Source organism: Aotus nancymaae, unplaced genomic scaffold (genome assembly GCF_030222135.1).
Source record: "Aotus nancymaae isolate 86718 unplaced genomic scaffold, 86718_ANA_hifiasm-v0.15.2.pri h1tg000016l, whole genome shotgun sequence".
NCBI lineage: Eukaryota > Metazoa > Chordata > Mammalia > Primates > Aotidae > Aotus > Aotus nancymaae.
The window spans coordinates 84289703-84433881 of NW_026988428.1; the positions used below are offsets into that span (position 1 = coordinate 84289703).

The following is a 144179-nucleotide window of genomic DNA, read 5'->3' on the forward strand; positions in this document are numbered from 1 at the left end:
GCTTATACCAAAGGAAAGAAGGAAAATTTGTTTTTCTGCTCTAATCTGCTCCATATGCACCTTTCATGCTTTTTATAAGTCAGGTTTAATAGAAAGCATCACTATTATTTAATTCTTCATGGAGGATTAGTTCTTCATATGGGTTATTTGGTTAAAGCCATTCGTTGAGTGGTAGTTTGTTTGGTTACTAGAGCTTCCATGGCTAATTGGATGTTTCTGATAAGGAGAGATAAGAAACAAGGGAGTCTAAGGCAGCCTCCCAGTATGACTAGAGCTACTCCTACTAAGGCTGTGAATCCTCCAAGAGATAAAAACCAGCCTCCACAAAGGGAGTCTGGAAACCATCCTTTCCAAGTCTGGACTGGGACATGGGCTAATTTCTGGATTTTGGCAATTATATCCTCGATGACCTTCACATTGTCATTGATTTCTAGGCAGCAATTGGTCAGATTGAATGTTCCACATACCCCTCCCTCTTGGGCTAGGAGGTAATCTAAGGCCAGTCTATTTTGATAAACAGCATTCCTCATTTTTGTGGCTTGGTGGGCAAGCAGATTTAAGGCTCTCACTGTGTCATTAGTAATGATCTCAAGTACTATCTGTAACCTTATCATACAGTAGAGCATATTATAGGGGTGTGGTATCACCCCCATTCTATCTTCGGCCCAGGTAGCTGGGCCATAATATTGAATTATTCTTTCAGGAGACCATTCATTGGCTTTCCAGTCCCCTATGGTTACACCCCATTTATTTCTCCTTTTAGTTTCATCATAGATGGAGTACCCTAAGGCCTCTCCTTGGCTTAGAGGGATTAGAAAGAAGGACAGCTTAATTGTTCCTAGTATACAAGCACCTGTCCATTTGTCTGGTAACCGCCTAAATGCCTGTGGTCCACAGATACAATAAAGTTCAGCGGGGACCTGCCAGGTATTTGGAGCTTCAAGCTGGTGCCAAGAGATGCTTAAAGAAGGGAAATGAGATAATGAACTTCGGTGAGGTAATGCAGAATTGTTTTTTCTACCCCATCATAAAGTTTTCCCTACTTTCTCATTGTAATATTGTTGTCCCAAACACATTAATTCTCCTACCAAGTTTGTGAAGGCTTTTTTCCCAGTGAGCAATACAGAACCTCCCAATTATAGAGGTTTTTAAGAGCCAGATGCTCAGACTTGCAAGCACAGGTTCAAGGGATGAGACAGTTAGAGTGAGGTTATCTTTGGGCATCAATTCCCTTGCATCCCATGGCCAATGGTCTTCCATGTTGGTTCCTTCACAAATGTAGCATGAAGAAATGCCAAGGCTGCCAGCAATGTTTTCAGCAAGTTAAGCAAATAGGTTTCTAGCCAAGGGGGATGGCCTAGGCAGCTCCTATTCAGCATGCTTATAGAATGATTCAAAAGCTCAGAATTGTTGGTCTGGACAGGTCTGAGCCTTTTTGATAATACATAATAAAAGTTTGGGGCCTGTTCCTGTCCTGCCGATTTGCAGTATTACCGAGTGTCCTGTGGTACAAAAGGGTAGATCTGTCCTTAAGACAGTGAAATTTAAAGGGTTACAGGTTTTCATTTTACAATAGGATTTTGTTGGCTTGCTGGTAAGTGTGGCAGCCCTTCCTGATAGATGGAGTTGCATATGTGTAGACCATAGGGTGCAGTACAGACCTCCAGTCTCTGGAGGCCCTATTAGGTGCCTGGGACTGTTACTGCTAAGCCTCTCCTGTGTTAGGCTATTACGGGAGGCTTTTGGACTACTTAGGCTTTTGAGGTACATGGCATGGCAAGCATCAAAATACAAGGAAATAGGTCCCCCGTAGGAGGGAGGGACCTTCTTGGATTGAGTCAGAAGGTCCCCTTCCTCCCCTTCCTCTGACTTGATATGTATTTCAAACCAGGATTCATATAAGAGCTTAGGGTCAGAACATATATAGGGCTGGCAATTTCCTCGGTTACAGACTAAATAGGTTGTGAGGTTATGGGTGCAAGTTCCTAGGCAGGTGTATTCATGCATGGTTTCATCTGTAACACCATTTGGAATTTAATAGCCTCTAGGTCAGAAGAGTTAAATTTTATAAGAAGGTTTAGAATATAGAGTTTGGATGTGAGTATTAAGATTGCCATTATTAGCTGGGGTATTACAGACCACAACCATGACATATCTGTTAACCATTTCAATAGGTTGTAATACTGGTTTGCCTCCACCAGGTGTCACTGTACTTTACAGAAGCGTTAATGTAGAAGGACCTTTTTTCTTAGAATAAGTGGCATTGGATTGAGTGGCTGCAGCAACTTTAATGTTAATTTTGGCTAAATCTTTCCTGTAATTATTAATCCTGTTTTAAAGGTGAAAATTAGGCAGAATATTACAGCACTTAGAATTTTTCATCCAGAATTCCACATTGCGGATGCCACAGTGTATAGTCCTACCACAAACAGTAGAGTTAGTACAGAAATTTCTGCAAAAGTGATATAATAATTTCCATCTAAAATTTTACTTGCCAAGATAAAGAATTACTCTTTGAGGATCTATGACGTTACAAATGTAATCCCATGGATAATTAAAATCTCCCTGCAAATATGCATCAAAAAGAAGTTCTAATATATCTTGAGAGGAAAGGTAGAAATGACTTGAAAGTATCTGGGAAGGTAGAGGTAGGACTGAGTAGAATGAGTAGCCCTCGCTCATTTACTTAATTTTTATGATTTCAGCTTAAGATTTTCTATCTCTTCACATTGATGTCCAGAACATTCCTCTGAGTCATCAGGAGTTGCTCTGTCAGTTTTCCAGGTTTTAACTCAAGTGTAATGTATTCAGGAGTTGATTCCTATAACTTTTATCACTGAGAGTGTTGAAGGAAGAACAGTGTGGGGCCCATTCAAGCTTGTTCTTTAGGGAAGGAGAAAGAGAGAGGAGAGAGCCTTTACCAATACCAAATCTCCTTGGTTAAAAAAGGTGGTCCTATTTCCTGTGTTGGGCTTTTGCTAATTGTGTTAATTTGGGTTGGAAGTGAGCTAGGGAGGTTACATGTTTACTAATTCAAAAGTCAGTCTCTTGGTCTGATAGAAAACCATTTGTAAGGAAAGGCCACCCAAATAGCATTTTGAAAGGGCTCAGACCCAAGTTTGAAGGGGTATTTCTTACATGCAGTAAAGCCTTGGGAATAGGAGTGACTCAAGGAAGGTATATTTCTTGGGATAATTTTCTGAGGTGCCTTTTAATAATATCATTTGTCTTCCCTACCTTTCCTGAGGACTGGGGTGTCCAAGCACAATAGAGATGATACTATATATGTAGTGCCTTTGAGATCCCCTGCATGATGGTTGCCTCAAAAAAGGAGCCATTGTTACTTTGGAGGTACTTAGGTAGACCAAAGCAGGGAACTGTTTCATTAACTAAGACTTTTATTACCTCAGAGCTCTTTTCAGTATGTTGAGGAAATGCTTCTACCCAGTATTGAAAGCTTCCACCCATACCAGGAGGTATTAGATGACCTTTGTGGCATGTGGGTGAAGTCTATCTGCTAGTCCTCCCCTGGGTAGCTTCCCATCCTTTGGGTTTGAAGCAGAAAAAGTTACCTGTTGAGGGTATTATTTTTAAGACAGAGGTCATAAGCGTTAACAATCTGCTTGACTATTTTTAATAAGTTATCTCCTGAAAACAATCTCTGGGAACACTGATAAGTTTTATCGATTCTCAAGTGAAAAGCTTGGAACTTGGTGAACAATCTTAAGGACTTCCAACTGTCTGAAGGATGGCAAGTGGAGTTTGCCATCCTCTGAGTTTAGCCATCTTGAGTACCGAAAAGTGTACCCTCAAGAGATGGCCCGTTCTATCTCTGCAAAGGGGTACTGAGGTTTACTTTCTCTTATGGAGTCTTCCCACTTTAGAGGGGCTTTAAGTGTATTAAGGCCCTGAGGCTTCCTTGCCCCTTACTTATCTTCCAGATTAGCTAACTTGTTTCCTTTGATTATTTCATCTGTTCCTTTCTGATGTCTCTTACAATGCATCACTGCTACCTCTCATGGGAGGAAAACTGAGGATTCATGATGGTAATTTATAGGAGATTCATTAGCAGTAAGATAGTCTTTCCTTCTAAATGGCAGCATGAACATAGAGGACTAAGAAAGCATACTCAGAGTCAGTGTAAATCTTAGCTACCTTTCCCTTGCTTAAATCAAGTCCTTTCCTAATAGCTATCAGTTCACTAGTTGAGTGCTTGTGCCTGGTGAGAGGGGCACACTTTCAATAACATCATTTAGAGTGACTACTGCACATCCTGCTTTATGGACTCCTTGCTCTGCAAAGGAACTTCCATTCATGAAGAGTGTCCAGTCTGAATTTTCTAGGAGAGTTTCCCTGAGATTTTCCCTGGCTCCATAGGTCTGAACCACTACTTGTTCACAGTCATTTTTAGGGTCTCCAGTTTCCTCGGGGAGGAAAGGGATTGGGTTTAGATGAGAAGAAGTTTTTAACTGGATTGTAGACCCTTCTAAGAGCAAAGCCTGATATTTAAAAATCCAGGTGTCTGGATTTTAGCCAAAGACTTTTCCTAGAAGACAACAATTGTACTATATTATGTGGAATATAAATAATGAAGCCACATCCCCGGGTAAATTTGGTGGCCACTGTTACCAGTAAGATCACCACAGCAATGGCTTGGAGGCATGCTGGCCATCTTTTAGCCACGCAGTCAAGTTTCTTACTCAGGTATCCCACTGGCTTTTGAGCTGATCCTTGAGCTTAAGTTAAAATGCCCAGGACCATTCCCTTTCTTTCTGATACATAAAGATTGAAGGTCTTCCCTACACAAAGGCTGAGAGTTGGTACCTTAAGTAAGACTTGTTATAGCTGGTTAAAAGCTTTTGGACCTTCAAGTGCCCATGTTGGGAAATAAGTTTTAGCTGTTTGAGTATCTTTTATGAGGAGATATAAGGTGTGAGCTATCTCCCCATACCCAGTTATCCATGGTATGTAAAATCTTGTAATGCCTAAGATTCCTCTTAGTTGCTTGAGGGTTTTAGGAAGAGAAAATGAAGAATGGGCTTAATTCTTTCTTCTTCTTCTCCTAATTCTTTGGTCCATTCACACAACACTAATCCAGGCACTTCACTGAGGTTTGGCAAAGTTGGACCTTGTATTTTGGAACTTTATATCCTCTGTTGGCTAAGAAATTAAGAAGAGTGTCAGTGCCTTCCTGAGAAGCTTTCTCAATTTGGGGCACAGAGCAGTATGTCATCTACATAGTGCAAGACCCTGGCCTGCAGATGGAAGAACTCACAGAAGTCCTTAACATTGCCTGTCCAAACAAGTGAGGACTATGTTGAAGTCCCTGAGGCAGCACAGTCCATGTTAACTGAATGATTTAGCTGTAGGAATCTTCTAAGGAAAACAGATATTGAGAGTCAGGATGTAATGGTATACAGAAGAGGCATCTTTTAGATCCTTTAGATCTAGGACTGTGAACCATTTAGTTTTCTGAGGTATTTGAGTCAGCAAGGTGTAGGGATTAGGGACAATCAGATGAATTGGGACTGTGGCCTCATTAATAAGGCAAAGTTCCTAAACCAGTCTTCATTCTAATATTGAGTCTAATATTAGGAGTCTGTACTCCTAATATTGGCATGTTGCAGTATATATTACAGGGTTTGAGGAGGCCCTGTATCTCTAGGTTATTAATATTGGCTTCTAGCCCTTTTGTAATCTCTAGATTTAGGGGATATTTTCTCTGGTTAGGTAAAGAAGTGAGATCCTTAAGGTTGATCCAGACTGGCCTAGCAGTTATAGCTCAACTTATTATTCCTTGAGTTGCACTCTTCTGAATTAGTATTAGCTTCCACCAAAGGGAGACAAAGAGATTGTCCACAGGCTATAAAGATTCTGGCCTTTATGTGAGCTAAAATGTCTCTACCTAATAAAGGAGCAGGACTTTCAGAAATATTTAAAAAGAAATGTGTAGATAATGGGGCCCCCAAACTACAACAACATGGTTGAGAAAATATTGGTTTAGAATCTTTTCTGAGACACGCATCATAGTCATGCTATGAGAGGAAAGGAGGCCCGGATTTGAGAGAAGAGTGAGACTGGCTCCAGTGTTCAGAAGGAGGTCCACCCTCATTTCTTTAATTTCCAAAATCACTCAGGGCTCCTGAGCAGTAATAGCAGTTTGAGCAACTGGAGTCAGGGGTTTGAGCCTGTCAGTCCTGCTGGAGCATCTGTGAGATAGTAAGTTCTGGACTTGGTGGACCGCCATCTCCAGGGGCAGTCCAATCTCCAGTTATCCCCACTACAGGCTGGACAGGGTTGAGATGGCTTCCTCTTGCTGCCTGGGCAATCTTTTTTAAAGTGCCCTGAGTTGCCATATTGGTAGCAACTAGCAGATGCACCTTGGAGAGACTGGAATTTGCAAGCCTACAAAGCAGGTACTAGAGTCTCTGTCCCTCTCTTGTGTTTTCTTTCTTTCTCCTGGGTCTCCTCCTGATCTCTATTATAAAAGTCCAAGGTGGCTACCTTCAAGAGCTTTCCCAAGGTGCTATATAATCCTGTAGCCTGCTTCTATAGTATATTTCTAATATTACAAGCTGCTGAAACTTGTCCTTTAGGATAAGCATTCCTTGAATTAATCAGGGAACAAAGAGATATGTGTTATTAGTGCCTCCCTCAGCATTCTCATAAAGGCTAAAGAATTCTCATCTGGCTTCTGGTCTATCATGGACAGTTTAGAGTAATTAAGAGGTTCGTCCCTAGTTTTTTGAAGGCAGTTTCATGTGTGCTTTAAAAAGCATTTTTTGTTTAGTTTAGTTTTGTTTTTCCATTCAGTTGTGGAGTCACTGGGGGTTCCAATTGGGGTTGCCAAGAGGTACTACCTTTTTTCTCATTGGAAATGGTGATTCTCCTATTTCTTTGCCTTCCTATTTTCTCTTTTCCTTTTTGGTCTACTCTGGGAGACATATTGCTCATCTCTAAACTTCTCTGCTGCCTGCACAGCTACCTTTTTTTTCACCAGCAGTTAGTGTTTGTCTTAGGAACAGCACAACTTCCCTCCATGTGAGGTAAAACACTGGAGTTAAATTTTGGAAAGCTTATATATACCTCTAGGGGTCATCAGAATATTGACCCAGATCTCCCTTTATTTTCATAAGGTCCTACAATAAGAAGGAAACTTGAATCCTAGTGGCATCACCTCCATTGGACATTTCCCATAAGGGTAAGAGTGAAACTGGGTAAGTGGAAAGTTTTGGAGACAGTAGAACAGTTGATGGCATGGTTGGAGGAAGCCTCAGATAAGAAGGACAGAAGGGCCAGGACCCTCAATAGCTGCCTCGGGTAATACCCCCAGAAGTTACTGTTCTAGTTTTGAAGAATTGTTCTGTTTGGGCATGCCTGATATGACTGTTAAAAAAGCTGGGTTGATTGTGCAATACTTGTAAAGGTCTAGTGTGTCTTGAAGGGCAAAGAAAGCCTGAATATAAGAGACCTCAGACCATCTGACCGCCCATCTACAGAAGAAATCTGATTGTTGGATAGTATTTAAACCAAGGCTTCCCTACACAGTTTATATTTGTTCAAGATGGTAAGAAGGTCAAACCTATGTACAAAAGAAAATAAGCCACATTTTATTCAAAGTCTTGGGGTCAAAGGAGTCCCAGTCCTTTAAATGCGCTCCAGAGGATTACAGGACAAAGATGGTCTGTTACTCATCTAGAAGGAGAAGCGAGAATAAGGCACCCTTTTTGTCTCTTTTCTTTCCATTGGAATAGCCCAGTGAGGAGGGGAAGACAGTGGGGGCATCCCCCCAACTGTTTTCTCTCCTTGGTTCCCTGAGCCCTGGCATCTGTTAAAGGTGCTATCCATAGATGCAGGTATGGCCCTCAGCCATGGATCCAGAGGAGCTAAATAATAGAATTAGTAACACTTACAAATGCATCTCTAGTCTTCCACTGGTGACTTCCCTTTGACTTTTTAATCTTGTGTAATCTGTGTGGCTGTGCAATAGATAGATGTTGGGAAAGACTATGCAACAGTTGCATTTTGGCAAAGCCACTTAATAAAGGGATTGTTCTAGGTTGAGCTCTACATTTTGCTATTATGGCCCAGACTAAAGTATTTATTCTAAGACAGTGGTTCTCGTTAACTTTGGGACATAAAATCCCCTTATTTAAATAACATTATAATTGGAGGCAGAATTGGTACCTTTAAAGAATATGGGGTCTGAATGGTGGTTTTCTTTCTGATAGGACAATATCAAGACTCAATTTGGTTTTGGAGGATATTTTTCTTCTAATTGTTGAGTTTTCTAATTTACATAAGAAGAATAAAGCCTGGTTTCTAGACTAGGGGTACAAAAATGGAGGAGAATTGAGAAACTAGAGTTTTCTAGGCAAAGGGCCAACAAGGCACCTCATGGAGATGATTCCTATTCCACTAAGTAGTGGTGTAAACCTTGAAATCCCATGTGCTTTCCAGACCAAACATAGTGAGAGAGAAAGATACTCACTGCAGAGGTAGGGGAAGACCCTCTGTTCCTAGAGAATCCCAAACATGGAATTCCCTTGAGTTATATTCCTGGTTACTATGGCTTTTGCTGATCTTGCCTAATAGGATTATTTCTCTGAACTGTAAAAATTCCTGCAGCATTGCATACAGAGAAGGGATAGAAGACATGGTTGTCATGGAAAGGAAAGAAGAAAAGTTGTGATAGGAAAAGCTTGGAGAGCTTGTTGGTGAGGCTCAGTGGACAGTTGGAGGATGGGGTTTTTCCAGAAGCCTTTGGGTAACACCAGGGTATAGCCCCAGGTGGGAACTGTTAATTGGCCCTGGACCTCTTCCAGCCCCATGTGATAACTAGGCTCTCCATGAAAGAAAACTGGTTCAAAAGAGAGCCAACATACTCAGCACACTGAGGGCACTGGAAGATTCACCAAGTTCTCCCTGGCAAATTTTTCCCCTGAGTCTTGTAGGCTGGCAGCCATGCTAACCATTTTTTATTGGCTGACAGAATCCAGTGTTTTTGTTTGTTTGCTTGTTTTTTAACTAAGGTTGAGAAGCTTCTTAAATGAAAGTAAAGAGTTAGGGTCCACTCCTACACTCACCCTTCCAATGAATCTACATTGGTTCCTGTGCAAACCCACACAGTGAAACAGCCTCACTGTCTGGAGTAACACTCAAAGTTAGTTTTCCCATGGACAAGAAAACTAAGGGCATGGACATACTAAGATTTAGGTTCAGAGTGGAAATTTAATAGGCAAATGAAAGAGAATAACTCTCTGCTGCAGAGAGCAGTCCCAGAAAAATGAGTTGCCAAGTCTGTGGCAAGAAGTTTGATACATAAGTTGGTAACAAGATAATGTCTTATTTACATAAGGCATGAAAAACTGGTTAGACTAGGTGTGCCATTTGCAGAGGTTGCAAATTTCTTATAGTTTCCAACCTAGTTTTTAAATTATACATGTGTGTTCTCTGCCTGAGCTGCACCATGTTGCCCATTTTTCTGTTATCGTTAAAAAAAAAAGAAGAAGAAGAAGAAGAAGATGGAGAACCTCCATGTTGGATATGCCTTCCCCTAGGTAGCTCTTTTCTATTAGCACAGCGGCTGGAATTCCCCTGTGCAAGCTTCCAACTTGCATATCTACTTTTGCAGCTTGATTTCTCAGGCTGCTCTTTAGCCCCAGCACAGCACATGCCCTCCACCAAGGGACAGCCAGAGTGCTTCATTATATGTATCCCAGAATTTGTACCCCATGACTGGTGAGACCCCACAACAGGAGTTGCCAGACAACTTCTACAGGAGTGTTCCTGCCGGGATCAGATCGGTGCCTCTCAGGAGCAATGATTTCAGAGAAAGGAGCAGGCAGCCATCCTTGCTTTTCTGCAGCCTCCTGGGTTGACATCTTCAGGTGAAGGAGGGACCCAGGTAAATAGCATCTGCAGTCAATCCCCAGCAAATCACAGCAGGCTTACAGAAGAGGAGCCTGACTATTAGAAGAAAAACAAACAGAAAGCAGCAACAACAGCATCAACAAAAAAGTTCCCACAAAAGCCTCATCTGAAGTCAACAGCCTCAAAGTTCAAAGCTACATAAACTCATGAAAATGAGAGAGAATCAATAGGAACAACAACAGTAAAAAAAAAAATGCTGAAAACTCAAAAAGCCAGAGTGTCTCTTCTTCAAATTATTGCAAAACCTCTCCAGTAAGTGCACAGAACGGAGTGGAGGCAGAGATGGCTAAATTGACAAAAGTAGGTGTCAGAAAGTGGGTAATAACAAATTTGCTGAGCTAAAGAAGCATGTTATAACCCAATGTAAAGAAGCTAAAAACCATAACAAAGCATTACAGGAGCTATTATCCAAAATAACCAGTTCAGAGGGAAACATAAATGACCTGATGTAGCTGAAAAACCCATGATAACTTTGTGAAGCATACACAAGTATCAAAAACTGAATAGACCAAGAAGAGTAAAGAGTTTCAGAGCTTGAAGACTATCTTGCTGAAATAAGACAGGCAAACAATATTAGAAATTTTTTAAAAAAAGGAATAAACAAAACCTCCAAAAAATATAGGATTAAGTAAAAAGACCAAATCTATGACTGATTGGGGTACCTAAAAGAGATGGGGAGAACAGAACCAAGTTTGAAAACATACTTCAGGATATCATCCAGGAGAACTTCCCCAATCTAACAGGACAGGCCAACATTCAAATTCAGGAAATACAGAGAACCCTAGTATGAGAAGATCAAACCAAAGACACAGAACTCCAGTATAAGAAGATCAATCCAAAAACACATAATCATCAGGTTGTCCAATGTCAAAATGAAGAAAAAAAAAAAGGGCAATCAGAGAGAAAGCCCAGGTCACCTACAAAGGGAATCTCATGAGACTAACAGCAGACCTTCCAGCAGAAACACCACAAGCCAGAAAATATTGGGCGCCAATATTCAACATTCTTAAATAAAAGAATTTCCAACCCCAAATTCCATATCCAGCCAAACTAAACTTCATAAAGGAAGGATAAATAAAATCCTTTTCACATAAGCAAATGCTAAAAGACTTTTTTATCACTAGGCCTACCTTGCAAGAGCTCCTGAAAAAAGCACTAAACATGGAAAGAAAAAACCATTACCAGCCAAAAACACATTACCACTGCAAAAACACACTGAAGTACAAAGACCAATGACACTATGAGGAAACTACATCAATAAGTCTGCAAAACAATCAACTACCATCATGACAGGATTAAATTTACACATATATTAACCTTAAATGTAAATAGGCTAAATACCCCAATTAAAAGACTGAATGGCAAACTGGATGAAGAGTAAAGCCCTATTGGTGTGCTGTATTCAAGAGACACATCTCACATGCAAATACACAAATAAGCCGAAAATAAAGAAATAGAGGAAAATTTATGAAGCAAATGAAGAGCAGAAAACAGCAGGGGTTGCAATCCTAGTTTCTGACAAAATAGACTTTAAATCAACAAAAGTCAAAAAGACAAAAAAAAAAAGGCATTACATAATGGGAAAGGGATCAATTCAACAAGAAGAGATAACTATTGTAAATATGTCTACACCAAATACAGGAGCACCTATATTTATTTAAAAACAGTTATTAGAGACCTACAAAGAGACTTAAACTTTCACACAATAATTAAGACTTTAACAACCCACTGTCAATATTAGACAGATCTTTGAGACATAAAATTAACAAGGATATTCAGGACTTGAACTCAGCTCTGGATCAAGTTGACATGATGGATATCTACAGAACTCTTCACCCCAATAATAACAGAATATACATTCTTCTCAGCATCACATGACACTTACTCTAAAATCAATATTATAATTGGAATACCCCTCAGCAAATGCAAAAACACTGAAATCATAACAGCCTCTCAGACCACCGTGCAATCGAATTTAGAACTCAAGATTAAGAAACTCACTCAAAACCGTACAACTACATGGAAATAAAACAATCTGCTCCTGAATGACTCCTAGATATATAATTAAATTAAGGCAAAAATCAAGAAGTTCCTTGAAAGCAATGCAAACAAAGAGACAAGGTATCAGAATCTCTTGGATGCAGCTGAATCAGTGTTTAAAGGTAAATTTACAACACTAAATGCCCACATCAAAAAGCTAGAGAGATTTCAAATTGACACCCTAACATCACAACTAAAAGAACCAGAGAACTGAGAACAAACAAATCCAAAAGACAGCAGAAGAAAATAAATACTCAGGATCACAGTGGAACTGGAGATAGAAACACCAAAAAATTCAAAATATCAATGGATCCAGGAGCTGTATTTAAATAAGATAGGCTGTTAGATTGACTAATAAGTAGAGAGAATAATCAAATAGGCACAATAAAAAAATGTTAAATGGTATATCACTGGTGACCACACAGAAATACAAACAACCATCAGAGAGTACTATAAACACCTCTATGAAAATAAACTAGAAATTCTAGAAGAAATGAACAAATTCCTGGGCACATACATCCTCCCAAGACTAAACCAGAAAGAAGTTGAATTCCTAAATAGACTAATAACAAGTTCTGAAATTGAAGCAGTAAAATATAACCTACAAAACCAAAAAAAGCCTAAGAACAGACAGACTTAAAGCTGAATTCTACCAGAGGTACAAAGAGAAGATGGTACTATATCTCTTGAAGCTATTCCAAACAGTTGAAAAGGAGGGACTCCTCTTTAACTCATTTTATGAGGCCAGAAATCCTAATACCAAAACCTGGCAGAGGTACAACAACAAAACTTCAGGCTAATATTCCTGATGAATATTGATGCAAAAATCATCAATAAAATACAAAGTAAATCCAGCAGCAAAGTACTGTAAATTATGGAAATTGCATTTATCTTTTGTTGACAGTGAATTTTTTTTAACACTAGAATGAAATAAAGCTTTTTTTCTCACATACGCACACAAAGCTTATCCTCCACAATCAAGAGGGCTTCATCCCTGGAATGCAAGCCAAGTTCTACAAAAACAAATCAATGAATGTAACTCATCATATAAAGAAGACAAAATTCATCTTTAGAAGACAAAAACCACACGATTCTCTCACTAGATACAAAAAAGGCCTTTGATAAAATTCAACATTCCTTCATGTTAAAATCTCTCAATAATATAGGTATTAATGAACACATCTCAAAATAAAAAGAACCATTTATGAAAAACCCACAGCCAATATCATACAAAATGGGTAAAATTTAGAAGCATTCCTTTTGAACTAGCACAAGACAAGTATGCCTTCTCTTACATTGGAAGTTCTGGCCCCAACAATCAGGCAAGAGAAAGAAATAAGTTGTATTCAAATAGGAAGAGAGGAAGTCAAACTGTCTGTTTGCAGATGACATAATCTTGTATCTGAAAAAACCCATCATCTCAGCCCAAAATCTCCTTAAGCTGATAAGCAACTTTAGCATGGTCTCAGGATACAAAATCAATGTGCAAAAATTACAAGCATTCCTATACACCAAGAATAGACAACAAGAGAGCAAAATCATAAATAAACTCCCATTCACAATTGCTATGAAAAGGATAAAATACCTAGGAATACAGCTAACAAGGGAAGCAAAGGATCACATTGCTCAAGGAAATAAGAGAGGACACCAACAAATGAAAAAATATTCTATACCCATAGATAGAATCAATATCATGAAAATGGCCATACTGCCCAAAGTAATTTGGAGATTCAATGCTATTCCCATTAAACTACCATTGACATTCCTCACAGAATTAGAAAGAACTACTTTATAATTCATATAAAACAAAAAAAGAGTTCATAAAGCCAAGATAATCCTAAGCAAAAAGAAAAAAGCTGGAGACATCATGCTATCTGACTTCAAAGTATATCAAGGCTACAGTAACCCAAACAGCATGGTACTGGTACAGAAACAGAAACAGAGACCAGTGAAACAGAACAGGTGTCTCAGAAATAAGACCACACATCTATGACCATATAATATTTGACAAACCTGACAAACCTAAGCAATGGGGAAAGGATTCCCTATTTAATAAATTGTGCTGGGAGAGCTAGCTATCCATATGCAGAAAATTGAAACTGGACCTCTTCCTTAAACCTTATACAAAAATTAACTCAAGATAAATTAAAAACTTAAATGTAAAACCCAAAACTATAAAAACCCTAGAAGAAAATCTAGGCAATACAATTCAGCAAATAGGCACTGGCAAAGATTTTATGAGAAAAAGATTAAAAGCAATTGCAACAAAATCAAATATTAACAATTGGAATCTAATTAAAGAGCTTCTGCACAGCAAAAGAAACTATCATAAGAGTTAAGAGACAAGCTACAGAATGGGAGAAAATTTTTGCAATCTATCCATTTGACAAAAGTCAAATATTCAGAATCTACAAGGAACTTAAACAAATTTACAAGAAAAAACAACCCTATTAAAAAATGGGCAAAGGACATGAACAAACCCTTCTCAAAAGAAGGCTTTATGCAGCCAACAACCATGAAAAAAAAGTCCTATATCACTGATTATTAGAGAAATGCAAATTAAAACCACAATGAGATGCCATCTCACACCAGTCAGAATGGCATTTATTAAAAAGTTGAGAAACAACAGATGCTGGTGAGGCTGTGGAGAAATAGAAATGGTTATATACTGTTGATAAGAATGTTAATTAGCTCCACCATTGTGAAAGACAGTGTGGCAATTCCAAAGACCTAGAACCAGAAATACCATTTGATCCAGCCATCTTCTTATTGGGTGTTTACCCAAAGGAATAAAAAGTATTCTTTTACAAAGATACATGCTATGTATGTTCATTGCAGCACTATTCACAATAGCAAAGACATGGAATTAACTTCAATGCCCACCAAAGATAGATTAGATAAAGAAAATATGGTGCATATACACCATTGAATACTATGCCACCATAAAAAGAAATGAGATTATGTCCTTTGCAGAGACATGGATGGAGCTGGAAGCCATAATCCTCAGAAAACTAACACAGGAACACGAAACCAAACCCCACATGTTCTCACTATAAGGGGAAACTGAACAATAAGAATGCATGGACAAGGGCCCAGCACAGTGGCTCATGCCTGTAATCCCAGCTCTTTGGGAGGCCGAGGCGGGTAGATCACGAGGTCAAGAGATCGAGACCATCCTGGACACATGGTGAAACCCCATCTCTACTAAAAAAATACAAAAATTAGCTAGGCATGGTGGAGTGTACCTCTAGTCCCAGCTACTTGGGAGGCTGAGACAGGAGAATTGCTTGAACCCAGGAGGCGGAGGTTGCAGTGAGCCGAGATCATGCCACTGTAGTCCAGCCTGGCGCCTGGCAACAGAGCAAGACTCTGCCTCAAAGAAAAAAAAAAAAGGAATGCATGGACATACAGAGAAGAGCAACACACACTGGGAACTGTGGACATCAGGACAAATAGCTAATGCATGTGAGGTGTAACACTTAGGTGATGGGTTGATAGGTGTAGCAAACCTCACGGCACATGTTTACCGTGTAACAAAATAGCATGTTCTGCACATGTGTCTCAGAACTTAAACAAAATAATTTAAAAAAACATTTTCTAATATGAAATAATTAGATACAATCTAAATGCTCATCAATATAGAACAGAAACATATATTATGAACAACTTAATACCCTGCTACCATAAGATAAATGAGGAGGACTTTTATTCATACAAAGGTAGAGAATAGTGTTGATAGTATGCTATTTATGTTTAAAAAAAGAAAATATTATGTACTTAATTAAAATGAATATTATATTTCTGGATAAGGGGCAATTGTTAAAGGAAAAATCTTTGCTTTTTTTAAAATTTGCATTTTCAACTACATATATTTTCTCTTGTAAAAGAAATGAACGACATCAAAATAAAGCAAGATCATGATGTTGTCAAGGTCAAGCATCACCAGAATTGCTCTGAGAGGTATTTGGAGTACACTTTGCTTGATTTATGTTTTTATTGAGTCTGATTCCAGAGGTATTTCCTTTATAAAACTCTCTGAGGTCATTCTAATTTTATTCTTTACCTTATTTTTCTACCTATTTTGAGTAGCTACTGTGTGTAAGGGACTAATTGGCACTTTTAAAAACTGTAACAATAAAGAAAACATACATTTGCTTTTAAAAATTTTACAATATTTGTGTGTAGAAAATATAATAATTTTAATTTCTATAATTTAAAATGTTTGTTTATGTAATCTAGTGTATGATTCTATATTACTTGTTTGAAACTTATCTCCATAAATTTATTTTTCTATTTAACTATAATGTTCTTAGGCTCAGAATTAATGTCTGTCCTTTCTCTTTTTGTGTTCAGCATTACCTAGCCCAATAGTCAGAACATAGTAGACTCTGAATTAATATTAGTGAACGGTTGATTGATTGATGATGACCTTGTGGCTTTTTTTATTTCTAAACTATATATTGTAAAAATAAAATAAATTATATTTTTCCTTCCTGGATAGGTGATTGTTTCAAAGTAAACAACAGAAAGATTAAAAACATTTGCATGATATCTGTAGTTCAAACATGGACTAAAGTCAACATTTGAGTAAGACAGCAGAGGCACAATCTTCAGAGATTAGGAAAACAGGACACTGTAATGGATTCAAGGTGAAATAAGTTTTATGTTTTTGAAATAAAACAAGTAAATGGTGAGCTTTAATGTGTAGAAAGGCAAGTTGTTAGAAAGAATATTATATTTCAAATTAAATTTTTTAATGGAAGCATATATTCAAATATTAACAAAATGATGCATATCTTGAATTAAATAAGTCTTTTAATCTGATAAATAATTCCTTTGGTGAAATTCTTGATGCTTTGTAGTTTATCAATGTGAAAAATTTATAAACATTTTGATAACTCCTCTTTGGTTTTGGATAGACCAAAAGATACTTATGAATTTGATTAGAGTAAAAAAATGTACAATGAATTATGTGTTAAAAAATTCTTACAATTAGCCTATAAACCTAGAATATTAATGTATTGACAATTACTTTGTGATGCTGACCTATTTAAATATTCCTTTTTTTAAAAAAAAGCATTTTAAATAATTCTGATAAGTAATTTAGGCTGATGAAAGAGAGATCTATTATAGTCAAAAGACCTGGGACAAAGATCTAGTTGATGACTCAGAAAAGCCATTTAATTTTTCCATTTACAAGCTGGTAAATGTAATAATTCTACCTTTTGCTTTTGACACAAAACTATGAGGTATTAAATTATACCGGCAATTTAATAAACAGAAGCAAGTACTCCTAAGCACAGTGCTAAATGGGGAAGCCAAGACTCAGCAAAGTTGAAAATTTGCCTGAAGTAACATACATTGTGAATGGAAAACTCTGGAAACCTAGTCAAAGCCTCTAAACCCCATAGGGAAGTCTTAAGGAAATCAAGAAATTTGTTATGGTTGTCTTTTAGAATACACACACACACACACACACACACATATTTGTATTTAGTCACATTTGTAGTACTATCTAGTTTAATAATGACCACTAGGAAACATAGCTGGATATCTCCCCAAAGATGATTTTGAGGGATTCAATATTTAAAGGAGAAAAGCAGGTTGAAGAGGAAAGTGGGAATGTATGGTCACATTACTGAATCCACATGTTGCCAGAGAAGAAGGAGCAGGTAAGGGAATAGTCAATTATTTATTTGCCTTGTGCTCAGTAAATCAGCACTTCACAGAAAATAGGGTGAGCATAGAGTAGCTACCTGTGGAAATATTTAACCTTTTCTCTGTAGTATCTGTGTAGGAACAAAACATAAGACAGCTTCTTGCAGGACTCAACTTCTAGCTTAATTTTGTTTCTGTGGGCATAGTAAATTGAAGTTCCAAGTTTTTATTTTTCTTTATAGTTCTGCTCACTTTGTGTAAAAAAGAAGTTTTTAAATAAAAGCATTTTAGATGATAAAAAAGAAGAGAGAAAAAACCAAAAAACAAATAGCAAAATAGAGAACGATCTTGAAAAACTGATATAGGCAATATCACTCTGAAGTCTATTGTCAGTGGCAGTTAGAAAGGATATGAACAGACACTTTACAAAAGAAGACATACATGAGGCCAACAAACATATGAAAAAATGCTCATCATCACTGGTCATTAGAGAAATGCAAATCAAAACTGCATTGAGATACAATCTCATGCCAGTTAGAATGGCAATCATTAAAAATCTGGAGACAACAGATGCTGGAGAGGATGTGGAGAAATAGGAACACTTTTACACTGTTGGTGGGAGTGTAAATTAGTTCAACCATTGTGGAAGACAGTGTGGCGATTCCTCAAGGACCTAGAAATAGAAATTCCATTTGACCCAGCAATCCCATTACTGGGTATATATCCAAAGGATTATAAATCGTTCTAATATAAGGATACATGCACACGAATGTTCACTGCAGCACTGTTTACAATAGCAAAGACCTGGAACCAACCCAAATGCCCATTGATGATAGACTGGACAGGGAAAATGTGGCACATATACACCATGGAATACTATGCAGCCATAAAAAACGATAAGTTCATGTCCTTTGTAGGGACATGGATGAACCTGGAAACCATCATTCTCAGCAACTGACACAAGAACAGAAAATCAAACACTGCATGTTCTCACTCATAGGTGGGTGTTGAACAATGAGAACACATGGACACAGAGAGGGGAGCATCACACACTGGGGTCTGTCGGGGGAAAGGGGAGGGACAGTGCAGGGTGGGGAGTTGGGGAGAGAGAGCATGGTGAGAAATGCCAGATATAGGTGATAGGGAGGAAGGCAGCAAATCACACTGCCATGTGTGTACCTATGCAACAGTCTTGCATGTTCTTCACATGTACCCCAAAACCTAAAATACAATAAAAATAATAATAATAATAAAGAAAGTGGTTTATGCCTATAAATAGGTTCTTGGTATTTTCTTCTGAAGTTGAAATTGTCTAGTTTGAGTCCACAGAGCTTTAAGAAAAATCACAGCTTAATATTTAGTAATTTCAAATTGGAAATGTGAGGGAAAAAAGAAAAAGAGCTATAATAATTAAAACCATTATTTTGGAGACTTGTAGCAAGAAATAATTTTAGAATTTAGTCCAAATTGTAGAAAATAATAAAAATTGATAAACCTCATGGAAGACTAGAATTGAATAACAGGTATTCTATAGTTTATAGAAACATAATTTTTCTCTCTTCAATTCCCCAGTTTTATTAAATATAAGATTATAGTAAGACCAATTGATTTGTAAAATACTTTTCAGTACTACTATGCTTGGTTTGATTATTTGCATAAAATGCAATAAGAATAATCATTTGCCATATAGGCCATCTCTCACATTTTGTAAAATTGACTTTGCTGGAATCTTTTTTCACAGGGAATCTAAGATTAGTCTTTTGTAAAAGCCTGAAGTCTAACCAGGGATTTACCTGTGCCTGCAAATACCTGTGTGAATTGGGTGAATTCTTCTCTTCCTTATGTCCCACAGAAATTTGGAGTTCCTGGGCTTGTCAGAAAGTGACGTTCTTTACTTACCACAGGTCATGACACTGTAAATAGCAAAATATGGGGCTAGTTTATACAAGGGGCTTCTATTGGCTTCACAGGTCAGCCTCATTTTCTCAAAGCAATCTGAAAATGTCATTTCAGTCAAAGCCTTGATACAATAACTAGTGTCTTCAGTTGTTCCCTGTAATAAATGAAAGCAGATTCTTAGTAAATGTATGCAAATATTGTTCATAAATTAAGAATACTTACAAAATAGTTTTCAAATTTTGGAGTAATCAAGTTTACAGAAAGAAATTATATTCTAAATTTTGTTCATAAGCATATACTAAACTGTTAAAGCTGTAAATAGCTTAAAAAGAAAGTTTTCTTGACTCTAAAAGATGAAACAAAAACAATCAGCAAATATTTTAAACAAAAATCATAAAGAATTATTTCAGCCTTTTATTAGTTTCTTTGTGCAACTAACTCCATGTTCCACTCAATATTGGATCAGCAAACTTTATGAATACATCAGCTTATGATTTTTCTTTTATGAAAGTTTTAGAAATTTATTTTCTATTTTAATGGTACAATATCTAAATTTATTAGAAATCTATAAGAATACTCCTTAGAGTTCTATAGCTGATTATAAACTGTCCTATAAGAGAATTAAAGTAAAACAATTGTGGATAACAAAAGTCTTAGAGCAGTTATGGTTAAAAACACAATTGACAAGTAAATTCAATTACCTCTGTGGCATACAGAAATTTTACATAATCATACTGACTACTGATAACATTAAGACATATCAGAATCACACATTTGTGGAACACATTCTAATAACATATTTACATAAATATAATATAATCCAAAGAAGGTTAAATACCATTTTTTGTTTGACAATGTTTTCTGTATAACTTTAGTATATCAAACAAGCCAAATATGTCTCTTCTGGATGTCAGGAAACCTAATATCAATAAATATGTGAAGTCAAAGGCAGCAATTTTAAAATTTGATTTTGGATAATCTCTCAAATATTGAAAGTTTAAAATACTTAATATCACAAAACAGGATCACGAGTTATTGTAAAATGAGTCATTCATTTAGCCAAAGTGATAACTCAAAAATTTAAAAAATAAAGGCCAAAATCTTTATTGTTTAAGAAGACTTAATTTCCCAAACAATAAGACCTACTAAAGACTGCATGAGGCCATTAAATGTGTTTCTCAAATCTTATGAACAAATCTATTAAATTTTAATCATGTTGATCATAAAATAGAATCTTCATAAACTTTTTAATAATGTTTTAATTTTTAATTAAAAAATGGGTTAATGCCTCAAGAAACTTGTTAATCTGCAACATGGGCCCTGATGCTGGTCTTTCATCAGTGTGCCTGTGATATCAATGTTTAATTTATAGAAAAACTCTGAACTAAGTTTATCTCTTAAAATTGACCCTTAACAATCTCACACATCCATGTCTTCTGTGACAGTTCCCGAGCCTAGAAGGGTTTAACAGCTTTAATTTCTGGTTTTGTGTCTCATGAATGCAGTTAATTTGATTGTTGTCTTTTCCTGGGTCTGTAGATGAAGGTTTAACTGCTGTTAGGGTTTAAGATTTGAATTGGTGTCCCATTTAGACCCAGAATTAAAAGCACTGCAACTTAACAGAAGAAGGAAGTTACATGGATGTCATTACCTTAATTAAAAAATAATCAGTTTCTCTAAACAAATCAAAACTTAATAGCAATGACATAGGTTTTTTTTTTAATAAAACATAAAATCTGTTTGTTAGGCCAGTTACTGAATAGACAATAAATAAATAAATAACCAGCAGTATGCTTGTTTTTCCCTATGAGGAGTTCATTTTAAAAACCTGCAAGTCAAAACTAACGTAAACTCTACTTAAATTAATTAGACATAGAAAGAATGTATCCTTGGTCATAAATGAAAATTTTTGGTTTCATAGAGCAATTTAAAGCCAAGAACCCAGAGTGTTATATTAAAAGAAAACATTTCATTTAGACTTATTTTTAACATCACCTAAGCAAGAAACTTAAGATTAGATAAATGTTTTTCTTTGTTTGTTTTGCCCATAACTCAGTCATTTTATTAAACCAACAATATTCAAAGTCTTATGTATACAAAAAATACACAAACAAAGATAATTATCTTTTGGGCTGCAAGCTTTATAACCCTCATGCCAAATTTAGACACCTTATAATATCTAGCAGAGGTAAATATTAACTGCATGATCAAGAAATCTAAACAGTACTATGTGTTGACAATTCTAAGACATTTTTAATTTTATTTTACCTACAGTTTAAAAACACGTTACTTATTAAGGATTTACTTAAGTCACATGAACTTGAAAAAGCATTTTGGCTTTTCTATTTTCTATTTGATTTAAGTGCTTTTTAAAATTCAATTAGTTAGAGTTATTTTATATAGTCTCAGTAGTTAAGCATTATATACATAACACATAAATACTTAGACATTTGTCATGCATATAAATGTAGAACTTATAGATTCATATTTTAGATATTTTAAACTTCCAATATAGATATTTTAGACTTTCAATTTCTTATAACCTGTTTCATTACCCTAAGCGACTGTTAGCTAGATAGCCCTAAATTCGCACACTAAAGGAACAACTCTTAGATGAAAATCAGATAGCAAAATTTACATCTCAAGGTACAGAGAGAGTCTGGTGTGCTAGAGGAAGATTAAAAATGGATGCCAAATCAAACATAAAATTGTAGAAATGTACCTTAGGATTATTTAAGAGACCAATTTTATTTAGATAGGTAGTTTTAAATTTAGTTTCTATCTTTTAACTGGATCTTTGAGCACAGAGTCCACACTGAGCCCTAGGTCTCCAAAAAGAGACATATCATAAGAGTAGGCCATGTAATGCTTTTACAGTACCCTTTGTTAAAAAGATATTTCTCTACATGTCTAAACCACACCCTTTTGTATCACACACCTGAGAGTAGTGCCTGTTGTAATAACTATTTTAGTAAAAAAAAAAAAAAAAAAAAATTGGGTAACACAATACAAAAGCAAGCAGTTTAAGATGTGAGAAATTTTTCTGGTTATACTATTAGAGTTCCATAATGAAAAGCAGACTTTTCTCCCCAAAAAGGAGTCTGAGAGGGAACTTCTATTTTTCTAAGTAATTCCAGGCTGTTAAAAATTATTTTAGGTCTCTCATGCAGTCAAGGGTGTCAAGGAAGGAGAGACAGGCAGAAGTAAATGGAGAAAACAGGGTTCAGCCATCTGAGAAGAAAAAATAACTTTTTCCCAAGAAACAAGATTCTAGAAGAGAAAAAAAAAAAGTAAGCTGAGCACAAGTGAACACACACACATACACAAACACACACACACACGTTGGATATTAGCTTTTAATTACATTGACTTTTAGCCATTAAGCTCTAAAAATTTAACCAACTCAGTGGCCCTTTTCCCTATAATTTGGAACCTTCTTTTGGATTTGATCAAGTCAGGTAGAGTTGGTCAAACCAAATGGGAAAATACAAACAACAAAAACAACCACACCAAAAACAAACAAACAAACAAACAAACAACAAAAGAAACAGTGAAGCAAAAGAAACAATTGCACAGTTTATATGATTACTGAATGTTCTAATGGTAAGGAGGAATTAAGACCAGTTGGTTGGTAATCGTAACTTTTAGTTATTAAAGATAATTTCTGAGACAAAATCACAATTCAGATACTTGCTTAGGAATGGGGCCCAGGATGAACACTGATGTCTACCATCCAAGAAGCAGGGATTCTCTCAAACTCACCTTGCCTGTAAGAAGTGAGTTAAAACTCCAAAAAGGAGTTGCTGCTCTCAATTTTCATAGAGCAAAAAAACTCACTTTTTTTTGTTGGAAGCAAGTGAGACTCCAGAAAAGGAATTGTACAACAAAACAAATCTTAGATTCTAACCAAATGTTAGGAGTTCAGGGATTCTCTGCAGGGGAATATCCCTGATTTCAGCAAATTGTCCTATTTGTTTCAGCAATGAAGATAGCTCAAGCTGGTACCTAGCACCATTAGGAAATTTGTCAATGATCAGGGCCACCACCACTAAGAGTCCATTTCCTTGGACACCAATTTGTAAATCAAAAGGAATCTGAAACAGCTCTCAATCAATTTGGAGGTTTATTTTGCCAAGGAGCTCCTTCAGTCAGAGGCCTGGAGACACAGGTGGGAAAAATGGTTGTGGGCAAGACCCAGGGCCCCACTGCTCTCTGTAGCCTGGGACAGACTTGGCACCCTGAATTCCCACCACTCTAGCTTCAGCCATGGCTAAAATGGCTCCAGTTATGTCTAAGCCTGTTGCTCCATAGAGTGCAAGTCCCCAGCCTTGGAAGCTTCCACATGTTGTAAGCCTGCAGGTATGCAGAAGGCAAAGGTTTAGGCTTGAAAACCTCTGCCTAGATTTCAGAGGATGTATGAAAATGCCTGGATGTCCAGGCAGAAGTCTGTTGCAGGGGCAGAGCTGCAATGAAGAGCCTATACTATTGCAGTGTACAGGGGAAATATGGGGTTGGATCCCCCACAGAGAGCTTCCACTAGGACATTGACTAGTGGACCTGTGAAAAGAGGATCACTGTTCTCCAGACCCCAGAATGGTAGATCCATCAACAGCTTGCACCAGGCACCTGGAAAAGCCACAGGCACTCAATGCCAGCCCTTGAGAGCAACAGTGGAAGCTGAGCCCTGCAGAGACAGAGGGAAAGAGCTGCCCACATCCTTGAGAGCCCACCCCTTGTTTCAGTTTGGCCTGTATATAAGACATGGAGTAAAAGGAAATCATTTTGGAGCTATAAGATTTAAGAGCACCCTGCTGGGTTTTGAACTTTTATGGGGCCTCAAGCCCCTTTGTTTTGATCAATCTCTCCCTTTTAGAATGGGAGTGTTTACCTGTAGCCCCACTGTATCTTGGAAGTAACTAACTTGTTTTTTATTTTACAGGCTCATAGGTGGAAGGGACTTGCCTTATCTCAGATGAAACTCTGAATTTGGACGTTTGAGTTAATGCCGTAATGAATTTAAACTTTGAGGGACTGTTGGGAAGGCATGATTGTGTTTCGAAATTTGAGAAAGTCATAAGATTTGAAAGGGGCCAGGGTGGAATGACATGGTTTCACTCTCTGGTCTCCACAAGAATCTCATGTAATCCTTAATGTTGGAGGAGGGGCCTGGTGAAAGGTGTTTAAATCATGTGGGCAGACTTCTTCCTCGTTCTTTGATAGTGTTCTCCTGTGATCTGCTTGTTTAAAAGTATGTAGTTTCTCCTTCCTCTCTCTTTCTCTCCTCTGCCAGCTGTGTGAATATATGCCTGCTTCTCCTTCACCTTCCACCATGATTGTAAGTTTTCTGAGGTCCCCCTAGAAGCAGAAGCTTGTACATATCATAGAACCATAAGTTAATTAAATCTCTCTCTCTCTTTTTTTTTTTTTTAATAAATGGACTAATGCATTGTTTTTCCTTGTACCAAGAGTTTTTCTTGATAATACTTAGAACTAAAACTGTTGGAACATGGAGTATATAAATGTTTAATTTTAGAAGACAATGCTAAGTTTCTTTTTAAAGTGACTACACTCATTTACTTGATCACCAGCAACATAGAAGTGAAAATCTAAGTGTATTTTCTTTCCAACACTTGGTGTTTTCTGACTTCTAGATTATTGCAATTTAAATAAGCAATGATGCTTTATTTTGGTCTTGGTTTGTATTCCTTGATACCTAATGAGTTTGAATATCATTCCATATGTTTAGTATCTATATGTGCTTTGTCTTCTGTGAAAACCTGTACATATATTTGCCCATTTTTATATTAGATTATTTGTCTTTTTTATTTGTATGAGTTATTTATACTAAGAAAATATTGTAATATTAATTCATTATGTGAGAAGAATATATTCTAGTTTTTAAATGGTTTTTCACTTAATGAATTTTGACAAAAAATCTTTAATTTTAACATGTTTGAGCCTATCTATAATTTTATAATTTGGCATTTACACCATTTGTTGAGAAGGATGTCCTTTTCCCACTTTGTGTTTTGGTTTGCTTTGTCAAAGACCAGTTGGCTGTAAGTGGATTTATTTCTGGGTTCTCCATTCTGTTCTATAGGTCTATGCACCTATTTTTATATCAGTACCATGGTGTTTTGGTGACCATGGCCTTACAGTATAGTTTGAAATCAGGTAGTGTGATGACTCCAGATTTGTCCTTTTTGCTTAGTCTTGTTTTGACTACGCAGGCTCTTTTTTGGTTCCATATGAATTTTAGAATTGTTTCTAATTCTGTGAAGAATGATGGTGGTATTTTGATGAGAATTGCATTAGATTTCTAGATTGCTTTTGGCAGTATGGTCATTTTTCAATATTAAGTCCACCCATCCATGAGCATAGTATATGTTTCCACTTGTTTTTATCATCTAAACTTTCTTTCAGCAGTGTTTTTTAGTTTTTCTTGTAGAAGTCTTTTACCTCCTGGGTTAGGTATATAATTTTTGTTTGTCTGTTTGATTTTTTTTTTTTTTTTGCAGCTATTGTAAAGGGGGTTGAGTTGTGGATTTGATTTTCAGCTTGGTCGCCATTGGTGTATAGAAGACCTACTGATATGTCTACATTAATCTTGTATTTGGAAACTTTGCTGAATTCTTTCATCCGTTCTAGGAGCTTTATGGAAGAGCCTTTAAAATTTTTGAGGGAGACAGTTATTGTGTTCACAACAGTGACAGTTTGACTTCCTTTTTACCAGTTTGGAAGCCCTTTATTTCTTTCTCATTTTTCTTGCCTGATTGCCCCGGCTAGGACTTCCAGTACTACGTTGAAGAGGAGTGGTGAGAGTGAGCATTCTTGTCTTGTTCCAGTTCTCAGAAGCAATGCTTTCAACTTTACCACAGTCAGTATTATGTTTGCTGTGAGTTTGTAATAGATGAGTTTTATTACACTGAGGCATGTCCCTTGTATGCCAGTTTTGCTGAGAGTTTTATCATAAAGGATGCTAGATTTTGTTGAATGCTTTTTCTGCATCTATTGGGATAATCATGTGATTTTTGTTTTTAATTCTCTTTATGTGGTGTATCACATTCATTGACTTTTGTATGGTAAACCATCCCTGTATCTCTTGTATAAAACCCACTTGATCATGATGGATTATGTTTTTGATACTTTGTTGAAATTGGTTAGTTAGTATTTTGTTAAGGATGTTAGCATCTAGGTTCATCGAGGATAGTGGTCTGTAGCTTTCTTTTTTATCCTTTCCTGGTTTGGGTATTAGGGTGATGCTGGCTTCATAGAATAAATTATAGAGGGTTCCCTTTTCTCTATCTTGTGGACTAGTGTCAAAAGAATTGGTACCAATTCTTCTTTGAATATCTGGTAAAATTCTGCTGTGAATCCATCTGGTCCTGAACTTTTTGTTGTTGGTGGTAATTTTTAAATTACCATTCTAAACTCACACTTGTTATTTGTCTGTTCAGGGTAACTAATTCTTCCTGATTTAAACTAGGAGGGTTGTACATTTTCAGAAATTTATCATTATCTTTTAGGTTTTCTAGTTTGTGTACATGAATGTGTTCATAGTAGCCTTGAACAGTATTTCTGTGGTGTCAGTTGTAATATGTCCAATTTCATTTCTTATTGAGGTTATTTGGCTTTTCTCTCTTCTTGGCTAATCTTGCTAATGACCAATAAATTTTATTTATTTTTTCAAAGAAACAGTTTTGTTTCATTTATCTTTTGTATTTTTTTGTTTCAATTTTATTTAGCTCTTTTCTGATTTTGGTTATTTCCTTTCTTCTGCTGGGTTTTAGTTTGATTTGTTTTTGTTTCTCTTTCTTCCACTGGGTTTTGGTTTGGTTTGGTTTGTTCTTGTTATCTAGTTCATTGTGGTGTGACCTTGGAATGTTAGTTTGCACTCTTTCAGTCTTTTAAATATAGGTATTTAGGGCTGTGAACTTTGCTCTTAGCACCATCTTTGCCGTATCCCAGAAGTTTCGATAGGTTATGCCACTATTGTAATTCAGCTTGAAGAATTTTTAATTTGTATCATTATTTCATTTTTAACTCAATGATTATTCAGGAGCAGGCTATTTAATTTCTATATATTTGCATGGTTTTGAGGTTTCCTTTTGGAGTTGATTTCCAGTTTTATTCCACTGTTGTCTCAGAGAGTGCTTAATATAATTTCAATTTTCTTAAGTTGATTGAGGCTTGTTGTGTGGCTTATCATATGCTCATCTTAGAAAAAGTTCCATGTGCTGTTGAATAGAACATATATTCTCCAGTTCTTGGATGGAATGTTCTGTTTATAGCTGTTAAGTCCATTTGTTCCAAGTTATATTTTGAATCCATTGTTTCTTTGTTGACTCTCTGTTCTGATGACCTGTCTAGTGCTGTCAGTGGAGTACTGAAGTTTCCCACTATTATTGTATTGCTGTCTACCTCATTTCTTAGGTCTATTCATAATTGTTTAATAGATTTGGGAGCTCCAGTGTTAGATGCATATATGTTTAGGATTATGATATTTTCCTGTTGGACAAGGCCTTTTACCATTATATAATATCCCTCTTTGTCTTTCTTAACTGCTGTTGCTTTAAAGGTCGTTTTGTCTGATATAAGAATAGCTACCCCTGATTGCTTTTGGTATCTATTTACACAAAATGCCTTTTTTCACCCCTTAACTTTAAATTTATATGGGTCCTTATGTTAGGTGAGTCTCTTGAATGTAGTGGTTGGTGGATTCTTACTCATTCTGCAGTTCTGTATCTTTACATTCAATGTCAGTATTGAGATACAAGATACCATTCTATTCATTGTGCTATTTGTTGCCTGCGTACCTTGGTTGTGCTATTTGCTGCCTGTGTACCTTGGTTGTGCTATTTGTTGCCTGTTTACCTTGGTTGTGCTATTTGCTGCCTGCGTACCTTGGTTGTGCTATTTGCTGCCTGTGTACCTTGGTTTTTTGTTTTTGTTTCTTCTTTTCAAATTGTATTTTTGTGTTATAGGTTCTGTGAGATTTATGCTTTGACGGGGTTCTGTTTTGATGTGCTTCCAAAATTTAAGATTTATAGCTCCTTTTAGCAGTTCTTGTAGTGGTCACCTGATAGTGGTGAATTCTCTCAGCATCTGTTTGGCCGAAAAAGACTGTATCTTTCCTTCATATATAATGGTTAGTTTCACTGGAAACAAAATTTTTGACTGATAATTGTTTTATTTAAGGAGGCTGAAAGTAGGGCCCTAATTTTTTCTAGCTTGTAGGGTTTGTGCTGAGAAATCTTCTCTTAATATAATAGGTTTTTCTTGATGGGTTGCCTGGTGCTTTGGTCTCACTGCTCTTAAGATTCTTTCCTTCATTTCAATGTCTGTGGGATGTGTAGTGGTATCCCCTCTGTTATTTCTAATAATAGTAATTAGTGTTTTCTGTCTCTTTTTTCCTTAGTTAACCTGGTGTGAAGCCTGTCAATTTTATAGACCTTTGTAAAGAACCAGTCTTCTGTTGTATATATTTTCTCCATCAAATTACTGTTTTAATGTCATTGATTTGTGTTCTAATTTTATTATTTCTTTACTTCTTGCTTTGAATTTCATTTTCTCTTCTTTTCAAGTTTCCTAAGGTAGAAACTTAGATACCAATTTCAGATCTTTCTTCTTTTCTCATATATGAAATCAGTGCAATAAATTTTCCTCTAAGCATTGCTTTTGCTATTTCCCACACATTTTGATGAATTGTGTTTTTATTTTTATTTAGTCACAATATTTAAAAATTACTCTTGAGATTTCCTTTGACCTACGCATTACTTAACAATGAGTTATTTAATATCCACATATTTGGGGATTTTCCAGTTATCTTTCTGTTACTGATTCTAGTTTAATTCCATTGTGATCTGAGAACAAATGCTACCACATCTTTTTTAAAAAAATGGATAAGACGTATTTTATGACTTAGAATGTAGTCTCTCTTGGTGAACTTTCCATGTGAGCTTAAGAATGTCTATTCTATCACTGTTACCGAAGTAATATATAGACGATTTTTATATCCAGTTAATTAATGGCGTTGTTAAAGTCCTCTATGGTCTATCTGTTTCTGTCTGCTGGATCTGTACATTTCTCATAGAGGAGTGTTGATGTCTCCAAAAATGATAGTGTATTCATCTATTTCCTCATGCAGTTCTAGATCCCAGAGTTTGGTGCTCTGTTGTTGGGTGAATACATGTTAAGGAGTATTACATCTTTTTTGAGAACTCATCTCTTTATCATTATGTAATACCTCCCAACCCCCTTTTTTAACCTCTGATAACTTTTCTTGCTTTGAGGTTTGCTGTATCTGAAATTAATTTTGCTGCTTCTGATTTCCTGCGATTATTGTTAGCATGGAATATTCTTCTCCATCCATGTATTTTTAATCTATATGTGTTTTTATATTTAAAGTAGGTGTCATGTACACAACATATAATAAGCTCTTGTTGTTTGATCTACTGTGATGATCTCAATCTTTTAATTGCTGCATTTAGATCATTGATGTTAACATTCATTACTAACATATAGTCATGTGACATTTAACAACAGAAATGCATTCTGAGAAGTGCATTATTATACTTTATTTTTCAATTTTGCAAACATTATAGAATGTACTTACATAAACCTAGAAAGTATAGCCTACTGCACACCTAAGCTATATGGCATAGCCTATTGCTTTGACACTACAAACCTATACAGCATGTTAGTGTACTAAATACTGCAGGAATTGTAACACAATGGTATGTATTTTTGTACCTAAACATAGAAAAGGTACATTAAAATACAGTGTTATAAGCTAATGGAACCACTATCATGTATGTAGTCCATTGATGACTATAATGTTATTATGTGGTGCATGACTGTAGTTGAATTAGTATCTACCATATTTCTTACTATATTTTTATCTGTTGTTCTTGATTATTGTTTCTATGTTTGTCATTGACTCTTTTTGTGCTTTTTGTGATTTAAAAGGAGGATTTTATATGATACTTTATTTTCTTCTTTCTTGGCATACATTTCTTCTTTGACTTGTGATAGTAGTTGCTCCAATGCTCTCAATATACATTTACAACTAATTCAAGTCTACTTTCACATAACACCATACCACTTCATGGGTTATGTGAGTAGCTTATAAAAGCAAATTATTAACCAGGCGTGGTAGCTCAAGCCTGTAATCTCAGCACTTTGGGAGGCTGAGACAGGTAGATTACTTCTGGCCAGGAGTTTGAAACCAGTCTGGTAAACAAGGTGAAATCTTGCTCTACTAAAAATACAAAAATTAGCCAGGTGTGGTAGTACATGCCTGTAATCTCAGTTACTGAGGAGGCTGAGGCATGTGAATTGCTGGAATCCAGGAGGTGGAAGTTGCAGTGAGCTGAGATCATGCCACAAAACTCTAGTCTGGGTGACAGAGTCAGATTCTGTCTCTAATAATAATAAAAAGATTCCATTTTTCTATTCTTCTATCCCATTTATTGTATCATTGTCACATTTTTAAAATTTATGTGTAAGCATACATAATCAAATACATTGTAGAATTATTTTGAATAACTTATTTCTTAGATCAATTATGTATGAGAATAATACTTTTTATTTTACCTTATTTTTCTGTCATACCTCCCTTTATAAGTTTTTGATCTATACTGTTTTTTCTTTCTCTAAAAAAAATTTCTTTTAACATTTTGCCAAGCAAAAAACTTCTTTAATTTTTGTCTGTCTGAGAAATCCTTATTTCTCCTTTGTGTTAGAGGATAATTACACAGGGTTCATAATTTCAGGTTCTTGTTGTTTTCTATCAATGCTTTACATATTTTATTCCACTTTTTTGTGCAGCCATGGCTCCTAAGAAGTCAGAAGCAATTCTTATGTTTGTTCTTATATAGGTGGGTATTTTTTCCCCTCTAGTTTTATTTCGATTTTTTTTTCTTTTTCTGCTTATTTTTTGTAGTTTGAAAATGATATTCCTAAGTGGATATTTCTGGGCATTTATTCTGCTTGATTTTCTATGAACTTCCAGGATTTGTTTTTTATTGTCTGACATAAATTTGGGGAAACAGTTATTGTTTCAAATATTTCTTCTGTTTCCTGTGTTTTTTGTTTTTTTTGTTTGTTTGTTTTGTTTGTTTTTACTGCCCATTATATGTATGTTGCTCCTTTTATAGTTATCCTTCCGCTTTTGGATACTTTGTTTGGATCATTTTCAGTCTTTATTCTTTTTGTTTTTTAGTTTTGCAGAATTCAATTGATATAACGTGAAGTTCACTTATTCCTTTTGGAGGTTTGTCAAGTATACTAATATGGCTTATCAAAGGAATTCTTCATTTCTGCTAAAGTGTTTTGATCTTTAGCATTTGTTTATGGCTCTTTTTTATAATTTTTATCTCTGCTTAAATTGCTCAACTGTTCTTACATGCTGTCTCTTTTATTGTTACCGCCCTCAGCATATTGCTCACAGTTGTTTTAAAATCCCAGTCTGATAATTCCAGCGTGTCTGCCATACCTGAGATTGGTCCTGATTCTTGCTCTATCTTTTCTAATTGTGTTATTTGCCTTTTAGGTAACTTGTAATATTTTTTTGAATGTGATGCAGAATGTATTGGATTAAAAAAAAAAAAACCCTGATGCAGAGGCCTTTAAAAATGTCTTCGTAAGGCACTGTCAGGAGAGGAGGCATCCTGTAGTTCCATGGTTAGGTATCAGTCTTTGAATGCAGCTCTACCTCTGGACTATAAATTTCATAAGTGCTTCTTGTGTTTGTTTTTTTGTTGTTGTTGTTGTTATTGTTGGTTTTTTTGTTTGTTTGTTTTAATTTTTTCCTTCTAGGCAGAACAGAATGGCTATAGTGGGCTGGAGTTGAGTAATTTTTTCTTCCATATGGAAGTTTAGGATTAGCTGAAGTTGGGTATTTCCTTTACATCAGGTTACTTAAGTTCAGGTAACACCAGAGCTTATGAGATTCCAGTTCTCTAATTTTTTCCTGAGGGCAAGTCCTATAATTCCTGTTAACAACAGAATGCTCTGGCTTATTTCAAAATGCTTCCTCTTGCCTCTTTACACTGATGGAATGAGAGGATTTTTTTTTCTCCAACATTTACTATAAGATCCAGGTTGAGATCTTGGAGAGAACATTCATAAAAAGGGGGTCCTTGACTGGGTCCCCCTGGAGTGTTTAGCTCTCAGACTTGTTCACACTGAGATTCCAGCAATTCAATTGTAGTACGGATATTTATTTATTTTTTGCCTGGCATTGTTTATTTTGTGGTTTCTGATTATGAGTTTCTGCTTCAGAAAGTCAGTTTATAACTCCCTGTGTTTGCTTTGCCTCTTCAATCTTGGAGACAGTGTTTTGCCATATGTCCTCACCTGTTTTATGAATCCAAGAAGAGTTATTGCTTTTCAATCAGTTTAGCCTTTTTCTGGTTAGGACAAAATGGCACCCTCCAACTTCCTTGTCTGCAGGACCAGAAACCAGAAGTTTCAACATATTTTTTAAAAATAGTATTTACTTATCTCACATCTTATCAGTTCTAAACTTTTACTTAAAATTTTATTGCAATTTCTTCATTAATATGCAAGTTATTTAAAAATAAGGTTTTTCTTCAAATATATGAGGATTTTTCTTTAGAAATGTTTTCTACTAATGTCTACCATAGTTGCAGTGTGACAGATATTGTCTGTATGATACCTACTTTTTGAAATTTGTTGACTTTTTTTTCCAACTTTTATTTTAGGTTCAGTGGGTACATGTGCAGGTTTGTTATATTGGTAAATTGTATGTCATGATAGTTTGGTGTACAGATTATTTTAGCACTCAGGTAATATTCATAGTCACCAACAGGTACTTGATCAGCTCGCACACTCCCTGTACCTTCCATCCTTAACTAGGCCTTGACTTTATTATTTACTTCTTTGTGTCCATGTGTACTGTTGAGACTTTTTTTATTTCCAAATATGTCATGAAGTTTTGTAATTCTCCCTTATGTACTCGAGAAAAATGCATATTTTTTGAATTGTTGGATGTAGAATTTTACATGTGTTTAAGATGTCAGTCTTATTAATTGTGTTATTTAGATCTTCTATGTCCTTGCTAATATTTTGACTAGCAACCTATCATAATTGAAAAAAAAGATACATTGGAATTTCCTCTAATTGCAATAATTCTATTGATTTTTGTTTATATATTTTGCAGCTATTGACTATTTTTCATAATCATTTTATCTTTCATGGTGATTAATTATATCAATATGTAAAGACCTCTATCCATAGTGATGTTTCTATAAGTCTATTTGGGCTATTATTTATAGAGCTAAAAGGTTTTCTTTCAATGGTTACATTTCTTATTGCTTTATTTTCATCAACACTTCCTCACAATTTAGAATTACCACTTACAAAAAGCACATATTTAGATTTTTCAGAAAATATTCAAACTGAAAAATCTCTATCTTTAAACTAGAAATTTTGTCCATTTATATTTATTGTATTTATATAGTCAGATTTGTTTCTACTATGTTTGAATATTATGCCAATTTACTCCCTTCTGTCTTGCCTTTTAGTATTTTCTTATACTTGTCGAATTGATATATCTATCTTTTTTTATAACAAGGCAAACTGTAGCATATTGCTATGGTCTGAATATTGTGCCCTCCTCCCATTCAAATGTGAGGATATTGACAATTGATTAGGTAATAAAAGCGGATCCCTCAGAATGGGCTTAGTGTCACTTTAAGAGAGGCCCTGAGAGCTCTTTTTCCCCTTCCAGCATGTGAGATTACAATGAGAAGATGATCCTCTCCCCAGCTATCAAATCTGTGGTGCCATGATCACAGAATTTTCAGTCTCTAGAAATGTGACAAGTAAATTTTTGCTGTTTTTAACATTCCCAGGTTTGTTATATGCTATATTTTGCTATGTTTTCAGTAGAAGCCCCAAACAGAATAAAACACAAGCTCTCATTTTCTTTGATATCCCCTCTTAACCTCTGTACTCTCTAATACTATCTGGATTTTCAATCTACAGTTTTAAGTTTTAGGTACTATACCTATTTTCCCTTCTTTTCTATTTTTAGTCTTATTTTTTAAAAGACAGTAACAAAATTACCAAGTATTTTATTCACCTTGTTTTACAAATCTCACACAATACCATCTGTTTTGGATTCTTGTTTTATTTAAGTATTTCTTCCAAAATTGATTTCAGTATAAATCTTTACATGCCAAACTTGTGACAACTTATATGCTTGAGAATGTATTTCCTTATAGTTGAATGACTATTTGGCTAAATATAAAATTGCAGTTTTAATGTTCTCTTACATCAATACTGTAAAAGCATTATTAATCTTTTGTACAGTCACACTTACTGTTAAAAAGTATAATGCTTTCCTTTCTGAAAGACTTCAATATTTTTCCTTGCCATGTTTTTCCTCACATTTTTTCTTTTTAGTTTAATTCATTTTGATAATATTTTTCCTTATATATTATATATTTATTATATTTACTTTAAGTTCCTGTTGTCTTCTAAAACATATACTTCTATGATGTCTACATACCGGTTATTTTCTCTGTCTCTCTCTTTTGAAGGGATTTATTTTCCTCAATATTCTTGATATTTTGTCCTGTGTGTTCACATTTACTTAGTTGTAATAGTCACTATTTATACTAATGAGCACAGAAAAGGACTGCCTGCTTTTGCATCCTTTACAAATCTCAGTTATTATAAACCCTCGAAGGTCAAAAAGAGATGAAGAAGATGAACCTGAAGCTGAAGACCAGACACTGGTAAACCATATTACTTTGTACTTTGCCAAACATTTTTTTTTAATCCATGACTTTCTCAGTCTCCTGAATGAGAAACTGCTCACGGGAACATTATAATCAAATGCTGCAGGGTTATTGAGGGAATTACCTGTGGAAGAAAATGCCTAAAGCTAATCAGCTCTGCCTCTTTTACTCAGCTTCTCTGTTGAGCATGACTTTGGAGCTACTCTAATTTTATGCTGGAGGACACATGGAATTGAAGGCTGAACTGTTATGCCAAATCCATACATAGATATAGAAAGCAGTGATTACCAGAGGCTGACCTGGATCACGTAACTGTATTGAAAAGAACAAACAATAGTATAATAGCTGTGAATTTTAATTTATTTTTAAAATTTTAAAAATTTCAACAGCTTTTGGGGTACAAGTGTTTTATTTGTTTACATAAATGAATTATATAGTGGTGAATTCTGAGGTTTCATTGCACTTGCCACCCAACTAGTGTACATTATACACTAGTTGTAACCTTCCCTTCCAACCTCACCCTTTTGTGTCTCCAAAGTTTATTATCTAACTCTGCCTGATATTGTGCATTAGTGCCTGCATCTCCTGGGTATAAATGAGAAAACATGGTGTCTGGTTTTTCATTTGTGAGTTACTTCACTTAGAGTAATAGCATCCAGTTCCATTTAAGTTGCTGCAAAAGACATTATCTTGTTCTTTTCAGGGGCTGAGTAGTATTCCAGGGTGTATATATACCACATTTTCTTTATTCACTTATTAGTCAATGGGCACTTATGCTATTTCCACATCTTTGCAACTATGAATTGTGCTGCTATAAACATATGTGTGCATATGTCTTTTTTATATAGTGACCTCTTTTCCTTTGGATAGATATCCGTTAGTGGGATTGCTGGATTAAATAATAGATATACTTTTAGTATTATAAGGAATCTCCATACTGTTTTCTACAGAGGTTATACTAATTTACATTCTCATCAGAATATAAACATTCTCCTTTTAGGACATCCACATTGACATGTATTGTTTTTTGACTTTGTAATAATGGTCATTCTTGCAGGAATAAGGTAATATTTCATTGCGGATTTAATTTGCATTTCTCTTCCCACCTTTTAATGGGATTATTTGGTGTTTCCTTACTTACTTGGATATTAGCCCTTTCCCTTGAATAGGGAAAAAATGCATATGCTTTTTATAATAAAAACATTATTATTTTTATAATAAATATTAACAAAATTATTTTTATAATAAAAATCATGTTTTTAAGTAAAGATAAAAAGGTATTTTAATTCCATGTATTTATGAACACTATATAGTTTTTGATTAACCTCTTTTCTCTTTTCTTTCTGCTGTTTTCTTTAGATCTTCTTGGCAGTCCTGTCACTCAGCTATGTTGCTAAAGCACTAGGTGGAATTTTTATGAAAGTTTCCAACATTCACATAGAAAGGAGATTTGAAATATCCTCTTCTCTTGCTGGTTTAATTGACGGAAGCTTTGAAATAGGTAGGTAGTGTTGTTGTTGTTTTCTATTTTAGTAACCATACTTGCATATGTTAAAAAACAAACTGTTCATACATGCTTTACACCAGTGACTCTCAGTGAGATGTAAATTTGTCCCTCATGGGCAATTTGGCAATATCTGAAGACCTTTTTAGTTGCCATAAATAAACTGAGGAAGGGAGGATGCTACTGGTACCTAGGTAGAGGCCAGGGATGCTGCTAAACATTGTGCAATGCACAGGACAGACTTAGAAAGAACAACCCTTCCCAAAATGTCTATTGTAAGGGTGTTGAAAAACTCTAATTCTACACAAACTCATTGTTTGCAAATTAATCCCTTGTGATGCTTCACCTCCCTTGTCTCAGGGTACCCCAGTGTGAAGAAAGGTTGAGGGAGGACTACAGTTCTTATGGTTTTAGGAGGGAGGGACTGCCTAGGAGCAACCTACACTACATTATACTGTTTAATGGCATACATAATTGGGGGTTTAAAGTCTTTTTCTTTTGGAACATTGAAGATATCACTTTGATACCTTCATTTTAATTTGTATTTCTGCAAAAATAGTGGCTATATATAATAATTGAAAATTTTTTTCTTGAGTCATGTATTTCTAGCTCATAGTCTCTGCTAATTTTCCCTTTTCTTTTCATTTTCCAATTATTTAGAGGGACCTCCAAAATGTCTATTATATAAGCTGCAAATAATTTATATGATTTTTGTTTCTAACTGTATTCACAATATGTTTAACTAAAGAATATTTTAAAAGTAATTGTCAAAGTAAGACTTATCTCTGTAAGTGAATTCAAAATGTTTGTGATTCAAAGATATTACACTCCAGATGTCCTTCACTCTTTCACTTCTCAGGCTCAATGAAATCATCAAGTATTTTAGATTTAGAATGTTAGTTTTAAAGTTTAATTCACTAAATGTCTCCTTTTATTAAGAAACTTTGATCCTTCATATTTTTGTTAAACTTTGCAGCTGTTTAACAGCAGTTATTTGAACATCATTATCAGTTTGGTTTCTTTGCTTACCTCTGTTTCTGGAATCTTGTGACTTCAAATCTCATCTTCAGTCTTTCTGGAGCATATCTTCATGTATAGATGACCTTCTGTATGTACAAGTTCCACATCCATGGATTAACCAACCATGGATGCAAGATATATTCAAAAAAATATAAAAATTAAAAAGTAGCAATACAATAGTAAAAATAATACAAATAAAAGCAACATAGAATAACAACTATTTACATAATATTTACATTGTATTAAGTATTAGAAGTTGCATAGATATGATATAAAGTATACAGGAGGGTTTGGATAGGTTATATGCAATACTACACCTTTTTACCTAAGGGACTTTAACATCCACAAATCTTGGTATCTACAGGGCATCCTACAAGCAATAACCATGGACACTGAGGGATGACTGAAATTATATTTTTAGGAAGAATTAGAAATATAGCATATTTTCTAAGCTCTTGCCTTCTGAAAAATGTGGTTATTTGACTATCATATTTAAGTGATAATTTGTCTGGATATGGAATTAAATATTCAAAATCCCTTTTTCTCAAAACACTTAAATTATTCGTCTACTGTTTTATAACATTCAGTGTTGTATATAAGAAATTATTACCACTGTAGTTTTTATGCACTAATATGCATCTTTTATATCTCTATATCCCCAAAAGATTACCAGCAAATATCTGAGACTGTCTCTATATTACTTCTGCTGAACATAAGGAGAAACTTTCATCTAAAAGCTTAAATCTTCCTCTAACAAGTGAATTTATCTTCTATCTTTTCTTTCTGTGGGAGTGAGGGGGACAGTTTTTCGCTCTTGTTACCCTAGCTGGAGTGCAATGGCGCATCTCAGCTCACTACAACCTCTGCCACCCGGTTTCAAGCAGTTCTCCTTAGCCTCCCAAGTAGCTGGGATTACAGGCATGTGCCACCACACCCAGGTAATTTTGTATTTTTTGTAGAGACAGGGTTTCACTATGTTGTCCAGGCTGGTCTCAAACTCCTGACCTCAGGTGATCCGCCTGCCTCTGCCTCCCAAAGTGCTGGAATTACAGGTGTGAGCCACCGCATCTGGCCAGGGAGTTTATTTTCTGTTTCCTATTTGTTTCTTCTATTTTATTCTTTCCTTCTGTAACATATATGAAATGAATAATGTATTTTCTGGGTATTTTTGCTTTTACATTTTTTTCTTTTAAATTTCTACCTATTTTTTATGTGTCATCAATATTCTCTGATGCTGTCTTATTATATCAAGTTCTAATTAGTAAATTTTTAGTAATATTTTAAATTTATAACAATACTTTAGTCTGCCATTCTGATTTTATGGATGCAATATGGCCTTGTACCTCAAAATATACTAACAGAATTTTTTTTAAATGTTTTCTTTGGGAGACTGAGGCAGGCGGTCACCTGAGGTTGGGAGTTTGAGATCAGCCTGACCAACATGGAGAAACCCCGTCTCTACTAAAAATACAAAATTAGCCTGGCGTGGTGGCTCACACCTGTAATACCAGCTACTTGGGAGTCTGAGGCAGAAGAATCGCTTGACCCGGGGAGGCGGAGGTTGTGGTGAGCTGAGATCTTGCCATTACACTCCAGCCTGGAAAACAAGAGCAAAACTCTGTCTCAAAAACGAAAAAACAAAAAAAAAGTTTTTATTGTTTTTAGTTTAATCTTGTTTAAGTACTTATTCTTATGTTGCTCTATCTGCTGATCCATTATGGTGTTCTTCGTTCATGCTATGATTTTCCATCAGTGTTCAGTAATTCTTGGTTGTTGTCTGTTAATTGTTATATATTGGGCTACAGATAAACCCAAATTGCTCTGCTCTGATTGTTCTTCTTCTACTTTTCAATCTAAATAACTTATACTTAATATTAAATCTCAAATGATATATCCAGGAAAATTTCACAAAACCCTTAACAAATTTAAGCTGTTTCCATAATCTAATAGCACCTCTTTTCATCTATTTTATTACTAATGTGTTTCTAGAAAACAGGTACCATGTTTTATTCTTTTTTCATATTTCTGACTCTGAGCACCATGGTAGGTACATAGCATAAATTTAAAGAATGCTGGAAATAAATTTTAAAAATATGTGAATGATGATCAAAAGATTTCTCACATTAGGAAGACATTTTTCTATCCCAATGCAATGCAATAAACTCCAAATTTTCAATAACATTTTGCTTCTCTCATATGGCCAAATTATCTAAATGTTTTGTTTGAATATAAAACCTATAGACTTATTATTAGTATTATACAAATTTCAATCAGTAGTTTAATGTAGGAGAATTCACCTTCACAATTAAATTACATGGTCTTTGAGGGAAGGTACGATGTCTTGGGCTTTATTTGTACTAATTCTGGGGCATTTAATTCTATCAGATACAAAATTGAACTAAATCATGTCAACATAATTTTGTTATCCTTCTAGGAAATTTGCTTGTGATTGTATTTGTAAGTTACTTTGGATCTAAACTACACAGACCAAAGTTAATTGGAATTGGTTGTTTTCTTATGGGAACTGGAAGTATTCTGACAGCTTTACCACATTTCTTCATGGGATAGTAAGTGTTACACAGCACTAAACCCTTCATTATCAGCTAGTTGTATATTAGCAGTAGAAATTTATTTTTATCATTTAAATAGTCAGTTATCTTTTGAGAATATCCACTAAGTATGTCTAGAAATGGAGTATATTTCTTATACAATACTTAATATATGGCTTTATTCATCTTGGCTTTCATAGACTTAGAAATCAGAATACTATTACATTTGGTGTACAGTTTCAAATGAAATAAATAAGCTATTTATTACTTTTTAGTATAACACATGTACTTCATGTCTTTGCCTATAAGATTCTGATTATACTCAGTAAGACTTCACAACTTCACCCACTGCATTGTTAGGTTTTTCCAGCAGCATTTCACTGAAGTTGTTCTTCCTAAGGTAGCTACGTAGCTATGATTAGAGTAAGATGTCCCTAAGAGAAAACTGGAAATAGCAATAACTTAAATAAGATAGAAGCTTATTTTTCACATAAAGGTTAATGTAGCTAGTCCAAGAATTCTAAATAATTCTATAATTCTAAATCATAGTGCTATGCCTTGCATGGCCTTGGCTTCATGGTACAAATTGCAGCAATGTATTTTCTGGCAGCAGAATAGAAGAAAGGAAGAACAAGGAGAAGAACAAAGAATGCACACAGGCTGATGCTTAAAGGAGCATTTTCAGAAGCAAAACACTTCCACTGATTTTATATTTACCAGAAATTAGTTACATTTTACACATAGATATATACATGTTGGGAAGAAAAGACTTTATTCCAGGATGAGATGTTTCCAGCTAAAAAGCCCAAGTTCTGTTACTATGGAAGAAGAGAAAAAAGGATCCCGAGAAACAATGAGCAGGCCCTGTTAGAGACACCAATTACTTACTCATTGCCAAATCCAGCAATCATGCCTTTTGGTCACCATATTAATTTTGTTCTTTTCCTACATTTGACCCTTATAAGAACTTTCTTCATAATGGTACTGCTCTAATGCTCATCATGCTCCGTAGTCTTGATTCATTTATCTACCTTTGTGGCCTCTTCATCATGCTCATCCTTTTCCTCTGCTTCTGACACCATAATTTCAGTGTCTCATAATTCCCTCTAATCTCTTACTATCTTATTTTTCATGATTTTTATGGAAAATATGCCTTAGATGCAAACAGCACAGCTTCATCTTCCATTGCTCCTCACATTTGAAGACCACATTCTGGACATGGAGTTCTCTAAATGTGCCATAATATGTCATAACTTTACACCTGTTGTTTCTGCAGCCTTGAATACTTTTCTTCCATTGTCTACCAATTAAACTTCTATCAATCTTCAATATTCATTTTATCTGTCATTCACATTGCAAAGTCTTCTTTGATCTACTCCCCACCTTCAAGCAAAGCTGATCATCTCTTTTGTGTGTGTATCTGACAACTTGAGACCATGCATATTAAGCTTATTATACCTTTGTTCATGTACATTTATCTCAGAGAATGTGAAATCTCTGAAGTACAAAAACTGTGAGCTTTATTTCTAGTTTGTTGAAGCCGACCATAATATCTGGCACACTATGTGCTGCCTTTAGAGCTCAGAGAGCACCTTAGTATTTTTGGATATCAGCATCAGTTCCTAATTCAGCACCATCTCTTTTGTTCTGATTAAGTTCTTCCTCATAAAGTTAAAATAGATTAGAAATGTTTTATTGAGTTTTGGAGAGTCAAGCATTAGTGTGTGTGTGTCTCCATGAAAGAAAACTAGACAGACTTACTATCTTTGATGATAACTCAAAGAGATAAATAGATACAGTTAACAGATTAACAGATTAAAATAATAGGTGAAACAGAATATTTTATATCTTGACCAGAATATAAGTACTCCTAGAGTTATAGAAAAGTGATAGCTCACCTTATCCATGGTATGTTGAATTATCTTTCTTACTGGACACTACCATTTCACTCCTACCCGTCACCTCTTCTGATACACATGCTGGGAAATCGGCAATGAGAATTCTGGTAATTGGAAGACAGTAGTTCAAATAAAGGGGAAAATTGTTCTGCATTTCTTGAAAAAATGGAAATATTCAGCAGATAAGCAAAATGTTCAATCCAGTGTTATTTTATAGTTACAGGTATTCTAAAGAAACCCATATTGATCCATTGGAAAATTCAACATCAAACTTATCAATCTGTTTAATTAATCAAATGTTATCACTCAATAGAACACCATCTGAGATAGTAGAAAGAGGTAAGAATTAATAACTGACAGTCTAAAAGTATAAAATTTGTAGATTTAATCACATCTATTTAAAATGTGATTTTTTTAGGAAAATAGATTTAAAAACAGATAGGAAAAATATTGAAACCTTACATACAGGCAAAATCATACTGTTAATATACACTGTTGACCCATGAACAGCGCAGGTTGTAACTGTAGCTGTTCACTTATATCTATCTTTTGTGCAACCAAACAGAAGGGAAGACCCACCCATATGGAGGTCTTACTTCTATTGGTAGTTTCCACACTGCCAACCAGAGGACTTGGGTCTGCATGAATTTGCGTACACATGAGTTGTCCTGAAACAAACATCCTAGTATATATACCAAGGGAGGACTGCAATGTATGTGAAGAACATTTATAAGTAGATGAGAAAAGAGAACAAATTTAGTAGGTAATTGGAAAAGAACATACACATTTAAAATAAAAAACAGGAAGTAGCAGAAATATGTGAATAATGTAACTCTGTTCTTCAGAAAAAAATGCAAAATGTCATAGCATTTGAAGATTTTGTACCTATTACAACACAAATCATAAATCATAATTATAACCCAAAATTTTAATTAAAAAATGAGATAGAAGAAATACAAGATTTTACATTTTACATATTTCTGACTGTGTGTAAATTTGTATCTCTTTCTGGAAATTAATTTTCAATATATATTAAAGAATAAAAATATACTTACCTACTTTCTTGATAAATCTTAAGGAAGTAATCAGAAATGTTCACAAGGACTTATTAAAAATTATAGCCACGACATCTGTGTTTAACAGAATAAAAAAATAGAAACATCTTATAACTAAAAAAGAAGAGATTGTTTAAACAAATTAGGAAACTGTTAGTCAATACACTACTATGCAGTCATTAACATTTTAACATAGAAGAAATCTTAACAACACGGGGAAATTGTGGTAATATAGTAATAACTATGTATGCAGCTTAAAAATAACCTGGAAATTTAAGTAGATAATGTACATAAGAATATTATGCATATTTTGTGCACCAGAAATGTAGAAGATCTAGAATAACATTTGGAATGATCTTCTGTGTAGTGTGATTATAGCTATTTTTACTTGTTTTCTTTGTGCCTTTTCTTATTTTCAAACTTTGCAAAGTGAATATGAATCGCTTGTAATTAGAAAAAAATAGAATATCAAAAGGTTTAAAGTAGCTAAATTTCTAATAGAAATGTTAAATATAATGTTTAAAATAAAACACTCTCTTGTCTCTATAGGTTGTGTGAAGGAATCTGGGTCACACATGTGGATATATGTCTTCATGGGTAATATGCTTTGTGGCATAGGTGAAACCCCCATAGTACCATTGGGGATTTCTTACATTGATGATTTTGCTAAAGAAGGATATTCTTCCTTGTACTTAGGTAATAAACAGAAAATATTAAATTGCATGATTAATTTCCCTAGGTCTATCTTTGATATAATAGTGTCATTAATTTTATTCTTTTCCTATTAGAAAAAATATTTGGAGAAATGTATTAAATAATATTACTTTTTAAAACATGTCGAGTAAAAACCAAGTATTTGTGGCATCTGATTAAACTGTTTTTGTAATACCTACAGGTATTGTGAATGGAATAGGAATGCTTGGTCTAGTTCTTGGCTTTATCCTAGGATCTTTGTTTGCTAAAATGTACATGGATATTGGATTTGTAGATCTGAGTAAGTACAATCAGAACAAGGTACCATAATAGTGTCTTTAAAGTACAGGACACCATTCTTCAAAATAATTAAATTTCCTTTTTCAATAGTACTTTGCTTACTATTTTTCAAAAATTATAAGGAAGAAATAAATGCATTAATAATCAGAATAAAATGAAATTCAACCCTTATTTATACTTTGCTTATAAAACTAAGTGTAAAAAGAGATTTTTAACAAACTTATTTTAGATGACTTGATCCAAAATAACCAAACTTAAAGTGTCCCTCTCCCAAAACTGACTGCCCAGTCCCCAGTACATTTTATTTTTCAGTTGATGGTGACTTGGAGGTTGAAGTGTAGAACTCAGAGTTTGCTTTGCTAAAGGCTCCTTGTGGCTGCTGCCTTGACTTACGGCGGGGGTGGTTTAAGAGACACCACTGTACACTTTGGTTGTGGTCATTTTTCCTGGTCCTTGCTGAGGGCTTGGCCTATGGCAATATTTAATAAGAGCTTGTACAGCAAATGAATGAAGGAAAGGACACCTAAATAAAGTTTATGACTTTCATCTTCACTCTCGGAGCATGCTTTATTTATCCTCTCGTAGAAGAACCAGAGCCCGTGTTGTAATATCTGCCTCAACTTCAGGTCCGCCTTCCTACAGATGTACCTGTACTATGTATTTATTTATTTTTTTACCCACATTTATGAAAAGGTATCTATCTTTAGCTAATATTAATAGATCCAACTGGGGTTTAGATTTCATCTGCATGCCTCTTCTTCATCTACAACCTCTCTTTTCCTCAGCAAACACACTCAAGTCTCTCCCATCTATTTACATGTGTACATTTTTTATATCCCTGAACAACTTTCCACTTGATTAACTGTTTCTCAATTTATCTTCAAAACCAAGTACCTAGAAAAAAATCACCTAAGTGTCTCACAGTATTATGTCCCATGTACTTCTCATCTAGTATAATCTGCTTCTGCTAGTAATGAAACACAATAAATTTCTGTGTAATTTACTAATTGTAATGGATATTTTTCTATAATTTTTTAAAAATAGATATTTCTTTTTTTTTATTATTGCATTTTAGGTTTTGGGGTACATGTGAAAAACATGCAAGGTTGTTGCATAGGTGCATACGTGGCAGTGTGATTTGCTGCCTTCCTCCCCTTCACCCATATCTGGCATTTCTCCCCATGCTATCCCTCCCCAACTCCCCCCGCCCCGCTGTCCCCCCCACTCCCCCACAACAGACCCCCGTGTATAGTGCTCCCCTCCCTGTGTCCATGTGTTCTCCTTGTTCAACACCCGCCTATGAGTGAGAACATGTGGTGTTTGATTTTGTGTTCTTGTGTCAGTTTGCTGAGAATGATGGTTTCCAGGTTCATCCATGTCCCTACAAAGGACGCGAACTCCTCGTTTTTAATGGCTGCATAATATTCCATGGTGTATATGTGCCACATTTTTCCTGTCCAGTCTATCATTGATGGGCATTTGGGTTGGTTCCAGGTCTTTGCTATTGTAAACTGTGCTGCTATGAACATTCGTGTGCATGTGTCCTTATAGTAGAACGATTTATAATCCTTTGGATATATGCCCAGTAATGGGATTGCTGGGTCAAATGGAATTTCTATTTCTAGGTCCTTGAGGAATCGCCACACTGTTTTCCACAATGGTTGAACTAATTTACACTCCCACCAACAGTGTAAAAGTGTTCCTATTTCTCCACATCCTCTCCAGCATCTGTTGTCTCCAGATTTTTTAATGATCGCCATTCTAACTGGTGTGAGATGGTATCTCAATGTAGTTTTGATTCGCATTTCTCTAATGGCCAGTGATGATGAGCATTTTTTCATATGCTTGTTGGCCTCATGTATGTCTTCTTTTGTAAAGTATCTGTTCATATCCTTCGCCCACTTTTGAATGGGCTTGTTTGTTTTTTTCTTGTAAATCTTTTTTAGCTCATTGTAAATTCTGGATATCAGCCCTTTGTCAGATGGATAGGCTGCAAAAATTTTTTCCTATTCTGTTGGTTGCCGATTCACTCTATTGACTGTTTCTTTTGCCGTGCAGAAGCTGTGGAGTTTGATTAGGTCCCATTTGTCTATTTTGGCTTTTGTTGTCAATGCTTTTGGTGTTTTGGTCATGAAGTCCTTGCCTACGCCTATGTCCTGAATGGTTTTGTCTAGGTTTCCTTCTAGTGATTTTATGGTGTTAGGTCTTATGTTTAAGTCTTTAATCCATCTGGAGTCAACTTTAGTGTAAGATGTCAGGAAGGGGTCGAGTTTCTGCTTTCTGCATATGGCTAGCCAGTTTTCCCAACACCACTTATTGAACAGGGAATCCTTTCCCCATTGCTTGTTTTTATCAGGTTTGTCAAAGATCGGGTGGTTGTAGATATGTTGTGTTGCCTCCGACGCCTCTGTTCTGTTCCATTGGTCTATATCTCTGTTTTGGTACCAGTACCATGCTGTTTTGATTACTGTAGCCTTGTAGTAGAGTTTGATGTCTGGTAGTGTGATGCCTCCTGCTTTGTTCTTTTTGCTTAGAATTGACTTGGCTATGCGGGCTCTCTTTTGGTTCCATATGAAGTTTAAGGTGGTTTTTTCCAGTTCTGTGAAGAAGGTCATTGGTAGCTTGATGGGGATAGCATTGAATCTGTATATTACTTTGGGCAGTATGGCCATTTTCACGATATTAATTCTTCCTAACCATGAACATGGAATGTTTCTCCATCTGTTTGTGTCCTCTCTTATTTCGTTGAGTAGTGGTTTGTAGTTCTCCTTGAACAGGTCCTTTACATTCCTTGCTAGTTGTATTCCTAGGTATTTTATTCTCTTTGTAGCAATTGTGAATGGCAGTTCATTCTTGATTTGGCTCTCTTTAAGTCTGTTATTGGTGTATAGGAATGCTTGTGATTTTTGCACGTTGATTTTGTATCCTGAGACTTTGCTGAAGTTGCTTATCAGTTTCAGGAGATTTTGGGCTGAGATGATGGGGTCTTCTAGATATACAATCATGTCGTCTGCAAATAGAGATAATTTGACTTCCTCCTTTCCTAATTGAATACCCTTTATTTCTTTTTCTTGCCTGATTGCTCTGGCTAGAACTTCCAGTACTATGTTGAATAGGAGTGGTGAGAGAGGGCATCCTTGTCTAGTGCCAGATTTCAAAGGGAATGCTTCCAGTTTTTGCCCGTTCAGTATGATATTGGCTGTCAGTTTGTCATAAATAGCTTTTATTATTTTGAGATACGTTCCTTCGATACCTAGTTTATTGAGGGTTTTTAGCATAAAGGGCTGTTGAATTTTGTCGAAGGCCTTCTCTGCATCGATTGAGATAATCATGTGGTTTTTGTCTTTGGTTCTGTTTATGTGGTGAATTACATTTATAGACTTGCGTATATTGAACCAGCCTTGCATCCCTGGGATGAATCCTACTTGATCATGGTGGATAAGCTTTTTGATGTGCTGTTGTAATTGACTTGCCAGTATTTTATGGAAGATTTTTGCATCTATGTTCATCATGGATATTGGCCTGTAGTTTTCTTTTCTTGTTGAGTCTCTGCCAGGTTTTGGTATTAGGATGATGTTGGTCTCATAAAATGATTTGGGAAGGATTCCCTCTTTTTGGATTATTTGGAATAGTTTCAGTAGGAATGGTATCAGTTCCTCTTTGTATGTCTGGTAGAATTCTGCTGTGAACCCATCTGGACCTGGGCTTTTTTTGGGTGGTAGGCTCTTAATTGCTGCCTCGACTTCAGACCTTGTTATTGGTCTATTCAGGGTTTCGACTTCTTCCTGGTTTAGGCTTGGGAGGAGGCAGCTGTCCAGGAATTTATCCATTTCCTCCAGGTTTTCTAGTTTATGTGCATAGAGTTGTTTTTTAATAATCTCTGATGATGGTTTGAATTTCAGTGGCATCTGTGGTGATATCCCCTTTGTCATTTTTTATTGCATCTATTTGGTTATTCTCTCTTTTCTTTTTTATTAGTCTGGCTAGTGGTCTGTCTATTTTGTTGGTCTTTTCAAAAAACCAGCTCCTGGATTTATTGATTATTTGAAGGGTTTTTCGTGTCTCTATCTCCGTCAATTCTGCTTTGATCTTAGTTATTTCTTGTCTTCTGCTAGGTTTTGAGTTTTTTTGATCCTGCTCCTCTACCTCTTTCAATTTTGACGATAGGGTGTCAATTTTAGATCTCTCCTTTCTTCTCATGTGGGCACTTATTGCTATATATTTTCCTCTAGAGACTGCTTTAAATGTGTCCCAGAGATTCTGGTATGTGGTGTCTTCATTCTCGTTGGTTTCGAAGAACGTCTTTATTTCTGCCTTCATTTCATTGTTTATCCAGTCAACATTCAGGAGAAAGTTGTTCATTTTCCATGATGCTGTGCGGTTCTGGGTTGGTTTCTGAATTCTGAGTTCTAACTTGATTGCACTGTGGTCTGAGAGTCTGTTTGTTATGGTTTCCATTCTTTTGCATTTGCTGAGGAGTGATTTACTTCCAATTATGTGGTCAATTTTAGAGTAGGTGTGATGTGGTGCTGAGAAGAATGTATATTCTGTGGATTTGGGGTGGAGAGTTCTGTAAATGTCTATTAGGTTTCCTTGTTCCAGGTCTGAGTTCAAGTCCTGGATATCCTTGTTAATTTTCTGTCTCGTTGATCTCTCTAATATTGACAATGGTGTGTTGAAGTCTCCCACTATTATTGTGTGGGAGTCTAAGTCTCTTTGTAAGTCTTTAAGAACTTGCCTTATGTATCTGGGTGCTCCTGTATTAGGTGCATATATATTTAGGATCGTTAGCTCTTCTTGTTGCATTGATCCTTTTACCATTATGTAATGTCCTTCTTTGTCTCTTTTGATCTTTGTTGCTTTAAAGTCTATTTTATCAGAGATGAGAATTGCAACTCCTGCTTTTCTTTGCTCTCCATTTGCTTGGTAAATCTTCCTCCATCCCTTTATTTTGAGCCTTTGTGTATCCTTGCATGCGAGATCGGTTTCCTGGATACAGCACACTGATGGGTTTTGGCTTTTTATCCAATTTGCCAGTCTGTGTCTTTTGATTGGGGCATTTAGTCCGTTTACATTTAGGGTTAATATTGTTATGTGTGAATTCGATCCTGTCATTTTGGTGCTAGGTGGCTGTTTTGCCCTTTGGTTGATGCAGATTCTTCATTGTGTTGATGCTCCTTACCATTTGGTGTGTTTTTGGAGTGGCTGGTACTGGTTGTTCTTTTCTATGTGTAGTGCCTCCTTCAGGAGCTCTTGTAGAGCTGGTCTGGTGGTGATGAACTCTCTGAGTTCTTGCTTGTGCACAAAGGCTTTTATTTTTCCTTCACTTATGAAGCTTAGTTTGGCTGGATACGAAATTCTGGGTTGAAAGTTCTTTTCCTTAAGGATGTTGAATATCGGCCCCCACTCTCTTCTGGCCTGTAGGGTTTCTGCTGAGAGATCTGCTGTGAGTCTGATGGGCTTCCCTTTGTGGGTAACCCGACCTTTCTCTCTGGCTGCCCTTAGTATTTTCTCCTTCATTTCAATGCTGATGAATCTGACAATTATGTGTCTTGGGGTTGCTCTTCTAGAGGAATATCTTTGTGGTGTTCTCTGTATTTCCTGGACTTGAATATTGGCCTGCCTTGCTAGGTTGGGGAAGTTTTCCTGGATAATATCCTGAAGAGTATTTTCCAACTTGGATTCATTCTCTTCGTCACATTCAGGTACTCCTGTCAAACGTAGATTAGGTCTTTTCACATAGTCCCATATTTCTTATTGACTTTGTTCATTCCTTTTTACCCTGTTTTCTCTAATCTTGCCTTCTCGTTTTATTTCATTGAGTTGATCTTCGACCTCTGATATCCTTTCTTCTGCTTGGTCAATTCGACTGTTGAAGCTTATGCATGCTTCACGAAGTTCTCGTGTTGTGTTTTTCAGCTCCATCAATTCACTCATATTCCTCTCTAAGTTGTCCGTTCTCGTTAGCATTTCGTCAAGTCTTTTTTCAAGGTTCTTAGTTTCTTTGCATTGGGTTAGAACATGTTCTTTTAGCTCACGGAAGTTTCTTAATATCCACTTTCTGAAAGCTGATTCTGTCATTTCATCACACTCATTCTCCATCCAGTCTTGTTCCCGTGCTGGTGAGGAGTTGTGATCCCTTGTAGGAGGAGAAGTGTTCTGGTTTTGGGTGTTTTCATCCTTTTTGTGCTGGTTTCTTCCCATCTTTGTGGATTTATCCACCTGTTGACTTTGTAGTTGTTGTCTTTCTGATTTTGGTAATTTTAAGTCTGTTGTGGCAGAACTCATAAACCCCCTGCTCTTCCCCCCAGGTGTTCTGTCCCAGGGAGTTACGGTTTTATGATGTTCCCCTGTGTGGTTGCTGTTTTCCCTGCCCACAAGGTGGCAGCCTAGTCACACTCAGGCTGCAGAGGCTTCGCTAAGCTGCTGTGGGCTCCACCCAGCTTCCGTGTGAACTTCTGTGTGTAGTTAGAACTGCTTCCGCTATGTTGGCCCGCCCCTGTAGTGACGGAGTCTCTGTAGTGGCGGGTTGCCTTGGTAGATTGCCCTGGGAACAGCAGGGTGCCTATGGAGAACGCCCCTCCTCCACAGAGCTGGACCGTCCTGGTTTCAGTTGTGTTTGCAGTGGCGCTTTTTTTTTTTTTTTTTTTTTTGCTCGGGAATCTCCTGTCTTCTCTCCCTGTTTCAAGTCTTCTTCCTGGGTAAGAGGGGACACCGTCTCATCTGATCTGCCTCCAGAGCTGCTGCGTTGGCTAAAGCCGCGGCTCTGAGATTCGTGGCACTGGCCTGGCTCCCCGTTTCAGCTCCCCTTGCTGGCTTATAGGGGACTCAGACTCTCTCACTCTGTACAGTGAGCCGTTGCCTCAGGGTGCCGGCCCAGCGGCTGCGCCATTCAAACCAGCGGCGCTGGCGACCCGTGTGGCTCCTCTGCTTGTGAATCTCCTGGTCTGTGGGCAGTAAAAATCAGTCTGGAAATATGGCATCCACTCACCCTCTGTGCTTTCTCTTGGAGCTGCATTCCCGAGTTCCTCCTAAGCGGCCATCTTGGATCGATCTGCCAAAAATAGATATTTCTACTACTTATTCATTTTTCTCTTAGTTTTTTTTTTTAACTATCTAAAACTCAACTTATCAAATGCTGGTCTCATCTTATTTCTAATCATATTTTGTTCCATCTATTCCCTCTCTTGCTGAATATCTGTACCTTAATGCAATGATTGACTGAATTTCTGTGCCCTGTAATCTCACACTTCCCTTTATTTAAAATTGGAAAAACTTTTCTCTCTTTTTTATTTTCATAGTTCTTAAAGTCTGTTTCAATATGTGACTTTTCTCAGATAACCCTTCCTTAATCATTTTTCACTGGTCTCAAATTCTGTGCCCCTTTTAATCACCAAGAGCTGTCTTTTTTGTAGCCTTCTCACATGAATCTGTAAATATTTGTGTACTTACCCATCATCTTTTTGAGAACATGACAGAATGGTGTATGTCTTAACAAATAATAATTGATCAGCGTTTGTGAATAAACAAATATGATTTTCTATCTCACCAGGACTAAAGCAAATACTTGATGATATTTTATATTTTCCATTTTAGACACGTGACTTACTGTAGCTACACATTGTGTGTATTATATTTAGTCATTTGCTTCCAGTTTCATAATTGCTTTTATCACTAAGTATGAAATAAGTGGTGAAGGGCTTTAGGTCTTTAGGATAATAGTTTTGCAGTCTCTCCACTCTATTTAGAAATAATTACAGCATTTTAGAATTCATGGTGATTCAATTTCTACTCCTGGCTGTTCAGATCTTATTACATATTCTCTACTCAGTGAGAAACATTAAGTGAACTTATTATAAAGTATACTTTTGCAAACTTCAATTCCTACACAAGCCAAAGAGATAACACAAATGAGTAAAGAGTGTCAAAGACAGGAAGTTAGGGTTTGATGGTTAGAATGAAAAGAGTTGATAAATTGCTCTCTCCACACACTGAAAGCTTGGGTGTTCCCCAGCTCTGGCCTGTACTTTTCATGCAGAATTTTGGACCCAGCATTGAAAAGATCTTCTGGTTAATTTTCTAGAAAATCCAGGAGCTAAGATTTTTTATGAAGAGTTTTCCAACTTTTAAGATGGTATGTTAGCCAAGGGAAACACTGTCAGGCAATATCTAGCTAGGTTATGTTCCCATATATAGACCAGTGAAAGAACCAAAAAAGTCATCATTATATTTCTGACAAGTGATAAATAAATACTTAGCATGTATACAGAGTTACTAATTTAACCAGTCATTTCCTGAATTCTGTCTGTGTTGTTCATTATGAAAGAATATGATCACATAAATCAATTTTAAAACAAGATTTGTCTATACTGGAAAATAATTTATTTCTAAACAGTTTTAAATCAAGTCAATATTTTCTTATGTCAGTGAGTTTCCTTATGAATCAGAGTAATGGCACCATTTAATTGTGCTTCGAAGTTCAATGGTGTGTGTTTTCCCATGTGCATGTGTTTTCTTAATTCTTATTATTTTATTGTGGTAAGAACCATTAAAATCTACCTTCTTAACAGATTTTTAAAAGTGCAGTTGACCTGTGAACAGCACAGATTTGAACTGTGCAGGTCTACATATACATAAATTTTCAGATAAATATATTGGAAACATTTTTTGAGGTTTGTGACAATATGAAGAAATTTGAAGATAAACTACACAGCTTAGAAATTAGAAAAAAGTTAAGAAGTAGATGTATCATGAATAAATAATATATATAGATGCTAGACTTTTATCATTTGCTACAATAAAATATGCACAAATCTATTATTAAAAGTTAAAATTTATCAGACTTTACACAGAGAAACTCTTACAGATTTTACATGACACCATTTGCAATCAAGAGAAATGCAAACAAAAGTAAAAATACAGTATTAAGTCATAACTGAATAAAATTAACTGTAGTTCATATTCTACTGCTGAAAAATTCCGTAGCCATGTCTCTAATTCATCCTATAGACCTGAGGTCATAAGGACATTTAAGGCTCATTACACATGTTATACTATAGAAAGGACTGTTAGTACTGTGGAAGAGAATCCCTATAAAGGGAACATTATATAAGTCTGAAAGGATTATACCACTGTAGTTGCCATCATCTTTATAGAAAAAGCTACAAAAGCCGTCAAGAAGAAAACAAATTTCTACCAGAGAAAACTGTCCAGATGTGGTGCATAACTTCATGGGATTCACAACACAGTCATTCAAGGAAATTATGAAGAGATTGTGGATGTGGCAAAAAAAAAAAAAAAGGTGTGAAGAATTTCAAGATACGATCTTGTAGACATTCAAGAGCTAATTGGCACCACATCAGAGGAATTAACAGATGACAACGTGATGAAAATAAGTGCTTCCGAACCAGTCTCAGATAATGAGGAAAAAAATATGAAAGAATCAGTGTCAAAAGCAAATTGACATTAGACAATATGGCAGAAGGATTCTGATTATTTAAGACTGTTTTGACATATTCTACAAGATGGAACCTTCTGTAATGTGGGCACTGAAACAAAAACAAGGAAGAAGGATTGGTATCATATAGAAACGTTTTTAGAGAAATGGTTAAACAACAAAGTCAAATAGCGATTTTGATGTATTTCTGTAAAGGTACACTGTGTGTACCTGCCTTTCCTGTCTTCCTTTTTACCTCCTCCACTGCCTCCATCTCTACTACCCTAGAGTAAGCAAAAACAATGCCTTCCCTCCCTCCTCCGCCAACTCAATGTGAAGAGATGAAGATGGAAAGCTTTATGATGACCCACTTCTACTTAATGAATAGAAAATTTATTTCCTAGTGATTTTCTAAAAATCATTTTCTCTAGCTTACTTTATAGTAAGAATAAAGTCTATAATACATATAACATGGAAAATATGTATTGACTGTTTAAGTTATTGGTAAGGTTTCTGATCAATAGTAGGCTATTGATCAGTAGTTAAATTTTGGGGGAACCAAAAATTGTATGCAGATTGTCAACTGTGTGAGGGTCCAGCTACCCTAAATCCCATGTTATTCAAAGGACAACTGTACGATACAGTATTATTAACTATAGGCACAATGTTGTACAGCAGATCTCTAGAACTTATTCATCTTGTGTAACTGAAACTTTATACTCATTGACTAGCAACTCCCTATTTCTCCTTTCACTCAACCACTGGAAATCACCAGTCTACTTTTTGCTTTCATGAGTTTGACTCTTTTATATGCCTTAGATAAATATAACCACTCAGTATTTATTCTTCTGTGACAGGCCTATCTCACTTAGCATAATGTCAGCAAAGTTCATACATGTTATCATATATTCCAGGATTTCTTTTCTTTTTAAGTCTGAGTAGTACGTATTTATTCCATTGCACATATTTATCATATTTTCTTAATTTATTCATCTTTCAATAGTCATTAGATTGTTTTCACATCGAGGCTATTGTGAAGAGTGTTGCAATGAACATGCAAGTGCAAATATCGCTGAGATCCTGATTTCAATTCTTTTGAATATACACCCAGAAGTAAGATTGCTGCATCATGTGGTAGTTTTATATCTAATTTTTTCAGGAATCTTCATACTGTGTTTTATACTAGGTACATCATTTTGCATTCTGCCAATGGTTTGCAAGTGTTTAAATATTTCTACATCCATGTTGTTTTCTTATTTTTTTGATAATATCCATTCTAATGGGTGTATGGTGATATCTAATTGTGCTTTTGATTTTCATTACTATAATAATAAGTGATGTTGAACATCTTTTCATATACCTGTTGTTATTTCGATGTCTTCTTTGGAGAAATTTCTATTCAGGTCTTTAGCCTATTCTTAAATCAGATTTTTTTTTTATTGCTATGGAGTTATAAGCATGTTTTGTACCTTTTAGAAATTAACCCCTTATCACATATGCTTTACAAATAAATTATCATTTATTCAGTATGCCTTTTCATTTTGTTTGTTTCTTTTGCTGGGCAGAAGCTTTTTAGTTTGATGGGTTTCATTTGCTTAATTTTGCTTCTGTTGCTTGTGCTTTTGATGTCATGTCCGTGAAATTGTTGTCATGACCAGTGTAATGAAGCTCTTTCCCTAGATTTTATTCTAAAAGTTTTAGTTTCTGGTTTTTAATTTAAGTCTTCAACACAGTCTGAATTGATTTTTTGGTTATATTTAATAATATAACTTCATGTGAATATCCAGTTCTCTCAACACCATTTGTTGGAGAAACAATCATTTCACCATTGTGGCACCTTGTCAAAGATCAGATGACTATATATACATGGATTTATCTGAGCTTGCTCTTCCGTTCTATTGGTCTATATATCCACCTTTGTGCCAATACCATTCTGTGTAAATTACTTTAGCTTCAGAAAATATTTGTAATCAGGAAGTGTGAGCTATCAGCTTTGTTTCTCAAGGTTGCTTGGCTATTTGAGGTCATTTTTTCATTTCATATGAACTTTAGGATTATTTTTTATATTTTTGTAGAAATGTCATTGGAATTTTGATAGGTTTTGAACTGAATCCATAGATATATTTAGGTAGTATGAACATTTAACATTATTAGATTCATTAATCCATGGGCACAGGATATCTTTCCAATTGTTGGTGGTTTCTTCCATTTCTTTCATCAGTGTTTTGAAGTATTCAGTGTACAAGTCTTTCACCTTCTTAGTTAAATTTATTGTGTTTTATTCCTTTTTATTTTACTGTGAATGAAATTGTTTTCCCAATTGCATTTTCAGATTGTTATTTGTTAGTAAATAGAAAGGCAATGCATTTCTTATGATTTTGTATCCTGCAACTTTACAGAACTTGCTTATTTACTTTTACCAGGTGTGTGTGTGTTTGTGTGTGTGTGTGTGTGTGTGTGTGTGAAGTCTTTAGGATTTTCTTTGTATAAAATCATATCATCTGCAATGGAGACAATTTACTTCTTCATTTCTATTTTGATGCCTTTTATTTTTCTTTCTTGACTAATAGCTCTGGCATACAATTCCAGGGCTATGCTGAATATAATTGGTGGGCATACTTTCCTTTTTCCTGAAAGCTTTCAGTTTTTCACTCTTGACTTTGGTGTTAGCTATGGGTTTCTCATGTATGGCCATGATTATGTCGAGCAAATTTCCCTCTATTCCTAGCTTGTTGGAGGTTTTTATCATGACAGTGTTGAATTTTATCAAATGCTTTTTTGAAATTTACTGATATGATTGTGTAATTTTGTCTTGAATTTTATGAATGTAGTATATTATACTGATTGATTTTTATATGAACCTTGGATTTCAGGTATAAATCCCACTTGGTTGCGGCATAATATCCTTTTAATGTGCTCTTAAATTAGGTTTGGTAGTATTTTGTTGAAGATTCTTTGCATCTGCATTTATCAGGGATATTGGCCTGTAAGTTTCTTTTAATGATTTTTTCTAACTTTGATATCAGGGTAATGCTGGCATTATAAAATTAGTTTGAAGGTATTCCTTCCTCTTCAACTTTTGGCAAGAGGTTGAGAAGGACCGTCATTAATTTTTTCTTTAAATGTTTTCTTACTCGCACCCATAAAGCTATCTGGTCCTCAGCTTTTTGTTATTTAGAGGTTATAGATTAGCATTTACATTTTTTTACTATTTGTAGATCTATTCAGACTTTATTCATTATTTAGTTGTGTGTTATTTTTTTGTATCTAGGAATTTATTCATTCCTTCCCAGTTATCTAATTGTTTTTAATGTACAATTGTGCATAATAATCTCTTATGATTATTTTATTTCTATGGTATTAGTTATAATTTCTCTGCATTCTTTTCTTATTTTACTTGAATCTTCTCTCTTTTTCTTAGTGTAGATTAAAGTTCATCAATTTTGCTCACTTTTTGATAAACATCCCAACTCTTAGGTGTGTTGATTTTTTTAATATTCTTTAATTTTATTTTATTTTTTCTAAGCTTTTCTTTCTGCTAACTTTGGGCTCAATTTGGTTTGCTTTTTATAGTTTGAAGTGTAAAGTTATGTTTATTTGATATCATTCTTTTTTTACTGCTTTATGTAAAATTTATTGGTGTTTATTGACAATAAACAATTTGCCAGATGCTTTTGGTGACCAGAAGTTAGAGAAGTTAACCTCTGATTATAGTCTACAGGAATAAAACTCACTCTACTAATGTAAGATTTATCATTATAAACTTCCCTCTTACATGAGATGCTCTTGTTGCAACTCATGTTTTCTAATGTTCTGTTTTCAGTCTGATTCATCTCAAAATATTTTCTAAATATCTTTTGGTTTATTTGAACAGTCAATTTTTCAAAGATGTGTTGTTTAACATGAACATTTATGTGAACTTTCCTGTTTTGTTTCTGCTGTTGATTTCTAGTTTTGTTCCACTGTGGTTGCAAAAGATAATTGGCATGATTTTAATCTTAAATTTGTTAAGATTTGTTGTGTGGTATAACATGTAATCTATCTTAAAAACTGTTCCATTTCTGCTTGAGAAGAAATGTATTCTGCTGTTAATGAATGAAGTGTTCTCTACCAATTGGATCAAATTGACCTACAATGTTGTTCTCTGTTTCCTCATTGATATTCTTTCTGGTTGTTCTATTATCACTAAAAGTGGAGATATTAAGGTCCCCTGCTATTACAGTCAGCCTATTACAGAGGGCCACTGCATGTCACCATTTTATATAAGGGACTTGAGTGTCTTTGGATTTTGGCATCCATGGAGGTTCTGGAACCTATCCCCTGCACCTACAAGAGATGACTGTATGGTATTTCTCTATATTTCTCCCTTCATTTCTGTCCATATTTGCTTCATATATTTCTGTTCTCTGAGGTTGAGTCTATAACATATTTATAATTGTATCTTCTTGGTGAATTAACTTTTTAAAATCATTTTATAATGTCATTTTTGTCTCTTGAGACAGTTTTGATGTAAAGTTTATTTTGTCTAATATATGTATACCTACCTCTGTTTTATTTTGGTTACCATTTGTATAGAATACCTCTTCCCAACCCTTCATTTTCAGCCTATGTTTGTTATTAGATCTAAAGTGAGTCTCTTCTAGACAGGATGTAGTTGTATCTTGTTTTATCCAATCAGCCACTCTATATCTTTTGTTTGGAGAGTTTAATCTATTTATATTTAGGGTAATTATTGAAAGATTCAGAAGGATTAACTTTGCTATTTTTAAATGATTTTTCTTGTGTCTTGCAGTGCTTTTGCCCCTCTTTTCCTCTCACGCTGTTTTTCTTTATGTTTTGTTGATTTTGTTATTATATGTTTATTTATTTTTCCTTTTTTGCTACTTCTATAAATGTTTTCTGGGTACCAGGGGACTTACATAAAATATAACAGTCTCTTTTAAGCTGATAATAAATTAACTTCCATTGCATGGAAAAATTCTTCACCTGCTAACCTGCTCACACTTTATCTTAATTAAGTCACAGTTTACATCTATTTATATTGTGTATCCAGAAATATATTTTAGATATACTTATTTTAATGATTTTGTCACTTAAATTTTTATAATATAATCAAAATAACTTACAATTGATATACTAATATATTAATCTGTATTTGTCTATGTATTTGCATTTACCAATGACTTTTGTACTTGTAATGCTATTATATTGCTGTTTGCCATAATTTGTATCAAGTAGAAAATTTTCCTGTATTATTATTTTTTTTTTGTCAAACAGGTTATGAGTTTAATATTCTCTCAACTTTTGTTTGTTTGGGGATCTTGATCACTCCTTATAATTATTATTTTTTGATTACACAGGTACATATTGTTTTTGTTTATTTTTTAAATTTTAAATTCTTAATTTTTGTGGGTGCATAGTAGGTGGTATATATTTATGGGTACATGATATATTTTGATAAAGGCATGCCACGTGTAATAATCGCATCATACAAAATGGGGTATCCATCCAGTCAAGCATTTAGTCTTTGTGTTATAAACAATTCATTTATACTCTTTTAGTTATTTTAATATGTACAATTATTGTTAAATATAGTCACCCAGGTGTGCCATCAATACATCTTATTCATTTATTCTAGCCACTATTTTTGTACCCATTAACCATCCCCACCTCCGCCACAAACCCCTGCTGCACTTACCAGTCTCCAGCCTCTGGTAACCTCTCTTATCTCCATGAATTGAATTGCTTCGATGTTTAGATCCCACAAATAAGTGAGAAAATGTGATATTTGTCTTTCTGTCCCTGCCTATTTTACTTAACATAATGACCTCTAGTTCCATCTATTGAGTTGCAAATTACTGGATCTCATTTGCATTTATGGCTGAATAGTACTCCCTTGTGTATATGTATCACATTTTCATTACCCATTCATTAAGTGTTAGGCGCATGTGGCTTCCAGATCTTGGCTATTGTAAATAGTGATAAATCAAATGTAAGAGTGCAGATATCTCTCCAATATATTAATTTCCTTAATTTTCAATATATACTAAGCAGTAGAATTGCTGGATTGTATGGTAGCTTTATTTTTAGGTTTTTGAGGAGTCTCCGGACTGTTCTCCAGAAGGTTGTACTAATTTGCATTCCCACCAACAGTGTGCCAGGGTTACCTTTTTTGCACATGCTCATCAGCATTTCTTATTGCCTGTCTTGGATGTAAGTCATTTTAACTTCGGTAAGATAATATTTCATTATAGTTTTAATTTGCATTTATCTGATAATCAATGATGTTGAGTACTTTTTCCTATGTTTGTTTATAATTTGTATACCTTCTTTTGAAAAATGTCCATTCAAATCATTAGCCCAATTTTTAAATAGATTATTAGATTTTTTCCTATAGTATTGTTTGAACTTCTTATATATTTTGGTAATCAATCTCTTGCCAGATGGGTAGTGTGCAAATATTTTTTCTTATTCTGTGGATTGACTCTTCACTTTATTGATAGTTTCCTTTGCTTTACGGAAGCTTTTTTAACTTGATGGAATCCTATTTGTCCTTTTCTGTTTATATTTCCTGTGCTTGTGAAGTATTACTCAAAAATGATTTGCCCAGTCTTATATTCTGAAGATTTTCCTTAAGATTTTCTTATAGTAGTTTTATAGTTTGAGGTCTTAGATTTAAGTCTTTAATGCATTTTGATTTGATTTTTTTATATGGCAAGAGATAGGGGTTTAGTTTCATTCTTCTGCATATATGTATCCACAGTGTACGTTCTTGGCACCTTTGTCAAAAATGAGTTTGCTTTAGGTGTGTGGATTTGTTTCTGGGTTATCTACTCCTTTCCATTGATCTATGTGTCTGTTTTTATGCCAATACCATGCTGTTTTGGTTAGTGTAGCTCTGTAGAATAATTTGAAGTGAGGTAATGTGATTCCTTCGGTTTTGTTCTTTTCTGCTCAGTATAGCTTTGCCTATTCTGTGTCTTTTGTGATTCAATGTAAATTTTAATATATTTTTTTCTGTTTCTATGCAGAATATTATTGACTTTATAATACAGATTGCATTGAATCTGCAGATTGTTTTGGGTAGCATGGACATTTTAACCACATTGATTCTTCCATGAACATAGAGTATAATGTCATTTTTGTGTCTTGATTTAAATTTCCATCCTCAGTGTTTTACAATTTTTATTGTTGAGATCTTTCCCTTCTTTAGTTAAGTTGACCTCTAGACATTTAATTTTTTTGTGACCATTGTAAATGGGATTTAATTATTTTATTCAGATTGTTCACTATTGACATATACAAATGGTACTTATTTTTGTATGTTGATTTTGTATCCTGCAATTTTACTTACTTTGCTTAACAGTTCTAATAGTTTTTGTTTGTTTGTTTGTTTGTTTGTTTATTTGCTTTTGTGGGGTCCTAGGTTTTTCCAAATCTATGATGACATCATCTGTAAACAAGGATAATTTGACTTTCTTTGGTTTTGGATGCCCTTTATGTCTTTCTCTTCTCTAATTGCTCTAGCTAGTTCTTCCGGTAATATGTTGAATAACAGTGATGAAACTAGGTGTCTACATTCTCATGGGCATTTGTTACTGCCTGCCTTTGGGATAAAAGCTATTTTAATAGGTGTGAGATGATATCTCATTGTAGTTTTGATTTGCATTTCTTTGATGATTAATGATGTTGAGCACCTTTTCATTTGCATGTTTGTCATCTGTATGCCTCCTTTTGGGAAATGTCTATTCAAATATTTTGCTCATGTTTTGATCAGATTATTAGATTTTTTTCTATAGAGTTGTTTGAGTACTTTATATATTCAGGTATTTATCTCTTATCAGAGGGAGAATATTGCAAATATTTTCTCCCATTGCACAGGTTGTCTCTTCACTTTGTTCATTATATCTTTTGCTGTGTGAAGCTTTTTAATTAGATGTGATCCCATTTGTCTATTTTTACTTTGATTGCTTGTGGTTGTGGGGTATTGCTCAATAATTTTTTTGCCCAGACTAATGTCCTGATAATTTTCATTAATTTTTTTTGTAGTAGTATCAAGTTTGAAGTCTTAGATGGACATCTTTAACCACTTTTGATTTGATTTTTACATATGGTGAGAGATAGAGGCCTGGTTTTATTCTTCTGCATATGGACATCCCATTTCCCAGAACCATTTATCAAACAGTCTGTCTTTTCCTCAGTGCACATTTTTGGCACCTTTGTCTAAAATGTGTTCACTGTAGTTATGTGGATTCTGGGTTCTATTTTGTTACATTGGTCTATGTGTCTGTTTTTATGTTAGTGCCATACTGCATGCTGTTTTCATCTCTATAGCTCTGTAGTATAATTTGAAGTCAGTTCATTGAATTCCTTGAGCTTTGTTTGCTTAGGATAGCATTATCTATTTTGTGTCTTTGTGGTTGCATATAAACTTCAGGTTTGATTTTTCTATTTCTATGAAGACTATTATTGTTATTTTGTTAGAGATTGCATTGAATCTGTAGATTACTTTGGGTAGTATAGACATTGAAATAACATTGATTCTTCCAATCCAAAGACATAGGATATTTTTTCCAATTTTTGTTGCCCTCCTTAATTTCTTTCATTAATGTCGTGTTTTATAATTTTCATTACAAAGATCCTTCATTTCTTTTGTTAAATTAATTCTTAGGTATTTAATTTTATTTGTGGCTATTTTTAAATTTTCTTTGTCAGATTGTTCACTGTTAGCATATGGAAATGGTACTGGTTTCTATGTTGTTTTTGTACTGTGCAATTTAACTAAATTTGTTTATCAGGTTGATAGCTTCCTTGCGGCATCTTTAGGTTTTTCTAAATATTAGATCTTATCATATACAACTATAATTTGACTTCTTCCCTTCCAATTTGGATGCCTTTTATATCTTTGTTGTCTGATTGCTCTAGCTAGGACTTCTAGTACTGTGTTGAATACAAATGGTGATGATGGACATCCTGGTACTGTTACAGATTATAGAGGAAAGGCTTTTAGTTTTTTCCCTTTAAGTATGTACTAGCTGTGGGTCTGTCATCTATTGCTTTTATTATTTTGAGCTGTTTCTTCCATGCTCAGTTTTTTGAAGTTTTTTTTATTATGTAGGAATGGTAAATTTTATCAAATGCTTTTTTTCAGCATCAATTGAAATGATTGCAAAATTTTTATCTTTTATTCTGTTGATACAATGTGTCCAGTTGATTTATTTCCATATATTGAATGATCCTTGCCACTTCATCATGGGAAACGATCATTCTTATATATTGTTGAATTTGGTTTGTTAGAATTTTGTTGAGGATTTTTGCATAATTCTTCATCAGAGATTTTGGCCTGTAGTTTTCCTTTCTTTTTTTTTGCCAGGCGGGGGGAAGATTTTCTTTATTATAAATGAGGAGGAAATTTTAAACCTTAATTATTTAATGAATCTAAGCAATGTTAATTAGTAGCTGCTAACATCATAAGAGAGAAACACTCATACATTTACAGTTGGTAGTGTATTTTTCTATACTCATAGAAATTTACGCTACCAACTGTACCCCTTTTATTTTTTCTTTTATTTATTTATTTTGTAGAGACTGGGTTTCACTGTGTTGCCCAAGCTGATTTCAAACTCCTGGCCTCAAGCAGTCCTCCCACCTTAGCCTCCCAAAGTGCTGGGATTACAGGCATGAGACACACTATCTGGAATAATTCTTGCCTAAAAATTGAGCCTGAGTCTGATGAAGTCTCTAGTTTTAAATCACCTATGCATAGGAAATACAGGGAGACAGGAATAAGTTAAATTTCAGGAATACAATCAGTAAATTCCAGACTGTTGGAAACTTCACACAATTAGAGGACCAACTTCTTTTGTACGTAAAATGCAAGGAAAGAGGAATGAATCAGAGATTTAAGATTCATAATCAGCTGCAATGTGGATCTTATTTAGATTCTTATTTGAACCAGAAGGGAGTGAACAAAGATACTGGGGAAATTTGAACTATCATTTGAAGATAAGAAATTATTATTAAGAAATTAACATTTTTAGGTCTTATATTTGTCGATGTTTTCTTTTTTTTAATTGCATTTTAGGTTTTGAGGTACATATGAAGAACATGCAGGATTGTTGCATAGGTAAACACATGGCAGTGTGATTTGCTGTCTTCCTCCCCATCACCTATATCTGGCATTTCTCCCCATACTCTCTCTCCCCAACTCCCCACCTCCTGCTGTCCCTCCCCTATTTCCCCCTGACAGACCCCAGTGTGTGATGCTCCCCTCCCTGTGTCCATGTGTTCTCATTGTTCAATGCCCATCTATGACTGAGAACATGCGGTATTTGATTTTCTGTTCTTGTGTCAGTTGCTGAGAATGATGGTTTCCAGGTTCATCCATGTCCCTACAAAGGACATGAACTCATTGTTTTTTATGGCTGCATAGTATTCCATAGTGTATATGTGCCACATTTCCCCTGTCCAGTCTATTATCGATGGGCATTTGGGTTGGTTCCAGGTCTTTTACTGTAAACAGTGCTGCAATGAACATTCATGTGCATGTGTCCTTATAGTAGAATGATTTATAATCTTTTGGATATATACCCAGTAATGGGATTTCTGGATCAAATGGAATTTCTAGTTCTAGGTCCTTGAGGAATCGCCACACTGTCTTCCACAATGGTTGAACTAATTTACACTCCCACCAACAGTGTAAAAGTGTTCCTATTTCTCCACATTCTCTCCAGCATCTGTTGTCTCCAGATTTTTTAATGATCGCCATTCTAATTGGCTTGAGATCGTATCTCAATGTAGTTTTGATTTGCATTTCTTTAATGACCAGTGATGATGAGCATTTTTTCATATGTTTGTTGGCCTCATTTATGTCTTCTTTTGTAAAGTGTCTGTTCATATCCTTCGCCCACTTTTTGAATGGGCTTGTTTGTTTTTTTCTTGTAAATCTGCTTTAGTTCATGGTAAATTCTGGATATCAGTCCTTTGTCAGATAGGTAAACTGCAAAAATTTTTTCCCATTCTCTTGGTTGCCAATTCACTCTAATGACTGTTTCTTTTGCTGTGTAGAAGCTGTGGAGTTTGATCAGGTCCCATTTGTCTATTTTGGCTTTTTTTGCCAATGCTTTTAGTGTTTTGGTCATGAAGTCCTTGCCTATGCCTATGTCCTGAATGGTTTTGCCTAGATTTTCTTCTAGGGTTTTTATGGTGTTAGGTCTTATGTTTAAGTCTTTAATCCATCTGGAGTTAATTTTAGTGTAAGGTGTCAGGAAGGGGTCCAGTTTCTGCTTTCTGCACATGGCTAGCCAGTTTTCCCAACACCATTTATTGAACAGGGAATCCTTTCCTCACTGCTTGTTTTTATCAGGTTTGTCAAAGATCAGATGGTTGTAGACATGTAGTGTTGCCTCCGAGGCCTCTGTTCTGTTCCATTGGTCTATGTCTGTTTTGGTACCAGTACCATGCTGTTTTGATTACTGTAGCCTTGTAGTATAGTTTGAAGTCAGGTAGCGTGATGCTTCTAGTTTTGTTCTTTTTGCTTAGAATTGACTTGGCTATGTGGGCTCTATTTGGTTCCATATGAAGTTTAAGGTGGTTTTTTCCAGTTCTGTGAAGAAGGTCATTGGTAGCTTAATGAGGATAGCATTGAATCTGTAAATTACTTTGGGCAGTATGGCCATTTTCACAATATTGATTCTTCCTAACCATGAGAATGGAATATTTCTCCATCTGTTTGTGTCCTCTCTTATTTCATTGAGCAGTGGTTTGTAGTTCTCCTTGAAGAGGTCCTTTATGTTCTTTGCTAGTTGTATTCCTAGATATTTTATTCTCTTTGTAGAAATTGTGGATGGCAGTTCATTCTTGATTTGGCTCTCTTTAAGTCTGTTATTGGTATATAGGAATGCTTGTGATTTTTGCACATTGATTTTGTCCTGAGACTTTGCTGAAGTTGCTTATCAGTTTCAGGAGATTTTGGGCTGAGACGATGGGGTCTTGTAGATATACAATCATGTCGTCTGCAAAGAGAGACAATTTGACTTTCTCCTTTCCTTTTTGTATACCCTTTATTTCTTTTTCTTGCCTGATTGCTCTGGCTAGAACTTCCAGTACTATATTGAATAGGAGTGATGAGAGAGGGCGTCCTTGTCTAGTGCCAGATTTCAAAGGGACTGCTTCCAGTTTTTGCCCATTCAGTATATTAGCTGTTGGTTTGTTGTAAATGGCTTTTATTATTTTGAGATACGTTCTGTCAATACCTAGTTTATTGAGGGTTTTTAGCATAAAGGGCAGTTGAATTTTGTCAAAGGCCTTCTCTGCATCAATTGAGATAATCATGTGGTTTTTGTCTTTGGTTCTGTTTATGTGGTGAATTACATTTATAGACTTGCGTATGTTGAACCAGCCTTGCATCACCGGGATGAAGCCTACTTGATCATAGTGGATAAGTTTTTTGATATGCTGTTGTAATCAGTTTGCCAGTATTTTATTGAAGATTTTTGCATCTATGTTCATCATGGATATTGACCTGAAGTTTTCTTTTCTTGCTGAGTCTCTGCCGGGTTTTGGTATCGGGATGATGTGGGTCTCATAAAATGATTTGGGAAGGATTTCCTCCTTTTGAATTGTTTGGAATAGTTTCAGAAGGAATGGTACCAGCTCCTCTTTTTATGTCTGGTAGAATTCGGCTGTGAACCCATCTGGACCTGGGCTTTTTTGGGGTGATATGCTCTTAATTACCTCCTCAACTTCTGTCCTTGTTACCGGTCTATTCAGGGTTTTGACTTCTTCCTGGTTTAGGTTTGAGAGGATGAAAATGTCCAGGAATTTATTCATTTCTTCCAGCTTTCCTAGTTTATGTGCGTAGAATTGTTTGTAATAATCTCTGATGATGGTTTGTATTTCTGTGGAATATGTGGTGATATCCTCTTTATCATTTTTTTTTTGAATCTATTTGATTATTCTCTCTCTTCTTTTTTATTAAGCTAGCTAGTGGTCTGTCTATTTTGTTGATCTTTTCAAAAAACCAGCTCCTGGATTTATTGCTTTTTGAAGGGTTTTTTGTGTCTCTATCTCCTTCAGTTCTGCTCTGATCTTAGTTAACTATTTCTTGTCTTCTGCTAGGTTTTGAGTTTTTTTGATCTTGCTCCTCTAGCTCTTTCAATTTTGATGATAGAATGTCGATTTTAGATCTTTCCTTGCTTCTCGTGTGGGCATTTATTGCTATATATTTTCCTCTAGACACTGCTTTAAATGTATCCCAGAGTTTCTGGTATGTTGAATCTTTGTTCTCATTTGTTTCGAATAACATCTGTATTTCTGCATTCATTTCATTGTTTATCCAGTAAACATTCAAGAACCAATTGTTCAGTTTTCATGAAGCTGTGCGGTTCTGAGTTAGTTTCTGTATTCTGAGTTCTAACATGATTACACTGTGCTCTGAGAGACTGTTTGTTATGATTTCCATTCTTTTGCATTTGCTGAGGAGTAATTTACTTCCAATTATGTGAGTTTCTGTATTCTGAGTTCTAACATGATTGCACTGTGCTCTGAGAGACTGTTTGTTATGATTTCTGTTCTTTTGCATTTGCTGAGGAGTAATTTACTTCCAATTATGTGGTCAGTTTTAGAGTAGGTGTGATGTGGTGCTCAGAAGAATGTATATTCTGTGGATTTGGGGTGGAGAGTTCTATAAATGTCTGTTAGATTTTCTTGTTCCAGGTCTGAGTTCAAGTCCTGGATATCCTTGTTAATTTTCTGTCTCATTGATCTGTCTAATATTGACAATGGGGTGTTAAAGTCTCCCACTATTATTGTGTGGGAGTCTAAGTCTCTTTGTAAGTCATTAAGAACTTGCTTTATGTATCTGGGTGCTCCTGTATTGGGTACATAAATATTTAGGATCATTAGCTCTTCTTGTTGCATTGATCCTTTTATCATTATGTAATGTCCTTCTTTGTCTCTTTTGATCTTTGCTGGTTTAAAGTCTATTTTATCAGAGATGACAATTGCAACTCCTCCTTTTTTTTTTGCTCTTCATTTGCTTGGTAAATCCTCCTCCACCCCTTTATTTTGAGCCTTTGTGTATCCTTGCATGTGAGATGGGTTTCCTGGATACAGAACACCAATGGGTTTTGGCTTTTTATCCAATTTGCCAGTCTGTGTCTTTTGATTGGGGTGTTTAGCCCATTTACATTTAAGGTTAATATTGTTATGTGTGAATTTGATCCTGCTGTTTTGATGCTAGCTGGCTGTTTTGCCCATTAGTTGATGCAGTTTCTTCACTGTGTTGATGCTCTTTACCATTTGGTATGTTTTTGGGGTGGCTGGTACTGGTTGTTCCTTTCTATGTTTAGTGCTTCTTTCAGAAGCTCTTGTAAAGCAGGTCTGATGGTGATGAAATCTCTGAGTAATTGCTTGTTTGTAAAGGATTTTATTTCTCCTTCACTTATGAAGCTTATTTGGCTGGATATGAAATTCCAGCCAAATGGGTTGAAAGTTCTTTTCTTTAAGGATGTTGAATATTGGCCCCCACTCTCTTCTGGCTTGTAGGGTTTCTGCTGACAGATCTGCTGTGAGTCTGAGGGGCTTCCCTTTGTGGGTAACCCGACCTTTCTCTCTGGCTGCCCTTAGTATTTTCTCCTTCATTTCAACCCTGGTGAATCTGACGATTATGTGCCTTGGGGTTGCTCTTCTTGAAGAATATCTTTGTGGTATTCTCTGTATTTCCTGGACTTGAATATTGGCCTGCCTTGCTAGATTGGGGAAGTTTTCCTGGATAATATCCTGAAGAGTATTTTCCAGCTTGGATTCATTGTCTCTGTCACATTCAGGTAAACCTATCAAATGTAGATTAGGTCTTTTCACATAGTCCCATATTTCTTGGAGACTTTGTTCATTCCTTTTTACCCTTTTTTCTCTAATCTTGCCTCCTCATTTTATTTCATTGAGTTGATCTTCGACCTCTGATATCCTTTCTTCTGCTTGGTCAATTTGTCTGTTGAAACTTGTGGATGCTTTGCAAAGTTCTCGTGTTGTGTTTTTCAGCCCCATCTATTAACTTAATTCCTCTCGAAGCTGTTTATTCTCGTTAGCGTTTCTTCGATCTTTTTTCAAGGTTCTTAGTTTCTTTGCGTTGGGTTAGAACATGTTCTTTTAGCTCACAGAAGTTTCTTATTACTCACCTTCTGAAGCCTGTTTCTGTCAATTCATCACACTCATTTTACATCCAGCCTTGTTCCCTTGCTGGTGAAGAGTTGTCATCCCTTGTAGGAAGAGAGGCATTCTGGTTTTGGGTGTCTTCATCCTTTTTGCACTAGTTTCTTCCCATCTTTGTGGCTTTATACACCTGTCATCTTTGTAGTTGTCGACTTTCAGATTGGGTCTCTGAGTAGACGTCCAGTTTGTTGATGATGAAGTTATTTCTTTCTGTTTCTTAGTTTTCCTTCTAACAGTCAGGCCCGTCTGCTGTAGGACTGCTGAGGTCCTCTCCAGGTCCTGCTTGCCTGGGGATCACCTGCAGTGGCTGCAGAACAGTAAGGGTTGCTGCCAGTTTCTTCTTCTGCTGTCTTTGTCCCAGAAGGATACCCGCCAGATGTCAGTCTGAGCTCTCCTTTATGATATGACTCTTTGGATATACGGGGGTCAGGGAGCTGCTTGAGGAGACAGTCTGTTCTTTATAGGAGCTCAAGTGCTGAGCTGTGAGCTCTGTTCTTCATTCAGAGCTTCTGGGCAAGTACATTTAAGTCTGTTGCAGTAGAACTCATAAACCCCTTTTTTTTTTAAACCCAGGTGCTCCATCCCAGGGAGTTAGGGCTTTATTTATAAGTTTCTGTCATGCTGCTGCCTTTTTTCAGGGCTGCCCTGCCCAGCGAGGAGGCATCCTAGTCACAGCCTGCCTGCAGAGGCTTTGCTGAGCTGCTGTGGGCTCCACCCAGCTGCTGTGTGAACTTCCCTGCAGTCCTCTTTATACAGGTATAGTTAGGACTGCTTCAGCAATGGCAGCCCACCTCTGTAATGACGGACCCTCTCTGTAATGGTGGGCTGCCTCGGCAATGGCAGACTACCTCTGTAGTGGTGGACTGCCTTGGTAATGGTGGACGCCCGTCCCCCACAGAGCTGGACCATCCCAGGTTCAGCTGTGCTTGCTGTGAAACTCTCAATCCAGAGCATTTCAGATTGCTGTTTTTTGTAGGGGGGGACCAGCCAAGCCCAATCACCTGGCTCCCTGCTTCAGACCACCTTTTTTTTTTTTTTTCAGTTGAAAGGGCAAGTCTGTCTCCCTGGTGTTCCCGTCGCCTGTTGAAAAGGCACTGGAATCTGTGTGATTTCCCATGCAGCGACCCACTGCACTGGCTGAAACAGCCCCACTGAGATTTGTGGCACTGTTTTTGCCCAGGAATCTCCTGGCCTGGCTCCGTGTTTCAGTCCCCTTTTTTATCAGTTGAATGGGCGACTGTGTCTTCCACGAGCTCCAATCACCAGCTAAAACTTCGCACCTGGACCTGTATATTTTGTGTGGACACCCGCCACACCGGCCAAAACCGCTACCCTGGTGACCCATGGGGCTCCTCCACCTGGGAATCTCCTGGTATGTGGGCAATAAAAATCCATCCAGAAATGCAGCATCCACTCACCCTCCATGCTTTCACTGGGAGCTGCAATCCTGAGCCGCTCCTAATCAGCCGTCTTGGATCAGAGGCCCGTTTTCCTTTCTTGATGTGCATTTGTCTAGTTGTGGTATGAGGGTAATACTGGCCTCATAGAACGAATTTGGAAGTATCCCTCTTCCTCTATTTTTTGGACTAGTTTGAGTAGTATTGGTATTAATTATTTTAATCTCTTTGCTAAATTTATCTGATAGAATTCTGAATTCCTTCTCTGTGTCATCTCAAATTTCACTGAGTTTCCTCAGAACAGCTATGTTGAAATATATCTGAAACAACACATATGTCTGTTTCACCAGGATTGATTCCTAGTGCTTTATTTAATTCATTTGATGAAGTCATGTTTTTCTCCTTGGTGCTCATAAATGTTCACTATTGTCTGGGCCTTGTTTTGCAGTCTGGGTATGCTTTTACCCATCAATCTTGAGTAGGCTTCCTAAGTATTTCAAGTGACTTACTCCCCATGGTCGGTAATATTGTGGTTTGTGCAGTCATGTAGAGGTACTGCCTTGCTGGCCTCAGATAAGATCCAGAAGAATTTTCTCAATTACTAGGCAAAGACTCTTGTTCTTTTCCCCTACATTTTCCAAAACAAATGGAATCTCTCTCTTTCTGTGCTGAGCTGCCTAGAACTTGAGGTTCAGTAATGCAAGCACCTCTGTGCCCACCACATTTTCAGACAACAATGAGGATTCCTACTTTTTCCATGAATAGTTATTAAATGGATGGTGGGGTTAAGACTCCAGTGATGACAGCTATCCCGTCATGTAATCAGAAAAGCCACTAAGTGCTCTCAAGCTCAGGAAATGAGAACAATGTCATGACTTATTCCCGGTCTACAGCAATTGCAAGATATCATCAAATGTTAGACTGATCCTAGTTTCAGAGATAACAAAATATGAAAAGAAAAAATAGAGTTTTAAAATGTATGACATATACTTTACTTTGTTCATCTAAGGAGGACTGTAATCATTATCATTATTTCCCAGAACCTACTGTACTTCAAAATGATTTTGACTGGCTTCTTCTATTTATTCTAGGCACGATCAGGATAACTCCTAAGGACTCTCGTTGGGTTGGAGCTTGGTGGCTTGGTTTTGTTGTGTCTGGACTATTATCCACTATTTCTTCCATACCATTCTTTTTCTTGCCCTCAAATCCAAATAAACCACAGAAAGGAAGGAAAGTGCTAAAAACAAATGATAAAAGGAATCAAACAGCCAATTTGACCCACCAAGGAAAAAATATTTCCAAAAATGTGACTGGTAAGTTTTTAACATTCATTGTCAACTTGGAGTTGTTAATATCAATAAAAGGTAGGAATAAGTATTCCAAAATAATAAAGCATACTGAAATCATCAAGAGTTAGCTTTCTTCTGCACTAAATTTAGCTGAATTATTTTTCTAAAAGTCACACTAAAGTTAACAAATATTTCTTGAGCACATAACAAGCAGAAGTGGATTAGGATTTTGCTCTTCAGCAGGAAAAAACCAATCAAAGGCTACAAATAAAACACCTGTTTCTTATAAGCCAAAAAGTACATATTTATTTTAATATTAAATAGTGTAAACTGTGAGGGTTTAAAAGATTATAATATTTCATTCATTCACTTATTCATCAAATGGTACCAGCCACCATACAATGCCCTGATGATAGAACATTACTTTTATTTTTTCAAGAACCTAGTGGATAATATTGAGAAGTATATAGATCACTGTAACAAAGTATCTTAAATAGCATGGTAAGGTTATACTTAACTATTCTCAGGTGTAGATATGGACTAAGGAGAAGGAATTCAGGAGAGGTTTCTCTATTCTCAGGTGTAGATATGGACTAAGGAGAAGGAATTCAGTAGAGGTTTCTCTGTAGGTAATTGGAGTAAGATAATTTTTCTTGTTAATTAAAATTGCATATGTTCATATATATATATATATATATATATATATATATATATATATATATATGTAAATTATAGCCTACCTAAGTATATAAAAATGTAGTGGGAGCAATAGCTGTAATTAAAGTAATTGAAGTCAGTAATGTGAATTAGGATCCTTTACCACTTGATAGTGGCTCCGTTTTTTAATATAAGCCTGGGAGAGCTAATGAAGAACCACTGAGAAAAAGTAATCAAGAGAATGATCTGGCAGCAGTCAGAGTAAAATATTTGAAATGGTAAGGTATTGACAGTGGTTTTCAGATTGGGATGGAATGGTGAAAACATAAAACCCGAAGTAGTCCAACCAACACCTAAACCTTTAGTAAATGTCCGTTTTTACTGAATTAAAGTTACAAACTTCCCAGGGTAACCCATGTTCTCCTTCTCATCAATTTTTTCACTTCCCATTTGTTATTGTTGTTGTTATTTTCTCCTCTCCACCACACTAACTCAAGTGCAGTGAGATGCTGGAGCCTTGTGTATCCATTCACTCAACAACAATCAGAGTGGTTGTTCAATTTCAGCTGCATCAGTAGCTTGAAATTGTCCATGGTAGAATTTACCACCATACATTACTATGGAAATTGAGAAATTCTATAAATCAGGTGTGTTTCCCAACAAATCAGTTGTTAAACATTTACCAGCACACCACTATTCTAAGTTTTCTTAATTTAACAAGCATACTAAAAATAGCATATCAAGGAATTTTTATTTTGTGTATGCTTTGTTTCTACTTTATCTAATCAAAATTCATAATTAATGGATTTTCCAAACCTATAAAAGTCAGAGTTTACATGAATTCAAAAATAATAAAGAGGATAATGAAGATGCAAAAATGGGACAATTGCAACACTGTCTATATTTTGAGCTGGTTTTTTTTTGGGGGGGAGGGGTTAATAAGTGCCTGTTAGCAATGGATAACATACATAAGTACCTATAGTCAGAATAAAAACCATATCGAATTTATTCTATATGTTCTTGATTAAAACTAAGACTAATTGGTTAGAAATAAAAGAAAATTTCAGTTCATTATAAAGGCAATTTGTAAACAATGAGAATGGTTCAAAAGTTGAACAAATTATTTTTAGGTAGTCAGCTTAATGTCACTTGAGTTGTTTATCGATCTGTTTATTAAAAATATGTAATAAGTTACAATTGTTTAGAAGTTCAGACCAGATGACATCCAAGATGCTATCCACCACAAAATTTAACAATTTGGTTAATCTACATGTTTCATTCATTTTGAGCAAAGATCACGACTCTCTTAGAATGCCTCACAAATCAATGGTGGTTCTAACTCACCCAGGAGACCAATGCAGGGAAGTTTGGCACTTTGGCCTAACAATTTTAAATATTGTGTATTTCTACTATACATTACCTTACCTCTTTTCTGTTCTGTGCCATTTCCTCAACTGACTTTGTATTATTATAATCAGAGGAAACTCTTTCTTTAAAAAATGTTTTCCTCTGATTATATTACTGTTAGTACTGGTCATATCTAATGAAAATCCTTAGAGGTCTATAGAGAACAAGATATTTCAAAGCTCATATGATCCATCTCTCAATAATCATTTCTGGGTCTGTCTTGCTGTACTCTAAAACTTCCTGTTGCTCTAAGTAGTTCCTTCCACTTTTAACTTCTATTATAGTCGATTGACCTGGCAATCACAGACCTAGATCATAAAATTTCTGCCACGGACAGAAGTTAGAAATTTGTTACCACACCTATTTCTAGGCATACATTGTTATGCTGTTACTGTCGTAATGTCCCTTGTGACCAGCATTGTTATCCCCTGCCTTTCCTTCTTGCATCTTAACACAGGGAATTTATAATACTGCCAGATTTACTGGGTCTGTATTGTATGGTGCAGAAGCTATATAACAGGGGAAAAAGAAGTCTGAGCCCTCATACTAATTTTGTCTTTAAAGTTTTGAACATCACAGATTGTATTTCTGTGTCTTGGATTATGCTGTCCTTAATTTGAATATATATTTAACAATTTTATTGTAATATAATAATATTATTATTCAGTGCTAATACATAAGGAACATCACATTTCTTTCCTTCCTCCTCCTCCACCTCCTCTCCTCCTTCTCCTTCTCCTGCTCCTTCCTTTCCTTCCCCTTCTCCTTCCTCTCCTTCTTCTCCTTTCTTCTTTTCCATCTTCTTCATTGTGACAGGGTCTGGCTCTGTCCCCTAGGCTACAGTGCAGTGGCATGTACATGACTTGCTGCAGCCTCAATTTTCCAGGCTCAAGGTATTCTCCCACATCAGCCCCCGAAGTAGCTGAAATGATGGGGGAATGCCACCATGCCAGGCTAATAATTGTATTTTTTGTAGAGAGGAGATTTTTTCCATGTTGCCTAGTCTGTTCTCTAAATCCTGAGCTCTAGCAATCTGCATGCCTCAGCCACTCAAAGTTTTGGGATTCCAGGTGTTAGCCGCTGCATGTGGCGAACATCACTTTTCTGATTCTTTATTGTTTTTCTTGAACACTTAGTATATTGCCTGGTACCCAATTGAAAATTAAGTATTTGTGGAATAAATAAATAAGTTAATTAATCTGTTTGTAATAGAATGGTAAAGTGCCAAGGATAACCAAACGTTAAGTGAACAGAGTTAAGTCACAAAACAGCATTTATGTATGATCCTATTTGGGAGTAAAATGAACTAAACCAATAAATAATAATAGGCATGTGAAAAATATCGAAGGAATATATTTAAACTGCTAAGAGTAGAATTGCAGGATACTCTTTCTGTGTTATGTTGTTTTGTAATTTTAAATCTTATATAACATATTTATAAAATTCAAATATTAATGTATTTAAATTGCATTGAAATATTGTTCACTTTTGTAATTCTACAGGTTTTTTTCGGTCTTTGAAAAGCATCCTTACCAATCCCCCGTATGTTATATTTGTGCTTTTCACATTGTTACACATGAGCAGCTACATTTGTTCTCTTACTCACGTGATTAAAAACGTGGAAGAACAGTATGGTCAGTCTGCATCTCAGACTAACTTTTTCTTGGGTAAGACATATTTTTTACATGGTTACTTGATAAATGAAACATTACTGAGTACTTGTGTTAAAAGACATATTCTATCGTGAAGGTGATTTTACATTTTACTAAATATAATTTTATTATCTCTCAAACTTCATAACATTTGCCAAGATCGTGATATAACCATTGTTCTGCAATTGAAGTTAATCTCATGTTAGATGCGTTCTGAAAACAAAGTTGCTTTTGAATAAAACGTTCATATGTGGTATCTGCATATTTGGGTCTTATAGAACTGAGATCCTGAGACAAACCCTTTTGTAATATAACCATTATAATCCTATAATTCATGAATTGAAATAAGACCTCACCTACTTACAAAACATATGATATTGACATTTTTCATAAAAAGAATCAATTTAAATACATCACAAAATATGCATTATTCAAAAATATCACATTTTAGAGAGTATATTTTGCTACAGTATCTATTTTCAGTGTCATTGAGATCTTGCTCATTAAGAAGTTATATCACTTTGTAAAAACAATTCTAAAAATCTATATTTCTATTATACAAAACTATCTATCAATTTATAGAAACATTGTAGAAATTTGATAAATATGTGATGAGTTAAAAATTTATCAAGTGGTATGTGACTAAGTCCTGAGTACAAAAGAAAATAGTAATTAGAAAATATATGTCCTGAAGCACTAGACCAGGCATCTGGATGATCTCCCTGTTGAACCTAAAAGTTTAAACTTAAAAGTTAAGTTTTGGCTCCCAATTAACTTCATCTGAATTTTTTATTAGAGGAATCTTTATTTTTAATAACTCTTACAGGACAATGACATGGAAAAATTGTAGGAGAAATTAACCGTTTTTAATCCTGTATGTTGATCTTTTTTATACCAGGGTATGTATGTGTTTTGATGAATAATGATGAGATATTACTTCAGGAATTCAGTTATAAATCTCTGGGAAAATTTGACGTAAGTTATTGAGGGTCGGAACTCTACCTTGAGAGATGTACAGAATTTTAGATGGCAGGCTCAGAATCCCATAGGAAAAAAAGATTTTGTTTTGTTGTTGATTTCCAGAAATAACGAATGTGCTTCATAGAAATAATCTGTTCAGACACAGAAATATTCTTAGCCATTGCCTTTTGCTTTTGAAGAAACCAAACCCTCATAACTGTCAGGAAGAAATTATTTTGTCTGTTTTATATGGTACACTGGTTCCCTACCTCCACCTTAGTCTGCCACCCTCCTCTTAAAAAAGTGATAAGATGGGATGAATTTGATTCTTCTAATCTCATACTCTATTTTATATGTTAAGACATATCAGAAAAAAAAATTATATATATGTATGTATATATGTTTACAGCTTTTTTCTCTTCTTTCATTTCTAGGAGTCATATCCATACCTGTTATTGCAATTGGCATGTTTTTAGGAGGATATATCATTAAAAAATTCAAATTGTCTTTAGTTGGACTTGCCAAATTGGTATTTTGTTCTGCAACAATGCATCTCTTAGCTCAATTTTTACATTTAATCCTACTCTGTGAAAGCAAATCAGTTGCTGGCCTAACCTTGACCTATGATGGGTTTGTATATATCATTATGTCAATTTCATAATATGTTAACCATTCAATTAAAAGACTACGTGTAAGGAAAATCAGGTAGAATAGAATTGTAACTAAACTTTCTTTTCATTGAGAGAAACTTCATTTTTAAATTTCTTAAAATGTTCACTCCCTGAGACCTTAAAGTTATTTTGTTCCTTCATTAAAGAAAAGCCACATGGGTTGAAATAATGATACCTACAATTTATGGGCAATTATAATGAGTGGTGGGTACTTTTACCCCATTTTATAAATGGAAAAGTGAAGTTTAGAAAATACATAAATTATATGGCTAACAATGTTAAGATTCTGACTGAAATTTGGGGGGTTTGACTCCAAAACTCTTAGTCTTAAGTATTAAAATTTGGGATGTGTCATAACAGTAACATAAATTACATTCTCCAAAAGTGACTGAATAACCTTTATCTACAGTTTTTTTTTATATTAACAACTGTCTTTATGAAATAACACTTTTTCACGTTGTACTTAATTCTCCTTTCTGCAAGATACTTTTTTTTTCTTCTGGAAAAAAAAAGTACATTGGAAATAGCATTAAGATATATTCTGTTTATAATTTTATGTGAGACTTTGGGATATTCTTACTTTTCCATCATTATCATGTTTTGTCAACTGTTTTTAGCACTACAGTCTCTACACCAAATCAAGAGCAAGATGCCTACACAGACTTTTAATTGAATATAGCCAACAATTTAAGCTTAGGAAGGTTCACAGTTGAGCAAAAAGCAAAGATACTCAGATTACAGTTCAATAACCATGTTCTTTAGTGCTGCTTACTATTGGCTCTGAGCTTTCAAACTCTGGATTTTATGAGGTGTTGATTTTAATTTGTCAAATATTCTCATTTTCTTATTTAAATAACATTCTGTTCTTGGAGGCTTGCTAAACTAATCATGAATTATTTTCTGCATGTCCCTAAATCTAAACTGTTTTTGATTTTTCCTATCAACCATCACCTACTTTGGTAAGTCAATAAACATTGTACCTAGAGAACTGGATTTTAGAGGCAAAAGAAACTTGGAGATCATGCAGCCCAACTTCCATATATCATTTCCTTTATTATTTGAGACCTAGAGAATTATGACTTGCTTAAAGTCACACAATGACTCCCTATTGATCTCATATCACACCATTAGTTTCAAAGTCTTCCTGTTTTTCAAGGCAGCCTTTAGCATAAAGCTAGTTTCCTGGAAACGAGTATAGTAACTGTGTCATCTGTTAAAAAGATGGCAGCAAGAGTTATACAGGTTGTTCAATTTAATTAAATTTACTGGGTCCTTCCTGAAAGGTGATTATTTGTAGGATACATCAGTTTCCTCATAGAACTCATAATCTAATAATAGCAAATAATAAAATCAATGTATCCAATATTTATGAAGTCCTATTCACTAGGACCTGTTTTGTAAGTATAAATTAGTGCAGAGGTCTCAGAATTATCTCTGATTGTTTCTAAGGGGCCTTGAGACTTTATCAAGGGGTCCACAAATTCTAACCTATTTTTATAATGATAGAAAGACTTTGCCTTTTGGGTTCACCCTCATGACCAAATCAGATCTTGACAGCCCTATCTCTTAATACCTTCACATAGGAGATCAGATTTTAATTTATTAATCTATGGAGGGGCCCAAATATTTAGACCATAGCAATCATAAACCATTCTCCATAACTACTCTCAGTAGTATGTCCTCAAGCAGAATAATGTATTAGATAACTTTAAATGAAATTATTAAGAATGTGTTTTCTAAATTACCAATCTACTTTTTTTCTTAATTTAAATTACATACTCATTCCAAGATACTTCATCAATCCGCAATCATTAACAAATTTTTGCGAAACAAAACAACTTTTAAAATCCTAAAGCAGAAGATTTGTACAAATAATATGCTTTATAGTTTTAGCTATGATATAAAATTATATTTAATAATTTATAGCCATATAATAAAGTAAATCAGTATAAAAATACTGTAGTTTTGCTTTAAAAATATACAGAACTTGGTCAGGCACTGTAGCTCATGCCTGTAATCCCATCACTTTGGGAGACTGAGGCGGGCAGATCACTAGGTCAGGAGATCAAGATCATCCTGGCCAACATGGTGAAACCCCATCTCTACTAAAATACAAAAAATTAGCCAGGCATGGTGGTACACGCCTGTAGTCCCAGCTACTCGAGAGGCTGAAGCAGGGGAATCACTTGAACCCAGGAGGCGGAGATTGCAGTGAGCTGAGATCAGGCCACTGCACTCCACCCTAGTGACAGAGCAAGACTCTGTCTAAAAAATATATATATATTATATATATGTATATTATTATATACATATAATATATTATATACATAATATATTATAATATATATATTATAATATACATATATATAATATATATACACACACACAGAGAACTTTTATACAGAACTCTGTATATATACAGAATATATATATTTGCAATATATATATAAAGTTATTTATATATATATATAACTTTATAGTGAGCTGTGAAGAAATTAATGCCATTACCTTACCAAAGAAAAACTGAGTCTAGAAAAATAAAATTACTTATTTAATGTGAACTTTCTTGATAGAATCATAACAACCTCTTGTCTAAGTCTTATTTCTTTTTTAAATTTTACTTTTTCTAGGTAATAAATCATATCTTGGTAAAGTGTAATTAAAGGCATTAAAAAAATTAAAAATATTTTTAAAAAGTCATTTTGGCATCATCAGATTAATTTTTTTATCTAATTAAAGAAAACCGTTTATTGCATTTCTCTTCTCTTTCCCTCTTCTTTTCCCTCCTCCTTTATTTCCCCTCTACTCCCCCTCATCTCTCACCTCCTTCTCCTCTTCTCTTCTACCTCTCTCTTCTGTCTCTTTTTGATATATTTCTATCATATATTTTCAGAAATAATTCAGTGGCATCTCATGTAGAAGTACCACTTTCTTATTGCAACTCAGAGTGCGATTGTGATGAAAGTCAATGGGAACCAGTCTGTGGGAACAATGGAATAACTTACCTGTCACCTTGTCTAGCAGGATGCAAATCCTCAAGTGGTAATAAAAAGCCCATAGTGAGTATTCATTTTTGCCTTTCCTTCTCTCCTTAATCAAAATCACAGATTTGATTTTTATTAATTGCTTATCATATCTTCCTATAACTAAGGTCTCCAGTATAAACATTAAAGTAAAAGATCCTAATATTATCTGTCATTGTGATGGCTGTGAAATATAAATAAAGCTTCACGTAAAGTCCTGCTTAGGACTTACCAAGTTTTTCTGTTACTTGAATTCTTATTTGAGATTACCCCAGTTTTTTCTTGAGAGTGTAGAAATATGACCTCTTAGAATTTAATCCACTTAGGATTTCTAAGAAGCATCTGATTTGACTGAAGCACATGATTTCAATTAATTTGGAATTAATTTATCTATCAGAAGTTAGGGGAAAGTCCTGATTAACCTGTTATCAGCACTACCTACTTTACTGGGACAACAATCTATGTGCATTTTTATGTATACATCCTGAAGAGTTTAGCTAGGGGCTCACCTGGGCTCTTGACTTTCCAATAAATTAATCAAGGATCCATGCTCATGTGACTGCCCAATTCTCGATTTCCTATTTTGATTTCCTCAAAGCTGGCACTTCTCTTACTTCTCTTAGTATCCTGCCCTCTTATTGCCAACATATCCATTAGAAATTAAATTTCCTTCTTCACTCAAAAGCTTTTTTTTATTCCATGTGAGCCACGGGTTTTTCCCAATATCTTGGGTAACTTCCAATAGTTGGAAACTGGGTATGCTGTTCCCCATACCTACAATTCACTCAACAGCTCACAAAGTTGTGTAATCACTTTTCAGGTGATTTTCCTATTACCAAATTTAGCAATATTGTCAGCTATGATAATTACTCTCTACCACACTCTTCTATGTTTCAGTTTTAAACATTTTTCATCTTTCCCTTGCCCATTGTCATACCAATATATTATGGAAAGGCATGGAGAAATTTGAAGAATAAAGCATCCTAGGTTGCTTTAAAATAGGCCATAACTTTAATAAACTTGCACAACATATATGGCCCAAAGACTATACTTAAAAGCCCACATCTCATATTCATAGGCTATTACGTTTTTCAGTAAGGGTGATCCCATTTAATCCCTGGTTTCACTTTGTCCAGTAGTGAAGCTCTGAAAGAAACATAATATTAGAATCCTGAAAAGAGCTCTGCCTACATGGAGACAACTTCTTAATATGGACAATAGCTATACCATCTGAAGGCTACTGCAAAGTTCCTTTACTAAATTCTCAGTAAAAATTTACAAAAGTCTTGTTTTAAAACAATGTTCTCTGTATCAAAGTTTGATTTTATTGGCCAATGTGCTTGCTTCATGAAAGATTGCACCATATTATTCTTAGTGAAAAAAGAAGGAAAAAGGACGCTTGGTGGAACCATAAAAGTAGAGATTTGAATTCTTTTACAATTCCGCTTTCAGTAATTAGTCTTTAGAGCTAGTAGGTTCAAGGTGAACTTCCCTTAAACTTTTGTTTAGCCTAGAATCAGAATAGAATTGTTTTTAAAGCCACCTACTTACAACACTGCCTGATTAAATCTCTCAGATCACTTGATCCTAATGTTCCCCTTCTGTACTCTTACCATTAGTCAGGACATTCTGTTGTGTTGGACCTCTCTGGTAATAATATAATCTATTTTATTATCTGTCATTATGGTCTTGAACGCTGCTTTTGCCTGCTTAAATAGAATTCTGGCATCCATGCCACCTCTATTTCCTCTACTCTTTCCTATTTTCATGAGTGGCTCTAGTTTCAGATTTTAGCCCCTTTTAAACTGCGTATTTTCTGAATTTTGGGGGTAATCCTTCCCCAGGGCATGTCCTTAAAACTTAGTAGAGATCGTCTAAGTGAGTAAGAACGCATATTTAAGGAAGTAAATATGGACAAAAGAGCAATATTGAAAACAATTTATATTAGTGAGAAAATTATATACAGTTTCATGTACTACTTTCTTAAATTCTTTCCCAGTTTTAAAATTAAGAATTTATTAAATGTTAATAGTTAACTCTATTATTTTATACATAAAGCAATTCAGGAAGCAATTTTGCCTTTTATTATTAAATAATTGTATTTTTATAATATTTTTTAAATTGTAAATATTTTAGTTTGAGACTTCCTTAAATATAATGGAATGTATTCATAGCCTGGTTGCATTTGGTGAATGTATATGGTAATATTTCAAAAACCATTTTTAGGTATTTTATAACTGTAGTTGTGTGGAAGTAACTGGTCTCCAGAACAAAAGTTACTCAGCGCACTTGGGTGAATGCCCAAGAGATGATGCTTGTGCAAGGAGTTATCACATTTATGTTGCGGTTCAAGTTTTAAATTCTTTCCTCTGTGCAATTGGACTTACTTCATATTCCGTGCTAGTGATTAAGTAAGTATGATGTTATAAAACATTATCATGTATATTGAACTAATAACACACCCAATTATGTATGTAGTTTCCATATTTTAGCTCAGATTCATTATTTGTTACATTTTAATTTTCTGGGAATTCTTTTTCTTAGAATTATTATGATCTTTCAATGCCATCATTAATAATATAATTTTGTCTCTAATACTTCCATCGTGATATTTATCCTCTGTATGTTTTTCTTTTAATAAGACTCTTAAGAAACACACTGATTGGCAATTGCCTCAATTGTAAAAGAATCTCTTAATGATTCAAAAAGAACTTTTAACTATAAGTTGCTTTGGACTTTAGTGGGCCAGTTAGAGAAAATCATCTGTTGATTTCATTGAAAAAAATCATTTTCAACAGAATATAAATATAAACTTCAGTGTGCGATGAAATCCTAATGCTTTTAATTCTCCCACAGCATGGCTTTTGACCTAGTATCCCATAATACCCTGTAGACAGTAGAAAAATATATGTAAAGAATTAATTCCTTTATTCACTCATTAAACAGATATTTAGATAGGTTGTGATGTGATGCTTAATGAAGAATACTGGTAAGTAAAACCAATAAGGTACCTGTTGTTTCATAGCTTAAAAAAACAAGTGATGTGAGACAAATGTTTAAAAGTAAACAAATAATTACAAATTGCCCTTAGTCTTAAGGAAAAAGACTGCTAATAAAGGGAATAAAAAGACAAACTAAAGTTGGGATTGAAAAGAAAAGATATGAGGGAAAGGACTCACAAAGTACATCTTAAAAGAAGTGATATTTTATCTAAGGGTGTAAAGAAAAAGCCAGATGAAGGGTTTTCAGGGAGAGAGTCTAGGTGCTGATTCCTTAAGACAAGAAAGGGCAGTTTGTTTGAAGAATGAAAAAAATCCAGTTCATTGGATCATATGGAGTAAGAGGGGTGTGGCACAAGATAAGTTTGGAGAGTTAGGGAGGAAGCAGATAATGTGTGCCCTAATGGACAATATAATAATGCAATCATCTAAAACTGGAAACATGTAAAGACAGGCATGTAAATCTTAGAAATACAGGGAGGGGAGCACTATACACGGGGGTCTGTTGCGGGGGAGTGGGAGGGACAGTGGGGGGGGAGTTGGGGAGGGATAGCATGGGGAGAAATGCCAGATATGGGTGAGGGGGAGGGAGGCAGCAAATCACACTGCCATGAATGCACCTATGCAACAACTTTGCATGTTTTTCACATGTACCCCAAAACCTAAAATGCAATAAAATTAAAAAAAAAAAAAAAAAAAAAAAGAAATATACATGATAAGTAGAGTGAGCTGAGTTAACTGCTAATTGTACTTTTAAAACCTACTGGTTGATCACATTCACAGTCAGCCAACAGCATGACATGTTAGGAAAAAAAAACTCAACAATGTGTTTTAAAATTTTGTTAACATGAAAATAAACATGTAAACTAAATATACAGTTGTTAAATTTTGATCCTGACTACAAGTCTTATCAAAGTATTTGTTTTTTGACTATGTAATAATAGCTATCATAAGGGTATAAGATGATACTGTGATTTTAATTTTAATTTATCTGATGACTAGTGATATTGGGGATTTTTTATGTTTATTGAACACTTGTATATCTTCCTTTGAAAAATGTCTGTTCATTTCCTATGACCACTTTTTAATAAGGTTTATTCTCTTTTCTTTTTTTTTTTCAGTTGTTTGAGTTTGTCATGTATTATGGATATTAGCACTTTATCAGATGCATGGTTTACAAATATTTTCTTCTATTCTGTGGTTTGTCTGTGTCCTCTGTTGATTATATCTTTTACTGAGCAGAATGTTTTTAGTTTAATTAAGTTTAATTGGTGTATATTTGTTGTTGAAGTTGCATTTCCTTTTGAGGACATAGTCATAAATTCTTTGCCTAGAACAATGTCCAGAAGAGTTTTTCCTAGGTTTTCCCCTAAAATTTTTTATAATTTCAGGCTTTACATTTACATCTTTAATCAATTTTGAGTTAATTTTTATATATGGCAAGAGATATGGATTCAATTTTATGTCTGCGTATATGACTCTCCGACTTCCCCAGCACCATTTATTGAATATGGTGTCCTTTCCTCAGTGTACATATTTTTTTGCCATTGTCAAAGGTGAGTATGTTGTAGGTATGCGGCTTTGTCTCTGGCTTCTGTAGTCTGTTCCATTAATCTATGCATCTATTTTTATACTAGTAGTATTTATTTTGGCTTATAGACTTGAAATATAATATAAAGTCAGGTGAATTTTAATTTTTTTTCTAATTCTATAACAATGGAAATTGATAATTTAATAGAAATTGCATTGTATCTATAGATTGCTTTGGGCAGGATGGTCATTTCACACAATATTCATTATTCTAATTCATAAGCATGGGAAATTTTTCCATTTGTTTGTGTGATAGATGACTTTTTTCATCCGTTCTTTTTGTAGAGATTTTTTACCTGTTTGGTTAAATGTATTCCTATTTATTTTTTTATTGATTATATCTATCAGTAAAACAAATCTTACTATAGACAACTATATTATCTATCAGTTATCTATGAGATAGATAACTGTATTGGGATTCACTTGTTGATTTGGTTCTCAACTAGATCATTATTCATGTATGGAAATGATACTCACTTTTGTACATTGGTTTTGTATCCTGAAACTTTACTGAAGTAACTTAACAAGTCTAGGAGACTTTCGGAGGAGTGTTTAGGATTTTCTAGGTATGAGATTATATCATAAATGAACAGAAATAATTTGAATACTTATTTTCCAATTTGAATATCTTTGGATACCTTTTATTCTTTTCTTTGCGTGATTGCTGTAGATAGAACACCCAATACTATGTTCAACAGGAGTGCTGAAAATAAGCATCCTCATTTTGTTCCCATTCTTAGAAGTAATGCTTACAATTTCCCTTTACTCCATATGTTGTAGGCTGTGGTTTGCATTTTATGGCTTTCATTATTTTGAAGTTTGTTTCTTCTATGCCTAGTTTAGTAATGGTTTTTATCATAAAAGAATGCTGGATTTTATGAAGTGCTTTTTCTATATCAATTGATTTTATCATATGCTTTTTGGCTTTAATTATATTAATTTGATGAATCACATATGTTGATTTGCATATGTTGACCCATCCCTGCATTTCAAGAATAAATCCCATTTCATCATTGTGATGAATCTTTTGATGTGCTACTGAACTTAATTTTCCACTGTTTTGTTGAAGATATTTGGATCTATGTTCATCAGGAATATTGGTCTGTAGTTTTATGTTTTATTTGTTGTTTTCTTGCCTAGTTTTGGTGTCAGGGTGATGCTGATGTCATAGAATGAGTTAGGGAGGATTCCTTTCTTCTTGATTTTTTTTATTAGAATTGGTATTGTTTCTTCCTTGTTTCTTTGGTAGAATTTATCAGTGATGTCAACTGTTCCTGCACTTTTTGTTGTTGTTGCTAGGAGATTGTTTTATTACTGATTCAATTTCATTACTCATTATTTGTTCAGTGTTTCTGTTTCTTTTGGTTCAAATTCTGGAGATTGTATGTTTCCAGGAATTTATCAATTTTCTCTAGGCTTTCTATTTTGTATATGTAGAGATGTACATAGTAGTCTCTGATGATCTTTTGTATTGCTGTGGTAATAGTTTTAATGTCCCCTTTATCATTTCTGATTGTGCTTATTTGAATCTTCTTTTTTATGATTAATCTACTAGCATCTAGCAATCTTCTTTACATTTTCAAATAACCAACTTTTTATTTCACTGATCCTTTGTAAATCTTTTGCCCACATTTCATTTACTTTTGTTCTTTGTTATTACTTTAATCTGCCAGTTTTGGGTCTGTGTTGTTCTTGACTCAAATGAAATAACACATTTAACTTTAACTTCTTGGGGTGCTTTTTGTAATGAATTCATCCTGGAAGATGTCCATGAAAACCCAGAGCTGCTCAATATCATATATGAAGCAGGAGTCACACTACAGTCATATGTATCTTACATGATAACAGTGCATGGGTGTGTGCATGCAAGTGAACATGTGAGTATGAGCATGAAGGGAGTAGTGTGAGTGTGCATGCATGTGAATGAGTGTGTGTGATTTTTCTTGTATATGTATGTTATTATATTACACACATTCATCATTTCCACCGAATTGAAGACTTCAGGCCCACTCTTAGAAAAATACTCACCCTATCTGCAAGTCCCTCAAATCTCCTGCATGCTCACCCTTTCCCTGGGTGAAAATACAAGTTGATAACACATGTCAGTTTGCCTTGTGTGTGTAGTATACAAAGTGCAACCTGATATTTGAGAGTAATATCTCAATAGAAAAGTTAGCCTCTCCTTCCTGCTGATTTTCTCCCGACCATCTCTTTATGAAATAAACTTCCTCCTTAAATAGCAGACATGGATTTATTGTCTTCAGTGTGGTATTGTGCTCTCAACTGGGCTAACAAAGTGCTTCTGTATTTGGTGAAAGCAGAGCCAAAACACACTTTCCATTTATTGTCTCTCCTAATATGTAACTCTCTTATATTTAACTGTTACTATATTATGTTTCATTTAATTTTTGACTTTTAAAATTTTATAAATTCTGTTGAATTATTTTCAGAATCTCAATAAATGATAGCTGTTTTGTAAGAAAAACTGGCAATCATGTGTAAATGAAATTGAAGTTTAGAGTGCTAGCTCATTTTATTGAATTCTTAGAACACGAGATAAGCATTATTATCCTCATTTAGCAAACAAGGAAACTGAGGCTAAGAAAGATTAAGAGATATACTTCTCCAAGTCACTTAGATGAGAAGAAGCATAATTTGTCTATTTACTCCCAAGACCATTAACTAGCATAGTATCTCTTATTAGGTGCTTAGTGAACATTTGTTGATTGATGACAGCTACTTAGCTCTCTGAACAAATAACTATCCAAGAGTTCAAGAAAAAACATCTTTTACATCAGTCAATTTATTATTTCAGTATAACTGGGCTTTTTGAGTCACAGTCACTCCCGCTTATACCAATTCACCACCTCTACTAATGCAAGATAATTTCATTTCACTTGGTATGTACTAAGTTACCACAGGGATGGTAGTGTCGTCAGTTTATTGAACACAGAAAAATGGAATTGGGGAAATGCAAGAGCGAGTTAATTTCTATGTGAGGACACAAGTATACTCTTTATCTTTAATATGATAGTTAAATATACAAGACACGAAAATACAGAAAAGTTTTTTGATCCTTCTGGTTGTATTATATAATTTATGAATCATATTAGTAAGCTACTCTGTTAACATTGATGACAGAAATGACATGGCAAAAAGAGGACTACTAAGAATTACTTTTGGATAAAGGTCTATAATATTTTCATATGAGTTACCTTATCTAAATAGTCCACACAAAATCATTTCTTCATAAGCATAACAAATGTGTTCACCGCTTTTTAATAGAATTTTCATAAGGATCAAAAGTGAAAATATTTGTTAAACTGTCCTGAAATCATAAAGCATAAAATAAATAAGGGCATAATAATTAGTTACCACCCACATTTTTGCCTTTTAAAACAATTGAAAATATAATTTTATTTAATGTGGGCCATTCACTTAAGTGTTCTCATTCTACCATAAAGAAAAATGATACTGATAAATGTTTTGATATTAACTCAGTTTGATATGTTAATGATGTGTATTGTTTCTTTGCCTTAATCATATTGCAGGATTGTTCAACCTGAATTGAAAGCACTTGCAATTGGCTTCCATTCATTGATTATTCGATCACTAGGTATGATAAATATACAAATTACAAATTTAACATGTAAATATTTATGTTAAGGCTTAAAGAAAATGTAATTAATTTTTAACTATAAGAATGTATAAAAAAATATAGCAATCATTGCCTTTTTTGATAAATGAAAATAATAAGACACAGGACAATTGAGTGACTTAGAAGAGAATTTGATTGTTAATTTTTGTGAGAGTCAATCTATTAAGAGCAAAAAATCATCATATTTATATTATACTCTTTCTAACAGAAAAATAGGTAGTATCTAAAATTTTCCTTTCAGAAAAATAACAATATTTCTTCCAGGTATAGGCAGAATGGAGGGCCTTCCTTCTAAATGGAGGCATTATTTAGGACTGGCCTAAAGTATCTTAGGAGCCTTAGGAATCTGGTCAGGCTTAGGTTGTATAAAACAACAGAAGCTGACATTAACTGTGCCACTTCCCACTGCCTGGTCCTGTAAGGCTGAGCAGCTAACTATTGTCAGGAGTTGATGCAAAAGGGAATGAGAATTCAGACTCTACAACTGGGAATCTTAGATTAAGAGTGCATTCTGAATAAAAGAAAGATCAGAAAATTGTGGTTTATGTTGGCAAAAAGTAGGATTGTAAACTCCAGAGGCCAATGGCCATTAACAAATATTTTACATTTATTTTTTGTTATTTCAGTAGGATTTTGGGAAATAAGTGATGTCTGTTACATGAATAAATGCTCAATAGTGATTTCTGAGATTTTGGTGCACCCATCAACCAAGCAGTGTGCACCACACCCAATGTGTAGTCTTTTATCCATCAGCAACCTCCCATCCTTTCCCCTTAGTCTCCTAAGTCTATTGTATCATTCTTATTCCTTTGAATCCTCATAACTTTTTTCCCAATTATGAGTGTGAACATTTGATGTTTGGTTTTTCATTCCTGAGTTACTTCACTTAGCATAGTAGTCTCCAATTCCATCCAGGTTACTGTGAATGCCATTATTTCATTCATTTTATGGCTGGTATATGATGTACATATACCATATTTCCTTTAGCCACTCATTGACTGATGGACATTTGGGCTGGTTCCATATTTTTGCAATTGCAAATTGTGCTACTATAAACAGGCATGTGCAAGTACATTTTTTGTATACTCTTTTTCTCTGGCTAGGTACCTAGAATGGGATTGCTGGATCAAATATACTTTTAAGTATTTAAGATATCTCCACACTGTTTTCCATAGTGGTTGTACTAGCGTACATTCCCTCAAACAGTGTAAAAGTGTTCCCTTTTCACCACAGCCAAATCAATACTTATTATTTTTAAATTTTTTTTATTATGGCCATTCTTGGAGGAGTGAGGTGATATCACATTGTGGTTTTGATTTGCATTTTCCTGATAATTAGTGATGTTGAGCATTTTTCTATATGCTTGTTGGCCATTTCTGTTTCTTCCTTTGAGAACTGCCTATGCATGTCCTTAGCCCACTTTTTGATGGAATTGTTTGGTTTTTGTCTTGCTGATTTGAGTTCTTTGTAGATTCAGTATATTAGTCATTTGTCAGATGTACAGATTGTGAAGACTTTCTGCTGTTCTGTGGATTGTCTATTAACTCTGCTGATATTTCTTTTGCTGTGCCAAAATGTTTAAGTTTAATTCAATCCCATCTATTTATCTTTGTTTTTGTTGTATTTACTTTCGGGTTCTTGTTCATGAAGTCTTTGCCGAAGCCAATGTCTAGAATAGCTTTTCCAATGTTATCTTCTAGAATTTTTATGGTTTCATGTCTTGTATTTAAGTCTTCGATCCATCTTGAATTGATTTCCATACGAGGTGAGAGATTAGAATCCAGTTTCATTCTTCTACATGTGACCTGGCAATTATCCCAGCACCATTTGTTGAATAGGGTATTCTTTCCGCATTTTATATTTTTGTTTGGTTTGTCAAATATCAGTTGGCTGTAAGTATTTGGCTTTGGGTTCTCTATTGTGTTCTATTGGTCTATGTGCTTATTTTTATACCAGTACCATGCTGTTTTGGTGACTATGGCCTTATACTATAGTTTGAAGTCAGGTAAGGTGATATCTCCAGATTTGTTTGTTTTGCTTAGTCTTGCTTGGCTATGAAGGCTCTTATGCGGTTCCATGTGAATTTTAAGATTGTTTTTTCTAGTTCTATGAAGAATGATAGTGGTATTTTGATAGGAGTTGCATTGAATTTGTAGGTTGCTTTTGGCAGTGTGGTCATTTTCACAATATTGATTCTACTCATCCATGAGCATGGGAAGTGTTTCCACTTCTTTTCATCATCTATGATTCTTTCAACAGTGTTTTGTAGTTCTCCTTGTAGACGTCTTTCAACTCCTTTGTTAGGTATATTCCTAAGAATTATTTTATTGTTTGACAGCTATTTTAAAAGGGGTTGAGTTCTTGATTTGATTCTCAGCTTAGTCATTGTTGATTTATAGCAGAGCTACTGATTTGTAAACATTGATTTTGTATCTTGAAACTTTGCTGAATTCATTCACTAGTTTATGGAGCTTTTCGAATGAGTCCCTTAGGGCTTTCTATGTTTACAGTCATATCATTGCTAAACAGTGATAGTTTGACTTTCTTTTTATCAATTTGGATGCCCTTGATTTTTTTTCTCTTGTCTGATTGCTCTGGCTAGAACAACCAGCACTATGTTTTGTTCCAAAGTAGGCATCCTTATCTTTTTCCAATTTCAGGGGGAATGCTTTCAACTTCTCCTCATTCAATAAAATGTTAGCTATGGGTTTGCCATAGATGGGTTTTGTTACTTTAAGGTATGTGTCTTCTATGCCAACTTTTCTTAGGGTTTTAATCATAAAGTGATGCCTGATTTTGTCAAATGCCTTTTCTGCATCTGTTGAGATGATCATGCGATTTTTGTTTTTCATTCTATTTTTGTGGTGTATTTATTGACTGGTGGATGTTAAATCATCCCTACATCTCTGGTATGAAACCCACTTTATCATGGTGCATTATCTTTCTGATCTTCTGTTAGATTCTGTTGGCTGGTATTTTGTTAAAGATTTTTGCTTCTGTGCTCATCAGGGATATTGGTCTGTGGCTAGGCCTTTCCAAAAAGTTTTCTTTTTTTATTATGTCCTTCCCTGGTTTTGGTCTTAGACTGACACTGGCATTATAGAAAATTTAGGGAGGATTCCTTCTTTCTCTGTCCTGTGGAATATTGTCAATAGGATTGGTAACAATTCTTCTTTGAATTCCTGATAGAATTCAGCTGTGAATCTGTCTGGTTCTGAACTCTTTTTGTTGGTAGTTTTTAGATTACCATTTCAATCTCACTGCTTTTTATTGGTCTGTTCAGAGTTTCTATTTCTTCCTGGTTTAATCTAAGAGGGTTTTTTTTCCCCCACAGATAGCTGCCTTCTAGGTTTTATTTATTCATTTTTAATTTTTTAAAATTTATTTATTATACTTTAAGTTCTGGGGTACATATGCAGATTGTGCAGGTTTGTTACATAGGTATACATGTGCCATGGTGGTGGTTTGCTGCATCCATCACTCCATCATTTACATGAGGTATTTCTCCTAATGCTATCCCTTTCCAATCCTCCCACCCCCTGCGATTGCTCCCTTAGCTCCCCACCCCCCAGGCCCAATTGGGTAATGTTCCCCTCCCTGTGTCCATGTGTTCTCATTGTTCAACACGCACTTATGAGTGAGAACATGTGGCGTTTGGTTTTCTGTTCTTGTATCAGTTTGCTGAGAATGATGGTTTCCAGTTTCATCCATGTCCCTGAAAAAGGACATGAACCCATCCTTTTTTATGGCTGCATAGTATTCCATGGTATATATGTGCCACATGTTCTTTATCCAGTCTATCATTGATGGGCATTTGGGTTGGTTCCAAGTCTTTGCTATTGTGAAAAGTGCTGTAAAAATGTGCATGTGTCTTTATAATAGAATGATTTATAATCCTTTGGGTATGTACCCAGCAATGGGATTGCTGGGTCAAATTGTATTTCTATGTCTAGATCCTTGAGAAATCACCACACTGTCTTCCACAATTGTTGAATTAATTTACACTCCCACCAACAGTGTAAAAGTGTTCCTATTTCTCCACATCCTCTCCAGCATCTGATGTCTTCTGATTTTTTAATGATCACCATTCTAACTGGTGTGAGGTGGTATCTCAGGGGTTTTCATTTGTATTTATCTAATAACCTGTGATGATGAGCTTTTGTTCATATGTTTGTTGGCTGTATAAATGTCTTCTTTTGAAAACTATCTGTTCATATGCTTTGGCTACCTTTTGATGGGGTTGTTTGTTTTTTTCTTATAAATTTGTTTAAGTTCTCTGTAGATTCTGGATATTAGCCCTTTGTCAGATGGATAGATTGCAAACATTTTTTCCCATTCTGTTGGTTGCCAATTTACTCTATTGATAATTTCTTCTGCTGTGTAGAAGCTCTTAAGTTTAATTAGATCCGATTTGTCTATTTTGGCATTTGTTGCCATTGTTTTTGGTGTTTAAGTCATGAAGTCCTTGCCCATGCCTGTGTCCTGAATGGTATTGCCTAGGTTTTCTTCTTGAGTTTTTATGGTGTTAGGCCTCATGTTTAAATCTTTAATCCATCTAGCGTTAATTTTTGTATAAAGTGTAAGGAAGGGATCCAGTTTCAGCTTTCTGCATATAGCTAGCCAGTTTTTTACAACACCATTTATTAAATAGGAAATCCTTTCCCCATTGCTTGTTTTTGTCAAGTTTGTCAAAGATCAGATGGTTGTCGTTGTGTGGCATTCTTTCCAAGGCCTCTGTTCTAGTCCATTGGTCTAGATTTCTGTTTTTGTACCAGTACCATGGTGTTTTGATTACAGTAGCCTTGTAATATAGTTTGAAGTCAGGTAGTGTGATGCCTCCAGCTTTTTTTTTTTTTTCTTTCTTTCTTTTTTTTGGCTTAGGATTGTCTTGGCTATGCAGGCTCTCTTTTGGTTCCATATGAAGTTTAAGGTGTTTTTTTTTTTTCCAATTCTGTGAAAAAAGTCTTTGGTAGCTTGATGGGGATAGCATTGAATCTATAAATTACTTTGGGCAGTATGGACATTTTCACGATGTTGATTCCTCCTAACCATGAGCATGGAATGTTTTTCCATCTGTTTGTGTCCTCTTTTATTTCCTTGAGCAGTGGTTTGTAGTTCTCCTTGAAGAGGTCCTTCACATCCCTTGTTAGTTGTATTCCTAGGTATTTTATTCTCTTTGTAGCAATTGTGAATGGGTGTTCGCTCATGATTTAGCTCTCTGTTTGTCTGTTATTGGTGTATAGAAATGCTTGTGATTTTTGCACATTGATTTTGTATCCTGAGACTTTGCTGAAGTTGCTTATCAGCTTAAGAAGATATATAACCATGCCATCTGCAAACAGGGACAATTTGATGTCCTCTCTTCCTATTCTAATACACTATTTCTTTCTCTTGCCTGATGGCCATAGCCAGTACTGCCAATACTATGTTGAATAGGAGTGGTGAGAAAGGGTATCCTTGTCTTGTGCCAGTTTTCAAAGGGAATGCTTCCAGTTTTTGCTCATTCAGTATGATACTGGCTGTGAGTTTGTCATAAATAGCTCTCATTATTTTGAGATAATCCATCACAACCTAGTTTACTGAGAGTTTTTACCATAAAGGACGGTTGGATTTTGTCAGAGGCTTTCTCTGCATCTATTGAGATAATCATGTGGTTTTTGTCTTTGGTTCTGTTTATGTGATGGATTATGTTTAAAGATTTGCGGATGTTGTACCAGTCTTGCATCCCTGGGATGAAGCTGACTTGTTCATGATGGATTAGCTTTTTGATGTGTTGTTGGATTCAGTTTGGAAGTATTTTATTGAAGATTTTTGCATCAATATTCATCATGGATGTTGGCCTGAAATTTTCTTTTTTAGTTGTGTCTCTACCAGGTTTTGGTATCAGGATGATGTTGGTCTCGTAAAATGAGTTAGGGAGGATTCCCTCTTTTTGTATTGTTTGGAATCGTTTCAGTAGGAATTGTACCAGCTCCTCTTTGTACCTCTGGTAGAATTCAGCTGCAAACCCGTCTGGCCCAAGACTTTTTTTGGTTGGTAGGCTATTAATTGCTGCCTTAACTTCAGACCTTGTTATTGGTCTATTCAGGAATTCATCTTCTTCCTGGTTTAGTCTTGGGAGGGTGTAAGTGTCCAGGAATTTATCCATTTCTTCTTGATTTACTGGTTTATGTGCATAGAGGTGTTTGTAGTAATCTCTGATGGTAGTCTGTATTTCTGTGGAATCAGTGGTGATATCCCCTTAATCATTTTTTATTTCATGCATTTGAATCTTCTCTTTTTTCTTTTTTATTAGTCTGGCTAGCAGTCTATCTATTTTGTTCATCTTTTCAAAAAACCAGCTCCTGGATTTATTGATTTTTTGAAGGGGTTTTTGTGTCTCTATCTCCTTCAGTTCTGCTTTGATCTTAGTTATTTTTTGCCTTCTGCTAGCTTTTAAATTTGTTTAATCTTGCTCCTCTAGTTCTTTTAATCTTGATGTTAGAGTGTAGGTTTTTTTAATCTTCCCTTGCTTCTCATGTGGGCATTTAGTGCTATAAATTTTACTCTAGACACTACTTTAAATGTGTCCCAGAGATTCTGGTATGTTGTGTCTTCATTCTCATTGATTTCAAAGAACATCTTTATTTCTGCCTTCATTTCATTATTTATCCAGTAGTCATTCAGGAAGAGATTGTTTAGTTTCCATGTAGTTGTGCAGTTTTGAGTGAGTTTCTTAATCCTGAGTTCTAATTTGATTGCACTGTGGTCTGAGAGGCTGTTTGTTATGATTTCCGTCTTTTCCATTAGCTGAGGAGTGATTTACTTCCAATTATGTGATTAATTTTAGAATAAGTGCAATGTGGTGCTGAGAAGAATGTAAATTCTGTGGTTTTGGGGTGGAGAGTTCTGTAGATGTTTATTAGGTCCGTTTGGTTCAGATATGAGTTCAATGAGTTCAAGTACTGGATATCCTTGTTAATTTTCTGTTTTGCTGATCTGTCTAATATTGACAGTGGGGTGTCAAAGTCTCCCACTATTATTTTGTGAGAGTCTAAGTCTCTTTGTAGGTCATTAAGAACTTGCTTTATGCATCTGGGTGATCTTGTATTGAATTTATTCATCACCTTTAGATTTTCTAGTTTATGCACATAACGGTGTTCATAGTAGACTTGAATAATCATTTGTATTTTTGTGGTGTCAGTAGTAATATCTCCCATTTAGTTTCTAATTGAGCTTATTTGGATCTTCTCTCTTCTTTTCTTGGTTAAGCTTACTAATGGTCTATCAATTTTATTTATCTTTTCAAAGAACCAGCTTTCTGTTTCATTTGTATTTTGCATTTTGTTGCTATTGTTGTCTCAATTTCACTTAGTTCTGCTCTAATCTTTGTTATTTCTCTTCCTCAACTGATTTTGTATTTGGATTGTTCTTGTTTCTCTAATTCCATAAGGTATGACCTTATACTGTCTATTTCTGCTCTTTCAGTCTTTTTGACGTAGGCATTTAAAGCTATGAACTTTCTTCTTAGCACCACTTTTGCTGTATCCCAGAAGTTTTGACAAGTTTTCTCACTAGTTTTGTTCAGTTTGAAACTTTCTTTAGTTTTCATTTTGATTTCTTTTTTAACCCAACAATCATTCAGGAGATGGTTATATAATTTCCATGTATTTGCATGGTTTTTGATGTTCTTTTCTGTGTTAATTTTCAATTTTCTTTCACTATGGTCTTAGAGAATACTTGATATAATTTCAAGCTTCTTAAATTCACTGAAACATGTTTTGTGGCCTGTCATATAATCTATCTTGAACAATGTTCCATGTGCTGATGAATATAATGTATATTCTGTAGTTGTTGGGTAGAATGTTTTGTAAGTATCTGTTAAGCTCATTTGTTCTAGGATATAGTTTAGGTCTGTTGTTTCTTTGCTGACTTTCTGTCTTGATGACATGTCTAATACTCTCAGTGGATTATTAAAGTCCCCCACTATTTTTGAGTTACTGTGTATCTCATTCCTTAAGTCTAGTAGTAATTTTTTTAATATGAATTTGGGAACTTCAGTGTTAGGTGCATATATCTTTAAGATTGTGATATGTTCCTGTAGGACCAGTTCTTTTGTCACTATATAATGTACCCCTTTGTCTTTTTTAACTGTTGTTGCATTAAAGTCTGTTTTGTCTAATGTAAGAACTGCTACTCTTGCACATTTTTAGTGTTCATTTATTTGGAGTACCTATTTCCACTCCTTTACTTTACGTTTATGTGAGTCTTTATATGTTAGGCTAATCTCCTGAAGACAGCAGAAACTTGTTTGATGAATTCTTATCCATTCCTCCATTCTATATCTTTTAAGTGGGGCATTTAGGTGAGTTACATTCAACATTAGTATTGAGATGTTAAGTACTATTCTATTGATCATGCTAGTTGCCAGAATATCTTGGGTTTTTTAATTGTTATTGTTATACAGGTCCTGTGAGAGTTAAACTTTAATGAAGTTCCATTTTTTTGTGTATTTTGAGGATCTGTTTCAAGATTTAAAGCTCTTTCAGCAGTTCTTGTGGTGCCGGCTTTGTAGTGGAAAATTTTCTCAGCATTTGTTCGTCTAGAAAAGACTGTATCTTTCCTTCATTTATGAAACTTAGTTTTGCTAGAGACAAAATTCTTGCCTGATAACTGTTTGTTTAAGGAGGCTAAACATAGGAATTCAGTACCTCCTAGCTTGTAGAGTTTCTGCTGAGAAATTTGCTGGGATTCTGATAGGATTTCCTTCATAGGTTACCTGATGGCGAGGTTTTTGCCTCACAGTTCTTAAGATTCTTTTCTTCATCTTGACTTTAAATAACCTGATGAATGTGTCCCTAAGTGATGATTTTTTTTTGCAATGAATTTCCCAGGTGTTCTTTGAGCTTCTTATATTTGGATGTCTAGATTTCTAGCAAGGCTGGGAAAATTTTCCTTGACTATTCCCTTAAATGTGCTTTACAGATTTTTAGAGTTCTCTTCTTCCTTAGGAACACCAATTATTCTTAGGTTTGGATGCTTGAACTAGTCTCAAACTTCTTGGTGGCTTAATTTTTTTAAATTATTTTTTCTTTGTCTTTGATGAATTGGTTTAATGTGAAAGCCTTGTCTTCAAGCTCTGAAGGTGTTTCTTCTGCTTGTTTGATTCTATTGCTGAGACTTTCCAGTGCATTTTGCATTTCTCTAAGAGTGTTCTTTATTCCAGAAGTTGTGATTGTATCATGCTTTTTGTTTTCTTAAGTTGCACTTCACCTTTCTCTTGTGCCTCATTGATTAGCTTAATAATGGACCTTCCAAATCATTTTTTTGGCAATTCAGAGATTTTTATCTTGGTTTGGATCCATTGCTGGTGAGCTGGTGTAATTATTTGAGGGTGTTAAAGAACCTTGTTTTGTTATATTATCAGAATTGTTTTTCTCATTCCTGTTCATTTTGTAGATTCTGACAGAGGGAAGAACTGGAGCTCAAGGTCTGCTGTTCAGATTTTTTGGTCCCATAGGGTACTCCCTTGATGTGGCATTCTCCCCATCCCCACAGGGGTGCGGCTTCCTGATAGCTGAACTGCAGTGATTGTTTTTGCTCTTCTGGGTCTAGCCACCCAGTGGAGCTATTGGACTCTGGATTGGTACTAGGGAGTGTCTGCCATGAGTCCTGTGATGTGATCCATCTTCAGGTCTTTCAGCCATGGATACCAGTATTTGCTCTGGTGGAGGTAGCAGGAGAGTGAAGTGGACTGTGTGAGGGACCTTGGCTGTATTTTTGCTTAGTGCACTGGTTTTGTGTTAGTTGACCTCCAGCCAGGAGGTGGCACTTTCAAGAGTATATCAGCTGCAGTACTATAGGGAGGAAGCAAACTTGCCCTAGGGTCACAGGTAGGGCCGTAGAGCTACCAAAAGATTATGTTCTTGACATCAGTAACCAGGGAAGATAGAGAAAGACCATAAGGTAGGGGGCAGAGATAGGCATGTCTGAGCTCAGACTCTCCTTGGGTGGGGTTTGCTGAAGGTAGTGTGATTCCCAGGTCAATGAAGTTATGTTCCCAAGGAATTATGGCTGTCTCTGCTGAGTCACACAGATCTCAAAGGAAGTGGTGGGGTGAGGGACCAGCAGTAACAAGCCTCACCCTGCTCCTATCTAGCATTCAGTCCTACAGGCTGGTCTTACTGCCTCTGTGTCCCCCAACAGCACTGAGTCTATTACCAGGCATTTGGTGACCAAGGCTGAGAACTTACCCCTGACCACCAGCCTCCCTGCAGAGAAAGAAAGCCAACTCAGTTTTTTGGCATCTCAGGGAGCCTGCAGCTGGTGACACAATTTCTTTAAAGGGTTTATGGATTCTCCCAGCTTTCCCAGTATGTGCTATGGTAGTTCTTGGAGCAAAAGTTCACGATGTGAGTCTCCACATGCTGCTTTGTCTGTCCATGTGGGAGCCGCAAGCTAGTCCTGCCTCCTATCTGCCATCTTTTAAAGGCCTATATTTTAAATATTCAAAGTTGATTGGAAAATATTTAGAAAATTACTCTTTCTCCCTTGTGGCCATTTGCCTTTTTTACTGCACAGATCCCTGTTGTTAAACAATGTCTAGCCTAACCCCTGTGAGTGCTCCTTAGTAAGAACTGTAAACCTTATAGCTTATTCCTGGGAAGTAGGAGAAGAGCATCTTTCAAGTAGGGATTGGTGCAGAGGACTGATTTTGGCCAATAGGTAACCACTGATGGCAGAAAGAAAAGAAAGTGGGAGGAGTCAGTTTCTGGGACCCTTGCAAGCAAAGGAAAAAGGATGGCCAAATTACAATGGAGTTGTCACAAAATGTATTTGGTGAGAAGGTCACATATCCTAAAAGGTTTAAAAAAAAAATCAAAGGGAATAGGAGAGAGAAGATGGGGATGCTGCAGGGTTACATCAGTTCTCTACCCAGCATTCCCTTTCTGTGTACCTAATCTTCCAGTCTCTGTCATCTTGGCAATTCTCAACCTTCAGATTCAATGAGGATATCTCACTCCTGGAACTTGGAACACAGAGGCTGAAAATAGTTCTGGCAGTTAATATTTTCTCTGATATGTTGAAATGAGACTACAAAAATAGAAATTATTTTAGCAACATAAAATAGGAAAAAATAAATTTAGCCATCCTAATTGTGAGCATCCAATTTTGATATATTTATTATATGCCACAACGAAGGCCAAATACTTCTATGGGAAAAAAATTTACCCTTAGTACCAAAATTCCAATTCACACACAAGTATCTTAAATATAATACTTGTGTAAATTGTGGAAGGCCTATTATAATATATAGTATATTAAACTGAAAAGGTTATTCAGAAAATAGGTTATCAGAAGTTTCTAATTACAGTAATTAAGTTCTAGTTTGTTAGTTAACACATTTACTTCATAAAGTTTATTTAAACCAGTGACATAATGTGAAGAAAACAAATTGTTGGCATCTATTTTCTTTTTATTTTTAAAAGGTGGTTGTGATTTTTTTAAATCTGTGAATTCCTAACCCATTTTCTTAGTACCACTTTGCTTTAGATACATTGGCCTCAGACACCATTCCCTTGTGATTTGAATATTTTTCACATTCAGAAAATTGAGAATGATTAAAAGTAAACAGAATCAGTAAACTGTCATATATAAACCACTGTCATGTTTTGTGACAAAATGAAATCTGAAAAATATGAATCACAAAAAGAACAAGAACAAAGTAAAGTCTTGTATGCTTCAGTTCTGATATCTGTAGGATTGCTCTCTACTATGATGTCTGAAAATTTTGACCAGTTTATCTATGCTTAAAACTAGGAGTTAATCTCAGAATGTATACTTCTCCTATATACAATATATGTATTCCTGGAATGCTGCACATTCCATGAAATCATGCACTACAAATAAAAAAGGCTTAGGGACAGACCACTGAAATGTATGAACCATTGTGATAAGACCACTAACAGAAACAAAATTTAGCAGAGACCCTAACCTGGACAGCCTAGGCTGCTTTAGGAGATATTAAGAAATGCATTAAATCAATGGAGAGAAAATGCTGGATTGTGGGCTTTAGGAACACCAAGAAGGAGGAAATGGGACTCTGAGCCCAGAAAGAAGGAGAAACTAGCCAATAACTGAGTACTCTTTGAAGTGGGGCCTGAAAGTCTTTTGACCCCCAGTAATCCAGTATCTCTTGCCTAAGAAAAATTTATATGAATCAACATAATTTCCATGTGTTACTAATAACATTCCCCTTTTACCAGTCAGGTTTAAGTTAATCAATATTATAGGAAGAACAGAGTGTATAGATATATAATGCTCTTTCTTCCCTATAAAAATAGGAAGAGAAAAGTAGATCAAATATATCTATGACATTACCATATGATTTAAGCCTTTGAGATTCTGAATAATTTTGCTTCCTGGGTGGATGTAGGCCAGAACAATGGAATAATTTTCCAAAATTTTAAACTTTTTAAAATTCAAAATGTATCAATGTAGAATATCACCTAGTTACATTTAAAACATTTTCCTTGGATTGATATCTTCTTATCTCATGTTGCAGGAGGAATTCTAGCTCCAATATATTTTGGGGCTCTGACTGACAGAACATGTATGAAGTGGTCCACCAACAGCTGTGGAGCACGAGGAGCTTGTAGGATACATAATTCCACATTTTTGGCGTAAGTTTTCATAAACATATTTTATTAATAGATTTTTTCTTAACTATGTTAATTTCTAAAGTCTATCTTTTTTAGTGTGATTATAATCTTAATAATGATAGCTACCATTTAGTGAACACTTGCTTTGTATTTAGTATTGTATCAGACATTGTGGTATCTCATTTTAATAATCATAGAAACTGTAGAAAATGGATTTTTCTGTTTTTTCCTTGAATATGAAGAAGACAAGTTTCAAGAATAATGAATAACTTGTCCAAAATTGCAAAACTAAAAGAAATACAGCTAGGATTTGTACTTGAATCTCTTTTTATTACAAAACTCTCTTCCTCTGGCTTCTCCAGGAAGACATAGAATGACCAGCTGGTACCCCAGTTACATGGTCACTGAGGAAAATACATGAAAAAAAGTTTCAATATTCTTCTATTCATAGGCAGAGGTATTCTCTAAGAGGTATTCTTAAGATAACTGGATGATCATCTGGAAGAAAAGAAGTTGCTGCAATTGTTCCTTACCTACTAAAGAAACATTAATTTGAAATTTATATATTGACCAAATATATAAATTTTACGTATGAAATTATGAATATTAGAACTACTCATACAGGATTTCTTTTAATTATCTAGGAAGAAAAAAATGTGTTTCTAAGTGTATTAGTCCAATCTCACACTGCTAATAAAGATATTTTGGAGACTGGGTAATTTATAAAGGAAAGAGGTTAAATTGACTTACAGTTCTTCAGGTCTGGGGAGGCCTCAGGAAACTTACAATTATGGCAGAAATGGAAGCCAATACATCTTTCTTTACATGGCAGCAGTAAGGAGAAGTGAAGAGTGAAGGAAGGGAAGAGCACCTTATAAAACCATCAGATCTCATGAGAAGTCACTCGCTTTCATGAGAAGAGCATGGGGGTAACCATCTCCATGATTCAATTATCTTCCACTGGGTCTCTCCCACGCCACATGGGAATTATGGAAACTACAGTTCAAAATGAGATTTGGGTGGGGACACAGCCAAATCATATCATTCTGACCCTGGCTCTTCTAAAATCTCATGTCCTCACATTTCAAAACACAATTATGCCTTCCCAACAAGCTCCCAAAATCTTAACTCATTTCAGCATTAACTCAAAAGTCCACGTCCAGTGTCCTGTGTGAGACAAGGCAAGTCCCTTCTGCCTATGAGCTGGTAAAGTCAAAAACAAGTAAGTTATTTCCTAGAAACAATGATGGGGGGTAAGGTAAAGGCATTGGGTAAATACACCCATTCAAATGGGAGAAATTGGCCAAAACAAAGAGGCTACAGGTCCCATGCAAGTCTGAAATCTAAGAGGGCAGTCATTAAACCTTATCGTTCCAAAATGACCTCTTTTGACTCCATGTCTCACATCCAGATCACACAGATGCAAGAGGTGGGCTCCAGTGGTCTTTGGCAGCTTCGCCATTGTGGCTTTGCAGGGTACAACTTCTCCTCGAGGCTGCTTTTATGGCTGGTATTGTGTCTGTGGCTTTTTCAGGCACACAGAGCAAGGTGTTTGTGGGTCTTCCATTCTGGGGTATAGAGGATGGTAGCCAACTTCTAACAGCTCCACTAGGCAGTGCCCTTGTGCGGACTCTGTGTGGGGGTTCCAACCCCACATTTTGCCCTAGCAGAGGTTCTGTATAAGGGCCACATTCCTGCAGAAAGCTTCTGCCTGGAAATCCAGGCAGTTCCACACATGTTCTGAAATCAAGGGGGAGGTTCCCAAACATCAATTCTTGACTTCTGTGCATCTACAGGCTGAACACCACATGGAAGCTGTCAAGGATTGGGGCTTGCCACCTCTAAAGCCATGGCCCATGCTGTACCATGGCATCTTTTAAAAATGTCTGGAGTGGCTGGGACTTGTAGCACCAAGTTCCTAGGCTACACACAGCAGGGATTCTGGAGCCCAGCCCTCAAAACCAGTCCTTCCTCTTAGGTCTCCTGGATTGTGATGGGAGGGGCTGCCGCAAAGTTCTCTAACGTGCCCTGGAGACATTTTCCCCATTATCTTGGCAATTAACATTTGGCTTCTCATTACCTATGGAAATTTCTGCAGCTGACTTGAATTTCTCCCTAGAATATAGGTTTTTCTTTTCCACTGCATCATCAGGGTGCAAATTTTTCAAACTTTTAGGGTCTGCTTCTGTTCGAACACTTTGCCACTTAGAAATTTCTTCCACCAGATACCTAAATCATCTTTCTCAAGCTTACAGTTCCACAGATTTCTACGGTAGGGGCAAAATGTCACCCAACTCTTTGCATAGCAAGAGTGACCTTTACTCCAGTTCCCAACAAGTTCTTCATCTCCATCTAAGACTGCCTCAGCCTGGACTTTATCATACATATCACTATCAGCAATTTGTTCAAAGTCTCTTGGAAGTTTCAAACTTTCCCACATCTTTCTGTTTTTTGAGCCCTCCAAGTCTCTAGGTTCTTCTGAGCCCTTCAAACAGTTCCAACCTCTGCCTGTTACCAAATTCCAAAGTTGCTTCCATATTTGTGGTTATCTTTACAGCAGTGCCCCCTTATCCAATATCTTTTTACTCTAGTAGTCCATTCTCCTGTTGCTAATAAAGACATACTCAAGATTGAGTAATTTATAAAGGAAAGAGGTTTAATCGACTAGCAGTTCTGCAGGGCTAGGGAGGCCTCAGCAAACTTACAGTTATAGCATGGGGGGAAGCAAACATGTCCTTTTTCACATGGCAGCCGCAATAAGTGCCAAGCAAAGGGAGAGAAAAGCCCCTTATAAAACTATCAGATCTCATGAGAACTCACTGTCATAAGAACAATTTGGAGATAACTACCCCCATAATTCAATTACCTCTCACTGGATCTTGTCCACAACACTTGGAGATGATGGGAACTAAGATGAGATTTGGGTGGAGATACAACCAAACCATAACACTAAGTATGACCCAAATGCCCCAAATGATAATTAAAAAAAAAATGGTAGAAGGATTTTTATTGCCAAAACAATAAAACCCAAAGGTTTATACCCAATAATATGATTAACAGGCTGAATGGTAATATTGTTTTATATTCTCTCATATATCACCAGAGTGCTTTCCACAATGGCAGAACTAATTTACAATCCCACCAGTAACGTATAAGTAAATGTTCCCTTTTCTCCACCACATTGTCAGTATCTGTCATTGTTTTACTTGTTAACAATAGCCATTCTAACTGGTGTGAGATGGTATCTCCTCGTAGTTTGATTTGTATTTCTCTAATAATTAGTGATGTTGAATCCTGAGTGAACCTATGGAACAGAAAATCAAATACCACATATTCTCCTTTTAAAGTGGGAGCTAAACCTTGAGTATACATGGAAAAAAAGAAGGGAACAAGAGACATTGGGTGGAGTGTCTACTTGTGGGTGGAGGGTGAGAGGAGTGGGATGATACAAAGCTACCTGTAAGTGACTATGATTATTACCTGGATGACAATAAGTCTGTACACAAAACCTGTGTAGCATGCAATTTACTTATATAACAAAGAGCCACATGTACCCCTGAAACTAAAATAAATGTTAAAACAAAGAAGATAAAGAAAAGGAACAAATAAAAAAATTTTTAAAAACTACATCAACAAAACTTACTTTAAGTGCAGTTCAACAACAAAATATAAATTAGAATAATTTATAAGTCAGACACAGACATAGGCAAATGTCCTATGTATATAAAAAGCTCTTAAAAATTAACAAAAACAACACCAAATGCTGGCAAGAATAAGACAACAGGAATTTTCTTTTATTATTAGTGGTAATGTAATATGGTGCAGCCATGTTAGAAGACAAAGTTTCTTACAAAGCTAAAGATAGATTTATTGTATGATTAAGCAAGCATGCTCCCAGATATTTACCTAAATTAGTTGGAAACATGTCCACACAAAAACTGCCATTTGGATATAAAAAAGTGGAAGTATTTAAGATGCCTTTCAATAGGTAAACAAATAACTGAACAGTGGTACATTCATACAACGGAGTATTAGTCATCAATGTATTGGTCCAGTCTCATAATGCTATAAAGAACTACCTGAGACTGGGTAAATATGAAGAATACAGGATTAATTGATTCACAGTTCAACAGGCTTAGAGGAAGCATGACTAGGAGGCCGCAGGAAACTTACAATCATGGTGGAAGGCAAAGGGGAAACAAGACATGTCTTCTCATGGCAACAGGAAAGAGAGAGAGAGAGAGAGCAAAGGTGGAAGTACCACACACTTCTAAACCATCAGATCTCATACCTCACTCAATATCTTGACACCAGAAAGGAGGAAATCCACCCCCATAATCCAATCACCTCCCACCGGGCCCCTCCTCCAATTCAACATGAGATTTGGGCAGAGACACAAATCCAAACCACATTAATCAATGTTTAAAAAATAAGCTATCAATCTACAAAAACAAAGAAAAAACTTAAATGTGTACATTTTTAAAAGGCCATCTACAAAAGCTTCAGGTTATATAATTTTAACTATGTGACTTTGTAGAAAAGACAAAACAATGAGCAGTGAAAAGAGCAGTTGTTTCTTGGGGCTCAGTGGGGAGAAGTCAGGGATGAATAGGTCTGACACGACATTTTTTAGGCCAGTGAGACTATTCTATATGATATTATAACATTGGATTTTAATATTATGCATTCGCGAAACCTATAGAAATTTACAACATTCAAAAGTGAACTCTAATGTAAAATATGAACTTAATAATGTGTCAGTATTATTTCATAATTTGGAAGAAATGTGCTGTACTAATACAAGGGGTTAATGATGGTAGAAACTGAATATGTTGGTCAAGGATCCCTCTATACTTTCTGTACAGTTTTTCTGTAAAACTAAAATATCTATAAAGTATAAGAACAATTAAAGAAATAAACATTTTCCAAAAAAAGTCACTAGAGGTTATGAAATATATCAAAAGCTGAATATCACTTTTTCATTCTTTGACAATTACAGAATTGCAATTAAAAGTCACCTAGATTGTAAACAAATATATTGATTGCAGATTGTGTTGGCAAAGTAAATGATTCTGAGCCAGTGGCAGTACTTCTAAGAATTTATCCTGTAGCTAGCTATATTCCAAAAATACTAAAAACAATGTAAATATTAATTGATAAGGTATTGATTAAATAAATAATGATACATGCAAGTAAATGAATATTCTGAGTTCTTAAAAAAAGGAAAAAGACATTTACTTTCTAATATGAACACTAGTCATGATACATTTTTATGTGAAAAAAGGAAAGCCTGAAGAATATGTGGAGCATGCTGTTATTTATGTAAAGTGGAGAATGTTTCTTAGTTAAGGTTAAATCCTTGGAGAAAACTCCCTCGGTCAAATTTACTAAATGAACTTTCTCCTACTTATTGTGTAAATTCACCATCGAACATTCCCAACAAGTAATGTTCCAGCGTTTTGTGGAATTCTAGTAAAGCAGCAGTCACTACCCCACATTCTCCTAACTTTAAATCCTTATTATAAAAAAATGTCTTCCTAAATGGTAGATTTTATTTCTATGAATAAAAGTATGGAAAGAAATTAAAAAAACAACATTTACTAAAATTACATTAATGACATTATTTTAAGAAAGTGTTTATTTTTTATTGGAATCATAACTCATTTTAAAGACAACTGGCAAGATCCTCCTCAGATTCTCCTCAAAGCAATGACCACCAAGTCCAAGCATTAACATAACATTTTAGGATAGCATTACTTTAGTTACTTTAGTTTCAGTATAAAAAGACCCCTAAAACAATTTCTTTTAAAAACCATAATAGTTCCTTTGCCTTTAGTGAAGGTTTAGGCAAAACTAAAAAGAAATGTGTGTATGTGTGTGTGTGTCTGTGTGTGTGTGTCTGTGTGTGTATGTCTGTGTGATGTGTATTGTGCATGCACATATATATATATATATAGGTATGTATGTATGTAACTGGGAAGCAGCAGAAGAGGTCAGAGGATGTGATGTGAGAAAGGCTATGAGTATTGTTGCTGCTTTTGAAGTTGAAGAAAGGGCCCAGAAGCCAAAGAACGTAGGTCACCACTGGAAGTGAGAAAAGGATGGTGAGACCCTGTCTCTACTAAAAAATACAAAAATTAGCCGGGCACGGTGGCAGGCGCCTGTAATCCCAGCAACTCAGGAGGCTGAGGTAGGAAAATAGCTGGAGCCTGGGAGGTGGATGTAGTAGTAAGCTGAGATCTTGCCACTGTACTCCAGTGTGGGCAACAGTGTGAGACTCCATTTCATAAATAAATAAATAACAAAATGAAAAAGATTCAGCTCTACCAATACCTTGACTTTATAGCCAGTTAATGCAAGTGTTAGGCTTCTTAATATCCAGTGCATGCTTCAGGCTTAACTCATACACCCTTTCTTCAAAAGTTTGCACCACTCCAGCCACTTAGAAATAACCATCCCTCTTTACAACTATCCTGGCATATTGTTGCTCATACATGACGCTTATTACTTTTATTTTAGTCACCTGTGTTCATTTCTGGATTGTTTAAAGTGGAATTTTTTAAAAGAGCTGCTATTTGCCAGTTAATACACAAACGTTAAATGATTATTTTATGTTTATTAATGGACTTTATCTTTTAGAAGTTTTAGAATCACAGTAAAATTGAGGAGAAAGCACAGAGATGTCTCATATCCTGCCCGTTCCCACACCTGCATAGCCTTGTGCATTTACCAACATCTCCCATCAGGGTGGTACAGTTGTTACAATTGACAACCCATATTGAAACATCTTTATCACTCATGATCCATAGTTCACATCAGGTTGCACTTTTGTTGTGGAACTTTCAAAGCATTTGCAATGAATGTATAATGATACATAATCCACCATTACACTATCATAAAAAGTAGTCTTGCTGCCCTAAAAATCCTCTGTGCTCTGCCGATTCATCTCTCCTTTCCCTCTAATCCCTGGAAACCACTAGTCTTTTCACTTCTTCCATAGTTTCATCTGTTTTGGATCACGTAGTTGGAATCATAGATTATGTAGCCTTTTCAGACTAGCTTCTTTAACTCAGTAATATACATTTAAGTTTCCTCTAGATATTTGCTTGATAGGTTTTTTTTAGTAATAATTTATTGTCTAGATATCTAGATAATAAATTATTACTAAAAAAAACCTATCAAGCAAATATCTAGAGGAAACTTAAATGTATATTTAAGTTATCAAGATAATAAAATAATAAAATATTATTATCTAGACAATAAAAAGATAATACCACAGTTTATACATTTGTCTATTGAAGGCCATCGTGAGAGCTTCCAGGCTTTGGCAATTATAAATAAAACTTCTATAGATGTCTGTATGCAGGTTTTTGTGTAGATACGGGTTTCAACTCCTTTGGATCAACACTAAAGTGCAATTAGTCGATCATATGGTAAAATATGTAATTTGTATTTAAAAATCTCAGATACTGACTTTAAAAGTGGCAGTATAATTTTGCATTTTCACCAACAGTGAATGACAGTTTCTATTGCTCCACTTCCTTATCCACATTTAATGTTTAGTGTTCTGGATTTGGGCCATTCTAAACAGTATGTAGTGATATCTCATTGCTGTTTAAATGTGCATTTCCTTGATGACATATGAAGCATCTTCTTACATGCTTATTTGCCACCTCTATATTTTTTGGAGAGGTATCTGTTAAGGTCTTTGGCCCATTTTTTAACTGGGTTTTTTTCTATTATTCAGTTTTAACAGTTTTTTGTATATTTTAGAAAACATTTATTTGAATGTCTTTTGTGAATATTTTCTCCCAGTTTGTATCCTCTGACTCTCATTTTATCATCTTGACAGTATGTTTCTCACTTACTCAGAGACGAATTTGTTTGTTTGTTTGTTTGTTTGTTTGTTTCAGAAACAGATCTCGCTCTGTTGCCCAAACAGGAGTGCAGTGGCACCTTCTTAGCTCACTGTAGCCTTGAACTCCTGGGCTCAAGCAGTCCTCCTACCTTAGCCTCCTATTAATGTAACTATGTGATTGCTTCTCTTACTTAGCTTATTAGTATAATGTATTATGTAATTGATATTTGAATGTTGAACCAGTCTTGCAAACCTGAGATACATACCTGGATAACTCTTCTATTCAGAAACTTTTAATTTTAATGAAGCCCTGATTATCAATGATTTCTTTAATAAATTGTGCGTTGCATCTAAAAAGTCATAAAAAAATCCTAGATTGTTTTCTCTTGTGTTACCTCCTGTGTTACTATTAGGAGTTTAATAGTTTTACATTTTACATTTTGGTTAATGATTCATTTTGAGTTAATTTTTGTAAATCGTAAATTCATTATTTTGCATGTGGATGTTTAGTTATTCCAGCACCATTTGTTGAAAATATTAACCCTTTGTCCATTGTATTGCCTTTGTTCTTTGTTAAAGATCAGTTGACTGTATTCAAGTGGGTCTATTTCTGGGCTATTTGTTCTTTCCACCGATATATTTGTATATTATTTTACCAAAATTACACTGTTGTGATTACTACTGTAGCTTTATAATAAGTCTTGAGGTCAGGTAGTATCAATACTATTATTTTGTTCTTCTCCTTGAGTACTGTCTTTGCTATTCAGTATCTTTCACCTCTTCATATAAACTTTAGAGTTAGTTCATCAGTACTCACAAAATAACTAATAAAGATTTTGATAGGGATTGCATTGAATCTGTATATCAAGCTGGGATGAACTGACATCTTGACAATATTGAGTCTTTCTATACTGTACATGAATATGTAATATCACTTCATTTTTTAGTTCTTCTTTGATTTATTTAATCAGAGTTTTATAGTGTTCTGCATGCAGCTTTTATATATATTTTATTAAATTCTTATCTAATGTTTCATATTCAGGGGTGCCAGTGTAAATGATAATGTGTTTTTAATTTCAAATTCCACTTGTTCATTGATGATATATAGGAAAACTTTTCATTTTATCTTGTATCCTGCAACCTTACTATAATTGTTTATTAGTTTCAGGAGTTTTCTGTCTATTATTTGAGAGTTTCTACATACACATGTTAAACAAAGATAGTTTTATTTCTTCCTTTCAACCTGTATTCATTTGATTCCCTTTTCATTTTTAAAAAAATCACATTAGCTAGGATTTTGGTAGTAGAATACATTTCAACCTCTATATTCCTTTCAACCTGTATACATTTCATTCCCTTTTCATTTTTTTTTTTAATTGTATTAGCTAGCATTTTTGGTACCATGTTGAAAATCGGTGGTGGGAGGCAACATCCTTGCCTTGTTCCTGACCTTGGCAGAAAAACTTTTAGATCTTTACCATTAAGTATGATAAGTGTAGCATTTCAGGAGATTTTTTTTTAATCAGGTTGATAAAGTTCTCTATTCCTAATTTAATGAGAGTTTAGTCATGAATGTGTGTTTGCTTTTGTCAAATGCATTTCTGCATTTTCTGATGTGATCATGTGATTTTTTTCTTCTTTAGTCTGCTAATATAAGGAATTTGGTTTTGAATGTTGAAACAGTCTTGTAAACCTGAGGTACATTTCACTTTGTTGTTACATATAATTTTTTATACAATGTTGGATTCAATTAGCTATTTTTGAGAATTTTTCTATATTTGTAGATGCATTGCTCTGTAGTTTGTTTTTTTTTTTTTTATAATAAGTTTGTCTGCTTTGGGTATTGGAATAATGTTGACCTCATGGGGTGAGACAGGAAGTATTCCTGCCGCCTCTATCCTCTGAAGGAGATTACAATGAATTGGTATAAATTCTTACGTGAGTGTTTGATAGAACTCACCCATGAGCCCATCTTGGTTTGGTGACTTCCATTTTAGAAGGTTTATTAATTATTAATTCATTTCTTTAACACATATAGGCCTATTCAGATGGTCTATTTCTTCTTCTGTGAATTTACAAAGATCGTATCTGTCTAGGAATTGGTCGATTTCATTCAGGTTATTAAAATTGGGGGCATAGTGCTGTTCATGCTATTCCTTTTTTTATCCCTTTAAGGTCAATGGGATCTACAGTGATGTTCCATCTTTTAATTCTCATATTAGTAAGATGTGTTTACCTTTTTATCTCAGCCTGTTAAGAGGCTCATCAATTTTACCATTTTTTTCCCAGAGGAATAGCTTTTGTTTTTGTTGATTTTCTCTGTTGATGTCCTGTTTTAAATTTCACTGATATGTGCTCTACTTTTTATTATTTCTTTTCTTCTTCTTACTTTGAATTTAACTTACTCTTCTTTTTCTATGTTGTTAAGGTAAAAGATTAGGTCATAGATTTCAGATATTTCTTCATTTTAAATATATGCATTAGTGCTATAAATTTTTCTCTAAGCCTGCTTTTGTGGCATCCCATAACTTTTGATATTATAATTTTATTTTCACTTTGTTCAAATTATTTTTAAATTTTTCATGAGATTTCACCTTGCCTCCTATGTTTCTTAAAAGTGTGTTGCTTAATCTTCACATGTATTGAGATTTTCCAGTTATCTTTCTGTTATTGATTTCTAGTTTAATTCCATTGTGTTCTGAGAAAAGACATTGTATGATTTCTATTCTTTTAAATTTTGTAAGATATGTTTTATAGCCCAGAATGTGGTCTATCTTGATGAATAATATATATAAGCTTGGGAAGACTTTATAGTCCGTTGCAGTTTGATGGAGGAGTCTACAGATGTTCATTATATGCTGTTGATTGATAGTGTCATTGAGTTAAACTATGTCCTTACTGATTTTTGCCTGCTAGATCTGTTCATTTCTGATAGAGCCATTTTGAAGTCTCCAAACATAATTTTGGATTCATCTACATTAAATCTCCGCCTGACATTGTTGATAGGTTCCTAGAAACTGACATTAAGCAAAACAATATACTGTATGCCATAGAAACTTTACTCTTGTTTATACCAATTATCGGTGGTAAAATTGGTTTCATTATACAATACCAAATTTCACTTAAATTTACTCATTTCCAAAAACCTGTTGACGATGTTAAGTGAGAACTTACTTCATTTCTCTTTGCAGTTCTATTATTTTTTCCTAACATATTTTGACACTCTATTCTTACAATCTTACATATTAAGAATTGTTACGTTTTTTAAGGGACAATAAGACAATGGATCCCTTGTTATTATGTAAGGCCTTTTTTTAAATCCTTGATCAATTTTCTTGCTTTGAAATCTGCTCTGTTTTAAATTAATATAGTAACCTCCAGTTTCTTTTGATTAACATTAGCATTAATTCCTCAGTCTAATTATTTTTAATCTATATGTCCTCATATTTAAAATGAATTTTTATAAACGATATGGTTTGGTTTTTTGTTGTAATCTGCCAACAATCTTATTATTAATTTTTTGAGACAGCGCCTCACTCTGCCACCCTGGCTGGAGAGCACTGGCTTGAACATGGCTCACGGCAGCCTCAATCTGCTGGGCCCAAGGAATCCTCCTGCCTCAGCCTCCCATGTAGCTGGGACCCCAGGTGTGCACCACCATGCCTAATACTTGAATTTTTGTAGAGATGGGGTCTGAGTTTGTTGCCCAGTCTGGTCTCAAATTCCTGGCCTCATACAGTCTTCCTTCCTTGGCCTCCCAAAGTTCTGGGATTACAGACATCAACCACCATGCCCAGCTAGTATTGTTCTTTTAATTGATGCATTTCCATCATTGACATTAAAAGTGATTACTAATGTAATTGAATGACTATTAACCATATTTTTTCACTATTTTCTATTTGCTGCCCTTGTTCTTTGATCCTACTTTTGTCTTCCACTTTTTGTCCTCTTGTTGTATTTTAATTGAGCGTTTTATATAATTTTATTTTCTCATTTCTTAGTTTATTAGTTGTGCAATTTTAATTAAAACATTCAGTGTTTTCTTAGAGTTTGCAATATACATTTAGAACAAATTAATTTATGTTTAAATAACACTTTATAACTTCACAGATAAGAGTACCTAATAATACCAAAATAACCCTACTTCTTCCTTTCTATCCATCGTGTCATTGATGTCATTCACTCCACTTATCTGTAAGCATACATAAACATATAAATAAGCATGTCAATTAAATACTATTAAACACATTGTTGCCATTATTATTTGGAACAAATTGTTTTCTATTAAATCAATTTAGATAAAAATGTTTTTATTTGACCTTAACTGATTTCTTCTCTGATATTCCTTCTTCTTTATGTATATCCAAGTTTCTGGCCTATGTCCTTTTTCTTCTCTCTAACAAACTTCTTTTAACATTTCTTGAAAGACAGGTATACTGGCAAAACAGTCCCTCAGTTTTTGTTTGTGTGGCAATGTCTTTATTTCTACTTAACTTTTGAAAGATAATTGTACAGAGTACAGAATTTTAAGTTGGAGGTGTTTTTCTCTCAACACTTTAAATATTTCACTCCACTCTCTTCTTGAGTGCATGGTTTCTGAAGAGAAGTCTGATGTAATCTTTTGCTCCTCTTATACATAAGGTTTTGTTTGGTTTTGTTTGGTTTTATTCTGGCTTCTTACAGGACGTTTTGTTCATCTTTGCTTTTCTACAGTCTGAAAATAATAAACCTATGCATAGTTTTTCTGGCATTTATCCTTCTTGGTGTTTTCTGAGCTTCCTGGGTCTGTAGTTTAGTGTCTGACATTTATTCAAGAAAAAGTTTCAGTGTTTATTATTTCAAATATTTCTTTTGTTGTTTTCTTTCTTTCCTTAAAGTATTCCCATTATACACACGTAGTCATCACAAAGTTCTTGGCCATTCTGTTTCTTTCCCCATTCTGGTCTTATTTTTCTTTGCTTTTTAATTTTGAAGCTTTGTATTGGGATATTCTTAGAGATTGTTTCCTCAGCTGTGTTCTATCTAATAATTTAAAAAGTAAGTTATCTGTCATATCTATTACAGCATTATTTATTCTTTAGTGATTTTTTTTAGTTCTTAGAATTTTTATCTCCCTGCTTACATTGCTCATCTGTTCTTCCATGCTGCCTACATTATTCATTAGATCCATTAGCAAATTAATAATAGTTGTTTTAAATTTCCATTTTGATAATTCTAACATCCCTTATATACCTGGCTCTGGTTTTAAGTCTTAGTCTTTTCAGGCAGTGTTTATGACCTTTTAGTATGAGTCTTGCAATTTTTTCTTGACAGCCAGACAAAATGTATTGAGTAAAAGGAACCGCTGTATCTAAGTGTTTAGTAATGTGGTGTAAGGTGCTGGAGAAAAGCAGCATTCTATCCTTCTATGATAAGGTCTCAATCTTTCAGTGAGCCTGTACCTCTGGATTGGGAACTTCAAACTTGTTTCTCAGTTTCTCTCTCCCGCCTCTGGGTAGAATGAGATGGCTTGAGGGGTCTGGAGTTGTATATTTTCTTCCCACCCAGAGGAAGGCTAGAGACTGCTGGAGTTTAGTTTCTGTAGCTTCATATTAAAAAAAAAAATACGAAAACTTTTTATGCTCCAATGAAAAGAATAAATAGAATTGCTATGTGAATATGTTTATGTATGACTTCTTTTTTATTATTATTATTTTAAGGTCTGCATACTGGGGAGAAAAAAATGTAAGATATTTTACACAATTTAAAATAATAATATATTTTCCTTATTCTCTTTTCACAGAAGAGTCTACTTCGGCTTGACAGCAGCCCTGATGTTTCCAACCCTTGTTCTACTTGTTGTATTTATTTTTGTTGTAAAGAAAAAATTCCATGGAAAGGATACCAAAGCATCAGAAAATGAAAGAAAAGTAACGGATGAAGCAAACTTAGAATTCTTAGATAACAGTGAACATTTTGTATCTTCTGCTGAAGAACAGTAAAGCATGTAATTAACAGGAAAGTAAATAAACGATTTTCTTGCTGTTTCCAACCAATGTATTGATTCAGTAACATGTTATTTTTGTGCTTCTGGGTCTTTTCACTGAGAATTCCCACATTCTTCACTTATGATGGAACAATGAATAACCCTATGAATTTATAATGAAACAAACTATAAAAATGGGAGTAGCCATTGTTAGGACATAGCTACGCATTTGTAGTTTAGAATATATGATTCATAAAGATTTAAAGTGAGAGGCATGGTTAGTACATAATAGAAGAAAAAGTAATTGCTCAGGTTAATTGTAACTCTTTTTTTTTATTTTATTTTATTTTATTTTTATTTTATTTTATTTTTTTATTTTTATTTTTTTTATTTTTATTTTTTTTATTTATTGCATTTTAGGTTTTGGGGTACATGTGAAAAACATGCAAGGTTGTTGCATAGGTGCATGCGTGGCAGTGTGATTTGCTGCCTTCCTCCCCTTCACCCATATCTGGCATTTCTCCCCATGCTATCCCTCCCCAATTCCCCACCCCCCCGCTGTCCCCCCCACTCCCCCACAACAGACCCCCATGTATAGTGCTCCCCTCCCTGTGTCCATATGTTCTCCTTGTTCAACTCCCGCCTATGAGTGAGAACATGTGGTGTTTGATTTTGTGTTCTTGTGTCAGTTTGCTGAGAATGATGGTTTCCAGGTTCATCCATGTCCCTACAAAGGACGCGAACTCATCGTTTTTAATGGCTGCATAATATTCCATGGTGTATATGTGCCACATTTTTCCTGTCCAGTCTATCATCGATGGGCATTTGGGTTGGTTCCAGGTCTTTGCTATTGTAAACTGTGCTGCTATGAACATTCGTGTGCATGTGTCCTTATAGTAGAACGATTTATAATCCTTTGGATATATGCCCAGTAATGGGATTGCTGGATCAAATGGAATTTCTATTTCTAGGTCCTTGAGGAATCGCCACACTGTTTTCCACAATGGTTGAACTAATTTACACTCCCACCAACAGTGTAAAAGTGTTCCTATTTCTCCACATCCTCTCCAGCATCTGTTGTCTCCAGATTTTTTAATGATTGCCATTCTAACTGGTGTGAGATGGTATCTCAATGTAGTTTTGATTTGCATTTCTCTAATGGCCAGTGATGATGAGCATTTTTTCATATGCTTGTTGGCCTCATGTATGTCTTCTTTTGTAAAGTATCTGTTCCTATACACCAATAACAGACTTAAAGAGAGCCAAATCAAGAACGAACTGCCATTCACAATTGCTACAAAGAGAATAAAATACCTAGGAATACAACTAACAAGGAATGTAAAGGACCTCTTCAAGGAGAACTACAAATCACTGCTCAACGAAATAAGAGAGGACACAAACAGATGGAGAAACATTCCATGTTCATGGTTAGGAAGAATTAATATCGTGAAAATGGCCATACTGCCCAAAGTAATATACAGATTCAATGCTATCCCCATCAAGCTACCAATGACCTTCTTCACAGAACTGGAAAAAACCACCTTAAACTTCATATGGAACCAAAAGAGAGCCCGCATAGCCAAGTCAATTCTAAGCAAAAAGAACAAAGCAGGAGGCATCACACTACCAGACATCAAACTCTACTACAAGGCTACAGTAATCAAAACAGCATGGTACTGGTACCAAAACAGAGATATAGACCAATGGAACAGAACAGAGGCATCGGAGGCAACACAACATATCTACAACCACCCGATCTTTGACAAACCTGATAAAAACAAGCAATGGGGAAAGGATTCCCTGTTCAATAAGTGGTGTTGGGAAAACTGGCTAGCCATATGCAGAAAGCAGAAACTGGACCCCTTCCTGACACCTTACACTAAAATTGACTCCAGATGGATTAAAGACTTAAACATAAGACCTAACACCATAAAATCACTAGAAGGAAACCTAGGCAAAACCATTCAGGACATAGGCGTAGGCAAGGACTTCATGACCAAAACACCAAAAGCATTGGCAACAAAAGCCAAAATAGACAAATGGGACCTAATCAAACTCCACAGCTTCTGCACAGCAAAAGAAACAGTCAATAGAGTGAATCGGCAACCAACAGAATGGGAAAAAATTTTTGCAGCCTACCCATCTGACAAAGGGCTGATATCCAGAATTTACAACGAGCTAAAAAAGATTTACAAGAAAAAAACAAACAAGCCCATTCAAAAGTGGGCGAAGGATATGAATTGTAACTCTTAATAAAACCAATGACTAGAATATAAGTGGAGGTAAAAGGATAAGATTGATTAATAGCCTGAATAAAAAGAAAAGCCTGAAACCTTTTTTAAAACAAAACAAAACTGTTTAGATATTTTATGTAGGCCTAAAACTTAGCCTGTATTTATAGTATAATGAGATCTATTTTTCATGTTAAATTGTACATTACTCAGAAATTATAAATACTATTAATTTAGAATTTGAAATTGTGTTTGACAAGCCACCTTGATGTATTTTCTTCCAACCTCCCATTAAATACTACTGAAGAAATAGCAATATTCAAATATTTGCAAGGTATAGTTGTCAGGCAACATGTTATAGTTTATGTGAAATTTCTACTAGGCCTATGGAAATAGTTTAAGAAAAGCTAACCTTGACTTCAAAAACAAAACCCATTGATAAGATGCGTCTTCACTGCATCTGTCCTCTGGGAGAAGTAAAATCTGTGTCACTGTCTTGCACCGTTGTTGGTTGGTTCATCATGCACAAAAAGATATCTTCCACATCTCTATAAGCCAGACAAGAAATAGGGAAAATGAGATCAAATATTTAAATATTGAATTTTCTAGTAGCAACAACTCTACTGTAACGAATGCTAGAGGTTGCAGTTTCTTGTTCTTAACTGATTAAAAGATTTTTTTTGCATCAGAGTCAAGTGTAAAAATCTATTTTCCAAGAAATATAATTATGGATCACTTTATGGATTCTGAATTCAAGCATTTGTGATACAACTTGGACATCTTTAAAAAAATTCCACATGATGCTAGTATTCCTTGACAGACAGAAAGTCACGGGATAAGAGAAGGTATTCCTCAGTGTAACAAAGTCACACAAAATAAATATTACTAGAATCTGGGAAATGGCCTGAAAGTTATATATATGTACACACACACACACACACACACACACACACACACACGTAACTTCATATATATATGCACACACATATATGTAATTTCCAGTGTTACATATATATGTATGTGTATGTATGTACATACAGATACACAAATACATAAATACACATATATACACACACATATATAAAGATATGTATTAATATATTTAATTAATATATGTATTAATGTGTCCCCAGTGTATAAGCTAAAGAAAAGATACATTAATGACACAAACAGAAACTTGAGGAAAATCAGACATTTGCTAGTTTTGTAGGTGTCATATAACAAAGGTGATGGGATCATACACACACACACACACACACACAAACACAATAGTACATATTTATGGAATGCAATGTGATGTTTCAGTACATGTATACATTGTGTAATGGTCAAATCATGATTATTAGCATATTGATCACCTTACATATTTTTCATTTTTTTATTGTGAGTACATTCAAAATCCTCTCTTCTAGCTTTTTGAAATATACTGAAATATACATTATTATTAGCTAGAGTCACCCTACTATACAGTAATTACCAGCATCTTATTCCTCTTATCTAACATTTTACTCATTAACCAGCCTCTCCCCATCTTCCACTTCCCCTGTTTTTCCCATCTTTGGTAACCACTATTTTATTCTCAATGTATTTGAGATCAATTTGTTCAGATTCTTCACATGAATGACATCATGCAGTATTTTTCTTTCTGTATCTAGCTTATTTTTCTTAACATAATGTTCTTCAGGCTCAACTATTTTCTTGTAAATGACAGGATTTCATCTTTTTTTTTGTGGCCAAGTAGTGTTCATTATATATATATATATATATTTATCACATTTTCTTTTTTCTTTCTTTTTTTTTTTTGAGATGGAGTCTAGCTCTGTCCCCAGACTGGAGTGCAGTGGCCTGATCTTGGCTTACTGCAACCTCCACCTCCTGGGTTCAAGCAATTCTCTTACCTCAGCCTCCAGAATAGCTGGGATTACAATCAGGTGCCACCACACTCAGCTAATATTTTTGTATTTTTAGTAGAGACGGGGTTTCACCATCTTGTCCAGGATGGGTCTGGAACTCCTGACCCTGTGATCCATCCTCCTTGGTCTCCCAAAGTGCTGGGATTACAGGTGTGAGCCATCGCGCCCACCCACACTTTCTTTATCTGTTTCTCTGTTGATGGCATTTAGGTTAATTCCATGCCTTTGATCATATCAATAGTGCTGCAATAAACACAGGAGTGCAAAATGACTCTTCAACATACTTACTTCATTTCCATTGGCCATATACCCAGTAATAGGATTGCTGAATCATATGATAGATTTATTTTAAATTTTTTGAGGAACCTCCATGCTGTTTTTCATAACCTCTGTACTAATTTACATTCCCAATAGTGTATAAAACTTTCCTGTTCTCCACAGTATTCCCAGCATCTTTTTGTCTTTTTGATGATAGTCATCCTAATTGGGGCGAGGTGATATCTCATTTTGGCTTGCATTTGCACTTTTCTGATTGTTAGTGATATTGAGCATTGTTTTTTTCATGTAACTGTTGATCATTTCTATATCTTCCATGGAGAAATGTCTATTCAGGTATTTTGCTCATTTTTAAATTAGATTTTTCCTACTGAATTGAATTCCTTATAAATTCTTGCTTTTAACCTCTTGTCAGATGTACAGTTTGCAAATATTTTCTCCAGAATAGATTTTCTCCTTATTCTGTTGATTGCTTCCTTTGCCCTGCAGGAATTTTTTAGTTTGATGCAATTACTCTATTTTTGCTTTTGTTGCCTCTGTTTTTGAGATCATGTCTCATAAATCCTTGCCCAGACTGAAGTTATGTAGCATTTCTTCTTGTATTATTCTAGTATTTTCATAGTTTCAGACATTACATTTAAGTCTTTAGTCTATTTGAATTGAATTTTGTACGTGGTGAGAAATAGAGGTCTAGCTTTAGCCCATTGTATGTGGATATTCAGTTTTCCCAACACCATTTACTGAAGAGACTGCGCTTTCCTCAATTTGTGTTCTTGGCATCTTTTTTGAATCATTTGGTTGTAAATGGATGAATTTACTTCTGGGATCTCTGTTTTGTTCCATTGATCTTTTTGTCTTTTCTATAATTTTTTGGCCAATACAATGCTCTTTTGGTTACTATAGCTTTGTAGTATATTTTTAAGTCAAGTAGCATAATGAGTGTAGGTTTGTTCTTTTGCTCAGAATTGCTTTAGTTATTCAGAGTCTTTTGTGGACCTCCAATAATATATTGACTAGGTCTGGTAAGAGTGGGCAGCTTCATATTGTTCCCAATCTTAGAGGAAAAGCTTTCAACAATTCTTAATTTAGCATTATGCTGCCTGTGAATTTGTCACATATGGGTTTTGTTATGATGAATTATGTTCTTTCCATACCTAATTTGTTGAGAGTTTTTACTATGAAGAGGTGTTTAATTTTGTCAAATGCATCTGCATTTATTGAAATTTCATCACATAATTTTTATCCGATTCTATTGATATAATGTATCATGCCTATTGATTTATATATGTTGAAATATCCTTGCATCCCTAATACGAATCCCACTAAATTCTTTTAATACGTTGTTAAACTTGGTTTACTAGTATTTTGTTGACAATTTCTACATTTCAGTTCATCAGAGATATTGGCCTGAAGTGCTTGTGTTGCTGCTTTGTCTTTACATGGTTGTAGAATCAGTGTAATTATGGTTTCGCATAATATATTTGAAAGAGTTCTTTCCCTTTCAATATTTGGGCATAATTTGTGAAAAACTGTATTAGTTCTTTAAAAATATTTTATAGAATTCAGCGAGAAGCCATTATGTCCTGGAATTTCTTTTAGTGGAAGACTTTAGTACTGCTTCAAAGCTCATTACTCATTATTAGTTGATTCATATTTTTAACATTTTCTTAATACAATCTTGGCAGGTTTAATAAATTGCTTGTGTTTCAATAGTTTTTGGGTTACAGGCACTTTTGGTTACATGCATGATTTCTTTAGTGGTGATTTCTGAGATTTTCATGTACCTGTCACCCAAGCAGTGTATACTGTACCCAATATGTAGTCCTTTATCTCTCAGTTCTCTCCCAACCTGCCTCACCCTTGGTAGGTTTTTGTGATTAGGAACTTACCCATTTCTCCTAGATTTTTCATATTGTTGGCATATAATTAATTGTTCATAGTGGTTTCTCATGATCTTTTGTATTTTTGTGGTATCAGGTATAATGCCTCCTTTTTTATCTCTGATTTTATTTATTTGACTCTTCTCTCTTTTTTCTCGGTTAGTCTTGCTAATGGTTTGTCAATTTTGTTTATCTTCTCATAAAATCAGCTTTCTATTTTATTGATATTTTGTATTGTTGTTAAGTCTCTATGGTACTCTGATCTTCATTGTATCTTTTCTTCTCCTAATTGTGAGTGTAGTCTATTGTTGCTTTTCTGTCCTTGAGATCCCTCATTTGGTGGTTCATTTGAGAGCATTCTTCTTTTTTGATGTAGACATCTACTGCTATAGACCTCCTTCTAATGACTGTTTTTGCTGTATTTCATAAGTTTTAGTATTTTGTGTTTTCATCTTCACTTGTCTCTAGAAATTTTTAAAATTTTTCTTGTAATTTCTTTATTGACTTATTGGTTGTTTAGAAGCATGTTGTTTAATTTCTATGTATTTGTAGCATTTCAGAGCTCCTCCTATGGTTGATTTCTAGTTTTATTTCATTTTCATGAAAAATGATACTTGATATAAATTTAGTTTCTTGAATTTGTTAAGACTTTTTTGGTAGATTAACATATGATCTCTCCTGGAAAAAATACCATGTGCAGTGTAGAACATGTATTCTGTAGCTGTTGGACAGAATGTTCTGTAAATGTTTGTGAGGTCCATTTGGTTAGAGTGCAGTTGAAATCTGATGTTTTCTTCTTGATTTTCTGGAAATAATCTGTCCATTGCAGAAAGAAGGGTGTTGAAATTCCCTAATATTTTTGTATTATAGTGTATCTCTCCCTTTAGATTGGTTAATATGTCCTTCATGTATTTAGATGCTTTGGTAGATGTTGGGTGCATGAGTATTCATGAGTGTTATCTGCTCTTGTATTAATCCTTTTATCATTATATAGTCTGTTTTTCTCTTTATATATTTTTAACTTGAAATTTGTTTTATCTGTTATAAGTATAGCTACTCTTGCTTTGTTTTGGTTTTTATTTTTATGAGCCTCTTTTTTTCACTCATTCACTTTAAGTATATGCATGTCTATACAGGTGAAATGAGTCTCTTGTAGGCAACATATAGTTGAGCCTTGTTATTTTTAGCCATTCTGTCAACTTTATGTCTTTTAACTGCAGATTCAGCCTATATATATTCAATGTGATTACTGAAAGTAATACCTTACTACCTGTCTGGGGCTTGTGTTGTCCGAGGAAGCTGCATCATCTGAGCTGTGGGTCCTGCAGGGTTTTTTTCCTAGGCTGGTTTGAGTTTTTTCTTCTTTTCATCCTTTGATGATGACGTAGTCTCCAGACTGGTGCTGGTGTACCGGAAATTCTAGGAGTGGTGCCTGTGCTAAGAGATCTTTTATAATCTTTGTAAAAGAGCAGGTTAGTACTTAAAAAAATCTGTTGTGCTTTATCTTAATGTCTAGCTTACAGAAAAACTAGATGAACCTTCTTTAATTTTTAACCAATATGTTTACACACAGAATTTCTTTTACAATTAATATTTTAAAACTTGCTTAGACCTTCAAAACAAAATTTATGCAACTTACTTGCATAAATTCCCTTCTGTAACATTTTTCATGGCTTTCCCTGACAAACTTAGACATGTCTTAACTTTCTTTGTTTTATAACCTTCCTTACTAAAGGCACATTTTTATATCTATAACTTCCTTAATATTTCTTTCTCTGCCTCCTAATCTCCTTGTCTTGCTTTCTGTGCCTCTTTCTCTGTGCTTCCTTGTCTCTTTCTCTCTCTGACTCTTTTCTTTTTACACTATCTCTTTCCTTAGTCTCACTTTCTGTATCTCTCTCTGATCTCTATCTCCTCTAGTTTCTCTCTTACTCATTTTTGCTTTCTATTTGTCTCTCTAGTTTTTCTGTTTCTGTCTGTCTTGGTCAAGCAGTGATGTCAACACTTATAAGTCTGCTTGTTCATTGCCATAAGCTAATGGGCCAGGCAGTGAGCTGTGGGCTTGAGATTAGATTTAATTAAATCTGTTTTAAGATTTTGCAGTAGATAAGCTGAGTAAGCCAAGTCACTTACTGTGTTTATGGGCTTAGCAGGAAAAGTTTTTAAGGCTACTATCACAGCTTTAATCTCAGCTCTCTGACTGCTAGTAAACTTAGATTGGGTGATTGAATTATGTGGTCTCTACCAGACTGCAGCTTTTCCCTGTTTACCTGATCTATCAGTAAACAGTGTTAAAGCATTAGGTATGGAAGAGTGTAATATCACTTTGAATTACTCTCTCCTTACAGGAATCTTGATGATATCAGGGTCATAACTTAGTGATTGATTGTACCTTAACCATGTGCTTAAAGTCACAGGCAGAATACTTTAAATCTTGCAATTGAGTTTTCAGGCTGACCAAATTTATGGACTTTAAACTGGCAAACAGTTCTGAAAACAGTGACTTACTAGCAGGACAAAGACTATCTTTAATCAGTGAGGCAAGACAGTCATTTAAGCATATGTTTCTACTACACTTACATACAAATTTCTTTCACTTTAAGTACTGTAGTACTTAAATTGGATTTGGAGAGAGTTATGTTAGAGATAACAACAGTAGCTATTAGCAGAATTTAAATTTTATTTAAATCTCAGCAGAGAATTATAATCTGGGTCCTCCCCAGATTATAATTTCTTTTCTTTTCTTTGTCTTTTTATTATTATTATTATTATTATTATTATTTTTGCCTACTTGGCTGCGTGTGATGCTTTTTGCTTGCCCGCTCCTTCCTCCTGCCCGTGGGTGGCAGCTGGGCAGATGTTCCTGCCCACACCTCCTGCCCTTCCCTAGCAGGCTAACTCCAGTGCACTGGGTCTGGCTTTCTGTTGCCATTGCCATTTCTGCCATGCGGGCCTAGTTGCTTGGAGCATTTGCTAGCTCCAGGTCTGCAAACTTTCTTGCTACCACTTGCTCCCCCTGCCTGGGTGGTAGCTGCTGGCTTGGGAGGAGCTTTCTTGACAGAGCCTCTTCTGCCACCCACCGTCCACTTGGCCTGGAGGCTTCTGTCTCTAATGCCTTTTTTCTTATCTTTTTTTTTTTTTTTTTTTTTTTTGAGACGGAGTTTCGCTCTTGTTACCCAGGCTGGAGTGCAATGGCGCGATCTCGGCTCACTGCAACCTCCGCCTCCTGGGTTCAGGCAATTCTCCTGCCTCAGCCTCCTGAGTAGCTGGGATTACAGGCACGCGCCACCATGCCCAGCTAATTTTTTTTTGTTTTTTTAGTAGAGACGGGGTTTCACCATGTTGACCAGGATGGTCTCGATCTCTTGACCTCGTGATCCACCCGCCTCGGCCTCCCAAAGTGCTGGGATTACAGGCGTGAGCCACCGCGCCCGGCCTTTTCTTATCTTTTTATAAACATGCACCTGATTGCCTTGTCGATCATCAATTATTGGGCAGGCTAAGAGTTCCTTCTCTAATGATGCTTGCTTAAGACAAGGTCCTATAGCTGTAGCATCTCCCTTGTCTTTTTTCTAATTTATTGGAGGAGGGGATCAGGTAAAAACTCCATTTCATCTTTGTTATTTTGGCATGATGATAATGTCACTGGGACCCACTGCCCTTGTGCATGATTTCTTCCCACTTGTTCCCAGAGTTTTACATCTAGCATGCTCTTTGCTGGGAACTATGGGCTTTGGGAAACAACAGTTTGCATTAGCTCCCTTAATTGAGCTTGTGAGACTGAGGCTCAGCTAGCCTTAAGCACCTTTTTCAATACTTTTATATACTGCCTTTGTTGTGCTGATAACTGCTCTCCCATGATGAATCCCTAGCCCGAAACAATGCCTCCCCGAACTTGGTAATCCCCAGTGGATAACAATGACCTACTGACTACTTAACCAGATGGCATGGTCTCCTTTACCTTTTGTTTTCAGGGGTCTGTTGCTCCTCCTTTAGAGTGACTATCTCTTCATTTTTCCCCAAGTTCGGGTGCCAGCTTGATGATGATCACATCAAGGTCACCACCGGAGACATTGATCACCACCTGTCGGGGATCTGCCCTGCAAACCCAGACTCCATGATGGAAGAACAAAACATTCAAACATAGAGTACAGTGAACAAGTAGGCTAGGGAGGTCATCTGCTGCTCTCAGAGGGCAATTGCAGCTACCCAACCCCTCACTAGCTGTTCTTCCTCACATTTATTCATTATAGATTTAATAATAGAGGTTGTAAGTCAACACACTTGTGGATAATTAACATGGTTAAAAGAGCGGTTATACAAATGATAAAAGATTTGATTCTGGGCCACGGAGCAAACACCATTAACGAGTAATCCCTGGTCAACCTCCCCCGAGAAGACCATCCAGGAAAACATTTACATGAGTAAACAACTAGTTAGAGTAGAGACAAAGAAATGTGTGGTAAACAGACTTAACTGGGGAAGCTTCTATTATCCCTCATCTTTACCCTATAACCTAATGCCCTAAGGTAAGAACTGGCCACCTTTAGCGTGTTCCACTATCACATGTTATAAAAACTTTTTGACCTTACAAAAGGCTTGAGACTATATCTTACAACTTTCCCTAATATTTCCCTTAATGTTTTGCCAACCATCCTCAGTGAATCCCAATAGACATACTTGTTCCCTTACTTAGAGAAAAATCAATCAGATTTTTATCATTCAGGAAATAGATGTGGGTTTTTCATATGTGACCGTTAATGTATTGATGTATTTCTCTTCTATACCTAATTTATTAGGAATTTTTATCATGAAGGAATACTGAATTTAGTCAACAGCACTTTCTGTGTCTATTAAGATGATCACATGATTTTCATTCTATGGATGACACCTTATTGATGCACATATGTTGAATATTCTTTGCATTCCTTTAATAAATCTCATACAATTCTTGTATATTATTTTTGATGTGTTGTTGGATTCAGTTTGCTTGTATTTTGTTGAATATTTTTGCTTTTATGTTTAGCAGGAATATTAGCCTGTAGTTTCCTTATTTCCTGGTGTCCTGATTGGATTTTGATTGCAGTGTTATGCTGACCTTGCAGAATGAGTTAGGAAAAATTCCCTCTGCTTTACACATTTAGAATAGTTTGAGAATAATGGGTTTTAATTCTTCTTAGAAAGAATTGTACAAGTAGAATTACACCAGTGAAATTCAACAATGAAGCTATACAGTTCTTGACTTGTATTTGTTGAAAGACTTTTTATTATTGATTCAACCGTGTTACTTGTTTTCAGCCTGTTAGATTTTCAATTCCTTCTTCATTCAATCATGATAGGTTGTGTGTCAGGAATTTACTAATTTTCTCTAGGTTTTTCAGTTTTGTTGGAAACAAATAGTTGTCAGATTAGCTTCTGATTCTTCATATTTCTGTGGTAGCTGTTGTAAAGTTTCCTTATTCATTTATGATTTTATTTGAGTCTTTTTTTTAGTCTACTTAATGGTTTGTCAATTTTCATTTTATTTTTATACAACCAGCATTTTGGGGTTGATCTTTTGTACTGTTTTTACTCTGTCAATTAATTCTGCTCTGAACTTATTTCTTTTCTTCTAATTTGGGTGTGGTTGGATTTTTTGTTGTTCTTGTTGATTGAGGTATATGTTCAGGTTTTTATTTGAAATCTTTCTAGGTTTTTGATGTAGGCCTTTATTGCAACTTGCCTTTTAATACTGATTTTACTGTGTCTCATAGATTTTGGTATATTGTGTTTTTATTTTCATTTGTTTCAAAGAGTTTTTAAAGTTTTATTCTTAATTTCTTCCTTCACTCATTGGTCATTCAAAAACATTGTTTAATTTCCACATATTTGTATAGTTTTTAATGTTACTCTTGTTATTATGTTAGTTTTATTGTAATTTTGGAGACTTGTTTTGTGTCCCAATGTATTTCTATCCTGGAGATTGTTTCACGTGCTGATGAAAAGAATGTGCATTCTTCAACTGCTGGGTGAAGTTTTCTGTAAATATCTAGTAGGTCCACTTAATCTATGATAAACTTTATTTATTTTAATTTTCTGGTAAAATTTTAGATTTGGAGGTACACGTGTATGTTTGTTACAAGAGTGTATTGTGTGGTGCTGAGGATTGGGCTTCTATTGGTTCTGTCACCCAGATAAAGAAAATATTATCCTAGAAACTTTTTTTTTTTTGTCCTTTGTCCCCATCTCTTTCTCTCTCTGTTTGGAGTCCCCAATGTCTATTGTTCTCATGTTTATGTCTGTAGGAACGTAAGATTTAGTGGAAACATGTGTTTCTTACTTAGTTTGCTTAGGATAATAGCTTCCAGCTGCATCCATATTGCTTCATAGGACACAATTTTATTCTTTCTTAGATCTGTGTAGTATTCCATAGTGTAATATGTACCACATTTTCTTTATCCAATCCACAATTGATGGGCACCTAAGTTGATTCCATTCTCTGCTACTGTAAATAGTTCTGCAAGGAACATATGAGTGCCCATGTCTTTTTTATAGAATGATTTATTTTCCCTTGAATATATACTTAGTAATGGGATTACTGGGTCAATTGATAGTTCTTTGAGAAATCTTTAAACTGGTTTCCACAGAGGCTGCACTGATTTGCAATCCCAACGACAATGTATAGTGTTCCCTTCTCTCATAACCTCACCAACATCTGTTAGCTTTTGGCTTTTTAATAATAATAATTCTGACAGTGTGAAATGCTATCTCCTTCTAGTTGTGATTTTCATTTCTCTGATGATTAGTTATGTTAATTTCTTTTAATTGGCTGCTTCTATGTCTTCTTTTGAGAAATGTCTGCTCATATCTTTTGCTCACTTTTCAGTTGGGTTTTTGTGTTGTTGTGATTTATTTAAGTTACTAATAAATGCTGAATATTAGTTCTCTGCTGGATGTGTAATTTGAAGATTTTTTTGTTCATATCTTGTAGGTTGTCTGTTTGCTCCATTTACAGTTTCTCTTACTCTTTAGGAGCTCTTTGGTTTACTTAAGCTCTAATTGTCTATTTTTTATTTAGTTGCACTTGCTTTTGGGATCTTCATAATAAATTATTTTCCTAGCCTATATCTAGATGAGAGCTTCCTATGTTTTCTTCTAGAATATTTATAGCCAATCAGCACTGCAAACTTTGATGTTGTCCCAAGTTCCATCGTTACAGGTTTATGCCTCTGACTTAAGACTTGGTCTCCAGCTGAGTTGGAAGAAAAATTTCTTCATTCACTGTGCATCATGAGTGATATATATTTTTTTAAACAGCAGGTTTTTATAGGGATGAAATAGAGAACATGAGGATATCCATCAACTGAGAGAAAAGATCACAGAAAAGTGAGATTATAAATATTAAAAAATTGTCTATTCACTAGTTTTTTTAGAACTGATCTTACCAAAAAAATTATATACATTTAAATTATCTATAAAAATGTTTCTTTATTTCACATACATTAAAATTAAATCTTCCTTTGTCTGATGATTCCAACATCTGTGTCATATTGTGGTTTGGTTCTGATGATTGCTGTATCTGTTGAGTATGTGTGTTTATTGCCTTTTGATGTCTCAGAATTTTTGGTTCAAATCCACAAATAGGAATGTCAATACTGGAGTAAATATTTTACATGGAGATAATCAGATCTTTCCTTCTGCTAGGCATATATTGTGGGGGGTTGTGTCAATAGTATGGCTGGGTTTCAAGTTTGTTGTTGCTCTGATTACCCTGGGAATATCAAAAGCTTTAAATATTTTAGGAAAAATGTGTATATAGAATCTGACCCCCTGTCTAGATTTGGTTTTCCCTTTTACTGTATTATCCAGAAACACTCTGTCTCTTGCAGCTCTCTCCGCTATATTCCACTCTGATTTTTACTAGATACTCATTAGCATGAGGGTGATGTTCCCATAAAGCTCAATAGTAGGCAAGTTCTGTGAATCTTGGTCCCGAAGATGACCTTGAGAATATCTGTACATGGGGCATCCTGGCATCGGTGTCAATACCTGAACAGGGTGAGGAAAACATCACTGTGGTGGGGTGAACAGGGCAGAGGTTTGACATGAAGTGTTAGAACATGAGTAAGGACAGACTACTATCTAGATAGGAGAGTGGCCCAGTTCCTAGTGTGGAATCCCAAGTGAAGTGAAGAAGAGATGTGCAGGGGAAAAGATAGAAGCTGGGTTGTCATTCCCACATTGACTCAGTTACTTTGGCTTTATAGAAATTAAAATCCAGTGCTGGCTTCCTCCACCTTCATTCCTCTTCAAGATTGCTTTTATTATTCTTAGCCTTTTACATTTTAAGGAAAAGGCTAACATTATCTTGTCAGTTTCCACATTTCAAAAAGTACTGGGATTTTCTTCGAGATTTCACTGAAACTATAGATGTATCTTTGGAGAGCCAACATTCTTACAATATTGTTTTTCAATGCATGAACATGATATAGAGTTTAAAGTCTTTAAATGTTGTTTTGTAGTTTGAGAGTCATGGTCTGGGATACCCATTATGAAACTGATTCCTTGGGTTTAAATTTTTTTGATTCTACACTAAGTAGTATACTTCACTAACATTTTTGAATGCTACTAATGTATATATAAATCACTATATTTGATTGTGTAATTTGTATTCTATACAGATAACTTGTAAAAATTAGCATAAATTTTGAGATTTTATATGTAGTAACTTTTAAATTATCTACCTATACCACATTTCACTGACATTTTATTGTTTTTTCTTATTCTTAAATTTAAATTCTTTTTATTGCCATTTCTCTGACTAGAACATCCAGGACAATGTTTAAGGGAAATGGTGATAGTAGACATTATCTTCTCACTCATGACATCAACAAGAAAGCTTTTAATATTTTCCATTTTAATATAATAATTACTGTTGGGTTTGTTTGGTTTTTTATAAGTCATAATTATATCCCAAAGCATATCACATGGAATTTGTTGGGCTTTTTTTGTCATTCTAAGTAAATATTTGCTTTATATGCTCATTTTTATTTATAATTTTGAATTATTTTCTTATAAAGACCTTCCTTTTAAATTTTATAATCTTATGAGCACAAGAGTTTGAGACTATAGTAAATTCTGACCATACCACGGCACTCTAACCTTGGTGCTGGAGAGAGACCTTGTCTCTAAAAGAAAAAAAATAAACTTAGAAGTGTAAAACTCCACAAAACCTAGCCCTATCCTTGTTGGTGCAGATATTCAGTGCTGCTTGGGTAATGATCCCCCAGCAGTCTTCCAGCTCTGCCACGCTTCCTGTGTTGTCTTGCTTCCCTAGGCTTTTTCCCTCATGATTGCAAGGTGGCTACTGCTCCCCATGGCTAGCATCCCCAGTTCAGAAGAGAAGAAGAAAAACGTCTTCTCAGAAAGCTTTGCTGTTTTATTTCAGAAAGACATTCCTTCTTAATTAGCAAGCCTCTGCCAATATCTCATTGGCCTAATCTGTAACCACTGAAATGTAGCTAGTAGCAAAGTAAACATACTTATATTTGCTTCTATTTTTACATCAATAAGGACTTGATTTTGTTAGTCCTCTTCATCAATCTGCAGTCATTATTTTTCACCAAGACCTGCATTTCAAGCATAGGCAAAAAAACTCTGATTAGTCAGTGACTCATCATATTTACATAGGGTTTGAAATTAACTAGTACTTTTACTTGTTGTTCTGTCATTTCTTTTCTTTTCATCCTAATAAAAAGATACCAACTTGAATTCTATATCTTACAACTTAGTAAGTTACCACCTGCCTCCTATACCCACACCAACACACAATAAAGAAATGAAATGAAATGAGAAATCAATTGTGTTCCATAAACATCTATTGGAGATCCTCAGTAACTCTTATGATACGGGGACTCACTGTCTTCCCCTTCAATAAAATGCATTACTTTATTTATTATTATTTTTATTGATGTGAGATTCTTTATAAAACATTGTTATTATGATTATTATTAGAGATAGGGTGTTGCTCTTGAGCCCAAGCTTGAGTGCAGTGGCACAATAATGGCTCACTGCTGTCTCAATGTCCTAGGCTCAAGCAATCCTCTCACCTCAGCCTTCCAGGTAGCTGAAACTATTAGGTCTCACTATGTTGTCCAGGATAGTCTTGAACTCCTGGACTCAGCTGGGCTCAAGCAATCCTCCCACCTCAGCCTCCCAAAGTGCTGAGATTACACACATGAACCACCATACCTGGCCAAGGTATTATTTTTTAATTGTGTTTTTCTTCTGTACTAGAAAAAATATCAAATGACACAAATTGAAATGAAATGAAATGGAATTGAAATGGAAATGGAATTGAAATGAAACACAAATGTATTGTCCTGTGATCCTCCTTATGACCAGCCCAATGCCGCAGAGACAAACATTTTTAAGCAGTTTTGTTTTTAGTTCCACTGGTAGTAAACTCCATAAAGCTAATATGTGTATACCATTAAATCTTAATTTGCCAAGTTTAAAACACCTTTTAACTCCATGCCATAAAATATGACAAATGGTTATTCCTTTTTCCTTTTATGTTTTCCCAATTTTCATTTTTTGATGTAGTTTTCAAATTCCTGTAAATATTGATTGCATTTGGAATTATAAATAATATGTTAAAACACAATTTTTAATTTCATTAATTTTAGACTTCTCATAATATTGAATAAGAAAAAAACTGACCCTTAACTTCTCACCAACTGCTTTGTTTCTCTCCTCTGCATTTGTCTGCTGCGTTATTATCTCTACCCTCATGAGGGTAGTACCGGTGCTCAGAATGAACAATAAACTCCCAGACCTCGTGGATGCCAATGACAGAGATCAAAAGGGATCCAAAAATGTTCCAACACCCCCTTTCTCTGACCTGCTTTTCTCCACCAAGAAGTGTCAAAGGAAAACCCTATGCTTTTAGAGTAAAGTACCATCTCCCCCATGAGGGAGTAAGAGTGATCCCACAGTCCTAAGTCCACAATCACGTCCCTCTGGGCCTACAATGCTGCACTGAGGGAGAGTTTAAGTGGGTGAATTGTGCAAAGAGAAAGACTCCGCTTTCTCCGGTCACCTCAAACTTATCAATAGGGGGTCAAAAAAGGGCCACAGGTGCTTGAATTAGTTACTTCTTCTCCAGTTTGCCTCCATGGAAAAGGAGGAATTCCTCAACTTTTGTTTGCCTGAGAACATCTTTATTTGTTCTTCAGGTTTGAATAACATTTTGACCAAATGTATTATTTTAGGATAAAGTTTTTTTTCTTTTAGCACTTTAAATATGTTACTCTCCTGAAGTACCATATTTGAAGTAGTTTCCACTGAAGAGTCTGCTGCCACATGTATTGGAGTGTCATTATGGTGCTATTCATTTTTTTTATCTTGCCACTTTTAGGAGCCTCTCTTTATCCTTGATTTTTGGGAGTTTGACCATTAAATGCCTTGGGGTAGTCTTTGTTGGGTTAAATCTGCTTGGTGATCTATAACTTTCTTGTACTTGGATACAATATATTTCCTTAGGTTTGAAAAGTTCTGTTTTTTTCTCCCTTTGAGTAAATTGTCTGTCTCTATCTCTTTCATTACCTCCTCTTTAAGCCCAGTAACGCTTACGTGTGCCCTTTTGAGGCTGTTTTCTATATCTTGTAGATATGTTTCACTGTTTTTTTTCTGTTGTCTCCTCTGACTGTGTGTTTTCAAATAGCCTGTCTTCAAGCCCACTAATTTTCTCTTCTGTTTAAACAGTTCTACTGTTAAGAGACTCTGACACAGTATCCAATATGCCAATTTTCAACTTCAGAATGTCTGCTTGATTATGTTTAATTATTTCAACTTCTATCAAGAATTTACCTGATAGGATTCTGAATTTATTCTCTGTGTTATCTTAAAGTTTGTTGAGTTTCTTTAAAACAGCTATTTTGAATTTTCTGTCTGAAACATCACATATCTCTGTCTCTCTGGGATTTGTATTTGTTTCCTTAGTTCATTTGATGAGATAATATTTTCCTAAATGGGCTTGATGCTTGTGGATATTTGTTAGTGACTGGGGATTGAAGAGTTTGGTATTTAGTTTTCACAGTATATCTTGGGTGTTGTCATCTAAATTTTTGGTCGCTGAAGCCATAAAGTCATTAGCAAGCACCCCAAGCTCAGTAATATTGTGGCTCATAGTGTCATATAGGTACTATTTTGGTCATCTTGGACAAGATCTGAAAGAATTATATAGATTATCAGAGAGAGGCTCTTGTTCTCTTATCTTACTTTCTCCCTAACAAATGGAGTCTCCCTCTCTGTGCTAAGCTGCTTGGAGTTGGGAGATGGGTGGACACAGGGACACAAGCATCTCTGTGTCCACCACCATTAGGACTGTGCTAAGTCAGAACTCAAATTGGCACAGCCCTAGGTCTTGCCCAAGACCCAAAGTATCAACTACCTGGCTACCACCAGTGTTTATCAAGACCCTAGGGCTCTGCAGTCAGCAGGTGGCAAAGCCAGTCAGGCTTGTATATTTGTTTTTAGGGCCATGAGTTCACTTTGACCCCTGATAGGTCCAGAGATTCCAGCCAGAAACCCGGGACTGAAGTCAGAATTCTTTAGAATTTCTCTCTTGTTCTATTTTAGTGTAGCTGAGCTGACAACAAGCCACAAGGCAAAATTATTTCTGTTCTTCCCCTTTCTTTTCTCATGGCTACCACCCCAGGCCCACAGCAAGTATCACCTGGCTACCACCAATATTCACTCCAAAAACAAGGGCTTTTCAGTCAGCTTGTGGTGAATGCCACCCAGCCTGGGCCACTACCTTCAGATAAGTGGGCTCTCCTTTGACTCAGGGAAGGCCCAGAAATGCTATCCACAAACCAAAGCCTCCATCAGGGACCCCAAGGGCCTGCTAGGTGCTCTACTTCATTATAGCTGTTGGAAACAAGTTTATAATGTTGGGAAAAATCCACACAGAGACAATGGACCTCTCAGCAAGGCTAGTTTTAATTCCTGCAGGAAGGGTGCAACTTACTGGCAGGCTAGCCATGAGAGCACACCTGAACAAGAAGACAGAGACATTTATAACTTTCATAACCTGATGCAATTGCCCTACTGCCATGTCCAGTTTTCATTGGCTGGAACAGGATGTCACATTCTATGTTTGAACTGATCTGCTAAAAACTTGGAAATTTTCTAAAAAAGTTAATGCAGAGAAGAACAAAGGAAAAGAGGAAGTAACTTGAGGAATGCTTAGAGAAGCCATAACATTTTCAAATAAAGAAGGGGAATAAGCTTTGACCTAAGACTTGCCTGGGCTGGTCCAGGCATATCAGTGCAAATATCTAGGTTAAAGTGTAAGATCTAAGAACACAGGATGCACTTGTTTATTTATTATGGCCAATAGCTACTTTAAGATTATTAGCAAAAGCTTTAAAGTAAATTAACCTTTAAGGAAACTATTATTTATCCATAATGAACTAAGAGGAAATCTTTGAAGAGGAACGTTTGATTTATTCTCATTTCTTACGTAGCCAAGCTTGTACCCATGGTATTTTTTTGTTCCTTATGAAGGTGCTTTTTTTTTTTGAACCTAGTTTTAAAATTTGGTCTTCTGAAGAGAAGTCAATCTGTGGAGACTTCTATTTGATCATCTTATTCCACTTCCTCACACAGACACTTTAGTGGCCAGGTTTGACTTGATGAAAAAAATAAAAAAATAACAATCTCTGCCACATGATTTTTAATAATCTGATTAAGTTGGTCAGTGCTGTGAAAAAATAAGTAAATATATGACAATGACTAATAAAGAAGAGAAAGAATTGAAAGCATGAGATGGCATACTAATGAGTAATCTATTATGTAAGAATCATGTTTTGAATGAATAGGAAGAATTAAAGAGCAATTTCTAAATAGAATATGGGGCTGTAGGCTTCTTTCACGTGCAATTGATAAATCTGAATAAACTATTTAAATGTTCACATAAGCAGAAGGAGCATTTCAGTCTCTGAATAATCTTAATACCAAAATACAAATTTAATGAAATTAAGTAGATTTTCATAACAGAATATTTTTAGAAGTATTTGGAAAACAAAACGTAGGAAACATACCATTACATTACATGAATTAAAAGAAATTGATATTTAACATAAAAATGAAGCTGACTCTAAACTTTTTTTAGGGGGTTGTTTCAAGTTTTCCTACTATCTAAATCTCAACTGCCATTGATACCTCAGAAAAACCACTGGTGAACATTTTTATCTTAAGTTAAAAAAAAAAATGAGGTTCTTAAAGACAAAAAAACTTACCTGCAGTACTTCTAATGATTTTTTAAAAACAGTAAGTTGCAAACTACGTTTTCTAGTTCCAAGAAGAATAATACAATAAGGTATGGCAGTTTAATTTTCAATTCATCATCATTCAAAACTGTGGGATTTTGCTGTATATCTCTGTACTCATTTTACTTCCCTGTGACTTTTGTCTCTACAGCCTCAGTTACCGAAGAGATATTTTTACCAGATAAGTGACACTTTCTCAAAAGAATTAGGATCAATAAGACTGGAATAAAACTTGACCTTCTTAGTGCTGCTGGCAATCCAAAGTAGAAGTATCTTTTTTTTAATGTTAAAACATATTTAATTTTACATAAACTGTGTGGTTAGTGCAAACTAACTTTGCATATCTTTATAATGTTTCATTTCCATAAGGTCTACAACAGCTAATACATTGATCTTATTTAAGCTTCTTTGCTCAACTTTCTTATTCCAATGTTTGTTAAAATGTGTTTAGGTTTATAAAAAATTTTCCATTGAGAAAAATCTAAATTTATTTTTATCTTTTCTAACATTTTGTTATTGGTTTTATTATTTTCTGCACAGAATAGTACTTTTACCTTAAATTTAATACTGACAGTAATAGCAGTTATATTCTAGTACTTAATAAGAATGCTTTCAATAAATCACTATTAATTATACATTTCTGTAGTCTTGATAACCTTAATAGGTTGAAAAAGATATTATTTTTACTGTGAATTTTCTTAAAGTATATATCAGAAATTTTCATATCACCAAATAACTTTTATGTATGTAGTTGAAAGAATATCCAATATTTTCCCACCTTTATTGTGTTAATGCAACATAATACACAAGTAGACTTTTCTGATGTTGGAACATCCTTGCATGCTTAAAATAGACACTGTTAGTCATTTTTACACATTGTTAGATTCAATTCATTGATTTTTCTTTAGAAATTTTTCATGTATTTTTTAAGATTAGCCTATAATTTTTATAATATGTGAATTGGTCCAGTGTGATCATTAACATTGTATTATCTTTGTAAAATAAATTAGATTATTTTATCTTATTTTTTGGAAGAACTTGTAGGAATCATCAGTTCATTGTAGATTTGATAGAACTTGCCTTAAAAACATATGGACTTGGGCCAGGTACGGTGGCTCACGCCTGTAATCCCAGCACTTTGGGAGGCCAAGGCAGGTGGATCACGAGGTCAAGAAATCGAGACCATCCTGGCCAACATGGTGAAACCCCATCTCTACTAAAAATACAAAAATTAGCTGGGCATGGTGGCACACGCCTATAGTCCCAGTTACTCAGGAGGCTGAGGCAGGAGAATTGCTGGAACCCAGGAGGCAGAGGTTGCAGCAATCCGAGATCACACCATTCCACTCCAGCCTGGCACCAAGACTCTGTCTCAAAAAAAAAAACAGAAAAAGAAAAAGAAAAAGAAAAAAGAAAAGAAACATATGGACTTGGTGCCCTTGGAAGATGGCCTTTTTTTTTTTTGAGACGGAGTCTCACCCTGTCACCCAGGCTGGAGTGCAATGGCATGATCTCGGCTCATGCAACCTCTGCCTCCCAGGTTCAAATGATTCTCCTGCCTCAGCCTCTAGAGTAGCTGGGAATACAGGCACCCACCATTACACCTGGCTAACTTTTGTATTTTTAGTAAAGACAAGATTTCACCATGTTAGTCAGGCTGGTCTTGAACTCGTGACCTCAAGTGATCTGCCCACCTTGGCCTCCCAATTATACGTTTGTTGGTTGCATTAATGTTCTTTTGAGAAGTGTCCATTCATATTTTTTGCCCACTTTTTTATTTTTTTTTCTTATGAATTTGTTTATGTTTCTTTAAATTCTGGATATTAAACCTTTGTCAGATGGGTAGATTGCAAAATTTTTCTCCCATTCTGTAGGTTGCCTGGATACTCTAATGATAGTTTCTTTTGCTGTGCAGAAGCTTTTTAGTTTAATTAGACTTTGGCTTTTGTTGCAATTGTTTTCGTGTTTTCAGAATGAAGTCTTTGCCCATACTTATGTCCTGAATGGTATGGCCTAGGTTTTTTTCCCAGAGTCTTTGTGGTTTTTGGTTTTACATTTAAGTTTGTAATCCATCTTGAGTTAATTTTTGTATAAGGTGTAAGGAAGGAGTCCCATTTCAGTTTTCTGTATATGGCCAGCCAGTTTTCCTGGCACCATTAATTAAATAGGGAATCCTTTCCCCATTGCTTGTTTTTGTCAAAGATCAGATGGTTGTAAATGCGTGGTGTTATTTCTGAGGCCTCTATTCTGTTCCATTGGTCTATATATCTGTTTTGGTACCAGTATCATTCTGTTTTGGTTACTGTAGCCTTGCAGTATAAAGTTGGACAGCATGATGCCTCCAGCTTTGTTCATTTTGTTTAGAATTATCTCATCTATATGGGCTCTTTTTATTCATTCCATATGAAATTTAAAGTAGCTTTTTCCTAATTCTGTGAAGAAAGTCAATGGTAGTTGGATAGGAATAGCATTAAATCTATAAACTACTTTGGGCAGTATGGCCATTTTCACAATATTGATTCTTCTTATCCATGAGTATGGAATATTTTTCCGTTTGTTTGTGTCCTCTCTTATATCCTTGAGCAGTGATTTGTAGTTCTCCTCGAAAAAATCCTTCAAGTTCCATGTTAGCTGTATTCCTAGATATTTTATTCTCTTTGTAGCAATTGTGAATGGGATTTCATTCATGATTTGTCTTCCTGCTTGTCTACTGTTGGTGTATAGGAATGTTTGTGACTTTTGCACATTGATTTTGTATTCAGAGACTTTGCTGAAGTGGCTTATCAGTTTAAGGAGTTTTTGGGCTGAGACAATGGGATTTTCTAAATATAGAGTCATGTCATCTGCAAACAGAGACAATCTGACTTTCTCTCTTCCTATTTGAATACACCTTTTTTTTCCTTTCTCTTGCCTGATTGCCCTGGCTAGAACTTCTGAAACTATGTTGAATAAGAGAAGTGAGAGAGAGCATCCTTGTCATGTGCTGGTTTCCAAAGGGTGTGCTTCCAGCTTTTGACCATTAAGTGTGATATTGGCTATGGGTTTGTCATAAGTGGCTCTTATTATTTTGAAATATAGCCCATCAATACCTAGTTTATTGAGAGTTTTTAACATGAAGGGATGTTGAATTTCTTTAATAATGCTGAATATTGGTCCCCACTCTCTTCTGGTTTGTAGGCTTTCTTGTTAATCTAATGGACTTCCCTCTGCAGGTGACCTGACCATTCTCTCTGGCTTTTTTTTTATTACCTACCTTCTGAAGCCTACCTCTGTCAATTCCTCGATTTCATTCTCCATCCAGATTTGTGTCCTCACTGGAGAGGTGTTGTGATCATTTTGAGGAGAAGAAGCATTCTGGCTTTTGTAATTTTCACTGTTTTTTTTCCAGTGTTTTTTTTCTAACTTTTGTGGATTTATCTACCTGTGATCTTTGAGGCTGTTGACTTTTGGATGGGGTTTTTGTGGGCAGGCCTTTTTTTGTAGATGTTGTTGTCATTGTTTTTTAGTTTTTTTTCTAACAGGCATTTTTTTTTTTTTTTTTTTTACAGGTCAGCTTAAGTTTTCTGGAGGTCCACTGCAGACCCTGTTGGCCTGGGTATCACCAGTGGAGGCTGCTGAACAGCAAAGATCGCTGTCTGCTCCTTCCTCCAGAAGCTTTATCCTTGAGGGGCACTGGCCTAATGCCAGCCAGGACTCTCCTTTATGAGGTGTCTGGTGATCCCTGTTGGTAGGTCTCTCCTAGTCAGAGGGCATGAACCTCAGGGACAGGAGGCTGTCTGTCTGTTAGCAGACACTATGCTGGGAGAATCCCCCTTGTCAGGATAAGAGCCAGCAGGCAGCAAAGAGTAAGTCTGCTGAAGTTTCACCCACAGTTGCCCCTCTCCCCAGGTGCTCCCAGGGAGATGAGAGTTTTATCTGTAAGCCCCCAACTGGAGCTGCTGCATTTCTTCCAGAGATGCCCTGACCAGTGAGGAAGAAGCTAGAGAAGCAGTCTGCCCACAGTTGCTTTGCCACACTATGGTAAATTCTGCCCAGTCCAGACCTCCAAGTTTGCTTAGCACTGTCAGGAAAAAAAACTGCCTACTAAAGCCACAGTAATGTCGGTTGCCCCACCCCCGACCAGGCTTGATCATCCCAGGTTGTCTTTGGACTGCTGGGATGGCAGTGAGAATTTCAAGCCAGTGGTTCTTAGCTTGCCAGTGGTTCTCGCTTAGTTTGCTTACAATTTCAAGCCAGTGGTTCTTAGTGGCTCCATGGGAGTGAGACCCTCTGAGCGAGACCACTTGGCTCCCTGGCTTCAGCCCCTTTCCAGGAGAGTGAGTGATTCTCCTGTCTTACTGGAGTTCCAGGTGCTGCTGGAGTACAAAAAAAACTCCTGCAGCTCAGTGCCTGCCCAAACGGCCACCCAGTTTTGTGCTTGAAACCCAGGGCTCTGGTGGTGTAGGAATCATTGATCTGTGGATTGCAAAAATCCATGGGAAAAGTGTAGTATCCAGGGTGGGTAGCACAGTTCCTAACTGCTTCCTTGGTTGGGGGAGAGAGGTCCCCCACCGTAAACTTCCCAGTGAAGCAGCACCCCACCCTGCTCTGCTCACTCTCTGTAAGTTGCATCCACTGCCCAACCAGTCCCAATGAGATGAACTGGGTATCTCAGTGGGAAATGCAGAAGTCACCTGCCTTCTGCATTGGTCTCACTGGGAGCTGCAGAGGAAGCTTTGCTATTTGGCCATTTAGGCCCCTCCCCACTTTCATTCTTAATAATGTTTATTTGTGCTTCCTCTTTTTCTTTACTTGCCTTTCTAGATGATTTTTATTGGTTTACCTTTTCAAAAACATAGTGTTTTATTTTTTGTTACCTCTATAGTATATAGTCTATTTATTACATTTGGCTATTTATTTATTTATCTATTTTCTGAGACAGAGTCTCACTGTGTCTCCCAGGCTGGAGTGCAATGGTGTGATCTCAGCTCACTGCAACTTCTGCCTCCCAGGTTCAAGCAATTCTCTCTTCCTTAGCCTCCCAAGTAGCTGGGATTACAGACACCCACCACCATACCTGGCTAATTTTTGTATTTTTTAGTACAGACAGAGTTTCTCTACGTTGGCCAGGCTGGTCTTGAACTCCGGGCCTCAGGTGACCCACCTACCTTGGGTGCCGGGATTTCAGGTATGAGCCACCATACCTGGCCTCTGCTTTTTATTTTTAAGATTTTATTTTATTATGAATCATTTCTGTAATGTAGAAAAGACATTGGTGATTAGTGTTAAGTCATACTATAATCTAACATAACCTCATTTAACTTAACTAATTTTATTTGCAAAGACCTTGTTTTCAAATAAGGTAATATGAAGTTTTGAATGAATAGGAATATTTTGAGAAACATGACTCAATGCAGTACAGGGTGTTTCATCTCGTTAATTAGGTTAAGCCAATGAACCTGGACTAGTCTCTTCACTCTGTATACATATGTCATTTTCTCTTTGGAAACGGATATCCCAGAAACCATTGCCCATTTATAGACTTAGAGCCTGTGCATTCAGCTTATGAATTCAGCTCCATTTACTCCTTTATGTTGCTGTTTAATCTGGAAAACCAGATGTCAAGGACAATGTTTATATCGTCTTTGAACATAGATATGTCACTGTGGAATTTTAAAAACATATTGTACCAATTATTCTTATTTGAGATAAAAAATATCAATATGTAAATTATTGCATTATTTATCAGGTTGTTCTACTTTATTTGTGCTTACTTTCTGCCCTTTGTCTAATTATGAGTTCATTAATAAGACTAGCCAATGAAGTATTATTATCTCCACTTTACAGGAAACTGAGCTCCTCCTTTTCCTTCAAATAAACATTATTTAAGAATTCCAATGCCCAGGTCTACGTACACACTCATTAAATCGGACTTTCTGGGAATACTAAGAACTTTTCAAAGTCAGTCATTTTTAAAAATTTCCTAGTTGATTCTAATTCACAGCTAACTTTAAGAACGAGTGCTGTTGAATACTAAATACTTACACAATGGTAGCTTAGTTTCCCATAGAAAACCCTGGATATTATGCTCTGAGCTTTTATTGAGGATCTTTTTTTGGGGGGAAGGGAGACAAAGTCTCTCTCTGTCACCCAGGCTGAAGTGCAGTGGTGAGATCTCCACTCACTGCAACCTCCACCTCCCAGGTTCAAGCAATTATCTCCCTCAGCCTCCCAAGTAGATGGGATTACTGGTGCCTGCTACCACACCAAACTAATTTTTGTATATTTAGTAGAGATGAGGTTTCTCCATCTTGGCTAGGCTGGTCTCAAACTTCTGAACTTGTGATCTACCTGCCTTGGCCTCTCAAAATTTGGAGATTATAGGCATGAGCCACCATGCCCGGCCAAGATTCTATTTTATTTTTTAACTGACATGAAATATATATGCCCCTGGATTTTCTGGAAAACCACTATGTGGATCAATGTTGCCTGCATCAGACATCATATGGTAATTTTTTAATTTTTTATAATTTGTTCTTTGGGAAACTAAAATTTTTTAAATTATTATTATTCTCGCTACGAAATGTAGAGTATTGTATTACCTAATGTGTTTTACTTTTTTGCCTTAACTTCCAGCGATCTCACAGATAAGCTAACTTTTGGTTATAAAACTGAGGGAAGGTGTTCTCTTACCAGGTCCACAGTGGGGCATTGTTTTAAGGGCAAGAACTTCCCAGCACCATGCCCCCTCCCATGCCTCTCCATCTGGGAGATTTAATGAGTTCTGTTTAATTTTCACACATGTGGGAAGAATAAAAAAGTCAATCACTCCAGAGGAAGTTTAAGGGAACTCTTTTCATTGGCTGGGGGCTTGGAGAAGGTGGGAATTCCTCCCAGGTTAAAAGTCCCCTTCTTCCACACCCCTTTGGATTCCGTACTTGGGTCTCCTTCTACACCCTTCGTGGAATCCTTTTTCTATCTCATCTTTTGCTCTCTCCTTCTTCTCTTTTTCTGCCTAAAGAAATCACTTTCTGCAAACACTTTTTGGGGTCTGGTATTTATGAGCATACCACACCTGCATGGTCCCCTCTCCCATTCTTGGGAGAGTGAGAGACCAAAAGCCTGGAGCCCACTGGGGAGCCAGCTGAGCACTCCCCTGCACCCCAAAAACCCGGCAACGTTACTGGCAAGCCAGCCAGGAGTGGGGTACAACCAGGAAAAGAAGACAACAAACTGTAAGTAAAACCTGCCCCATTCTGTACTGTCTAAGAACACCGGAGCAGCAGCTCTGAGCCACAGGGGCATGGCCCAGCTCGTCTTTAAGCAGCAAGGGCCAGCCAGAATTAAAGGCACAGTCTTTTCCTCCAAGCTCGCTCGCGGCTGCTTCTCTGGGCAAAAACCTACGAGAGGTGGGGCAGGCAGATGCTATCTGCAGTTACTGGGTGTGCACTGGCGGGCCGAGGCTGTCAGGCTTGCCCAGGGGGCAGCAGGCGAGCACTCCCCCTGGACCTGTCACTCCACACCAGCCAAGAACTGGGACCAGGGAGCCCAGAGGCCTGGCATAGCCCAGCAGGCCTCTCCAGCATTACCCAGTCAGAGACAGCAGTGAAGAAAAGGGGGCCTAAGTGCACACGTGGTCCTGGCATCATGGCAGAACAGAATGCTGCAAAAGACGGGGCAAGCCTTCCCCTCCCAGCACATAGCAGTGTTTAAAAAGTCTCCTGAATGGTTGTAGTGGCGCAGCGGCCCAGCTTTTAAAATCACAGCGGCAAGCAGTTATTTTTTTTCTCAGCCCCCGCAGCTGAAATAAAGAAAACAGCTGCTGGCTATCAGCTCTGCCCGGCTTTCCAGAGGCCATACCGCCTCAGGGTGCAGCATTCTCATTTAGATAAGATTTAAGAAAGCTTTCCACCTAGCCTTGATGCTAGTGGCCTGTTAGCACGGTTGGTTAAGGCATAGTGCTGGCAGCTGTGAAGTAACTGGTTCAAATCCCCAGTAAAGTCAGTCTTGAATTGGAGAAACTTTGGGGAAATTCAGAAGTTGAAGGCCATTGGACTTTGTGTTTAGTGCTTAATTTGTCTTGCTTAGTATTGGCTCTCTCTCTAGGCAGAACTTTTCCATCTAGAAGATCATAGTTAAACCGGTTCCAGGACCCAAATAGTTAATGGCAGGACTCACAACCGGAAGAGCATTTTCCTACATTGGAAAATGAGTCAGGGAAGGATGCCTGAGTCCTGTGGATATTGTTCTGACCTCACCCATGCGGCCTGCCTTCTTTGCACTGTGTGCTCTAATGGCTCCTCCCTAGAAGTTTACCCTTCTGGGGCAGTTTTATAATTTGGCCTGTGTAAAAGAATTGGGACCAATTTGTCACATAATCTTTGAAGAAGCAGCAGGTCATCTTCCTCTGCCAAACAGCATGGCCAAATTAACCCCTGCTAAGTGGAAAAACCTGGTCTATAGTATTATGGATTACAATACTATGTTTTAATTAGAACTGTATTGTAAAAGTGAGAGCAAATGGTTTGAGGTCCCCTGTGTGCAACTTTTCTTTTCACTGAGAATAAGCCTCAGTTCTGTCAGGCCTGCACCCCATACCCTATTCAGCACTCAGAACCACTTCCATATGTGGGACTCCTTGTGGCAACTACCTCCACCAATGCCAACCAGGTCTCCTCATCTCCTGTACCCCAGCAGGAGCCAGGGGGGACAAAACGGCCAGGGCATCTCAGGCTACCCAGATGCCCCAACTCTGCCCCCTACAGGTTGTTGGAAGAGAAGTTGGCCTGACCAAAATAACTCTCAAACTCCGATTATCCTTTTCATAGTGGGAAGAAAACCTGCCTT

General features: G+C 35.5%; 1 protein-coding gene across 7 annotated transcripts; it reads left to right on the forward strand.

Moving 5' to 3' along the window:
* The first annotated feature begins 7106 nt into the window (after positions 1-7106).
* On the forward strand, positions 7107-115060 carry LOC105713875 (putative solute carrier organic anion transporter family member 1B7). Of its 7 annotated transcripts, none has more exons than XM_064377775.1 (15): positions 7107-7201; positions 15861-16622; positions 36660-36801; positions 40259-40391; positions 42489-42610; positions 43876-44022; positions 44222-44320; positions 71457-71681; positions 75224-75388; positions 76768-76963; positions 79898-80063; positions 82254-82438; positions 88168-88232; positions 100819-100936; positions 114556-115060. In XM_064377775.1, exons 3-15 carry the CDS (start codon positions 36717-36719, stop codon positions 114752-114754), a joined length of 1905 nt encoding a protein of 634 aa, XP_064233845.1. In that variant the 5' UTR covers positions 7107-7201; positions 15861-16622; positions 36660-36716; the 3' UTR covers positions 114755-115060. The 7 variants fall into 7 exon arrangements, 5 of the variants coding, with proteins under 5 accessions (XP_064233845.1, XP_012303121.1, XP_012303120.1 ...); XM_012447698.2 differs by lacking the exon at positions 7107-7201 and having other exon boundaries at positions 8196-15933; positions 16475-16622; XR_010343073.1 differs by lacking the exons at positions 7107-7201; positions 114556-115060 and adding an exon at positions 84418-84582 and having other exon boundaries at positions 8196-16622; positions 100819-100834.
* The last annotated feature ends 29119 nt before the right edge of the window (positions 115061-144179 follow it).

What these genes read in the sequence shown, in the direction of transcription:
- LOC105713875 (XM_064377775.1), top strand. Translation starts at nt 36,717, where the DNA reads ATGAAAGTTTCCAACATTCACATAGAAAGGAGATTTGAAATATCCTCT. An exon ending in GTGGTAATAAAAAGCCCATA is followed by an intron (nt 80,064 to 82,253) that starts GTGAGTATTCAT and finishes AACCATTTTTAG; the next exon opens with GTATTTTATAACTGTAGTTG. An exon ending in ATTGATTATTCGATCACTAG is followed by an intron (nt 88,233 to 100,818) that starts GTATGATAAATA and finishes CTCATGTTGCAG; the next exon opens with GAGGAATTCTAGCTCCAATA.